Source organism: Camelus ferus, chromosome 14, assembly GCF_009834535.1.
Source record: "Camelus ferus isolate YT-003-E chromosome 14, BCGSAC_Cfer_1.0, whole genome shotgun sequence".
NCBI classification, from domain to species: Eukaryota; Metazoa; Chordata; class Mammalia; order Artiodactyla; family Camelidae; genus Camelus; species Camelus ferus.
In genome coordinates this window covers 12,396,785-12,518,680 of record NC_045709.1, presented here as the reverse complement: position 1 = coordinate 12,518,680, position 121,896 = coordinate 12,396,785, and the positions used below count along the sequence as shown (strand labels likewise).

At 37.9% G+C, this 121,896-nt stretch overlaps 1 protein-coding gene, 2 long non-coding RNA genes and 1 pseudogene across 3 annotated transcripts; 2 read left to right on the top strand and 2 right to left on the bottom strand.

Annotated features, from left to right (window-relative positions):
• Positions 1–3,683: 3,683 nt before the first annotated feature.
• On the bottom strand, positions 3,684–15,146 carry LOC106729341. The gene is made up of 3 exons (XR_001365728.2): positions 14,959–15,146; positions 11,171–11,401; positions 3,684–8,025 (listed from the first exon to the last, which is right to left on the bottom strand). It is a non-coding gene; the product is annotated as an uncharacterized LOC106729341 (long non-coding RNA).
• A 59-nt stretch (positions 15,147–15,205) lies between these two features.
• Positions 15,206–77,683, top strand: COG6 (component of oligomeric golgi complex 6). The gene is given in 20 exon segments (XM_032496253.1): positions 15,206–15,443; positions 17,493–17,636; positions 19,073–19,144; positions 22,809–22,867; positions 26,885–26,996; positions 28,649–28,731; positions 29,093–29,163; positions 31,299–31,392; positions 35,877–36,005; positions 36,083–36,174; positions 37,668–37,732; positions 42,348–42,439; positions 47,087–47,204; positions 57,805–57,936; positions 58,263–58,430; positions 61,104–61,211; positions 62,317–62,370; positions 65,167–65,246; positions 75,855–75,879; positions 75,881–77,683. Coding segments are annotated over 20 exon segments (1,974 nt in total). The 5' UTR covers positions 15,206–15,290; the 3' UTR covers positions 76,004–77,683.
• LOC116668552 lies at positions 63,101–73,301 on the bottom strand. The gene is made up of 3 exons (XR_004325689.1): positions 73,231–73,301; positions 71,687–71,691; positions 63,101–63,111 (listed from the first exon to the last, which is right to left on the bottom strand). It is a non-coding gene; the product is annotated as an uncharacterized LOC116668552 (long non-coding RNA).
• Positions 77,684–79,057: 1,374 nt separating the features above from the next.
• On the top strand, positions 79,058–89,129 carry LOC116668549 (annotated as a pseudogene).
• The last annotated feature ends 32,767 nt before the right edge of the window (positions 89,130–121,896 follow it).

The following is a 121,896-nucleotide window of genomic DNA, read 5'->3' as shown; positions in this document are numbered from 1 at the left end:
ACCCAGGACTGGTGGCTCCCCTCCGGGACTCTTTCTACACCTTCCAAGCTTCTCACTTTTAAGTTCTAATAGTAGCTGTTCTGTTGGGAGTGACTGACACAATCATAGTGGGAGTGATTGACACGAGATTGTTAGATTTCATGTACTCACGTTCTCCCGACGAGTGATTTGAGTGTGAAAAATAGTAATGAATGCTGTAAGGAAGAAAAATGAAACGGGAAAGAAAAAGTCAGAGTTCCAATATTTACTCCCAGACTTCATCATGAAGTAATAACATTCTCTCTGCCAAGAAAAATCCCTCTCATTCTTCGAGGCTTGGCTCAAGAATGACTGTACAGGTCCTTCCTCCAGGCTCCCCTCTAGGTACACAGAGCACGCGTCTCCAAACTCTGTACCTCTGTAGTACTTTTAACTGCCTCTTTTGTTTGTTTGTTTGGGGGGAATAAATATTAGAAATACACATTCATATTTTGCTATATATGAAACGACTCTCCCAACTCTCCTTTTATCTTTTTCTATCCATATTCAACCGTCAAATATTTTTTTCCCTAGCCAAATGGCTCATTGTGGATGGGCATGTTAAATGCCTTAAGTTAAAAGTCTCAAACTCAAGTGTCTGAAGAGACCAGCAAAGGAATATAAACGGTTAAAGTAGACAGAAAAGTCAGTTGGCCTCTGTCTCTTATTCTCTCACTTTTTTAAGACCTACAAAAACTGTTATTTTTCTACTATAGGAAAAATGGTACTTGATGTTAAGTGGTAACTGACATTTGGCCTCAGTATTTGCAGGGGAACAGGAGAGAGGCATGGATTGTGGCAAACAGGAAAGCGCGTGGCATGTTTAAAGGGGCAGAACTGTTTTGTTTCGAGCAAGTGTTGCCTTGAGGAAATTCAAGGACAGTATCGATAAACATTTTTCTTTTTTTTTTTTTAATTCAAGAAAAGCTGGCAAGTTGAATTTTTATATGAAACCAGTCTTTAAGTTTTGGCTTAGCTTTAGTTAAAATTCTGGGCTGGCTCAGTGAGATGTGTGTGGCCCCAGTTTGGCTTACATATGCCAGTTTGCAGCCTCTGATTTAAAGAACCTGTCAAGATTCGTATCAAAAGAAAGTATTGCTTTGAGAGCTTTCTTGAAGAAACGTTTGCCTTATCAACCTGGGGCTGATTTCAGAAATTCCACTGCTGACCACCCTTCTTCTGAATTAAAAGGGTGTTCTCTATTCAAAATGCAATTATCTCTTAGAAAGTAACATAGTAAGTTGTCATTAGAGACGTAAACCTTAATGTAAATAATTACATTAGATCCTTTAACCTGCTGCATAGTAAGACATGAGGCTAGAAGGAAACCGACATAGCACGTAAGACTGGAGGTACAAGCCACTCAGGACAGAAAACAGCTAAAAGCTACATGTTAGGGTCTAAAATTAAAACTTCTACTTCATGATCATTTCTGTATGTGCTCAATACTGTATAATATTTATTTGTATGAATATTCCACAATTTATTCATGTATTCAGTTGATGAACTTTGAGTTAGTTTCCAGTGTGATCCATTACAAAGAATGTTACTACTGATTTCCTGTTCATATGTCACAGACATTCTCTTTGGATGTCCTTCCACAGTGGGATTGTTCTATCAAGTTTGTAAAGAAAGAATTCCAAAATCTTCTCCAAAGTCCTTGTACTAATTGATACTTGACTAGCGGAATGTGACCTTATACTCTCCACGCTCACCCACATTCGAGTGTGCAATGAAACTTCATTGTGTTTTAATTTGTTTTTTTCTGATTATTAATCATGTTGAGTGCCTTTTCGTATGTTTATTGACAATTAAATATTCTCTTTTGTGAATTTTCTGTCCAGATCCTTTGCCCAGTTTCTGTTAGGTTACATAGCGGGGATTGAACAAATATACTAAGGCTAACAGAAACCAAGTTGCTTACTGTTTGAGAGGGAGTTATTTTCACAGGAAGGAAGAAAACAAAATAAATCCTGCGGTGTTGACTGGAAATGGAAAGATCTATGTAAACTTGTGGTTTTCGATATATATATATATATATAGATGGATATGTAGATACCTCTGTAGGGAGGAAAAATCATGGGATAAACCTGGAACATATTATTATGACAGGAAGAAAATAAATACTCAATGATGTAATTGTACCAAAAGGACACAGAAGCCAGTCTGGAGAGCCTCCCTCTGGCCAAGTCTGAGACAACTGGAGCATAAAAAATAAATAATAATGAAAATGGATCATGACTCTGAATAAAATAGGAAACTATGAGTCCTAAACAAACAAATTTTAAACTTGTTTGATGAAAAATGGGATATTTACATAGCTGCAAATGACTTTCCATGAAACCTTTATTAAACAGAAATGAGAAAGGCATAATTTACAGTGAAGAATTCTGGCAGGCATCACCTTAATCCAAAGATCAAAGTGAACATCACCAGTCACTGGACAAATTAAAATTCTGTACCACCTGGTAAGATGCAATAACAACTGAGCATCAAGCACAGTGATGTTCCCATCAATAACTCATAGTGAATCTCATCGTCAGGAAAATCAAAGAAAGTGAAGTTGAGGGACATTCTATAAAGTGACTGGCCAGGATCTTCACAAGTGTCAAAGTCATAAACATTAAGAAAGGTTGAGAAACTGTCCCAGACTGAAGGAGAATAAAGACACGTGACAAATAAAGACATCCTGTGATTCTGAACTATGTCTTTGGTGATCTTTGGTGAAACTTAAATGGGCTCTGAGGATTTTTTTTTTTCAAGATCATCAAATAATTTATCACGATTCAGCGTGTGGCCAAAGGGCCAGGACAGGTTTAGGAGGAGAGTAAACAACTGGGGTGCCGGTGGCGTCTGGGACAGTCCACGACAGTCTGCCCAAGGCGTCCGTGGTTGGGGGGAGGGTGTCTGCGGTCACCTCTGTCCACTGTCCCTAGGCTGGTTGGGCTCCTGCGGGGCTTCCTTCCCTCCTCCCTCCAGCGTCTGTGCCTCCTCCCCGCATCCGGCAGCTCCAAGCCCAGGGGTGGCACAAGGGACCAGCAGGGACTTCAGCGTGCACTCAGCGGCCGTCAGGAGGGCAGGCATTGGCCGCCCGCGCAGCCCGGACACCTTGGTCGCGAGCACTCAGCTGCGCATCCTGTGCTGGCCTGCCTGGCGCCCCAGCCTGTAGAGGGCGCCCGCCACGTCCGCGCCAGGGGCCGCCGGGTCCCACGGGGTCCCGGAGGGTTGAGGAGCCGAGCCGGAGCCAGAACCGGAGCGGCTGCCCTGGCGCGCCGTGGCCGACGTCCCGATGTAGGATGCACGGGGTGAGGAAGCCGCGATGCGTGCAGCCGGGTCACGCTGCCTCCCCGCCAGCGACCGGGCAGGTCTTCCGAATTCTCACCCGCTAGAAAATTCTCACCTCTACTCCCTGTACAGGTGGATGTCCTCAGAGGACGTGGTGGTGCTGCTGGCAACACAAAGAGCCAGGACATTTACACAGCCAGTACATTCTCAAAGTTATTTTCCTGACTTTGATGTCTTTGTTGTGGTCACGTTTGTGAGAAATATAAATGTATTGGATGTGATGGGTGTCAGAGTGGGATTTGATTTTAACCATATGACAAGCTAATCAGTTAGCCTGTTCCTATTTCACAGATGCTGGCAGAAGACAAAAGAGGCTTGGATCAGAGACAAAGGATTTTATTACTCATGGCACAGGAAACAGTGTGAAAATCATTTGTATTTGTCCCTTTTTCCCCGAAGTCCCAGGAGCGCAAGACAGAGGGCCCAGATGGCCCCTGCACGTGCAGTGGGCTGTAATAAGGAAGAAATACCGAACTCGGGGAACCTGCTGTTTTATAGCAATGAGCCTACTCTTTGCCCAGAACATTGCCTCATCCCTCAAGGTCGCTCACTGCAAACAGAACCCTGATGTATACCTAAAGGAATAGCGTGTGTGACCAGCAAAAACATGGACAGGAAGTTCTGTGGCAGTATTCATATTATTTGTACTATCGCAAGATTCTGAAAAATTTAAGTGCCCATCAACAGTGTATAAGTAAATTACGGTCTATTCAAAACTGAAAGAAAAGGGATGCACTGTTCCATAAAACAACATGGATGAATCTTACAAATCTAAGGTTAAATGATTGCATCCAGATACAGAAAATATATAGTTTCACTTACAAAAAGTTGAAAAATGGATGAAACTAGTCTATGGAGCTAGAGGTCAAAAGAGGTCCTGGAAGTAGTGACTTGAGGAGGGGCTTGAGGGAGCCTTCGGAGATGCTAGTGCTTGTTTTTTCTTTATCTGTGCGGTGGTTTCAGGGTTGTGATAACTTATTGAGCTGAACACTCAGGATATGTGCAGTTTTCTGTTTTATTTCAACAAAAGATTTAAATGTGAAAAAATTGCTAGTGCATGTTTACATAAGTGGAATAATACACAGATGTGTAAAGGAAATGCTAACACCTCGCCCGGCTTCCTTGTCTCCTGGGGTATCCACTGTTAACAGGCCAGTCTGCATCCTTTCATATCGTCTCCTAGTTAAACAGGCAAATATAATCATCTATACACAAATGCCTCTGGTTTCTCTTTCTTGTTTCACTGTTTGCTTTTATCCATTATAGAATATAATTCATAGACTTTAAACTCTAATATTTTTCATTGACAATTTGTCATGGACTTTCTATAAGTCAATAGCTACTGTTGGAATTTTTACGTCTAATTTTTCTACCCACACATTTATAATTTTATGTAAATAAGTACATATACTGTCGTCGGTTTTTTGTGAAGCCTTTTTTTCAATGCATTCCCCCTTCTGCCCGTGGTTATTTTTCTATTTATATTACCATTTATAAAAGCATAATGTGTATTTAATCATTCATGTATATAAAATGAAAATTTATAGAGATGTGTAAAACATGTTCATATTAATATTCTCATTCTTATTAATTTTAATATTTCTACTCTATCTTGTTCCCAAAATACACATAATGTAGCATTTTTGCCAATGTAATCCATGCTCCATATAGTGCATGGACATTCAAAATATTATACAAACATACATAGCTTTTTGTAAATACAGCATTTTTAAAGGTAGAAATAGTGTTAATAGTTTCACTTTTCATCACATTTGAATATTTGGAGAAACAGTACTTTCTTTGAATTAAACATAAGGCTTTTCAGAGTATACTGTTTGTACCTACTGGAAGCAAATAGAAATACTAGGCTCAATAACATGCATTTATTTTTCTGTTCAATACCTACATCTTACCTTCCTATCTCTGCTGGGGAAAAATCTCATTATTACATCATTAATGTTATTGCTTATATGGAGTTACAGGCAATTAATTAGGTGTTCCTTTGTTAAACTGAATTTAACTTAGCCCTTACCTTTTGAAGGATAGCATAATTTCAACAAATAATTGTTTGCTTTTTATTTTTTAAGAAAATTACCCTGTAAATTGACATCTATTGCTTCAGAAATCAAGTTTAATTAACATGTAGAATTAAAGCCAACGGCATTTTCATTTTTTTCTTTATGAAAAAATAAAATTTACAAATGTGTATGTTGCTTTATAAAGTTAAGTGGGAATGAGGAACACCAATTCAATGACTTCAAAAGAAATTTTCACTTCAAACTCCGTCATCATAACTTTGTGTCAGGCATGGCAAAATATCCAGACATATACTTCACCAGAAATTATTTCGATGTTGATTTCCTATCAGAGGCAGGTGATTTATAAGCCTTTTAGTGTTAATAACAAAATTAATAACAGGGCTTATCCTTTACCCTAAGAAATAGGAAATAGGCTTTAGAAACAGGACACCAAGAAGCAGCCTGGAGTTAGGCAAGAGAAAGAGAGAGGATCTCTCCTTGTATATTGTCATTCATCTGATACAGTTTTTGGTCTGAGGTCCCAAAGAGAGACTGAGTCTGGTTTCTGCTAATTAGGCTTCGGAATCATATCTTGATTAAAGAGCTTCCTTTTAAGAAAAGTCTTTTTTCTCTACTCTGAGATCACTAGAACACGCTGTTTTTGCTCCTTCAGACGTAAAGAGTAGGGCTGGGTCCGTAACACTCGTCAACGTCCCATCAGGCCTATCACACCAAGACGCTGCTTCTTCACAAAGGTTGCTGCTCACCTGCTCTCATGCCTTCCCAAGTTCTTCTACTGGCTCTTCTCTCCTCTGGCATAAAGTGCCAGCTGGTTTGGGTGGCTCTATTCCTCGGCCTCGTGATTGAATTTCTTGTTCAGAATGAACCATTCCACCTCTGACACCAGGCAGCCCTTCAGCTCTTTAAACAGATTGGTCTAAAACTGCAAAGCAAATAACTCCAGGGGTCAGTTATTCATTAGGAAGGATGTAATCATTCATAATCATAGGCCAATTGCTGGAGAGCAGTTCATTTCTTACTAACCAGTCACCGTTGACAGTTTTGCTTTCAATCTCCTATAATAGAGTCTCACTGACTTGGGACTTGCTGTTTCTGTGCAATTGTAGCTTTAAGCTGACAAAAAACTGCATTGCATTAATATTTTAAATTAAAATCAATGATTACTCTAGCACAGTGACAGAATGCTGCTGCTGAATGCCACTGAATTTCTCATTAATATTAATTTGTAGTCTGTAGAGAAACAGCTTAACAACCATTGAGCTACACACATACAATTCAAATATTGATGAACTGAGCCCTATAGGTCTGTGGTCAAGAAAGAAATTGCTCTTGGCCACCTCTGTTTGATTTTATGGTCTTTCTTAGCATTTTCAAAATTCATCATGTTTCAGTAATAACACGTAATGTACTTTTTCTGGTTTTCCAATTTCTGACCAGCATAAATGTGTTTTAGGTTGTCAGGAATGACATAAAATTTCCCAATGACTTTTTTTTTTTAAATGGAGGTACTGGGGATTGAACCCAGGACCTTGCATATGCTGAGTACGTGCTATACCCCACCCTCCCAGTGAGGTCTTTATCAAAAGACATGATAACCCTGATATCAACATAATCATCATCAGTCATGATTTACCGAGTATGTTTTAAGAATCTGGACTGAACTAATAAACTGTTCTCTTATAAAAATCAACTTTTCTGCTTGGAAGATTCTTTAGTATAGGAAAAGGATGCTGTTGACCTGAAATTAGTAGAATACTTAATTTTTCTTGTTTACCTTGATTGTGAAAATTAACTTCCATTTAGCTGTAAGCACATACATCATATTTGCAATATTAGATGAACATGTGCCCACAGATAGTAATTAAAGAGCCATCATCTGACCTGGATGCCTTTGTAACTTCCAAACAGAAAACTTGATTTTTATAAGAAGACAGTTTATTTTGTTCATTAACAAATGTTTACTGACTGTATGAGGCATTATACTAATTTTTGCTGTGAGGTATGCAGATAAGTAACACATGTATTCACCTCAAAGGTATTTTACTGTAAGTTAGGAAACTGATGAGGTATGTATGCAATAACCAGAGTACAAATGCCACTTTTTATTAATTTAGTTTTGCCCACTCTTCCCGGTGTTGTGAGAACCAGAGAAAGAGCAACAAAACTTCCAGAGAGATGACACTTCTCTTTGGGGCCTGTCATATTTGGATGCGCCTTTACTGAAAAACAAACGTGCTTTCGGCCAGGGCAGCAGGACACAAACTTTAGTGACTGTCAGAATCCCCTGGAGGGCTTGTTAAAACACAGTGCTGGGCCTCATCCTCAGGATTTCCCATTCAGTGGGCCTACGGCGGGGCTGGAGATGCTGCATTTCCAACAAGTTTCCAGGTGACGCTGAAGTTCCTGGTTGAGGAAACACTGAAAAACCACTGGATGAGAGACTCCCAAAATTGGTGCGTAGTAAAAATTTCCTGGGGAGCATTTTCCTTCTTCCTTTATAAGCATTTCCTTTCCTTTCTTCCCTCTCTTCCTTCCTTCTTCCCATTTTCCTTCCTTCCTTCTTCCTTTCTTTCCTTTTTAACCTGGATTTTCCTCCTCTTCACTCTTAAGAGACTCACTGCATCTGTGCCAAGGAGAAAAAGTCAGCACTTTCTGAGAGCTCATAGTATCATTTGCTGAATTCCAACCCAGTCAGCTTTCCTTCCCACTGTCCTGGGGGAGGTTAGATAGCGGGGGGGGGGGGGGGGGGGGATGAGTGGAGGCAAAATGGGAGTTGCCCCGGGTGGCAGAGCTGCGGTTCGAACCAGGTTTTCTGACTCCAAGACCAGGGCACTTTATCTGTGGTTTCAACATATCAGTATCTTTTTGGAGAATTATCATTTGATAATTGAGGGTTTTTTAAAAAAATAAGATTATAAAGATAGCTTTTGTGTGTTTACATCACATTCATTTTCACTAATAGTTAACATATTAAAATTTTGATTTTAAGTTGAAGACACAACTTAAGTATCAAGTAAATCTACTTACAAATCTCATGATTATTAATTACTCAATTTGTTTCTAAATTTAAGATATTACATTTCCCCAAGTATTTAAGTACAACTTATAAATTTAATTCATGTATTATTTTAAACATCTCATTAAAGTAATGCAAATTATGGTCTCCTAAGTATTTAAAAATCTTTGTAAGTGTGATTGATGTATCTAAAACTTTTAATGTAAAATAAATAACTGGTTTTGTAAAGGACTTCAAACAGATAAGAAGGTAGAATTACAAATCAAACACACAAAATATTCTTAAGTACTCAAATGATACTTAAAAACCTAACAAAGATTTGATGATTCAGATCTAAACTCACAAATTCTGTTAAAAACTTACCAAATAATATTAAATCTTTTTAAATTACAATCACACAAAAAACATTTTTAAGTTACAAGTTCCTGTTAGATTTAAAAACAAAACAACTTGTATTTTTCAGACGATTATACACTGTTCAAATTTCCCATTTTCTTTCTGATTTATTTTCTGCAGCTGTGGTCACCTAGATTTGCCCCTAACATTCCAAATTGGTATGAAAATATTGATTGCAAGGATTTGATTTTATCGTTATTTTCTCTGTGCTGCCTTTTACGTCTTCCTGGAGTTGCTAAGTCATTTATCATCTCTTTACTCAAAAAATTTCAGGTTGTGGTTAGAGATTCCGGACAGGATGCTGGAAGTAGGGGCAGTTTCCAGAATAATTCTACCTGAGCTACCTACTAATACACCAACCCTCTTCATGTAGAAAGGAGGCTTTTCAATCCTTTGCCTTTTCTTGAAAACAGTTTCATCTAGTTACTTCTTAGTCATTTTGTTTCTTTACTATAACTTATGACACAACTCTTACCATAACCCCTTCATAAATTGCCTAGTTGGGGTGCACGATGTCCCATACCCACCCTAACAAACTACCATGTCTGTTACTTTGCAACCCAAGGTTCCAACTGGTACAGGCAGCCAAGGGGAGGCTGCAGAGGTGACAGGGAAGGTGTACTCAGCAAAGAAAGGGCTTCGGGCCTTACCCAGGCTTCGGTCAGACTGACCACACTGTTACTCGTTCTGAAGATTTCATTTTAAGAAGGTTTGAAATCCTCTTATTGCTAAAAGGTTTGAAATCACTCCATTCATGAGCGCTAAAGGTTTCAGTAACGAAACCTTAAAACCAGAGAATTTTAAGGACACACAGAAAGATGAGATCTATCGCAGAAAATATGTCTGAATTAAAAAAAAAAAAGAGAGAGAGAGAGAAACTTGAGGCAGCTTTTAAAATTCATGAGGTTTCAAAGAAAAGAGAGAAATCAGGAAATATTTCCACGTGAGAAGCCTCAACACCTAAAACTTGAGGACTAGGCAGTACAGCAGATCATAGAAGGTACAAAGGAAGGGCTTCAGGGTGTCCTGATTAAACAGAGATAAGAAACGTGCGCTCACTACTTCAAAGACCCTGAGGGGAACGCGTGAGAAAGACAGCACATGTTACAAGGACTTCTACGGAGAAACTGACAAGGAAAAATGAAAGCTAAAAGTTTCATACTCAATTTCTCAGCTTTTCTAGAAACGAGAGCATGGGATGTGCTTTAGGATCAACTAGCCAGGCACACAAGCATGAGAACAGGATTCAAAGACACAAAGAAACTGGTGCTGCGGGGAGTTTTCCTGGGAAGTGGTGTTTGTGGCCTACAAGTTTCCAGGGGCATTGGAGCCAAGGTGGCCAGAGGTCAGAGCAACGCACACCATCAGCTGCAGAATCCACGGCTCAGCCTGGAGGCCAGTGAGCTCAACAAACTGGTCCTGGGGAGTAATTTGGACCACAGTTCTGGCAACGTAGCTTCCCTTTGTTTCTATCTCCTGAGCTTGATTCTCCAGTTTTCACGGAGAGTCTTTGATCTGTCCAATATAACTAATTCTCAAGAAATGATGGGGGAATCCAGGATTTACTCTCTGGTCTGATAGGTGCTGAAGACAGTAAAACTGGCCAGTAATAAGGGATAGATGTGGGCAGCCTATAGGACGCAATAACTAAAAAATTCATCAGATTATCACCTGTGGTCACTCTGAGAGATCAGGCCTATTCATGGCGAGGCTTTGGAGGACCACACAGTCCCTAAGCATCAGCTGAACAAAGTGACCAACTCTGTGGATGTCAGTCATCCTTCCTAACCACCCCCTTGCTCACTGGCCCATGAATGAAGTCAAATGGTGACAAGGACATAGGCTCAAAACACGGACTTCCTTTTACTGGGCTACCGCCACTGCTGAGTGCTCAGTCTGCCAGCTGCAGCCAAGCCTGAGCTTCCAGCACATTCTCCAGCCACTGCACAATTAGATTCCTTCCCTCTCATGCTGGGAAATACTGTCTTCTACTGAACTAGAATCCTACCTGTATCAGCCTTCTTTTTCTGTCAGCCATTGACTTACTGAACGCGTTATTTACCACCGTAATTTTGCACACACATTGCTTCTTCCCTAGGAAATCGCTTTACAGTGAAAGAGGTATTGTAATCCTGACGGAATCCATTAGTCTTATTACATAGTCCATTAAGAAGAAGCAATAACAAAACAGTGATAGAAGCTATTAATGAGCCGCTCCTGCAGCAACCAGACACCACCACCTGAGTTCAGGCGCACGCTGTTCTTGAAACTAGAGGTTGGTATTGGTCCTGTTTCTCCCACAGTCTGATCTGGGAAGACAGCTGGGTGGGTGGACACCTCTCACCAAATTACTCACTTGTAAAAATCTTCTTTGTCTCCGGAAGTCTGGCACCCCTGCCGATGCTGCCTCCGGAACTCTGTGTTGCTTAAACCCCTACTGTCTCCTGAAAGCACACAGACACATGGAACTGCAGAGTCTAGGTCTTGTGATTAAAGGTGTCAGGGCCTCAGAAAGAGAACTTATATCAGGAGCAGCAACAGCAGTCCCATGAATTGGATGATGAGGGGTCCTGTTGAACTTGTGACACTGCCCAAACAGATTAAAAAAGGAGAGTTATTTATGTGGTTTGCAGAGTGACTGCTCCTGACCCTGAACAAAGGGGAAGTTGGGTTTTTGCTACCGAGTAAGAGGACAGTCAGAAAGGCACAGGACAGAACCTAGATAATCATCTGAGTATTTCCTGGGATTTTCATGTCCTGCAGCAAAATTAAGAGGAAAATACAGGAACTTCATATAGCCAGAACTATCAAAGGTCTATGTTCTTTTGGGTCACCTCACCAGATAAGGAACTTTCATCAGCTGATGTATTGGCTGAAGACAAAAGGATCATAGAAAGGACAGAAATCATGCATTCCAACAACAGCTTTGTGACAGTTGTGGAAATTAAAAATGTGACACAACCCTGTGTTCTATTCTGTCTTTTCTCCCTTGAATGACGCTTTATACAGAATGGGTTGTTGGTCGTTTCTTTACAGTTTGGTCCATAAGTTACATGATATTGAAGAAAGGCTATGATAAAACTAGTGAAAATTGGACTTTGAGCCAAGTAGGAAAGAAAAAAAGATTAGATTTCTGCTTGTTCCTTAGAGGATAAAGTAAGTGCGATTTTGGTTATGTGGTAAATACACTGCATTCTATTAGGGAAAATATTTTTGAACCGTTAAGAATGGGAAGAAAAGTATATGTTGATATTATATAACTGAAGGTGTACACTGTGGTGGACAACTGCCATTTATCTATCTATCTGTCTGTCTGTCTATCTAAATATCTATCTACCTATTTATTGGTGGGAGTGTGGGTTGCATGGTATAGGAATTCTCATTTTATATTCAAGTAATTGTCCACTTTCTCAGCTCCCCTGGCAGTGGGCACAATCTGTTATCTAACCTCTGCCAATAAACAGCATCTGTCCTAGATTTTTAATCAAGAGAAAGTGATACATGAAGCACAGACAGGGGAGATCGCCTCAGGAGGTGGTAGGGTTTTAAACAGCATGGTCTCCAGACGGCACTGGCATTGGACCATGGAGGCACCTTACAACCAGGGTCAGAAGTGTGGCTGAAGTGACCTGTGGATCCAGGCTTCGGCAATAAGGACAATGGGCTCCACGAGGAGCTGCTCTCTGGAGTGATTTTGGTGATGGCTATCTGTCCCCAGCTTCCTTCGTTACAGTCTCTCTTCCAAGTGTGTTCCTTCTTCTTTGTTATTAATTCTGGGACATATCCTGAATCCTCTTGTTAAGTAAACTTCTATTTAAATCATCCCCAGTCAGCTCCTATAAGTTGCAATTAAGAACTCTAACTTATAAAGCCATAAAACTTCATTTCATTGCTTTTATTCAGGAAGCCTTTAGTAAGCACATATGTTGTGCAAGATATTGTGTTGGAAACTAGGAAGGCAAAGATGAGTGACATAGTCCCCATCATCCACGTGCTTAAGAGTCTGGGGAGGGGGACAACAAATACGTAAATAAATTTTTTAAATAATCATATGACACAAGTTGTAAGAGGTGGTATGTATTAACTGCTACGGAATTTGCGTCAGGGATCAATCAGCTCTGCCCAAGGACAGATGAGGAGCTGTGTGAAGGCACAGATGAGAACGGATATTTGAGTGCAGCCAGAAGGGCAAATAGGATTTCACCAATTCCCTAGGAGCAGACATTCCTGGAAGAGTGGCTTGTAGGAGCCAATGTTTGGAGACTTAGAGTTTGTGATGTATTTGTGGCCCAGAAAATACAGGTGGCTTGAGTGTTGTGATCACAAGCAAGTGCCCAGGAATAAGACTAGAGTGATACTCTGAGACCTGATCATGAAGGTCTGTTTATGAAGTGTGTGTACACCATACTGAAAAGTTATTTTATTCAATAGTTGTCATCGTGGTTTTTAAAGCAAAAAAGTAATAGGATCGTATCTGTTTTAGAAAAATAAGGCTGGTGTCAATGTAAAGGTAGTAAACCGTGTCAATGCAACACCAACATAGAACACATTTGACAGTTCAGCTGCAAAAGTGTTTGCCTACATTCCAAGTGTGAGGTGTATAAAACTCAAAATGAAAACCGAGGAAGCAGTAATAGAATTTGATAACTAATGCCAACTTAGCTGGTAACTATGTGATTTGGGGTTGGCCATATATCCTTGGAAAGATTTCTTAGCCTTGGATTATTCATCATAAACACAATACTAATGACATGATCACATGGTCATGATCCCTGTGTTGCAAGGTAGTTGTGACAATAATAGTGTATTAAAAGCATCCAGCACTGAGTCTGACTCTCAATTAACCTGCATGCTAAGTAGCAGTAGTTATTGTTATTAATATAGTGAAAAATGTAGAGGGCTTAACATTCTATTCTATGGTTCTCCAGACAAGGCTTTAATAAATGCCATATATATTTTGATGAAGTCACAGTGAGCAGTATAATGGGACTTCTACTGATTTCAGAGGCCAAAGAGCAGAAAAACATAAATAACCATCCAAAGGGGATAAAGGGGAAATAGGGGAGGCCCTCCTTTCAGCTGCTATTTGGAAGGTAAGAATGTCCACATTTCACGCTTCAGTCTGGTTCTTCTGTAGTTAAAGTAAAAACGCTTTACTCTTTTACGTGCATGTATTCTCCCGTTAAATTAAAATATCTTGGTCAGAGTCTGTCTTTTAATTCTTTCACTGTTCTAGTATATTATGAAGTTCAGTATACATAAATACGTTTTACATTTTCACTAAAAGAAAACCTTACCTTCAATAAGAATTGTTATATAAATAAAATATTATATTTATACATATGTAATTGTATACATATATAAAACACAGGTCTCTGATGAGGCTTACCTGAACATTTATTTTAACTGTTGGAAAAAAACTGATTTGAACTGTTGAAAAATATTGATTTTAAGCCCTTAGCTTATAATTTATAGTTAGCCTTATAAAAATGGTAAGTGAACATAAAAAACATAAAAATAAAGCTCAAGTGTAGAGCACATGCTTAACATGCACAAGGTCCTAGGTTCTATCCCCAGGACCGCGTCTCTATAAACAAACAAACAAATAAACCTAATTACCAACCCCTCCAAAAAACTAAAAAAAAAATTGCTTTAAATGTTTCAATTTTACAATAATTTCCTTGTCTTCATACTACTACATATCATTCTAATTTTCAAATTATTTTATTTCCTTTTTTTACAATTGCAAATTCAGTGAACTACAAAACAAACGCAGAAAAGTGGGCCATAATTACCCTACCTTAATAACTTCCGTTAATAGATTCAGTAACACATGGGTAAGTTTAGAAAATTTCAATCTGTTCGTAAAATGAAAAGTGGAAGCCTTCCTTCCACAGGAACGCCATCCAGGACAAAAAAAAAGCCTGAATTTACACGTATTTCGGTCATACACACAAGTAACCACACCATACACACTAATGCGCCTTACTTTTTTCACAAACTATATTTTGGAATTCTTTGCACATCTGCATTTAAATCTTCAGAGCAGCCAACAGCTGCCTTGGACTCTAAAGTGAACTTAACTAGAATTAACTTTTACTGAACGTCTAAGTGCAGGTACAGGTCTTGGGGTATCTTACTTACGCCCAGCTCAGACTTTCACGGATTCAGGATTCCGAAGTCCTCAATGTCATAAACCATTATCCCCAAACTCCTCCAAACGGGACGTGAATTTCAGCCCACTTCGCACATGCTCGCGTCAGCCTCCTCCTCCCACCCGAGGGCCCTGCTCCGCCGCCCGCTTCCACCGGCTCCCATCGCTTCTACGAGCCTGGCTGAGCTGGCGTCTTCCGGGCAGAGCCTCCCGAGGGCGCATGCGCGGCGGGTGTGCGCACGCGCGCCACTCGCGCGGCAGGCGCGTCCGCGTCGCGGGCTGAGGTGGCCGGCTCCGAGCCGGGGGCGGGGCGCGCGGCTCAATGGCCGAGGGCAGTGGGGAGGTGGTCGCCGTGCCCGCGACCGGGCCTGCCAACGGCCTCAACAATGGGGCCGGCGGGACCTCAGCGCAGACCAACAACCCGCTGTCGCGGAAGCTGCGTAAGATTCTGGACACGCGGCTGGACAACGACAAGGTGACCGGGGCTGACGGGGCCGAGGGTCCCGTGGGCTGAGCCGGGCTGGGGGCGGCGTCTGTCCGGTACCCAATCCCTTGTCCCCGCCGCGGAGAGGACCCCAGAGCCGCCGCGGGGTGGGGGTGGGGGTGTTTGGGAAGGGGTAGGCCGAAGAGCCCCTGGAAAAGCGAAGAGGTTTCCTGGGTGGTACCCCTGTTTAATTAAAACAATTCCTTGAAGGGTCTGGATCCGGAAGGCGAATGGTGGAGCCCCCTGCCCCCGCAGGTGTTCAGGGGTGTCAGCAGGGAGGGGGAGAGAGGGCCCCGGGCAGGATAAGAAACTGGTGCGAAGGAGCAAGCTACAAGATAAGGCAGCACGAATGGGGTGCGTTCGGGAAGAACCGGAGGGCAGGGCTAGGCTTCACTGAGCCTTTCCTGGGACAGGTGAAAACAACTAATTTGCAGCGCTGAAGGGCTGCCGCTGCTCATGGCTCAAATGAAATACCTACTAGTTTTTGTTGTTAGCTAAGCACAGGCTAGAATGTATGTATGGGCTCATGCTGTGTTTTTTTACAAGGTAAACTGTCCACATTTTCTCCCAAGTACCTCCTGAAACTTAGATGGGCCGTTCCAGCTTGGGTGATGGCTGGTTATCTCTTCAATGAGTCGCTAGGTATTGTGGCATAAAGGAAAAAATATATATTTAGAAGTAAGAGTTTTACAGATCAATTTGTAGGTAACTGCAAATAGACTGTCAATAAGAAATTGAATGTAAAAATATTATCATGTAATGAGTAAGAAAGACGGGCTCTGGGGCCACTTATTAGATATAACCACCAAATGGGCGCATTAGGGTTTGAGTAAGTCCCTTAACTTCTCTAAGCTTATGTTAAATTTCTCAGTTGGGGTTATTACCAGTAACCTCAGCTGAACTCCACATTTGTACTATCAGTTGTCTATATGACACCTCCAATTGGATACCTGATCAACATCATAAAGTTTTAACATGGCCAGAGCTCTTGATTTTTCTCCAAGATGGTACTGCCCCTCTGTTAATAAGAAACATCACCCTTTACCCATTAAGCAGGAAGCTTTTGAGTAATTTTTTATTCCTGTCATTTTTTTTTTTCACATCCCACATCCAGTCCATTAACTTGTCCTATAGGCTCCACCTTGAAAAGCAGTTTTTTGGGATATCTCCCCATCTTTTTATCTGCAATGCTGCCGTCTTGGTCTAAGCCACTGTTAAATCTTGCTTGGATTATTTTAGTTATTTCCTCTCTGCTTCCTTCCTTGCCCTCCTCTACCATCCATTCTTCTCACTAAATTGGAGTAAACTTTTAAATCTATAAAGCATATTACAATACTCCTTTGCTTAAAAACTCTAGTAGTTTCCCATAGCTTTAGTCACACTGGCTTCCTTTCTGGTGCTTTAGGGTCGGTCTTTGTACTCACTGTTCCCTCTGCCTGTGAAAGGCTTTGTCCCCATGGGTGGCTCTTTCCTACCGGTCATATGTCAGTTCAGAAGTCACCTCACAGAGGCCTTCCTCTCTCAAGTCTAAGTTCTGCTCCCAGTTACTCTGTTCCTAGCCTGGTCATTACCAGTGGTACTTATTTTATATATATATACTTCCAGAGAGAGTTTATGCATGCATGTAGTCCTTTATCAACAGTTGATATTATAATGGTTTCTGTACCTTGTTGTTTCACTTACCATACCTTGAAGCTTAGTATGTGAGTACAGGAAGAATTTCTACTTTTCTCCAATGGATATATCCTAATGTCTTTAACCACTCCTTTTTATTTGTACCTTAAGGTTATTTCTAATCTTTGCAATTCCAAACAATTCTGCAATGAATAACCTTGTATATATGCCACAATACACAAGTAGGTCCTTATTGTGTTTCAGAAATAAGTTTACTGTTCAGTAATGTGAAAGTCATCTGGTATTTTTTAAATTGTTTGGTGGAAAACAAATTTTTTGAAAATGATTTCAGTAAATTTTTGCTTGAGATTAGAAAAACATTTGAAAATTGGTCCCAATAATGTTCTTTTATTATCAATTATATAGGAAATGTTGGAAGCTCTCAAAGCACTCTCAGCCTTTTTTGTTGAAAATAGTTTGCGGACTCGAAGAAATTTACGTGGAGATATTGAACGCAGAAGTTTATCCATCAATGAAGAGTTTGTAAGCATTTTCAAGGAAGTGAAGGAAGTATGTAAACTCTTGTCACTTAATATTTATTGAGAGCTTACTGTATGCCTGGTTCTGGGCTAAGGTTCTTAATGAATTAGGTTGATATGTTTGCTATTCTCGTACCATTTCAAATAGAAAATTTAACTACTTCAACAACATCTAGATCTTTCTTTGCATTAGTGTGATTTCTGAATCTGTAACCTCCACTAACATTGCTTCTTAGAAAGCTGTAACATTTGTTCCAGGATATTCTTTTAGGAATTTAAGCTTTTTAAACAAACAAAAAACCCATTTCTTTCAGTGGTTTTCCACTAGAAATAGACCCTCATTGAATAAACCTCCCTTGGATAACCCCCTTCTCCACTGGAGATTGATTAGGATTGAGTTACTTTACTGCATCCCAAATCATGAAATTTTCAGATTAAGATCAGTTACTTCAGTTAATAAATAATGATTCATTATACTTGAGTGAGCAGTCTACTCACCTTAGGGGAAAATGAATTTTATTTATATTTTATTTATTTACTATGCAATATTTTGTTAATTATGTTAATATTACAGAGTAATATTACATAGTTGATACTTCTGTGTGAGTTGTATAAAAGTGTCACTCATGGTTCCAGGAGTGCTTAATAAACACAGATTACTTTTAGCAGTTTAGTAAGATTTCATTGGCTGAAGGCTAATAATCTAGAAAGTTGGAAGGTTTGGTAGTGTTCATAAAAATAGGGAGAGAGAGTGATGAGCACATCTAAATTGCACCTTCTAAACACATCTCCCACTGAAAGGAAGCATCAAAACAAAGGAGCCATATAAGACTACTGGGAAGTCTCAGAAGGACTCTGGAGCTAACTTAAGAGGCTTCCACTGGCCAAAGATAGGATGATTCAAGCATCAATAAGAATAACTGCAGTGGACTGAGACACATCAAACATATAGAAGTCCATGAGTTCTCAGTGGTGCAGGATTATATGTATTGTTTTATAACCCTTTTTTAATCTTATATAGACATCCTTCTGTGCTAATACACACACACAGAGACATTATCATTGTTAATGTATGCACAGATTTCCATTGTGTGGTTGGAAATGTTTCATATTTTCCATTTGTTTTAGGCAACTGTGTTGATCATCCTCTTACGTATATTGTTACACACTTGTCTGATTGATTTCTTAGGATAAATTCTTAGCATGAGAATTTCTGAATATCTTTATGAATATTTCATAAAGCATTTGTCATTTTCCTATTGTCAGACCCTCTAAAAAGAATATACTAGGTTTTTTTTTTTTAACATCTTTTTTTGATATTCTTGTTACCATTTTCAATGTTAAGTATGGGATCTTTTGTCATGTTTCGGCAAAAAAAGAAAAATCATGGGACAAAAATAAGGAATTGGTTAAGAGAAGAGGAATTTCTGTGTATATAATGCTTGATGTTACTCTTTTCCTTTTCAGGAGCTTGAAAGCATAAATGAAGATGTTCAAGCAATGAGCAACTGTTGTCAAGATATGACAAGTCGCCTCCAGGTACTATATAATGGCTGGATTTTAGCATAGTTCCTGTACAGAGTAAGCTTTTAGAAATTGCTAGATAGATCTAAAAAATATATGGATATCTAATATATCATGGGCCCTCTAGGAAGTTTATGGAATATTATACCTATTTTTTTTAAACTATGTCTTTGTCTTTCTTTTTGAATGTTTGGTTTATTAATATTGTGCAGTTAACTTCAGAAGCCTTCATATTTTGATTTTGCTGGTATAGAGATAACTGTAGAATTTTGATAAACCTTTCAATCCCATAATATTTCACAAGTCCAGCAGAAATGAATTCCTTAGTAGAAAACCTTAGGAATAATTCCAGACTAAAGCTATGCCCAGTAAAGACCCAGCTTAAATATGATTTATGCTTAGCCTAAAAAACATCTGAGGAAAATGTGTATAAATTTAGGTCTGTTCATTAAAGCAGTTCTAAGCCTGTCGTTTGGCTGCAGAGTTAGCATTTGACCTAATTATGCTCATTCATGTAATTTTGGGATAAATAGAATAGGTTCCTCCTGAATCAGTCATGATTATTTCTGCCACCTTTGCATTGTTGTCTCAAACTTAATACCCCAAGATTCTCCTGGAACTATTGACAGCTACAGTGATTCTAGGAAGAATCATTAATCTATAATATTCTGTGGATCAATCATAAGCTACTTTTGTCTGTCTGTAGAACTAGTCAATTTCCTGTTCTCTAAAATTTTACCTATCCTAGTCTTCTCTAACTTCTTATTGTCACTAATGTATCAGACATTACTGGCATATTTATTGTCCAGCCTTTGGATCTTTGTTAATTATATAATGCTTAAATAATCATGTATCTTTGTCAGTTATTGCCATTTCACATTTTTTTTGCAGAGACTACTTTTGTTGCTTAGTAAATGATTTTGACTATTGTTTTTCTTCAACTTTTTCTTTATTTCCTTTTCTCATCTTCTAGCTTTCAGAATTAATGCCTTTTCTCAAACTACACTCTGTAATGTTTTCTATACCGTACTCTTGTACCTACATTGTAATACGCATGTTGTCTCTTGTGTTATATTGCATTACTCAGTTTCCTCTGTTTTTAGTGGTAGCGCCTCTTGTTTTCTCATTTTTATCTTCATTATATTTTTATTCTCTTTATGATACCTATTTTTAAGTGTAAAAAGATCAGAATATTTTTATTCTTCATGCTATTTTCAAAACAGTTCCTAGGTATTTTAAATCACAGAGTGTCATCTTCTATTTTGTCCTTTGTATTTTCTTTGCATCCCCACATCCTGTTTTTCCTCTATAATGGTGTGGTTCTTTTTTATATTTTTATATCAACCTTATTAGGCAATAATTTATGTGTAACAATAAACTGCATCCATTAGAAGCATACAAGTCAGTGCACTTTGACAGTTGTATACACCCATGAAACAACCCCCATGATCAAGATGTAGAACATTTTTATCACATGCAGGATTCCCTCACAGCTGTGTAATTGAATATTTAAAAATATTTTACAGTACTTATTGTTTACATTCATTTTTGATTCTTAGAGTAGTAGGGATTAGATTCATGATTTTGAAAGTTTTATTCATCCACTGACACTAATTTATTTGGATATCATGTTAATGGAATCTTAATTGTACACTCCTATCAACTCTAGAATAATATTTTAAATTTATTGATTCATAAAGAAAAGTATTTTATGGAATATCTTCCCCTGTTTTTTTCATTATTGGATGTTATAAGGACTTAGTTAATATTTTCTATAATACTTCAGATTAGGGAAATTTTACAAGTTTTCATAATGAGATACATTTAGAAATTTAATCAGTGATTTTTTTTAATATACTATAGTTTATCCTTTTGGCTGTGGTTTTGGTTGGATAAATTTCGTTTAGAGGTACATGTTTTTTAATGAGAAATACTTGTCTTTAACATTTAAGATAAATTGAAGTTTGTTTTAGGATAATAATCTTCACTAATATTAAACATTACTTGGTAATCATTACTACAATTTATAAATTAATCAGGAAATATGCAAAAATCTTACTGCATAACATCGTACTCAGGTATCATGTTACAGTGATTAATAGTGTTGTTTGTAGCATACACCTTCAATTTAATAGTGACTGACGGTAAAAAGAAGCTGGCAAACATTTATTGATACTAATTTCATGAAGCATTCTTTTTTTCCACAAATATTAAAATTAAATATCTTTTAGAATTGAGGAAATGCTATAGTTCAAAAATTATACAAGGCAATGATAAGGGTGGAAGTGGATCTTTAAAGCAAAGTGACATTAGGAAGGATAAGATTAGAAGAAGTTACTGGACTTAAAGAATAATAATTTTAGAAGAGTAACACGGGAGCCATCCTGTTCAGTGCTGTTTCTTGAAAGTTAGTGGTCTGCTGAAGATACAGCTTCAAATCTGTTTTCTTGAAAACATCCACTACTTGCTAGGCACATAATTTGTTTGGAAAGGGCACAGACTCAAAATAGCTTCACTAGATATGGGGGTGGGGCTGCCTTATTGATGGGTTGTGTATGAAGCAATAACACAAAATTTTATTGAAAATCTGGGAGTTTGGAGGATTAGGCAGAATCCAGAACCTGTGTTGGGCGAGGGGGGTGTGGAGGGGTGGATGGTGGTGTTCAAGATCTGAGGCAGCCTGGAAGCGTTGGCAGCAGAAGGCAGCAGAAGCGTGTCTCTTCGTTGTGGTGTTCCAGCATGACAGCGATTTGCACGTATTTGCTCTGGCGTCTCCTCTTTAAAATACTGACCCTCCACTTGGTGTGTTTTTGTCTGCTTCGTGGTTTCCGCTTGCTACTGGGTTTATTTATACACACTTCTGACTCACTTCATGCCCCTTCAAGGCATGGCCTCTGTGTCTCTGCCTGCCTCACAACCACTTGCTTGTTTCTCCTCTCGTTACTAACTGCCTTATTTTTGTAGTATTCCCCAGTTCACATCTTTGAGAGAGAACCTCATGGCTATCCTTGTAGTTGGTTTCAATTCACTTTATAAACATTTTCCTAATCTTTGGATAAAATAACCTCTCCACCAAGTTTTCACTCCTGATCCTTTAAGCTCTGGCTTGGGGAAGGAAGGCTTGCTTATTGTGACTTGGTCAGAAACAGCCCAGTGTCCTTTAGATGGGGCTGTCTCTAATCTTCACCAGAACCCTAGGTGAGGGTTTTTTTGGTGTATTCTAACTCAAATGTTTATCTCCACCTTGGGTATTTCTGTTGAGTTCCACACCAGCGTATCAGTGACTTGACTCACGACTTCATTAGGAGGATTCAGAGCATCCAGCTCAGCGTGTCCATAACTGAAGTCCTGTTCTTCATCCTTAGCGGGCTCTGGCAGTGCTTCTGTTTCACTGAAAGGCATCAGGAACTGTTAAATTCTTTCCTCAGCATCGTGATACCTTTTTCTTTTCTTGTAAGCCTTGGCATTACGTGTATACTGAGAATTCTGAGTGTGTTCCTCTTAATAAAGGTAATGTATGAGCCTCGATATGTCTATTTCAAGTACTTGGGCCTTTTATACACGTTTGAGTTCTAGAGTGTGGTCTCATTTGTTGTAGTCTGAACTCAAATAAGTGGAAGTAGTTTCTGAAGTATAATAAAATTGAAATACACTGATTTAGATATGTTTATAATTTTAGGCTGCAAAGGAGCAGACTCAAGATTTAATAGTAAAAACCACTAAGCTTCAAGCCGAAAGGTAAGTTTTTCCTTACATAATCAACTCTTCACTAATTTGGAGATTACTTGAATAGAAAATTATAGATAACTCCAAAGTTAAAATAATGAAAAACGTTTAAAAAAATGATACAACATATACAACATATAAGGTTCTAAGCTATTCTCCAAGAGTAAAATAAGCATAAAACATAAGTTTAGGAATGTTGATAATTGGGGTTGAGAGATTATCCCTCTTTGGAAGTGGTGATGTGTTGTTTGTTTGCTATAGAATTAAAAAATGATTGCTTTTTAAAATATGGGTTTTTCAAGTTTTTAGTGATAATCCCCCCAGTCTTTTATTTTTTAACCTATTATTATGCACCCTGCTACAGTCAAGATATAGAACCATTTCATCGCCACACAGATCTCTCCCATCAGTGGGTGGACTGTGGTGAGGAAAGCTGCAGACTAAGCTGATGTGAAAAGATCAGGACAGCCAACTCGATAAGGAGAGGCAGTGGCTGAATTTCTGTATTCAGAAATAAACATGTGCCTTTAGCATAAAATTAGAATGTTCTTAGTACAACAATAAGTTTTTTGAAAGAAAAGTTTCTAAAAAATAAATTCCCAGTTAAAGACCCACAGCATGAATTTTTGTCTTGAGTTATTGTTGGCTGACCAGAAAAGCACGTATGGATCCAATTGAAAATTGTGACTAAAACCAAGAGAGTAACAGATCACCATCACCAGTCCTGTGTTTATTCAAACCCTTTCTGGTCTGAGTTAAATCCATTGCCCTCTTTGCTGTAGTGTGTATGTAGTGCAGTCTCTTGTAACTGATTGTCGGTTTGATTAACTCTCTTTTCCTACTAAATGGTGAGCTCATTGAGAACACTGACAATTTCTCACTCTCTTTTTGTGTCTCCAGTGCTTAACACATTGTAGATTCAATACATAATTTTGAGTGAATGAATATGAAATATAACTATTCTAATGTCAGGAAAGGAACATAAAATGAAAACTGAAAAATAGGCATTGTATTGGAGCTTGCAACATGTGTCAGACTCTGATGAATGTCTGCCGGAGGCAATATTAGAACAATGTGCTTCTATTTTTCATATATTCTCAAAACTATTTAAGCAATGTTGTTTATGTTCATTATTTTAATAAGCCTGTGAAAGTGTTTTGGCCTGGTGTGTTTTTGGGAAGCAAGCATTTATGACATTCTAGTGTCCGAAGAACTGTAGATGGGAATGTGCCAAGTGAACATTTGTGTGGATGTATTTTAGAAAAATTACATAGCAGAAATGATGACCACAGTCTCCTGGGAACTAGCAGAGAGCTGTTTTTCCGTTTTTAAAAACTAACCTTTTCTTTTTAACAAGAAACTTAGTTAAACAAGCAATTAGCTTTAGAAATAGAAATTCTATAGGCTTATTTGGATAACATGATATTCAGACAAATGTATAAGTGATATGAATATTTTTTCCAGCTGGGTTAAGAAGGAGGTCATTTTGATAGCTAATGCTCTAATAGGTAAAGTTGGATGTAGAATTGTCTCCAGAGAACTGCAGCTTGACATTTCCCCTTAATATTTAATTGGTGGTCAGAAGTTGGGTTTCACTGATGACTAGGAAAGACTGTATCCGAATGAATATGTCTTCTTGTCTTTTAATACCACTGAAAGCTCTGATCAGTATTTTATTGTCTCCTATAAAGGCCTGCCGTTCACATTTCTCTGTGCTCAGGAAAATAACAGCTTCTGGTGAATGTTTCTGTTTGTTTTTGAGGTGTAGTGTGTTAGAGTGGAAAGAATGTAGGCCTTGGAGAGCTGAATTCTAGTCTAAATCTTGGGTAAGAGCTCATTAGATTTTTAATTTTGTACAAATTACATTTCTTAATCTCTCTCAGTCTCAGTTACCACATCTGAAAAAATAAACTATCTGAATAATAAACGATGTCACAGGGTTGCTGTGGTGATTAAGTGATTTGTGTAGGAGGCTGAACACGTCTGACAAACCTCAAGGAGCAGAACCCCCCAGCTTCCTCCCCTTTGATTAGACAAAGCCGCGTAGCGCGTCTCGTTCCACGTTGGCATCGGTGGCCGGGAAGCTTAGGCTGTTCTGCGCTTAATGGCAATAGCTTTCCTCAGCTGTGTTATTTACAGTCTTATTTTTTCTTACTATTTTATTTTTAATGGTTTTATTTTAATTGTGTTATTTGTTATAAACTACTTAAATTTAGGTTTTGAAATTGGTAACATAAAAATATACTATTTATTTTGTACAAATATACATGTCAAAATATAGAGTATATGTGATATGTATTCTTTCCTTGCCTGATAAAAGGTTAGGAGAAGGCAGGGGAGCATCACATCTTTCTTCTTTCTCCTTCCATTCGTGGATGTAAAATTTAAGGAAGACAATTGCAATCAGACATGACTTTACCACCCAGACAGCCACTGTTAACAATCTGGTATATTTTCTCCCACAGTTAGTATGTGTGCGTAGTTATATTTTACTATACTTACGTAGTATATCTTGTGCATTTTCCTCTACCTCTTATTTAGAAAAGTCATGTTTGTTTAATGGTGGCAGCATATTTTTTCTTATGAATGAGCCAACCTCAGTTTCATAAATTATCAGATATTATTTCCATTCTTAAACATAATAGTTTGGTAAGTGTTTTAAAATCATCTTGTTCAAAGGTCAGCTGTACTAGGTTTAGGTAAAACAAAAGGGAACAATACACTAAAGAGATTAATTTTCCAGCATGCCTAATAAATTGACTGTAAAGATAGATCCAAAAGAAACTCCCAAAAGGTTTTAATTAAAATGGTTATTTTGTATAGTCTCAAGGAATTTTATAAAGTGTTAATAATTACTTTAAATCCTATGTGATAATGATTGGGACTTTATCTAAAAGTATAAAAACCTGTAAGGTAACTTTTAGTTACTAGTATTTAATGAGATGATTAAAGACATGCACTATTTAAATCTGTATTTAAATTCAAGATTTAATTAGGTGATTTACATTATCATTTGAGACAAGCAGAACATGACTGCCACCTGGAGGACTTTTCCTTTCTGACTTTTTGTCATTCATGGGAGCATTTGACTTTGTGAATTTAAAAGCTCACAACCCGAGACTACAAACAAAACAAGGCTGGCGTGCATTATACCGTCTGTTCAAATGGTGTTAATGTTTATCTTTGTTCAGTTCCATTGGAATATTGTTAGATTGTAGAATATTACTGCCCAGTGAATGCTACTAGTGAAACACGTATGATTTTGTTTGTGTATCTTCAAATCTGAGATCTAGAAGCCAGGGATGTTGAATTTCTGCTCACGTAGTTTGTGTTCCTAACCTGCCTCTACTTGGTAACCCTGCTGAGTCCTTCAGGTCCCTGCAGATTGAGTTCCAGACTGGAGTGTGCCCTTTCCTAATTGTCAACTGTTCTAGATAGGTTATATTCAGACAGTGTATTTAAAAGACTTTTTTAAAAATTATAATAGTGTGCAGAAAAGGTGGGGAAGGCAAAGTGGAAGAGTGATTTTTTTGGATTAATGAGGAGTTATTAAATGAATTCTTGACTTCTGTTTCTAAACTAAAATGAAAAAAATAGACCTTTTTTTTGGTTGTTGTGTACTTCATGTACAAGCTTCAGAGGCTTAAGATTTTTTAGTGACTGAGAAGAAATTAATTGGCATATTTCTCTCCTGTAAGATAACCTTGTTATTACAAGGTGAATTGTTCAAGTCCATGTAAGTGGCTAGGGATTTGTAATGCCTGGACTGTTTGTGAACTTATTTCTTTTACCTAATGATTAACTCCTTTTACTGTGGCCTCTCCTGCAGTAGAATAGTATCAGCCAGTTTATCACCTACATGCCTGATGAGCTTCTAATATTTGAGGGAGAAATGAGGCTTTTGAAGATGTTAAGACTCTCACACTTTTGTTTTAAAAGCTATATCAGAGATGTAACTTGCTTTAAAGCTGTGCAAATGCGTAGTGTGCTTGATTTTTTTTTTATTGCCTTTTTTCCCCAATATTACAGTCAAAGATTAGAAATAAGAGCACAAGTTGCAGATGCCTTCTTATCCAAATTCCAGCTGACTGCTGATGAAATGAGTCTTCTCCGAGGTACAAGAGAAGGACCTATTACGGAGGTATTTTGTTCAGCTAAACTCACCGAAGGTGCAGCAGTTACAGATGTTACAGAGAACTCACTCTTTGCTAAGGTTTTATTTTACCACCTAAAATTTTTTTTTGATTTAAAAATGTTTTTAAATTTGGGTGCTTATTTTAAATTACTTTAATTTGTTTTTTTCAAAGCAGTATATATACTTTTTGTTTTTGTTTTTAGACGTCAAGGCTTATAAAAAAAAGCCTGCATCACCTTTTCCATTCCTTCCCTTCTTGTCACCATTTTCAAGTTTGTTGATTGCTTCTTTTTTGAATTCTATATTCTAGCTCTATAGTTAGAAAGAACATGCTTTGATTATGTGTCAACTACTTTCTGTTGATTTCCTATCATGAACTGTGAGGATTTAGCCTCTTCCTCCAGGGCCCCCTCGTCCTTCACACTTACACCTTCCCTTCCTTCTGACCTCGCAATACAGTTATGTGACATGTTCTGTTTCCATCACAGTGACATTATGAGTTTGTGTTCTTTCTTTTACAACTTTCTGTCTTTCCTGGAATTAGAATTTCCTTATCTTTTCATTTGGTTAATTTCTGAACCCAGGCCATTCTCTTTCTAAACATACAAACTATAAAACCTCCCCAGATGCTGAACAACAGGGAAAGGTGTCATTCCTTTTTTTTTTTTTTTCTTGCCTTGAAAATGTTTAGTTTTTCCTGAAAAGAGTTTCAGTGTCCTAACTGGGGGACCTGTAAACCTGTGCCTGCTGCCGTCATTGTGGGGCCTGAGGGCAGGAGGAGTTCTTGAGGTGGGGTTGTGGGGAGGTTTACTGAGTGGCTCCTGATAGATGTCACTGTTATCCTACTGCCGGGGCTGGAGTGGAACCAGTCCTGGGCGTAGGGCATTGAGTAGGTGAGAGAACTGGTAGGGGCATTACTTATTAGTATTTATTGCCCTTGTAGTTTGAGGAACTTGGCACATTTGAAATATTTGACATCTCACCATTTTTCCCCCTGGCAGAAATAGTAAACAGTATTAGAAGAGATTTTTTAAAAATTTGTTCATTAAAGGAAAATAACTCATCCATAATTTTCATGGTTAAAACACTGCTTATGGCTGTCTAGAAACTGAGGTTCCAGTACCTTTCTCTAAAGCAAAAAAAAAAAAAAAACCTGGTAGTTCAGCAGTCAATTCCTGTATATTTAATGAGCATCTTTTATACATCCAACTTTGCATTCTGCTTTTGGATGAGGGGGCAATAGTGGATATATAATAAACTCATAAACCATCATCTTCGATGATAATAAAGCCATGCTGAATTAAGTCATAAGCTGTGTAATATATAGCATGTTTTTCTTTATGTGACAATCTTTAGGTTTGCATTTCTCTTTTGCAAAACTGTGTACTTCTTGAAGACAGGGGTTTATCTTTATAAATTTTGTATCTGCATCTTAGCACACTATCTGACACATAGTAGACATTGAATTAGTATGTCTTAAAATGTGAATAAATATCTGTTAACTTTTTATAGAAACTTAGAGAAAGTTGAGATTAGTATAGGAAGACTTCATTAGAGTAAGTGAAATAATTTGTCCTTTGCAGTGATAATTCGATTTAGAGTAATGTAATTTTACCTGAAAACATGAAAATTTTAAAGTTACATTCTTAATTTTAAAGGATTTTTTCAAGGCCCTAGGAAGAGTAAAACAGATTCATAATGATGTCAAAGTTCTCTTGCGTACAAACCAACAAACAGCAGGGTGAGTAGCCTTTTCAATTCATAATTGTGTTTACCTCTTGTATTTCCAAAATTTTGAAGACGTTCTCAGTTCTTTTTAAAGTACTTAACATTATGACATGTTGTGAAATAGAAGTGTAATCTTTATGTATCTTTGGATAAGGAGTAAAACTATATGGTTAGAGTAAAACAGCAGTCGGCTACCTAAGTGATGGCTTTAAAACCTGACAGCATTTATTTAATTATAAAAAATTACTGAAAATTATTCCACAAAATGATAAGACCAAAAATCATTCTGTAATTAAACAAAATAATTAGGTTCTTGGATGTAGCTATTGGCTAAAACTTTTTAATAAGTTATAATGAATCTTCAATTTTTTTAGTTTAGAAATTATGGAACAGATGGCCTTGCTTCAAGAAACGGCTTATGAAAGGCTTTACCGATGGGCTCAAAGTAGGTGGTTTCTTCTGTGCTGTCTAGATTCCTGAATGTTAGTGTTTGATTTTGTTATTTCACTTTGTCTTTATTTGATACCATATTTTGATCTTAGTAATCAAAAATTATTTTTAAAAAGAAAAACTTTATATTTTAGCATATTGTCTTTGTCTTTGTCCCATAAGCATCTGCTCTCATTCAAGCACTATATATAATTAAGGTTGGGAATTTTAAAAAGTCAATATTTCTGCTCCAGATTATCTTAAAGTTGATTAGACTTCTCTTATTTACATAACTGTGTTATAAATGGTGAATTAATTTTCTGTTGCTGCTGTAACAAATTTAATACAATCTTGATGGCTTAAAACACACACATTTATTATCTTATAGTTCTGGAGGTCAGAAATCACTATGCTAAAATTCAAATGTGTGCAGGGCTGCAGGCTCTAAGGAATAATCTGTTTCCTAGTCATTCAGTTTGTTGGCATAATTTAGTTCTTTGAGTCTGAGGACCGAGCTCTGAGTCTCCTTGCTGGTGTCACTGCAGGCTTTTCCCAGCTTCCAGAGGCTCCCTGCATCCTTTGGCTTGCAGCCCCTTCCTCCATCTTCGAAGCCAGCAATGAGTCACTTTCTCACTTTGAATCTCTCCTGCCTCTTCTTCCATCTCATATCTGTAGCTGACACTTCTGCTAGCCTCTTCCACTTTTAAGATCTATATGATTACCTTGAACCTACTTGGGTAATCTGGGAAAATGTCCATATTTTTAGATCTGTCATCTTAATTCCATCTGCTAAGTCCCTTTTGCCACGTAAGATAACATATTCACAGGTTTCAGGGATTAGGGATCCTTGGACGACCATTATTTTGCCTACCACAAATGGTTTATTTACTTTAGCTTTGTTTTAAAATGTTTCAGTAGTCTGTTCACAGAATTACCTGTTGAAAACAAAGTAGGTAGTTAAGACAAAGAATGGAACACATGCACGTGATATTTTAATAGGTGCTACCAGCTGACTGTTGGAAGGAGTTGGGATTAAATCCAGTTACCTGGCACTTGTGCTAGACTGGAAAACTTTATTATCTGTTTCACGTGATTTACTCTTTAGCTTTGAAACCTGTTTATTTTTCTCCCTCTCTTGTTTGTGCTATTTACTCCTATTTGGAGTGTTGTCTGGCTTTCTCTCTTTATATCCAAACCCTCCCTCGATCTTCATAGTGAAGCTTGGGTTTCATATCTTCTTGGAACTCTCCATGACTACATTAAATCAGTGATTTTTCCCATCTCCGAACACTAACTGCTGAAAATATTTATTTGGTATTTCACAATTTACTACTCTATACTTAACTTGTCATATATGTATGTCTTAGCTCTCCAGTTAGATTTCTGTTTTCTTAAAGGCAAGGACATTGCCTCACATTTCTTTGTGCTCCGATGACATCTATCTAACATGATAGTTCCAGACTGTGGCTTTCTGACTCCTAGGGACTCTGGAGTCATCATGAGATATCTCCAGTTCCATACATGGATTATATTTTTCTCAGTCAGTACACACTAGGAAATACACTGCTAGTGTGAGTTCCTCATATACCAAATGTTTGGGAATTTCTGAACAAGTTATAAGATCTTTCAACAGAATAGATATTTAATAAGCATTTTATGGATAAAATTAAAATAGTAAAATAAAGAACATGTTGAGATTTTTAAAAGTTTAAAGTCTAAACTACTTTGAAATTATCCTATTACTATATATTAGTTGCCCATATAAACAGTTTGAGCAGACTGCTTACAGATTGCTCCCAAGGTAAGGAACTGATAGTATATTTAGTTCTCCCTTCCCTCCTTGACTTTGCCACATGTATTGCAGTTATTTAGTGCATATTTGTCCATTTACTGGTTTCTTCAGAACTGTAGTTTTTTATAATAATAAAATATGTGGTATATCAGATAGCAAATGTGGTCATTTGAAGTTTTATAAATATTTAAGGTTAAATTTTTAGTTTAATAGCATGGGCTAGATTTTGATTGACGTGTCCTCTAGATTTTTCCGAGGATTTTTTTCGTGCAGTATTTAGACTCAGGCGTATGAGGGACATAATAGAGACCTAGTTTTAATTTAACATGTGTTATAATACAATGTTAACTATTTTCCAGGTGAATGCAGAACATTGACACAAGAATCATGTGACATTTCTCCAGTACTAACTCAGGCAATGGAAGCCCTGCAGGATAGACCTGTCTTATATAAGTGAGTGGCTTTTTCCTGATTAAAAAAAACCCTACCTTTTCTTTGATAATTTATATTAACTTTCAGTATTATCAAATTCATATACAGTAGTTTGAGCAATACAGTAATTTACAGTGATGTTTTTGTCTCATCTGGGAACCATTGGAGCATCAGCTTATTTGCATATTACATGCTGTAGAATGCAACATGGAGACAAAAACCAAGGGGTCCTTTTATGGAGACTACTTATTTGTGTAGAGGTCAAGGGCTTTTCCCCAGTCTGTCTTCTCATTAACAACTTGGAAATGTGTGTAATTAAAACTCCTGTATCATCCTTGCTTCGGAGAGAAGGAGGTTAAATAGACTGAAAAATGTAATTACTCAGAGATGAAAAAAGAAATTTAAAATCAGGACTCCATTGTAGAACTCAAGATAAGAAAGAGTTCAGGTTTTTGATTCTGTAAGTTATGCCAGCCAAGAGATGGGTGATAATGCTTTAGGTTAAGGATCTTACGCATTATTAACATACATTTTTTTTTTATTATTCTGTATTTTAATTTTATTTTTCATATAAAATAGAAGTAAATACTTTTTTTATTTTTAATGCGTGGGATAGTATGAAAATAGGAAAACCAAGTGGGGAGTTAAAATTCAGGAAGCAGAAAGCCAGGGTACTCCTGCATAGGTGTTCAGTCCTGCTCTGAGTCATGCCTTTCAGATGCTTACATATTTTTAGAGGACTTCCTTCTTACTTTGTTTTCTGATTGGAACATTACTTGTCCTGTAATAAGATTCCAAGACACCAGTGCTGGGACAGCTGCATAAAATACAACATTCCAGTGCACTTACCGAGGAGTTACTACTATGAGTTAAGCACAGTTCTAAGTGCAACAGACTTAACATCAATAAAACATTGCCTTCAAATTGCTGTATTTTATAGAACCAGACATAAACAGATCCACTTTATTGGATATATTATTTGCTTTTCTGAAAGTCCTGTCTCAACTGCTTATGACTCAAGTATTCTGTGGTGGAGAAGGAGGTGAACACTAGAGGGGAAAGGAAACTTTCCTCCAGGAAATAGGTGTAAAGGGAGTGCTGAAGGTTTAACAAGCATTTTCCAGGAAAAGAAGGGAAGAGAGAACATCTCAGGCAAGGGAAGAGCAGGTTGCAAAGGTGTGGTTTGAGGAGGAACATGTGCCTTTAGGAAACGGCCAAAGCCTGCACAGGGGGTCGGCCGCAGGGGCTGGCGCGTCCCCGCCCGCAGGCTGCGCGGCGCCGTGATCGGCTGGCGTTCCTCGTGCAGCACCGGCTCAGCGACCTTTACCGACCTGCACGTTTCTGTCTCAGCTTTTTCACCATAAGGTATTGCTGTTTGATAATGAGAATCTTTTTCTATTTGAAATACTTGGTGTTTGATTTGGTGTTTGTTTAATGATGTGTTACATTGTCTGCAGATTCATATTTGTTCACAAGGAGGTTAATCTTTTTAAAAAATACCTTTGTGTTTACTGGGCTTCTGGGAAGATCAGCTGACTTCGAACCATGTAGATATGTTTTTTCTAAATTTTATTTCTTGATCAATGCTTGGAAAGGAGCAATATTGCATAATGATCTAAAAGGTGGGCTCTAAATTAGATTTCTTGACAAGCCCCTGCACTTCAGTTTCCTTAAGCTGTAAAATGAGGATAAAAATAGTGCCTATCTTTCTGGGTTGTTGTGAAGATTAAATTAGAACATTCACATAAGGTGTTTTGCATAATGCTTTACTCATCACAAAATATTAGCTACTATTTTTATTTTGAAAAGAGATGGAAGGTTGTCAGCTGACGAGAGGAGTACTTAGGGCCTACATGACAGTGAGGCAAAACGCATGAAAGAAAGAATAGAGCTAAAATAGGTGAAGACTTGCCTCCACAGGGACCTGTTGGGGGTGGGGGCAGTGGTGCAATGTGGAAGGTTGTAAGAGGCATTTGAGGTTGAATGGGGAAGAAGGAGGATTTTAGTGCCAGTTGATTACTGTAAGATGAGTGCTAAAAAAGAGAAAATTGGCCTTTCATCTTCAGTAATCATCTATTTTCAAAGTGGTGTTTTCTTTCAATTTGGGAAAAACTTAATGGTGTGTCATGTTAACCACCAGATGGCGCTACATGCACTTGATTTAAGTAATTTGCAAAAGCTTCACTATTCATTATTGTGTCTCAAATGTGTAGGTATCACGTACAAGAAAATGTCAGCTACCGAAGTCTTTGGGGAAAGCTGCCATACTCTTGTTTTTCTTAGGTATTATGTAACTGGGATGTGAATGCCTTATTTTAACTTTTAATAAATCAAGTACAGAAATTTCAGGAAGAAATTTAAGTAGGATGAACAAATTGATAATGTCTTTCCTTCAGTGCATAAGTTATTAAAGAATGTAGTACAATGAACAACGCTGATTTTTCTTCACTCTTTGTTACATTTCTTACGGAGGCTTTTACACTATTCTTTTTATCTTCTAATTTTTTTGACAAAAATTTTTCATCTTTTAATTTGCTTTTTGACCAGAATTTTTCTTTTTTTTTTGCTATGGCTAGACATAAAAAAGGAGAATTAAAAATTTTTATTTTAACTAGAAGCATTTTAGAATGTTTATGTAATTGTAACATTCACCTTAGTAAAGCTACATTTTCAGTTTTTGACCTTTGTTGGAAAAGAATCTGTTTTTGGTCAAAGAAATTTTCGTGTGTCTTGTGATCTCAAGATGTTTCATGTCTTCAGATATCATTGAAGGTTCATTTTAATTCATGCTGTTCTTCAAATTATATCTGTTCAGGAGGATTAGCATTAATGTTTATGTGTGTTTATTTTTTATATTATATAGATTAGATTCTAGTGTTTATCAGGCTTTTGAAATTGCCCCCCCTCCCATTTAAAATGCCAGTGGATTCACTGGTTTTTGATGTAACTTGTGGTCACAATGAATAGTCCTGGAAACAGGGATTACATTGTTTTCATTTATTGTGTAGCCAGTTGGGTCCTGAGAGTGCAAGTTAGTTTTATATATTTAAGAAGTTAAAAGTTTGTGAATTTTGTGCTATGATAAGGAGTCATCTGATCATAAGTCATTTCATAGAATTGATCATTTAAAGGAATGAATTCTTCAAAATAAACATTTATAATTTAAGAGCATGAGTTAAAAATAGAAGTAAGCATTTTGGTTCTAATTTATTTTAAAAAATAGAAAGTGAACAGAAGGCAGTTGTGCACTTCAGCACAACTTAGTTTGATTCTGCGTTTTCATCTTGACATACTGCTGGTATGTCACTGCAGGGAATTTCAAAACCATTTCGTTTTAACCAAAAATAGAGAGAACCACAAATAAACATGATCTGGTTACTAGAGAACAGTCCTTTAAAAAGGTTCAGCGTCTTCAAAATTTAGAGCTATTGACCACTTCTTCACGCTTTTCCCATTATTTGAAAATATTCTCTCTTCCAGCTTTCTTATATTTAAAAACTGTGGCTTTTTCATTAAATCAGTTGCATATTAAAGAAAACAGTATAGCCTAAGAAATTAATTATTTTGGAAACCTTTGGGAAATTTTGGTAACTTTGTTTATATGTGGCATAATGAAATAATTCTCAGCATTTAGGAGAATACTGTTTAGAGATTTAAAAGTTAATTGGTCCAGAATCTGCTGACATTGGACTATGAAAAAATATTTTGCTTTCCTGTGTACTTTTATAACAGAACTTTCAGCTGGGCATTGAGTGGTGATAACGGGAAACAAAGGCTGATTCTAGTCAAAGAAACAGGCATTCTTGACAACTCTAAGCCATCCTATGATTTCACCCCAAATTGTCTGATCCTCCAGGTCAAAACTTTCCTTCCCTACAGATTCCTCAACTTCTAATGTCTTTTTTTTTCCAACCACAATGAATGACTTGTAAAAGAAACTATTTGCTCTATATACATAGTCAGTAAATTTAAGGAACATGTAATTTAATATTGGAGTCAAAATAAGCTTTTAAATATGGATAGTATATTTTGGGCAAATTTTAATGGTAAAAAATATATAAATGAGAATTCCTAAATGTGGAAGGAAAAGTCTTAATTTCAGTTTGCAAGGTTCTAACTGTAACTAGCCTCTGAGAATTAGGTATCACGGCCTCTGTGACAGTGGAGCATCATGTTTTGGACGAGAGGGGCTCTGAAACCTTCAAGTCCAGGATTGCTTCCTTGCCCTGATTTTTACTTTTACCAAGTCTACTGCTCTGTCCCTTTTTGCCACCGCCTCTGTTACTGTTCCCAAATCCCAGCATTCTTTCTTAGGAGTAAAAAGATGGGCCTCTAGATTGCATTTTCATTATGATAAAGTTATTTCATAAGTATATTTTGTTGTTTAAAACAGTATTGCTTAAAGAGGCTTCAGATGCCTTGCTCATCTCGGAAATTTCATGAATAGTTTGATGTAACCGTTAGAAAGAAAAATCACTGTTTTTCATATAACTTGTTTCTTCTAGGTATACTTTAGATGAGTTTGGAACAGCCAGAAGAAGTACAGTTGTTCGTGGATTTATTGATGCTCTTACAAGAGGGGGCCCAGGAGGCACACCTAGACCCATTGAAATGCATTCCCATGATCCTTTGAGGTATAGTAGTCAGACAGCATTGGAGTATTTGATGTTTTCCTGAAGGACGTTTTTACTAACATTTAGTTCTTTATTAGATATGTAGGAGATATGTTGGCTTGGCTCCATCAGGCTACTGCTTCTGAAAAAGAACACCTTGAAGCTCTCTTAAAGCACGTAACTACACAAGGTGGGTCTTCCGATTGGTACTGCTAATGCCTGAATGTGGTCAGTCGCACGGGACGTCTCTGTTTCTGTTCTTACTGCTCTTTTCTTCGTGGGGGTTAAGTCCTCACACATAGGTAACACAGTAAGCATCCCGATTATCTTCCCACCTCTCCTGCCCCCTCCCCCCCGAGACTTTGTTCTCTGTCATTTTCCTCTTGTCACACAGCTGATCATACTTTAATACTGAACCCTAGGGACCCTGCACAGTAAGCCCAGACCCTTCTGCTTCCCTGCTGCGGCCTTTCTGGAGTGCCTAGGGTAGAATATCTCAGATCTCCTGTGCCGCCACCTTTTAAAGTCAAAAGGTGGTGTTATTTTCATTTTATGTGTGAGTCCACAGGCCAAGTGACTGAAGGGCATTAAGCTGCTACTTCTTTCATTTCTACTGCTCAACCCCTTTTTTCATTCTCACTTGAGTATTTTAAAGTTTTTTGAATAATTACCTATGTACTAAATGTACTTAAAATTTTGGTCTTGATTTCAAGAGAAAAAAATTATTATTTTTGAGTTGCTAATGTCTGTTTACAGAATTTCAAATCTTCTTAGTTGTGACTACCTTAAGATGCCTTTTGTAGAAGGAGTTAGTGGATGGTTAAGATGTTCTGTTTTTGATAGGAAATGAAGAGAGCTATTGTGACTGGTGTCACTTGGCTATTTTGCATAGCTTGGCCCCCCATCATCCCGGTTCAGCGCATCTGCAGGAGAGACCAGTGTACAAATTGGTGGCAGGACTTAACCTCCTTGTTTTTAACTCTTATATTGAGATTAGGTTCAGCATATATGACTGATTGGCACAAAGTCTGAACTTTTAAAAGTTGTCTTCTGTTACCCTAATTACCAGTTTAAAAGAATGTATTTCTTTAAAAATGTTAGTAAAGTATGCATGAGAGGCAGTATTAAGAAGTGGGAAGAAAATAATTGGAGTTAGATGAAATAGGTTATTCTGTGGAAATGGCATGAATTCTTATAAACCTCAGTTTCTTCATCTGTAAAAATGAAGGTGGTTACAAGCAGTGTATACCAAGACCTTAATCGTCGGTAATTAGTAAATGTCAGTTTTTCCATTAGATTGCAAGGTGTGTTTTCCATCTTTATACCTTCAGTTTGTGTGCTTAGCACTGTCTAGAATAAGGTGTTTGTGGAACAAAAGCTTGCACATCTTCACATCACCTCCTTCAGTTAATATATTTCAGAGTCTTTTTTTCCTGTGGTTCATAATATTTATTCTTTTTCACAAAGAAAAATGTTCACTAATCAACAGTCAAATGAATTAACAGGACCCTCAACTCATTAACGTAATTAAAGTCCTAAAAGATTTTGAACTTAAATATTATTATGGTTATTTTCAATGTTATTAATGCCATGAGTCATATGTATGAGTGTTTGTTATTTTTTTGAACTTACGTGAAGCAGTGTAATACAGAAAAAAATTTCAGTTATGTCATATAATTGTAGGTGTTGAGGAGAATATTCAGGAAGTTGTTGGACATATTACTGAGGGTGTGTGCAGACCTCTAAAGGTAAAATATTTTGTTTTTAAATATGTTTTACGGTATCTGGTTAAATTATTGCCTTATTCTGAGTTTAAAGAAATTCATAGCAGCTTGAATTTTTGCTTAACTTTGTCAAATTAACACATTAGTGTAGGATAATAAAACACATTTTAAACTAATCATTGCCAGTTTTCTCCCTAAGAAAATTTGAAATATTCTTAGTTTGCATATATTCACTTATTTTGTACATATTTTGTTTCCTATAATAATTTATGTTAATCAGTTGAGAAAATGTCTATTAAATTGAAATAATGAATCTATGAACTCTAAACAGAAATTTACTAAAAACATATTTTATTTACTTTATTGCTTCAAGCATAGTAAATGTTTTTGTTTATTCTAACAATAAATAATGATAAGGATAAAATAATGTGTGTAAGTATTACTATCAATACTGCTTATAGTACAGGAACAGAATTTGAAGTCAAAGTTGGGTTAGAATGTCTACTTTGCCACTTAATTACGTTTACTTGTTCTAATTGCCTCACTTTTCTGCATCTTAATTTGCTCATGTTGAACCGGTACATAAAAATACCTGCCATCAAGGGCTGTGAGGAGTCAGTGTGAGACGTGTGTAGGTGATGTGCACGGTTCCTGGCACCTCCTATGCATGCAGCAAATGTTATTCTTCTTTATGAATAGTTCCAGAATATTTTGCAGTTGTTCTTTTACTTTTCCTTGTTGACTGACTTCAATTTACTATATGGAAATTTTAATCCAGGAGTTTTATGGTTTATTCTTACCAAGAACTAAATTTTAAAACCAAGTTTTGTTGTTTCTACGATTTTCTTTGCTATTTGGTCCTAGGCAAGGAAATCCCAGTGGCATATCTGTGACAATTGATTATATTTGCAAATTAAATTACTGCTATAACTTGATTATCCTAGGGTCCAATTGCATATTCAGTAAATACATAGCAAAATATTTTGAACTGATTTTAATTCTCCCAAATGAAACATTTACTTGCCATAGTTGACTTTTAGACATTTGTACTCATAAATGTTGCTTGTTTTGTATACTAGCAGTTATTGAAAAGATAAAAGTAGAAAAGGAGAATAAAGAGAAGTTTCTTTTTCTATACTTTTCATACCTTTCTATAACTACATGGTTGAAAGAAACTGCTGGTCTTTTTGGTGATAAGTTGTAGTTTATCTGCCTTATCTTCATCCTCTCAACGCACCTTACTTACGGTATTATATTCCTTATATTGCTTACTCCTTCTTTTCTTTTTTTTAATGAAGTAATTGTATAAAATGTAATTCTAGAATCTGAGGGTTGAAATGAACCTTAGAGTTTTCTGTCTTGGACTGAGTAAGAAATGTTATGATGTTAAAAACATTTAAAATAACACCCACTGCTTATATAAAGAAATTATATACCAGTCAGCCTCTGTTTTAAAATGTACTTAGAACTCATTTCATTTTCCTTCAATGTGTGTGCCCAGAAAGGTATCAGTAACAATTGTAGGGCATTATTGTGACTTTCTGTGAAATATTAATGTAAGCTATGAAAGGGTGAAGAAAACTAGTAAGCAAGCAAAGATACTTTTATGGTAAAATGATGAAAAATCCCTTCAGTTTTTTAAGTGACAGAACCTTAGCTCTTTCCATGTGGTAGTATCTGTTTATTGCACACTCCAGGGAATATTTAACAGGTGTTCACTAGTAGGTACACGTCAAGTTAGCAGTGACGCAGTGACGCAGTGATGCGGTACATGATCCAGCAACTCTTCCCTTCCTCTGTGCACTTGTAGACAGTGTTACACTATACTAACAGTTCTTTCTGTATGACCTCATTTGGGTATCTGATGCTCTCAGTGATACAGTTGTTAGCTGAGAAAAAGCTTAGTTTAATATTTTCTTTTTCAATTATAATTTGGAATATTTTTCTTAGTGACTTCCCTGCTTTTACATTCCAAAAATTTTTCCTAATTGGTAAGTGGCTAAACTTTTCATAGTGGCATGTAATATTGGATGTTCTGGCTAAATTTCTATTATTCAACCGTTTGTCTTTGTGGTAATGAATTCTTTTCAAAGCAGATGAGAGTTTGAAACAAAGAAAATGTTGTAGTGATGGGATGATATCCTTGCAAAACTGTGTATTTGTTTTACTCTCCCCTGTATTTAACCTTTTCTTAGTGTTAACAAAGTGAAACTCCATAGGTACTAGACTATATAGTTGTAAATATATGCGTTAGGACATGATCTCTAAAGTTACTTCCAGTTTTAAAATCTGTGCTCTGAACTTGAAGTCACATGCACTGAGGGGAGGGCTCTGTGGCTCGTCAGCGTCAGGCCTGGGATTTCGCAGATACCTTCCCTCACAGTTGTAGCTAGAAACCTCAAAATTAATGTACTTACTCTTTATTTTTCAAGTCCATAGGTAAAATGTTGTTTCTTTTGTGTGAATGTTCTAGATCGCTGACATTTGAATTTTATCTCTTTCAATAAAAACTTTAGCCTATTGTATGCTCCTGACCTTCTTAAACTATGGTGGCTTCTGTGAAAATAGGTGTGCATGCAAAGATAAATGGCAGGGAACAGACAGTGAAAGCTGCCTGTGTGAGACAGTCCCAGTGCCCTGGGATTGCTGATGTAGCTTGGGGACGAACATCTGCCCTGAGCAGCTGTCTGATTTTGGTAAAGGGGGTTTGTCCTTGTCCCTTTCAGTCCTCCCTCTCCCTTGCCCCGTCCCCACAAGTGCGGCCTCTTCTCCTCTCGCCTTTGCTGCCGCTCTCCGCCTGCCTGGGCGTGGAGAGCCCTGCTCTGCCTTTCCCCTCTCCCCGAGGTGGTCACATTCCATCCAGCCCATGTGTGCTGCTTTCGATGTCTGCCTTTATCATCTTTGCTGCGTCTAACACAGTTAGGATTTGCCGAGTGCTTACTCTGTGCCAGGAGCTGTTGCAGGCACCTCCTGGCTGAGCCCTTACTCCCATCCCTGCTTTTAAGATCAGCTGACCGTTTCCCTCTGCTGGCGTCCCCACCGTGAGTCCCATTTGGTCTGTTATACTTGTTTATTTTTGTTTCTCTTAACTCCTGTGTCTTTCCTGTGACTGTTGATTTTCGCTGAAAATGGTCTGGTCTCTTACATAATCCTCCTGAAGCAGTGGGTAAACTAACCAGTCTTGGTGCGTCGTACATAAGTCTCCTGAGTTTTCAGCCTTGCTCTGTTTTCACTGCAGCTGAAAGGATGCCGCTTTCCCCCAAACCATTAGTATGTGTGAAGAGGTGAATGTTGTTTTCCTTTTCTTTTTCTCTTTCTTCCTTCCCCCTCTCCTCTTCTTTCTCTCTTCTTAAGGAAGTTGGAATGAAGAGTATTTTCTCCATGCCTGAAAATTCTAGAAGGCAGGTTGCCAGATAGCTGAGATGGTGTTATAAATCTGCTAGGGAAGAGCTGTCTGCAATTAACACTCTTTATATTTTGTCCTAATAGTTATATTGAAATTCAGAAAATATCACTTTTATTGATAAGATATATAATTTAAATCACTATTGAGGCCTTGGACCTAGAAACAAATTACAATGTGAAAATTACAGTTTTTAAATTCAAATGCCATTCATGATTTATAATATTGTGGTAGTTAACTAATCTGTTACCTTATGCCGAAAGGTGTGTCAGTTTCATAAACATGTTAATGTAGAGATCAGTTTCTATACAACAGGTTTTTGTACACTCATATATACTTAATATGTATAAAATACCATTTTAGCAGATCACATTTATTGGTATTATACTTCAAGATCTAAGTGCTTTCAAACGTGTTTATTAAACATCTGTTGCAAACGTACTGTTCTATTAGATGCTGCAGAAATGTAGGAGAAGCAGAAAACACGTCTATTTAGAATCTAGGTCGGAAACAAGGAGACACAATGTCACCAGCAGCTTAAGCATAGATAGAATGTGTAAGTAAGCACACCCGGTGTGGTTTAGATTGTATTTACTAATTAGGGAATATAAAGTAAGGGAAAGATTAGTGAGGGATGGGGTTTAATTAGAAAGGACTCTGAGTAGTTAATCTTGAGCAGATCAAGTTAATCTTGAACTAGATCTGATATTGCCCTGGTAGTAGTATAATTAGACAGATTATGTTAGTGCTAATTTGAGATTTATCTGCTTTCTTATTCTCTAATTAATATAAAAAGAAACTTGGTATAGTAGTTTAAAGATAAGAATTAAAGAAATTTTTTCTGAATATTTGTCCATAGAGCAGTACGTTTTCACTGATAATCTGTTTTTAGAATGTAACAGCTTCTTTGCAGTTTAGTGCTGAGCTAAAGTCCCTTATGTGCTGGTGAAAAACTTAAAGATGATCTAATCACTGTGTTGAGTTTCTCATAGCAACTGCCTTGAACCAAATTCTGTAGGTAATGGATCACTTTTTTGTAGCGTATATCTGTGTTAAAATGTTTGTGTTATTTTACCATGCTTTGTAATTTAACGTTCAGAAATAACTTGAAAGGAATTTTGTGATTTCTGCAATGATAAAATTTAATTTTTTTAATGCTATTCATACTACATGTGATTAATGAAGAGAAGTTACACTTTTAAGAAATGTTTATTTTTTTCTCACATGTTTTAATAGGTTCGAATTGAACAAGTAATAGTTGCTGAACCTGGAGCAGTTTTATTATACAAAATTTCTAACCTCCTTAAATTTTACCACCATACAATCAGGTAAGTGTAATGTTTAAATGTGCTCGTTAAGTCCGATGTGATACCTCATTTCAGTTAGAACCCAGTGTAATATTTTTTGTGTGTACATTCTCTTTGCATGACCAGCTGGCGGAGCCTCCACACCATGTGACTCATCTTGTGTGCATTATACGTGCTATACTTTGAGGTGCAGCCTTTCCTTCTCCCTTTCTTCTCCCAGCCTAACCAGACACACACACTAGCACACACACAACTTAGGGAGTGGTGTAAATCTGTACAAGTGTTTATTGAGTCCTCCTGTATTAGTAAAAGATGCACAACACCTAAAGCAACTACATATTATACTCAGAATAGGGCGTAATTAGTGAAATGTCTTATTCTGGATGTAAATAACATAAATTCACCTTTAACATTTAGTTTTCCATTAGTGATAAAACAGAAACCATTGCTTTACCTCCTCTAAATAAAAGCAGCTTTATCTGATTAGGAACCACTTGCCTTATCTAAAATATGACCTTTGACTCCCAAATTTGCATTCATTTTCATTTTGCATATATCTGTTGATGGTGTACATACACTTGAGCCTTAACTGAAAATGCCACTATAAGACCATGTTACACGTGTAGTTGTGTTCAGTGTTTTTCCAGGCTCTGTTTTTGATAGTCTTTATATTAGTCTACTAAAAAATGCTTTAAAATTACTTGTTATCAAGAATGCCAGTATCAGGAACAGAAGGCCAGTTGTTAAAATCCAAGAGGGTTATTATAACTAACAGATCCAGAAGAGGCACAGGGATCACTAGTTCAAGAAGCACCAAAAGAATGTGGCAGTGGTGTTACCTGCCTCCTGGTGGCTGAGATTAGCCACCCAAAACTCACAGCTAAGAGTCAGATTTCATATCTTATTGATAGATTTTTCAACAAAACTAATAAGCTGCAGGCCACAAAATTGATCAGAGATAGGACTGGGGTTAGTTGTCTAACATTGTAGATATATATTTATTATCACCGCTGTTCATGACTCAAAAGCAATAAATTAGTTTCAATTGTAATGTGTTAGGCTTCCTAAAATAAGAAAATTATGCATATTTAGAAAACACAGGAGCAGCTGAAATATAGCTAATGCTGTATTATGCGAAAGATAGTGGTAAAATAATTTTTAAATAATCTATTTAGTTATGCCATGATGGTGCTGCATGAAATTTCTTACTTGAAGATAATGATAAGAGAGTGCTAAGAATAAAATCATTTGGATTCTGAAGATGATAGGTTTTTTTAGGCTCTGAGAATTATAATTTTTCTGTCTTTGAAGATGATAATTTTGAAGATGACAGTATCTTTTGATACATTTTTTGCATGTACTTTTTCTGCTTGTTAACACATTTCCTCATGTAGTCAACTGAAAAGTTAACTATAAATGTCATTTTCTAGGTGCTAAGGAAATGACAGTGAACTAAACAGAGCTTGAACTTACATTCTAATGGGGCAGACAAGCAAGTATCAAATAATAATTTTAAATAGCAGCAAGGGCACTGAGGAGAAATACAGCGGGAGAAAGGCATTAGAAAACACAGGGAGGGATTTGTGTGAGTAGGTGTTACGTGAGCATGACTGCCTTTGAGGGCCTGCTGGTGCAGGTGACCACTGAGCAGAGACCTGAATGACGTGGAGCCGGGTGTGGAAAGCATTTGAAGGAGAGTGTCCTGGGCAGAGGCACACCCTGGGCCCAAGGCCAGGAAAAGCTTGGACTCTAGGGGACCAGAAGAATGCCAGAGGTGGGAGGGGAGTGAGTTGGAAGGAGTTAAGAGGAGATAAAATCAAAGAGGGAGGCAGAGTCCAGACACATGTAGGACTCTGTAGGCCATGGTGAGGAGTTAGATTTTATTCTCAGTATGTTAAAGATGATGTGGGAGGATTCTGAGTGACGGGAGCGATTTATGATGTAAGGAAGGGGCTCTGGGTACTGTGTGGATCGTGTAGCATAGTGGGACGAAAGGGGATCAGGGAAGGTACCTAGGAAGCAGTTTGTGGTTCTGAGCAGAAGTGAGGACGAGTCAGACTAGGTTAGTAGACTTGGAGGTGGTAAGAACTAGTTGGTTCTGGAGATATTTTATGTTCTAGCTAATAGTACTTACATATCAACCTGATGGAGTGAGTGAGGAGTCAGGTTCTTGGCTTTCGATTTGAACAGCCAGATGAAAATGGTATTGTCATGTGCTGAGACTGGAAGTGCTGGAGAGGACCGTGTTGACGGGGGTGGGTGGGCGATGAAGAGTTCACTGCAGTTTTGGCTGAGTCAGATTCTGTGTCCTTGTGAACATTCAGTAGGAGATGTCAAGTGAGCAGAGAACACAGGAAAAAAAAAAAAGACTGAAACTATTAATTTGGTAACTTACAGCGTATAGGTATTTGAAGCCACAGAACCATGTAAAATCACATCAGAAGTGAGCGTAGATCAGTGTCTAGAGGTTAAGAAGAGAAGAAACAAAGAAAACTGGGGAGGAATATCCAGTGAGGTTGGGGAAAGTAGGAAAAACTCAAGTTCTCAAAAAATGTTTGCCCCCTTTGCATTAAAACTCCTAGAGGATAGATTCTGCCAAAACCCCAAAAAGGGAGATGTGGGAAAAATCCAGCGTACTTTGATTACATTTCCTTTCCTGTAAAACATTCTCTCTCTGTGGTTGAAAATTGCTCGGTGTCTGTGCTTGCTTGCTTTCCTTGCCCGTAGTGCGGTTTCAGTCCCAAACTGCCAGGTGGACTCCGCACATCAAGTGGTCCTCCCAGCTTCTCTCCCTTTCCTCTCCCCACGTCCCCTTGGAGCCCCTGTCCTGTGTCTCCAGTCTCCCCGGGCTGCTCTCTAGACCTACCACGCGCCTGTCACTCAGGTTTGTCGTCTTGAGCAGCCTGCTCTTTCCCTTGTGTTGGGTTCCCTGATGAGTATTTACACGCTTGTAATAATGTAAACGTTGACTATTTACCAGAGCCCTGGGGTATAACTGTATTAGGAAGCCTGGGGAAGATGGGGTTTGAGTATATTGTGATGGGGGAGGAGCTCTGTATAATTTAACTCGTCTTCTGCCTCAGGGAGTTTGTGTATAATCCCTAAAGCCGAACAATCAATAGGAGTAAAAGCACACTGGGTAGGAATATGAAGGGGAATACAAGTAGCATCCACAGGTGTTCAGTCCAGTGACTGGGACCTGGCGAGGACTCAGTAAACATTAGTAAACTCTGGATCTGAGTACCTGCAAAATGTGGTTGATAACTCCACATTTTAAAAAATGAATGTAAATGGATCTTGATGTCTCTCCAGTTTTTTCATTAAAATATCAGTTGCTGTTTGTGTTCATTCACTCTTCTTCCCCCCTTGCTTGATGTATCATTCTTTTATTCAAAGACATACTTACTTTATTATATGAATAGGCATGTGTGGGAGCACCTTCCAATTTATTTTCGTGTTAAGCTTACAATATTTTTTACTGAAATACTTTCATGTTTTATGTAGTACATAAAACTGATAATTTGCTTTGTCTGCATTAACCATGTACGAGTTCATTCAAATTTATTTTAGTTTTAAAATGTATTGAAATACATAGTACTTGCTTTTATAATGTATCATGTTATATATCAGTTCTCAGTAAATTTGCTGTATGTTTTGCTTACTATCTACCGATATGTATTAGTGCCATTATATTAACTTCAGCAATCTGAATGTTTGTAGTTATAGTAAGATGTTATTGTGCCTTTAGAAATTATAATTTCCTACCAGATTACAGTGTATTTTTGCATCAACAAAAAACTTTTCCTCTAAAAACATATTTTAAAATCACTTTCAGTACATTAATAGGAGAATAAAATTGGGGACTGTTTTATATACATGCCTGTCTTACATCCTGCCCAAAAGGGAAAACCCTACTGAATGGGTCTAAGAAATATCCTTGTGATAGCAAATAGAGAATTATGGAATGTACTAATAATTATTTTTAAATGATACCAGATTTTTCATAATTAGTCTAAATATACTGCTATTTAGGCAGCAGTATGAAAAATGAGAAACTTTATAATTTACTGGTGTGTTGTTGATACAGCATAACAGTTTTAATTTAAAAAGTAATTCAGTATTAATAAAATGAAAATATTTTCCCTGGGGAGGATGTAGCTCAGTGAGTGCATAGCATGCATGCAGTCCTGGGTTCGATCCCCAGTACCTCTATAGAAATAAATACCTAATTACCCCCACCCCCAAAAAAAAATTTAAGTAAATAAAATATTTTCTCAATACAGCTGTTGAGGGAATGGCTTCCTTAAAATGAGATCTCTTGGATAATCAAGACATACATTTACTATAAGAGAGGAAAAACAGGAGCATGGGTTTGCATAGTGTAAGTGTGTTCTAACCCACTGCTTTTCTAAAAGAGATTGTGAATTTTTTTTTTTGAGATTGTGAAATATTGAAGACACTGTAGTTTGTTTTCATTTGTTTGTCACCTAACTTGAAAAAAATGCCTCATTTTAATATGAAACTACAATAATTGTTTTTAACTTGCAGGTTATATTCTATATAAAAACTTTTGTTTAAATCTAGATCTTTTTTTAAACACTTATACTCAGTTAAAGAACTGAATTGTTTTAGCATGTTTTGCAATCTGAAATATTCTTTGCTTTTAAGTGGCATTGTTGGAAATAGTGCAACTACATTACTGACTACCATTGAAGAAATGCATTTGCTGAGCAAAAAAATATTCTTCAATAGCTTGAGTCTTCATGCAAGTAAATTAATGGACAAGGTATGTTTGAAAAATGCAATTCTTAAACTATGTGAATGTGAGTCTTTCACATTTAAAAATGCTGTTTCACTGTTTTTACATTGGTGACAGTTTTTTCCCATTCCATACAGTGTACTTTCGAGTTCTTCCTGTGAACAACAAAATTCATTTTGAGATGGCTTACTGGATCTAGGTTTACAGTCTGTTCCTGGAACAGTGTAACTCTGAGTCATAATTGGAGATAGAATCTCAAGCTCTAGTTTCACTACCATTTTTCTATAACCAAAATTTTGTAATTCAAGCAGACTTACAATATTTAGGTCAGGGCTAAAATGACATATAGATTGGAAAACTAGAACTTTTACTTACTGTTTTTTCTAAACATCTTACTTATATTTTTACACTCTCTTGTTACGGCTTTGTCCTTAGGAAATTTGTTCCTTCAAGTTGTATACTATAATGAATTGTGAAAACAAGCAAGATAACAGAAAACTCCTACAAAAATAAACAATGACAGCAAAAACCTGGAAGAGTTCTATGAGAGCTACTATTTTAAATTGAGCTGTGTGTTATGCAGGAATAAATTGGCAAGACCTTAAGGAATGGATTTACAGTGACCAAATCCTTCTTTATTTTTGTTTGATTATTGAAGACTGAAAAGTTTTTCAAGGATGCATCACAATCACCATCCTGGTTTTTTTTTTTTTTTTTTTTTAATTATACTACTCTATCTAACAACTTGGTTATATTAGTCACAGGTTTGTAATATAGTGTGGAACAGTCAATAGCAATCCAATCCAGAGTACCTGGTCAATTTTTACATTTTTAATCTTAGAGAAGCCTTAATAGGATATTAAGATCTGCTTTCTGATCCCCATGCATGACTTAAATTTTTTTGGAAAAACAGCATGATTTTGTGGAGCTGGAATATTTCTCTTATACATTTTTCTGTACCTCTGTTTGTACCAGTTTACTAATAGTCAATCAACTCTAGTTATAGATATGTTTATATGAGTTCTTATTTAGACACAGTTTTTCTAAAATCATTCATATGTGGTACAGACTTTACACATGAGCAGACACATACTTGCTGATGAGAATACAAGGGCAGACAGCCGTCTGCTGGTCTTGGGTTGCTTCTTTTTTCATGGAAAATTGTCAAATAAATTCTGTGACTACTGTAGAATCACAGGTTTTAGGAAAGGCATGCCCGAGGTGCTATGCTAGCACAGTAGGAGGAGGATATGTATAGTATACACTTACAGAGAGGGAGCCTTCCAGAGAGGGAGCCACAAGGCTTGAACTTTGAAGGGCATAGTAGATGAGGTAGGTGAAAGGTGGTAGGGAGAGGTCATCCTAAGCAGAGGAGACAGATAGAATATCCAAGAGCACAAGCTATGGGTAATCAATAAACAAATTTTTCATTTATTAAAAAAAATCATTGGAAAGTGGTGTGGCATGTAAATAGGCTAGGTTGCAGACAGGATAATTAAGGGAATATCGAAGTAGTTTTTATGAAAATACATGTTCCAAGGCAGAGACTCTGGGAAGAGCCATGAAGGGACGGATTCTTGAGGGGTAAAGGCAGATCTTCAAAAGTTGGTGACTGATTGAATGTGGGTAAATGAGATGGAGGAGATCTAAAATAATTCCTGTGTTATCAACCTGGGAGTATTGATTCCAGGTAACTTGAATAAAGAGAGAGTGTGAAATTTGGGGGATAAAATGTTATTGTCTAAGTTAGACAAGATACATGTGGGATAGCCTGCAGTCAAGTCTAATCTAGTACGGAGCTATATACATTTGAATTCAGGGAGTTTTGCATATAAAAGATTGTTGAATCCATGGATTTTTATGAGGTCTTTAGGAATCATGTTTAATAAGAGTAGATCTTCCAGGACAGACAGTCTTGAGAAATACTGACATTTAAAAGAAGAAAATAAGCCCAACCATGGGAGGATGCTGAGGAAGGATGATGAGAGGCAGGAAAAAAATGAGAAGAGTTTCATCAGAAAAACCAATAGAATTTCAAGAAGGAGGGCATGATTGATGATAGATACTGTATGAAGAATTCTCATAAAGTGAGGATAGCAGGTTTGTTACCTTTGTCAGTATACAGATGACCCATGACTTAGAACAATTTTATTCATGTGATGGGGACAAGAGGCAAATTGCAATATGGGCATTACCGTTGTAATTGTTTTTTGCTTTGTATTTTTAAATTAAGATATGTACATTGTTTTTGTAGACATAAAGCTACTATACTCTTAATAGACTACAGCATAGTTTAAACATAAGTTTTATATACACTGGGAAACAAAAAATTCATGTGACTTGCTTTGTTGAGATACTTGCTTTATTGCAGTGGCCTGGAACCAAACGTGCAGTATCTTTAAGGTATGCCTGTATTAGAAATTCTCGCCAGAGCAAGTAGTTAAGAGGAATTAGAGACATCCAAATTGGAAAGGAAAAAGTAAAATTATCTCTGTTTGCAGATACTATCTTCTATGTAGAAAACACTAAAGATTTTTGGTTACACAGAAACTGTTAGAACTAACAAATAAATTCAGCAAAATATCAGGATACAAAGTAAGCACACACACAAAAAGCTGCATTTTGGTGCACTAATGAACAATCCAAACAGGAAACGTCAAAAACAATTCAGTTTATAATAGCACCAAAAAGAATAAAATCCTTAGGAGTTAACCAAGGAGATGAAAGACTTACACATTGAAAGCTGCAAAACATTGCTGAAAGAAATTAAAGAAGATACAAATAAATGGAAAGACATCCCATGTTCATGGATTTTAAGACTTAATATTGTTAAGATCTCAATTCTATATAAAGCAATCTACAGATTCAGTGCAATCCCTCTCAAAATCTCAATGACACGTTTTGCAAAAGTAGAAAAACTCATTCTGCAATTCCCGTGAAATCTTAAGGGACCCTGAATAGCCAAAACAATCTTGGGTTTAAAAAAAAAGGAGGAAAGCTGGAGGACTGACACTTCCTGATTTCATAACTTGCTACAAAGCTACAGTGAACAGTGTGGTACTGGAATAAAGACAGATGTCTAGAACAGTGAAATAGAATAGAGGGCACAGGAATAAACCCTTGCATACATGATCAAATGTTTTTTGACAAGAGTTTCAAGACCATTCAATGGGAAAAGGACAATCTTTTTCAGCAAATGGTGCTGGGAAAACTGGGGATCCACGTGTGAAAGAAGTTGGATCCTGATCTAACACTATATACAGGTTAGCCCCAAATGAATCAAAGACTCAAATGTAAACCTAAAATTATAAAAATTCTTAAAAGAAACATAGGGCAAAAGCTTTACAACATTGGATCTAGTAACTTCTTGGATATGACACCAAAAGCACAGATGACAAAAGGAAAAATAGATACATTGAACTTCGTGAAAATTAAAGAGATTTGGGGCATTAAAAGACACTATCAACAGAGGGAAAAGGCAACCCACGAGTGGGAGAAAGTATTTACAAATCATGTATCAGTGGGAAAATGTTAGATTATTTAATAAATTCATTTAAATTTATGTTTAGGTTTTCTGTAGTTTCAATTTTATATCAAAATTTCAAATCTACCTGAAGTTTATTTTTGTCCATGTTGGAAAGGAAGCATTTATTTATTTTTCACAAGTGTTTATCCATTTACTTTATTTTTACTCAGAAAAACCCACTAAGTTCTTACATACTTTATTTCTCTTCAGTTAATTAAAGTTGCAAGAAAATAGGAAAATGTAATGACTAATAAAAGGCAAGTTTTAAACATTGAATCTTCCAGTTAGAACCTAGAACATAATAGGGTAAAAATAGGGAAAGAAAGAATTTTAATTTGAAAGTATGAAGTCCCAATTAATACTGCAGCCTTTTTGAGTTTGTAGCATTGAATAGGTTTTGGTTATTATTTTTGTTGTCATTATCATTAGTAATTGTACCCTGAAATGTTTTTCTTGGATATGAATTGGGTCACATTTAGGGATATTTTAATATTGAGATTGGAATATAATACTTTTTATAGCTTATGTGTTGCTTGTATATACAACTATTTCCAGTTTCTTTCAAGAGTTACCTTCTCTTTGCCAAATTTTAATGTTCCATATTTTATATTATATCTTTCACTTATTCTTCCCCTTGTAAATCATTCATCTCTTTTAAAAAGATTCTAGCCTTATGAGGAAAATGACACTTATTGCAGAATGGTCTTCATTAGCAAAGCACCCAAGTGGAAATTTTTGTTAATAGAATTTTAAATGGATAGTAAAGTTGTTGGAAAGAACCGCTTTTAAAATAAAGGTATAGCCAGAGATGAACTCCTTTCATGGTTCCTTCTGTGCTTTTAAAAAGACATATTTGGGAACTAATTCTTTATCTAGTATGAAAAAAAAATTCAAGGACATCATTTTATTGAACGATGTACCTTTTCCCTAACAAAGCAGTTTGAAGCACTTGAGTATTCAAGTATGTGTATTCCCATCCTAATCAAGCTCTCCTGAAACATTCATAACTGCAAATCTAGCAAAGTCTAAAAGGAAATATGTTCTGTACTACAAAAGACACAATGTCGTATCAATTTTAGCTAGACAGACATTTTCTAAAATTCTGTTCACTATAGTAATAGTACAATTCTAATTTAAAAGATACAGTATGTCATAAATGAAACCCCTATCAAATTAATAATAGTCAGGATTGATTTGCCCAGCTTACTGAAAAAAAAAAAACCTAAAAAGTCCTTTAAATTTTGATTTAAATTCTAGGATATGGTTACTGCCTAGAATCTCTTTTCACTATTTAAATTGTAGTACTTGGGCCAGCAGCATGGACATCACCTAGGAGCTTATGAGTTTAGTTGAGATTAAAAATCTCAGGCCCCAGACCTACTGAATCAGAATATACACTTTAGCTGGATTCCCTGGTCCTTCATATGCCTGTTAAAGTTTGAGAAGTGCTGTTTAGATGAATAGTTTGAGTTTTACATTATTCCTTGTAGATTATTCTGCCAGGAAAAACAAAATGTTTTCAGCTGAAATGCTTTTTAAATTTTAAATAAAAGTATGTGAAACAAGCTGTAATTATTTGAAATTATTTCAAACAAATGTTAGCTTGCACTCTTAGATTTATCTTGAATAACTTGATTGACTTAAAAACTTTAATTCCATAAATAAATAAGAGGAAACTTGGAGGTGATATGTTTTAAGCATAGGATGTAGAGATGGTTTCAAGGGTATATTACTGAGCAAAGGCTCATGGGCCCACGGTCTGGAAAGGCAAACTCTGACAGTGAGTGCAGCAAAGTAAGGTTTTATTTGCAGGGTGCCAAGCAAGGAGGATGGAGAGCTCATGCTCAGAAGACCAGAACTCCCTGATGGCTTTCAGGCAAGAGTGTTTAAAGACAGTGTTAGGGAAGAGGGTCCTAGGATGCGTGATGAGCTGGTGGATCTCCTGATTGGCTGGTAGTGAGGTAACAAGGTGATGTTTGGGAATCTCAGCCTTCTCGTTCCAACCAGTCTAGTGTCTGGTGCTAATGGTCAGCATGCGCTCACCATCCTCTCCCTGGGTGGGGGATCTTAGTTTCTCCAGAACAATTCAGAGATATGCATCAGATTGTTATCTGTACCCTGCTGATTCAGGAGGAACCCAGGAGTCCTGTGTCTCTGTTATTCTAGTCCTTAACTAGTTGGGTCTGTTTGGTACTCAGGGAAGGCCTAGGGGGACTAAAAGCGTTTTGTTCTACAAACAAGAAATGGGGGTATGGAGGGCCTGTTGTACCTGGGAAGGCCCCACAGGATCCTGCTTGGTTTTGATCCTCCCTCTTCTTTGATACTCCTCAGTCCTGAGGGGAAGGAGAGTGGGACAAGAAAGAGAATACAGTTTTGGTTAGAGAAGTTCATCATAAACTGAGTAAGGGAACTCGGTTTTAGGGAGACTTGGTTTCAGGTATACATATATCAATATTTTCATTAAGTTACATACATTAAATATTCATAGCTTTTTGTATGTCAATCTTACCTCAATAAAGTGGTTTAAAAAAACTTCAGTTCTGTTCCCTGTCAATTTCTAAAACATATGTATATTTAGAGATAGAGCATAAGGAATCTATATATAGAATGAAGAAATTAGTTTAAAAATGTGAGGGTTTGTTTGTTTGGCTTGGTTTTATATTTTTTGAAAGCAGATGGGTTAGTGGCCTAAGAAGCTACAGTACGGAAAATTAGGGGACCTTAAATGGAAGATATTTGAAAGAATAAAGCTAAAGTTGGCAGTGGAATGAGGTGGTAAAAACAGTTTTTAGAGTTTTTATGGTGCAGCCTTTCCATTTTCCTCTAATAAAGTCAAAGCCCCTATTTACAAAAGGGATACAAAGCATCACAGTAAACACAGGAAGAATGAGGTTCTAATATATAGAATATGAAGTTTCCAGGAGACCAAATGCTTTTAAATGTGAAATTTTTGCTTATACTTCAGCTTTTTTAATTGGAAAATGTACATAGAAGTTATGAAAATATCTTTCATAAAGTTCTTTTGTACATTATAATTATTATTAATCACTTTTATCAATTTTAGATATTTTTATAAAACATTGATTCTCAATATTTATATAATATAAACAACAAAAGATCAAATGAACTTTCATTGTAAATGGAGATAAAACTTAAGAGTACACGGACCTTAAGTGTAAAGTTCATTAAAATTTTGTATTTGTGTATGTTCACTAATCATTATCCAGATCAACATATAAAACACCTCCAGCACCTTAGAAAGCTTCTTCACACACCTTCTCGGTTGGTACCCCTCAGAGTAAACAACCGCTTGACTTCTTTTTCCTATTTGTGTGTGCTATTGAAATATATTTAAATAAATTCATAGTGTTGAACTCTGTTGAGTCTGACTTTTTTCATTTAACATTGTATAAGATTCATCCATGTTGTGTTTAGCAGTAGTTCATTTTTTAAATCATTGTTTAATAATTCTATTATATAAATTTACTACAGGTTATTATTAGACATTTATATTATTTCTAGGTTCTTTCGATATTGTAAATAAAGCCCCTGTGAATATTCTTGTACATGTCCTTTGGTGGATGTAGGTATTCATTTCTCTTGTGTGTATATACAGTAATAGAATATCTGGGGTATAGGATTGATAGCTTTCATAGCTACTACCAAGCATTTTTGCAAAACGGTTGTACCAGTTTATCCTACCAGAAATGTATGGGAATTTGAGTTCCTCCACATCCTCTCCAGTGCTTGTTACTGTTAGTCTTTAATTTTAGCCATTGTGGAAGTTGTGTGGTGGTATTTCATTTTGATTTGTACTTTTCTGAAGACTACTAATGTTATATATTTTTTTTATTGAAGTATAGTCAATTTATGATGTCGATTTACAATGTTGTGTTAATTTCTGGTGTACAGTATAGTGATTCAGTGATATATATGTAGTTATATATATAGTTATATAGTATAGTTATATATAGTATATGTATAACTATATATGTATACTTTCTCATGATAGGTTATTATAAGATATTGATCCTGTGCTATACAATAGGACCTTGTTGAGCTACACACTTTCATAGCTAATTTAGCGACCTTCTTTGGCTTTTTTTTTAAGGTGTTTGCTCATTGTCCCTAAGGGTGTATGCTTTGAACATAATCAGTGATGTGTGTCCATTTACTGACATTAACATGCTTGGTGTTAATAGCACACAGTCTAGAACATGAGGGAGATATTTTTTTTTGTAGGGCAAAAGTTTACATATTCTTCAACGTTTTTCCACCAGTGTGTAAAATTTCTATTGTTAGCTTGAGTCCAAGTAGCTGTAATAGTAACACCTCTTCCTCCTACTCATGATACTCTGAGGATGCATCTGCCACTCACTTGCTAGTGGTGACTGGTTTCTGAGGAAGTACTTGTAAATAGATTGGTATTTGCTGCGCAGATCAAAGCTTATAGGAGTTTCTGTATTGTAATTATTGTTATACAGGAAGTTCATAGGCTTTGTTTTTTAACAATTGCTACGACTTTTTTGTAGATTCTCTAAATCACAAAGCCCACTTAATTCTAGTGTTTGGGCTCTACAGCCATATATATAAATACAAAATATATGTAGATACAAATGATAGAAGGTCAGTATGAAGTAAGCACAGGATTGCATTAGAGGGACTTCAGAAGAAATAGAGAAAGATTTACTTTGTGTAATGTTTAACCGTTAGAAACAAAATTCACTTAGATGAAATTAAATTGAAATAATGGAAGCATATTCATCAGACATTCTCTTCTTTAGATTTCCTTTGCATTATTCCTAGGATAGAATTGTAAAGTCTGAAATCTTGTTTATCTGACAATTGCTATAATTTTCACTTTGCTTTAGACGTGTGATTCTGACCTGTTGCTGATCTCACCTATGAGTGTGTGTAAAAGTGCCTTATGGAAGGGCAGTTTGTTCAATGAAGTGAGCTCAAGTAGCATTCCCTGTATCATTTACCATTGGCTCTAACTATGGAAAGCTCTGACCTTTACTTTAAATTTGCATGGCTTTTAAAGTCCTTAGTTGAAGGAGATAAAAGAGATTTCTCTTCAACTTTTAAATTTTAGTTACTGTCTAATGTCCCTTCATTTTAGCCTGAAGGATTCCCTCCAGTATTTCTTGCAGAGCAGGTTTGCTAGTAAAAAGCTTTTGTTTTTGTTTATTGGGTAGGTCTTAATTTCTCCTTCATTCTTGACGAATAGTTTTGCTGGATATAGAATTCTTGATTGACAGTCTCTTTCAGCCCTCAAGTGTGTCATCCAGTGCCTTCTGGTCTCCATGTTTTCTGATGAGAAGTCAATCTGTTAATCTTATTGAGAACCCTTTGTTCAGAATGAGTTACTTCTCTCTTGTTGATTTCAAGATTCTCTCTTTATCTTTGTCTTTTAAGTTTGATTATGATGTATTTCAGTGTAAATCTATTTAAGTTTGTTCTGCTTTGAGTTCATGAACTTCTTGGGTATTTAGTTTAATTTTTTTTTTTTTAATTGGACTTGCTAGATCTCCTGCTACTATTTCTTCAAATACTCTTTTTGCACTTCCCTCCCTTATTTCTTCTCCTGAGATTCTCATTGTACTGCTGTTGTTAATGTTGCCCCATAGGTCTCTGAGGCTCTGTTAATTTTCTTTCATTTTTTTTTCTTTCTGTTCCTCAAATTGGTCAATATTAATTGACCTATTTTTAAGTTCACTTATTATTCTTTCTGCTCAAATCTGTTGACTCCCTATAGTGAATTTTTTATTTGCTATTGTGCTTCTCAACTGCGGTATTTCTATTTGGCAGGTTTTTTTTGTTTGTTTGTTTGTTTACCATTTCTCTTTATTGATACTCTCTATTTTATAAGACATTATTCTCTTACTTTCCTTTAGTTCATTAACATGGTTTCCTTTAGTTTTGAACACATTTAAAAGAGCTGATTTAAAGTCTTCGGCTAGTATTTCCAACATCTCGGCTTCCTCAGGGAAAGTTTCTATTGATTATCGGGATTTTTTTTCCTGTAAATGACTGTGGTGTTTTGTTTGTTGGCAGTGTCTCATAATTTTTTGTTTTTGTTGCTTTTAGGAAGGAGGGAGGATTTTTGGAGGTCCATACTTTGCCATTCCTGCTGTCACTTTTAATGTATTAACTTTTATACATAAAGCATTCTTAATACAAATCCTGATATTTTAAAATTCTTATGCTTTCCTGTGTACCTGACACAAGGGTATGGTGCCTTACATGGATTTCTAAGTACTAGCTTTTGTTTCATTTATAAAGTCTGACTATATATATTATAAGTATATTGAAAAATGTTTTTAAAAAAAATCACAGGCACCTCTTGGATCTCATGATACCATCCAGTAGAGGTAATGAACTTAGCCAGTTATTCAGTAGTTGAGATGCAGTGATCCCCTATAATCTTTACAGAATCCCTCTGAACCTCTGTGATTTTAAATAACTCTCCCAAGGTCACAAGCTAGTAAGTGGTAGGTACAAAACGTAGAATTAATCTCTAACTCCAGAACCCGAGATTTCGGTGGCAATGTTGTATTGTTTCTGTTAAGTGTGCGGCCCGTGAACCAGTGTCCTGAAAATCACCTGAGGTGCTTGTTGAAAGATTTCTAGACCCCATACGTATACATAGTGAGCCAAAATATTGAGATTTGGGCATGAGTATGGGTGGTGATTCTCAGTTATATTATAGTTTGTGAAGTGCTGGTCTCTAGACTGGTTTTTTCTTAAGACTTGATCTAAAAAACAAAACCGGGTCATTTCAAATCCATATGAAAATATAATTCTACAATTCAAAGGCTACTAAGTTTCCTCATAATTTTTTTTTTAAATTTTAGAAGTACCAAGTCTTTACTTCTAATTGTGATATGTTAATTGTGAGGTAAAATAACAAAAAACTTTTGTGTCGCTTTCTGTGCTGATTAGTACAAGATAACTTACAGATAAATTATAGATTTTGAAATGTGTCAGCCAGTGCTTTATGTCTTTTATATGTATTATTTTACTGTGAACTGGCATTTATTTAGACACTAAAATTTAGTAGAAAAATATAAATAGGGGGTAAATCGTCCTTTATTTTAGGTTGAACTCCCGCCACCTGATCTTGGACCAAGTTCTGCGTTAAATCAGACGCTCATGCTGTTGCGTGAAGTGTTAGCATCTCACGACTCTTCGGTCGTACCGCTGGATGCCCGTCAGGCTGACTTTGTGCAGGTACACTGTACAGTCATTTGTAATGATTCTTACTGCTCCTGTATTGTACGTTCTATTGAAATTCTGACCTTTTATAACCCATATATTTTGACAGTCTCTCATTGCTTTTTATTTCAAATATTAAACCAGTTATCTTTAAAAAGTGTTCAGAGGATGCTTATTTTTAAACTATTACAGTTATTATGCCATTTAATCTTTTTCTTATGTGCTTCTGTAAGTTGGCCCCCTTCCTATTAATTTGGCATTCAATCTGAAGTGCCCTTAACACAGACCTGTTTCACTCTTGGGAAATAAAGAAAACATTTAATTTTATTTTTCATTTCTAGGTTTTATCATGTGTCCTGGACCCTCTCCTCCAGATGTGTACCGTGTCAGCCAGCAGTTTAGGCACAGCTGACATGGCCACGTTCATGGTCAATTCACTGTATATGATGAAGACCACTTTAGCGCTGTTTGAATTCACCGACAGACGTCTGGAAATGCTACAGTTTCAGGTTAGTTTTGCCATAAAGCGCCTGCTCACTGCGATGAAATCTTTTTCCTATCCGTGATCTCAGTTGCTGACTTTAAGCTAATTTCAGTGACCTAATTTCTGTGAATTCCTTTTGATAGTCTGATAGAACCCCCAACCCCCGCCACATCTCAAGCATGTTCAGTATTTCCGTTGTTTTGGAGGGGCCAAAATATGTAACGGGTAAGATATTTTATTCAAGCCATAATATGGGATGGTAGAAGGAAGTTTTTCTGACAAATGTGAACCATTATTCTGTATGCAGATTTCAGTTTCTGAACTGTGAATAATGTGCTGCATTTTTCAAGCTGTGTAGCTAGTGCAGAAGGTGCTGCAGAGGACAGATATATTTTTATCTATGTGTAAACCAGTGTTAGGCAAAACATTACAATTCGTTGTACCGAGAGCTCCAGTCCTATAAGCCAAATGGGATCACTTAAGAGTCACAACAAAGCCATTTATAAAATTTACCAGATACTTGGCTTCTGATTTTGAAATAGTGACTTTTGGTAGATCTAACGTTAAAAAAAACCAAAAAGTTATCTCCTTTGTCATCAGCAGTATATAGACAGTTTGGCAGTGACTATAGTACAGATTGGTCACGTTTTGAGTTTTTGAAAGGAATGAGTTTTGAGACCTCTAAATTTATGGTATTTTCTAATTTCTAGTTCTTTGAAAAGAAATATAATGAAGTATGATTAGTTTTCCTTTCTTGCTTTTTTTAAATTTATGTGTAATTAATACTTTGTTTAAATTCATTGGTTTTTTTACTGTATTTATCACTAATTCAACTCCAAACTCTGCCATTTGTCTAAATTTGTTCTCAAGATGTGCAGATATATCAGGTGTTCAATAATCTATTTTGTCACCAATTATCTTTGTTTCTTAAATATTCCAAAGTCATTATTTGCATTCCAAGAGGACAAGCCCCACCACGTAATTGCTCATTAAGCCTGAACTTGCGTCATGCCTGCTGAGAGGCTGGTGGCCAGTGCTGGTTGCGTGGACCAGCCCACAGGCAGTGTGCGAGAGGACTGTGCCAGGATGTGGATGCTGGAAGGCGTCGGCCCCCGCAGTAACAGTTTACCATGTTGACTAAAAGATTCTTGATTTTCAGACCTTTTCTGCCAATAGTTTATTAATTTTCTTCCACTTCTACTTAGCTTCTTCCAGTATTTAAAATAAGAAATTAAGCCTAAAAAAAAAAAAGAAAAGAAATTCAGCCTAATCTGATTCTCTTTTGTTTGTGATTCTTATCTTATTCTGTTCATATGGAAGCTTATGAGTATTTTCCTTTGAGTTCATGTATTTCCTCACGGTGTTTTTTGGTATATCTCTTTTTCTATTATTTCCATCTTGGACTTTACAGAGTCCTGTCAGTGTGAAGATTCAACCCTTTCTTTAGTTTAATGAAGTTTCCTGTTATCTTTAATTAATTATCACTTCTCCATCTGTTACTTTTTATGTTCTGAAGCTCCTGTCCTTGGCTTTATCTCCTGAATCTGTCTTTTAGTTTCTTTTTAAATCTCTTCACTTTAGTGTATTTCTTTGATATTTACTCTGTATTCCTATTCTTCCATTTTTCTTTCAGGTACTAATTTGGTTCTTTGCAGTAACTCTTCTTAAATATTTATATTTGCAATCTTGTTTTTCTTTGATTTCCACTAAGTCTATTAAGTAAGGGTTCTAATCGTACTTTCTTGGCCATGCACTTAAAAAAAAATTAAAGTACTCTGTGTCTTTCAATAGTGTTGCCTCAGGAAAAAATACTTGCTCCCATCGTTCAGGTGGGTTTCCTCTTGGTGCCTACTTACCTGTTTTAAATCAGTTGTAAGTTTTGAGGGGAGGGGCTCAGCTACTGGAGTTACTTGGACACTGGCAAGTATTCAGGTGGTAACAGATAGTATCTGTCCTGTGCTGCTGGCCGACAAACTGGTAGAGCCCAGGGAACTATCTGGTGAGGGGAGAAGGAAGGCCTCAAGACTTCCAGGCCTGTGCTGGGAAGAGGAAGGGGCAGCAGACTTCTCCCCGCTAGGAAGGGCTTCATCCCGCCAGGGGGGTCTCCTTCCCCGGCTTCTGCCCCCGGAGCATTAGGTGGCCTCCCCAAAGGCAGCACAAAGCCGGTGAGCACGTGCAGCTCACCCCTGCCAGCCAGGCCGTCTCAGGCGGTTCCCCAGCCCGAAGCCTTTGACCAGCTCTGCTGGGTCCTCAGCAGTCCCCTGATTGTCACAGGCCTGCCGTGTCCTCACGAGGCCTCACTGCCTCGGCCCCCGTGGGATTTCTGCCAGGTGTCTCCGGAGGGCGTGCTGGCTTGGCTGGGGGCCTGCAGCAGTGCGCAGGTGAGGAACCTCAGGTCCTTGTCTTCCCAGAACCCTTCCCGAGTAGTGTGGTTTACGCTGTTGTTGTTGATGAGTAGTTCTTATTTGTTTGCTTGTGATTTGCTTAATACCAGCTTTTAAAAGAGCGGAGAAGCAACTCAAATTTTTTGACTAGTCCTAGGAACCCTCTTTGGTTATCATTTTAAGTAAGACTTTCCCTCCCTTTTGTAAGAGGACTTCCTCTTTGGAGGAAGGAGGAGCCTTTATGTAGAAGCAGCCGGCTCTCCACAGTCTTACTCTTCTTTTAAAACACTTCTTTCAATTTTGTTTTATTTTAGATTGAAGCACATTTGGACACGCTTATAAATGAGCAAGCCTCTTACGTTTTAACTAGAGCAGGCCTGAGTTACATCTATAACACTGTGCAGCAGCACAAACCTGAACAGGTAAGCACAGGATGTTCCTGATTGGATGCGTCAGTTCAGAGTGTGGGTTCTAGAGCAGACTCTGGTGTGAATCTTGGCTCTGCCGCTTAATAGCAGTTTTTCACTGGGAAAGTGACTTGTCTCTCTGTGTGTGTTTCCTCATCTGTAGATTGGAGGTAATAACGTGTATCATAGATTGTTCTGAAGATTAAGTGAGATATTACACGTATAGTTCTTGACTACCTAAGATATAGTAAAGCTTCCCAAAGTATTAACTATCCTTTTTACTACAAATAGTTCAGGTTAAAAGTAATGAACTTATACAAAAATTAGTATTATAAAATATTTGAAGGATGTTCATATTGGTAAAATTTTCAGAGTCCTTTATCACTGTCAGTTAATTGAATGTCTAGATTACTGTGTAAATATCAGTCATCCCCTTTTTAATTTAGCAAATCATGTTCTATTACTTTGGAAAAGTAAATACTTCTGGGGCTAGCATAGGATCTTAAGTTATAGGACTCCTTTAGAATTAGAAAGTGGAGTACTGTGACCCCTAGAAAACCATGTAGGTATCTTTCTTTAAAAAGCAGAAAAACTATTTTAAATGACATTAGTATGAAGAATATTTTATAGCCCAGGAACTCTTAAGCAAAGCTCTCAAAAATCACAAATTTTGAATTTTTTCTTTTGTTAAAGTAGTAAGCAAATTTCTACCAGTAGGAACCAATTCTGCAGCCTTTTATACTGTCTAAAATTGTCAAAGTGAAACTTCTAAAGCCCCCATGTCGCACTGCCGTTTCTGGGCTTCACCGCCCCTTTTCTTCTCCTTAGGAGTTAATCTGAAGTATCCTGCTATTTCCATTGTTAATAAGCGTACATGCTTCTCACTCCCTCCAGCAAGTATTACTGAGTGCCTTTGTGCTAGTGATACAAAAACGAACAGATAAGAGTCCCTGTTCTAACTGAGGTTGAAGATGTGACATTTGAGTTCTTTGGAAATAAGCTAAATTTTTTAATTTGGGCCATGGACTGTATTACCTAATGGACTGTATTTCATAAGTGCACTGAAATGTATAGCACCTGTTTTCTTGGTTTTTTTTTTTTTCTCTTTCTGTCTTTTTAGGGCTCCTTAGCTAATTTGCCCAACCTGGATTCTGTGGCACTGAAGGCTGCAATGGTAAGTACATAATAAAGCATTTCAATATAGGTTTCCTTATGGAACATTATTCTTATTTTCTCCCATGTGTTAACTTTACCTCTTGATATGCTGTGTTCACATTGGGTCCAGGCATAGTGATTGCACACGTATTCCTTTAACTAAGGGGGTCTGACCAAGACATACGTTTGTAGTAATATTCCACCATACCCTAAGGGTTTCATCGTTCCTGTTTAGGTTTTCTTCAGTTTCAGAGTTTTCCTCCTAACCTGATGAAGAACCGGGAATGACAGACATGAAGCAGTTAGGCTATATGTCATTATAGACTTCCAGCTGTCAGTCATCCTTGGCTTGTAGTTCTTGACTTCTTCCTGAGATGATAACTGAAATTGGATTCCAGTCTTAAAATAATATGCTACTCTTGAGTGTCATCCTCACCGAATCTCCACGTTATTACCTTCTTTTCTAGTAACGAGCTTGCTTGCCCATCCCTTTCTGCATGAGCGCCACTCTGTAGCGTGTCTCCACATCTGAAGTATATACTGTGCATGTGTGTATATGGCTGTCAATTGGGTGACATTTAGCCCTCATCAGAATGATCCCCTTTGGAAGCTTTATAACTATACCACTGCTTGTAGTAATAACAGCAACGATGAGTAATGACACCAACCATTAACGTATGTTGAGTATGACAAGCATTTTTTGTGTATTAACTCTTTAATCCCCTGACAGCCCCAGTCAACCCAGCACTTGTGCTCTTACCTACCGTACATACTGCCTGTCCTAAGTGTTTCAGTTCTCACTACCACAGTGGTTTGACTTTAAAAAGTAATTCTCTTGGGTGAATTTTTTGATGCCAAGGCTTTCCTAGCTATCATCTGACAGAGCTAAATTTAACTGAAAATAAAGGAATAGGCCCATAAGATACCTGACAAATGCCAAGAATGCAGAGCTGACAGAATTGATATTAGACAAGGTAGATTTTAAAAACACTAAATATCGTAACTAAACATATGATAAAAGTATGTATAGACAGTATGTCATTACTTCTGTATGTCAAACATGACAGTAAAACTGTGGAAATGCAAAGATTTAATTTTAAAATTTCAAAAATGAAAATGAGTAAATTTTCAATTTGTTGAAAAAAAGTTAAGTTTCTTAGAAAGTTAAATATACACTCAGCATACTACCCAGTAATTCCACTTCATGGTATTTACCCCCCACCCCCAAAAAATCAGGGACATCATTCTGCACAAGGATCTATAACCTTAGTTAGTACTCAGTAAATGTGTGTTTCCTCCCTGTTTTTCCTTCCCCAATGACACATATCCAGTTCACAGTATAAACCCACAAAATGTATTTAAACCCCATTGCAGATTTACGTAAGCCTGGTCTTTAAAAAACAATTGAGTTGAATACCTTAAGTCTCTCTAAAGGAACAAAATCTTGATTGAGTTTTATGTGTGATCCATTGTTTTATATATAGCTGTCTGGTACACCACCTTGGAAGCTTCCAAGGCACATCGGTTCACCATGTCCCAGAAGGAACTCTTCTAACTCTCCTCCGCCACCTGCAACCCCAGGTCCTTTTCCAAGTGTTTTTAACTCAGAAAGTGTAAGGGCACCTATCCACTTATTATTGCAACAGTTATTAACCAAGGGTCTTCTGTCATGTAGGCACCATGCGAAGAACTGGAGTGAAAGTAGACATGATCTAGTAAGGGATGCAGTTATCACACGACTAAATAAATGGATAAAGAATTCAGTTATGAACTGTGGTAATACTGTGAATTAAATTACGTAGATCCAAAATCTGGGAGCCAGCCCTTTCATCCTATCACTAACCAAATCTTGATGATTTTGCTCTCCAGCGCTCTCAGATATCTGCTCTTCTCTCCACCCGCTTCCCTTGTCAGTCTAAGATGCTGCAAAGTGCTACCTCTGCGGTGACCTTGCATCTGCTACTGCAACCTTCCCTTCCATTCTTGCTGCAGCCAGATTTAGCTTCTTAAAATTTAAATCAGATTATTTCTCTCCTTCAATGGTTTCCTAATGCTTTTGCAATAAGAATTAAACTCTTAGAAGAGCACACAAGTCCTACATGAACTGATCTCTAGTAGCCACTCTCATTCTCACCTAGGCCTTCATCCATGTCCCCAACACACACACACTTAACCTAATGCCTGTTCATCTTTGAGATCTCACTGCATTGTCCTTCCTCAGAAATGCTTTGGCAAACACCCAGATTAGGCTTGGACTCCTGACTTACGCTTTTATAGTACCTTGTTTTTCCTTCATAGCGTTTAACAGTTTGTTATTATGTATTTATTTACATTATTGTACCTCTCTCACTGGACCATAAGCTCTCTGAAACTAGAGACGGTCCTCTTTTGCTCGCCATTATATTCATGTTACCTTACATGGTACCTTACCAGTAACAGGCACTTGATAAATATTAGTTGAATGAATAGATGAGTGAATAATTAACAAATATATTGGATTTAAGAAAGTAAGGTAGACTTGAGATCTCATGACTTTACTTTCAGTATTATGACTCAGAAGTTTTGATGAGGGACGTTGAGATGAATGGCTTGGATTCGGAATCTTAAAAGCCGGTATTGCTGATACTGACTATATTAAAGAGTTGACAGTGAGTTTTAGATAGAAGGTGTGAGAACTAACTCATTTTGATCACAAAGAACTCGTTATTTGGAATGTGGGAGTTTTCCTCCGATTTGCTCCTTAAAAGAGCTGATTACCTGGACTGTCTGTTAACAGTTGTATGCACTTTGCGTTTTGCATCTCTGTTTCATTTAGGTTCAGTTTGATCGCTATCTGTCAGCCCCAGACAACCTGTTAATGCCACAGCTGAACTTTCTCCTAAGTGCCACAGTGAAGTAAGTATTTTTTGGTCCCAATTAGTTGGTAAAGAGTCACGTTTTTAATACCAAGCACATTTCTTAGAAAAAAATTATTTTCAAGAATAGGAGATTTGCCACTGAAGATCTGTAGTTCTTAACCTTATTCTCTGTGTCAGCACCCCTAAGAGATCTGACCTTATCCTGTTCATACTTACCCTTTACATGTATGTAGCTCCAAAACGTCTATTTTTAGTGAATGATTTTTTAAAATAATATGAATTGTATAATTGGAACATAGTTATAATACCAAATTAACACATGTTAAAATGGCACTGAATATGTCATGAAAGATCAATAATATATTCATTGTGCAACATAGGTGACCTACTGTATAGACTATTTTGGACCTAAGCAGTTTCTGTAGATATATTATAAAATTGTTCAGTATCACATATTTATCAGGAATGTGTTCGAGACAAAGAACTGCACATTAAAATATTAGAATATTACAAATTAGAAGAAAGTAAGAGATTATACTATGTGATTTGTTAAGAAAAATACTGACAAAATTGTTCACAAGTAGGAAATTAGAAATCTGTACATTTTTTCCACTAGTATGTCGAGTGCTTTCTATGTATCAGGCACTAGGGAATAAGATTTAAAGACATTTTGACTGTCTTCATGGAATTATAATGACATGTCAATTACACACATAAACAAATATTTATATTAAAAAGCATGATGAAGAACTATCAAACCTGGAAAAAATGCTTCAGCTGTCTGAAGGGATGTATTGGCACAGAGGTGGTCCACTTATTTTCTGTTCTGGAGAGCAGTACATAGAGCAAGGAGGCGGCTTTTGGCTCAGGATGAGAAAGAATTTTATATCAATTAGAATTGACTGGAAATGGGATGGGCCATTTTTGGAGTTAGGAAATTCCCATATTAAGTGTGGCCAGCATAAATCATTTTAATTTTTCTTTGGCTTTTATATTTTATTGTCTTAAAGGATAATCATACTATCAATATAACCAGAAATATAAAGATCTGAGAGATTAGAGAACAAATTTTATTATGCTGTGATGCAAATTGTGTGTTTTCCAAATTATTTAATTTTTTAACTAAATACCTGGAGTTCTTTTATATTTAACCACATGTTTCAGTAATTAATATTTAAATGTTAAGTTGTTCGGAGCATCACGAAATGTAAAACATACCATTATTCTTTTCATAATACACTCAGCCCTCCATATCTGCAGGTTCCATGTCCATGTATTCAGCCAACTGCATATTAAAAATATTTGCCAAAAAAAATTCTGGGAAGTTCTAAAAAGCAGAATGTAAATTTGCTGCACATGGGCAACTATTTGCATAGCATTTATATTGTATCAGGTATTATAAGTAATCTAGAGATGATTTAAAGTATATGGGAGGGTGTGTGGAGCTTATATGCAAATACTGTGCCATTTTATATAAGGGATTTGAGCATCTTTGGATTTTGATATCTGAGGGGATCCTGGAACCTACCCCCCTTGGATACTAGGGTCTGACTGTATAATGATTGAGGGGAAATTTTAATGTATTTAAAGGATGATATATGGTCCAGATGCCATAAAGGAAAAAATGGACAGAGTATATAACACTTTAAAGTTTTTACAGAAAAAGCCAATATAAACAAAGTTAAAATATAACAATAATGTGAAAAATATTTGCAAATTATGTAACAGACCAATTATCCTTAGTATATTATCCTTAATAGAGAATGAGATCCCACAAATCAGTACCAAATATGCACTATTTGGACAGCTGACAGAAGAAATGTAAATGGCAAGTAAATCTATGAGAAGATGATAATTATCAAAACATGCAAATTAAAACAGCAGTGAGAATTTCTGCCTATCAGATGACTGAAAAAAAAATTTGTTGTCATGTTCTAATCGAATGGTCTGAGAAAATGGGCATTTTTATATACTCTGCTGGTGAGAGTATAAATTAGTACATTCCTTTTAGAGGGCAGTTTGGAGACATTTATTTGTAAGTACATGTCCTTGGGCTCAGGGATAACCTCTTAATAGATTTTTTTTTCCTTTCTTAATCTTAGTAACAATTTAAAAATAAAGTTAACTGAATTATATGGATCTGTCTGAATTCATAATCTCTGAGGACTTATCAGATTTTCTAAAGCTTAAATAACATTTCAAATCAAATGTTTGTGTTCTGTTACTGAAAACATATTTTAACTTTTCACTTACTTTTATTCCATTGTTTAACAGTGATAATTTAATTTTGTTATTTTATTAATAAGTCAAATGAATATAGTTTTTGGTACATTACTTAAGAAAATAAACTTTTAATTTAGTGTTTTGGTTTTATAGTATGTACCTGTCATCCTGTTATAAATTCATACTGATTATAATGACATTTAAAAATTGAGATATGCATATGGTTTATGTAAACAATGAAAGTACAGCTAAGAATTAGAAATTGTTCAGTACCTATTTACCTCTTTTTTAATTCAGCCAACTTCTAAAATTTTTTTTGCAAAGTATTCTAAAATTAAATGTAACCTATGAATATATTTTCAGAGTTTTTTTTAGAAGAAAAGAAATTATGGTATCAATTTGGCTACTTACTTTAAAAATCAAGTTGCTATGAAAATATAAAGCATTTTACGCATTTAAGATTCAACATTAAAGCAGATTTTCTAACTCTACTTTTTCTCCCTTTTCTTGATTGGTGACAGGTTGTTATTCTCAGAAATAATTTGTGTTGTTATTTCTGCTACTGTATAGGCATAGTATATATTTGCTTTTATTTATAAAGCATTTGACATAATAGATAACTTTCATTAGTTTAACTTTGAACCTTTTCAAAATGGTAATTCATTTTTAAGCAAAAATAATCTCGTATCTTTATGTTCTCAGTTTCTTTCTATTCATATTGTATTTAAAATGTCGATTATTTCTTTGAAATAGAGCTTTGAAATGTAAAACTTTCTTTTATTCATACCTCATTTTGTTTTGTTTGCCTGAACTGTTTGTCTCTGTGGTTGCAGTACCTTTGGGACACCTATCATTCTTGTCTCCCTTTTTCTTCCTGATAGTTTGACTGCCTTTCAAAGGAGATTTTGATTAAGCACCTCAGCCTTGGAATAAATTATTGAATAAGTTTAAGTAGCAGGAAGTAAGGTTATATAGAAAATGAAGAAAGGAATAGAAAATGAAAATAGTTTTAAATAATACTTCCTTCCTTCCTTTTGATGAATTAGAAGGACGTTCTTTTTTCAATGCCAAACTCCAATTTTCACCTTTAAATGATATAAAAATAGAGGTTGGACTACAGAAACCACAATTATGCATATTTATAAAGAACTCTCAATGTCTTTTTATTGAATCAGAATTATTTCTGTGAGTAAGAAATAAAGGGACTATAGATGCTTCCTAAAGTGAGCATGTAGGAAAGTGGATATGCTTTGAGAATTCTTTTATTCAGGAATCTTCCTCCATTATATATACTAGAAATAGAGCAGATATCTTTAAAGAGAACTACTTAATTTTCCTCACTTTTATTTAACTGCCTTCTTTTAAGCCTACCTGTCTTTAACTCTCAGGAATACATGTATAAACAAAAATAAAGCCAATTTGGGAGTGGTGGCAGGGTGAGACTACCAGAGAAATAACAATTACTGGAAACCTGTGAGCTGAAAAATATCTGGAGCTCACACAGTGCTTTAGAGACCTTGATCAATCCAAGCCTTAAAAGTGTGCTTATTCTGTCCTACAGTAAAGGCTACTTTAGACTCACACTAATAAAGCTTAAAAACAAACTTCTGAAAGATCACATGGATCTGTACTAAATTACCTGCCTTCCAGAACGAAGCTTAGCACTTGTAAGTATCACAACAAATACAATCAACAGTGTAGTATAGCATTTATAATGCTGAGCATGCAAAGAAATAACAAATAGGTGAAGGAAAATAGGAACCACAACTAGAAAAAAAATCTGTCAATAGAAACAGACTTAAACAAACGACAGAGTTTACAGAATTAGCAAATATGGTCTTTAAAACAGCTATTTAAAATGTGTTTAAGGACTTAAAGGAAAACATTATATTGAGAGAAAAAATTAGAAATTTTTCAAAATGAGAAGTCTAGACCTGAGAAATACAGTGTCTGAAATGCAAAACTCACTGGATGGACTTAACTGCCAGTGGGACATTCTAGAGGGAGAGAGATCAGTCAACTTGAAGAGAGGACAACAGAAACTGTCCAAACTGAAGCACATGTAGGAAAAAATTAAAAGCTGGAGAAAAGGTGACAAGAGTCTAGATGAATTGTCGGGTACTGTTAAGCATTCTAATGTAGGTATAACTGGAGTGTCACAGCGAGATTGAGGCATAAAAAATTTGGAGATGTAAAATATTTGTTTTTCAAATGTGTGTGGAAAACATGAACCCAGAGACCCCAAAAGCTAAATAAACCACTACAAGAAAAACCATACCAAGGTACACCATAATCAAATTATTGAGAGCCAATGATATAGAGAAAAAATCTTAAGGAGCCAGAGGAAAAAAAGACATATTATTTGTGAGGAACAATGATAAGTATACTACTGACTTCCTGTTAGAAACAGTTCAAGCCAGAAGACAATAGAATAGCATCTTTAAAAGGCTGACCGATAAAACAGTTTCGACTTTGTGTATTCATCTAAAGTATCTTTCAAACTGAAAGTGAAATAAATACATTTTGAGATAAGGTAAACAAAAGTAGAGAGGATTTATTACTTCTATACTGCACTGCAGGAAATGATAAAGGAAATTCTTCAGGCTGAAGGAAAATGATACCAGAATAGAACTATCTGCAGAGAGAAATGACAAGCACAGGAAATGCTAAATATAAAAGATAGTTTTGACGGTTTAAAACAAAAATACGAACAGTGAATTGTGACATTCTTAACAAAGAGAAAGTTTATGACTATGAAGACACAAAACATGGAGTGGGAGTGAATTATAGTGTTGTGATGTTATAAGGTTACCCATGAAATATATAATTTTGTTTGAAGGTAGATTGTAAACCTTACAGCAGGCACTAAAACAAATAAAAAGTATCTAACATGCCAATAGAGAAGATAAAATAGAATGTTAAAAAAAATCAAAAGAAGGCAGAAAAGGAGAAAAAAAGAACAGATGAGACACATACAAAATGACTTACAGGGTGCTAGAGTTAAATTCAGCCTTACAAGTACCTATATTACATGTGAAAGGACTACACACTCCAGTTAAAAGGCAGAGCTTGTTGGATTGGGTGAAAAAGCGTGTCCAACTGTCTGCTGTCTATAAGAAATCCATTTTAAATATAAGGACACAGATAGTTTTAAAAGATGGTAAAAGATACACCATGCAAATAAAAATCATAGCAAAGTGGAAGTAGCTATATTCTGATATTAACATCAGAAAAAGTAGACAAATGGACAGATAATAATACCAGATAAAAGAGGGACATTTCACAATAATAATAGAATCAATTCACAAAGAAGATATAGTAGTAAATATGGGCCTCTAATACCAGAGCTTCAAAAAACATGAAATATAAGCTCATAGAATTGAGAAATAGGTAAATTCACATTTATTTTGATATTTCAACCCTTGTCTCTCAGTAATTGATAGAAAAAGCCGGCAGGAAACTAGTTTGGTGTAAAAGAACTGAACTGCCACCAATCAGCTCAACCCAACAGAAAGAAAGTACCACACACAACTACAGAAAACAGCGTTCTTTTTAAATGCGTATGAAACATTTACCAGGCTATGTACGAATGAAAAAAAAAATAAGAAAGCCACTAGTGAATGTCCCCATCTGTGAACATGGTATGCTTGTTTATTTAGAGCTGCTTTTAGAATTTTCAATAAAGATTTATAGTTTCTTAATACAATTTTCCATGTATATTATTGGGCTCATTTCTAGGAAACAATTCTTGTAGCTATTGTGATAATTTATTTTCCATTACATGTTCTACTTAGATGTTGCTGGTATATAGGGAAAGTACTAAATTTTATATGTTAATTTTGAATCTAGCCAGGTAACTAAACTCTTAGTCCTATATGTCAGTGGTTTACCTTGATTTTTTTTGGTTTTTGGTACAGATATCTAAAATTAATGAATTTCATTAATTCTTTTTATCATTTATGACTCAACTCATTCTGTTGGCTAGGCCCTCCAAAGTGAATAGTAGATGTGATAGCATGCATATCTTATTGTTAACTTTAATGACAGTGTTTCTGATGTTTTATCATTGAGTGTGACATTTGCTGTAGATTTCCAATGTTCCAACATGGTCACTGTGGTATTCTTCTTTAGCTAGGTATGTAATGTAGTAATCTGTAAATTCAGCATAACTCCACTCAAAATTGCGATGGGACCATTTTATTAAATACGTATGTAGAAAAAAATATATGAGAGGAGACTCTGGTCACTTTTGACCATCTCTGCAGTTACCACTCTGGTCCAGCGTAGTATCGTCTGTGCCTGGGTTTTCACATTAGCCTTGAAACTGTTGTTTTCGCCTTTGCCCTCTCCACCACCCCAGTACTACCCTCTACAATCTAATCTTAGCATTTCAGCTGGAGTGATCCTTGAATGAATTGCTTCACTTAATCCTCTCAATAAATCTATAAATTAGAATCTCCATTTTACAGAAGAGGACATTTTTTGGAAAGGTTAATAATTGAAACAAGGTCAGATAATTTAGCAAGAAGCAGAGCCAAGGTTAGAATCCAATATTTCTGATTCTGTAACCTGTTGTCTTTAACATTAGCCTGTGCTGTATTTTTATTAACTCTTTCTATATTAGGATTGTCTTATTACGTTTAGAAGGAAGCTCAAAAATGTTAGATATATGTGGTAGATGAGACTCCTGTGAGATGTGTGACTTGGTCTCATCTAACATGTGCTTTAATTCTACTGTGAATCACATCTTTCATCCCATTATGACATCTTTGGTGTTTATATTGTGATAAAGAAGAATTGAAATGTACATTTTAAAACCAATCTGCTATTCATAAGTGTATTATCTTTTTTCCTTAGTTTTTCAGGCTTAAACCTTTTATCCTATGGTGTGTTTGATTGCACTCTTAACTGTGGTGCTGTAATAAGCTCAATTTTAGTGATCACAGAACCTGACTGTTGAAATACGTTATTTTTAGAAGTGCTGGGTTTATGATAATGATGAAAGTTGTATCATGTTGTTATGGCAACCAAAATCCTAAAGTACTGATTAATGACAAGCTCACTGATTCTGGAAGTAAGCAGTTCATTTCTTATCACAGCCAAGTACTTTAAATAATTATTTCAAATACACTTATTTTCATTGAACATACTTTAAAATGAGAATGATATCTCCATTTAGCTATACTTTAATCTTTATTAGTATTTTTGAGATTTATAATACTAGATTTTTATGGCATTATGACACTTATAATTGGACAATTAAATTTCTTAATGTATAGTATTACCATACATAAGTAACTAAAATATGTTGCCTTTCTGTAAAACTGTGTAACAAGCTCATCTTCTCCATTTCTTCTTTTTTTGGTCGCACGTTAGCTATATGATTATCTTTGATATGTGGTGTACTGCTATATTCACACATCTATGTGTGTGTGTACATATGTGTATAAATAGGCACATGGAGATTTTTTTTAAACAGTTCATTAAAATGCTCTTAACTCAATGAAGTGATATAATTTAAAAGCTGAAAGTGTCTTATAAAGATTGTCGAGTTCAATATTTTGTTTTACCATCGTGAAATTAGTCCTGGAAAGGTTAAATTACGTGTTCAAGGCAGCAGTAAGTAGCAGAACTTAACTGGAGTCAAGATTTTCTGACAGTATTGTCCTTCACGATACCATTGTAACTCTACCGTGTATAATTCATTAGAAAAACGTTAGTGAGCATCAGGGTGTGGACCTGCACTGGCTTTGGTAGTGATAATTGAACTCAACATTTGTCCAGGAATATGGAATCACGATCAGTCAGTTTTTGTTCTTTACATCTTGAATTTGACTCAGATTCCCTTTCCATTGCATTTCTATCCTGCTGGCTTTAGCAGCTGCCAGGCCAGGAGGAACCGTTCTTTCCCCTGCCCTTTTTCCTTCCCACTACATGAAAGACCATTTTGTCTGTGAGTTCCGATATCTCTCATTTTGTTCAGCACAGCTGTGTTTTTTAATTTAATCCCTCCCCTGTCTTGGTGGCTTCTTAAACTGGGGAGCAGAATGGGGAAGCCCTATAGCATCAAACAGCAACATCTAAAATAAATGAGAAGCTCTTGCTTGGTTTTATTGGCTTGATTTTATTTAATTATTTGTGTCTCAGCAATATTGCTATATTCTGGTTTTCTCCATTGAAGATTTATAATGATTTTTTGGCTATATTGTGAATTATAGACATTTTTATAAGCTAGTTTAGCTTATAAATAGAAATGTGCCTTGAGTTACAGCTAAGCTTTAATAACTTTAAAATTTTTCATCATTTGTACTTGAAATTAGAATTTAAAATTTATTACTTCAGAATTTTCAATAATTCATTCTACATTTACCAGTTGGTAACTGGATTTTTTTAATGTATTTAATATTAGTTATACCTTACTCTGATTTTAAACTTCTTACGAGTAGGATTATCCTTGTTTCTATGTATTCCTTATGTAGTGTAAGTATACACTGTGTTCAGATTGAGTATAGATTTTAGAGTTTGAGGTGTGAGTAATGAATGCCTTATACACCTCCAAAAATCCTACTGCATTTACTAAAGAACTAAAAGTGCCATATCTAAAATCGGTCATTTAACTTGTTGCAAAATGGGTATCAAATGTATATTGAATTTAACAAATTTTAAAAATATTATTTTTCAGCTGTTTCATTTATGGAAAATAATTTTTGCATCATTTTGATGCATTTATTGTTAAGCTCAATTAATTATATGAATGATCACCAATCAATGATAGATCAAAAAATTATGTCAGAGCCTCATCTAACTAAGTAGATTTCCAAACCAGTTTCTACCATCCTCCCTTCAACGAGAGAAGGTAGTGCTGAGCCAGTAGCATTACTCCGCTCCCCTCAGAGAACTTACTCGGTGTGTCTTCCTTCTACCCACTCTCGTTTTGGAAGCTTTAGCAATTTTTGGAAAATGTCAGGTTGCTCCAACACACCAGGAGTTTGAGATCCCATCAGAACAGGGTGCTGATGATGGTCCAAGGTCATAAGTGGATGTCCTCTTCATTCCTTCCAACTAGTTTTGTTCTTTTCTAGACCACAGATACACATATTTTCACAGATACTCTCACAAATGTATTACTTTGGTCATGGATGTTCTGAAAACAGTGATTGTTTCTAGCTCTGAGGATCAGCGAAGACTTCATGGATGAGAGTACATTTTTACTGAGAATTAAGGTCATTTAAAGGTGGGTGACAGACATTCTAGGCAAATCAAAGTATGTGAGTGAGCAAAGGCTTGGGGGTCAGCAAGAGCAGGGCAGAGAGAACTGGCGGGAGCAGAATGCGAGTAGTGCTACAGAAGGGTTTGTAAAGGATTTGAGTGATAGGGTAAGGAATTTTGACCTTGAAACCAGAAGAAACCACTGAAGCTTCTTGAAGAAAGGCCCCAGGTAAGAAGAGACATGGTAAAACGTGTGCTTCAAGATGAACAGCGGTGCTTATGATACACTGAATGTGGAAGAGACTGGATGGGGATCGGAGGTTTTTCTTCTTTCCTCCAGGCAAAGTTCATTAGGTCTGAACTGAGGTAATGAGCCAAGGCTACACTATTGACAAAAACAGGAAGCATAACAAGAAAAGTACATTTGGGAGTAAAGCTTGAAAGACATACTTTTAATTTAGTTATTGTGAAAATCAGAAAAAAGTAGTGTGTTTTCATCACCAGCTATGGTGATACAGAAATAGCTGAGGATGACAAGAAGTAAAAGTGAAAACAGCAAGAGTTCACACAGATTTAATGAACCAATGCTATTTTTCTAAACATTTGCTTCAGTTTATTTAAAACTATTTCTATTATTTTGCGTGCTTACATAAAAATGCGTATTTGGGAAAATGCTGTGATTTGCTGTAGGCAGGTGTCACATTTTTGTGAGAGATGAGACATCTAGGTGTGGTTTCTAGTGTAAGAAGCAGTAGGTGAAAGGACAGTATATTTATTGTAAGTTATTCTGAGATTTGAAATGTTGATAAATGTGGCTAATTGTAAGCCTCTTTCTTTAAGGTTTTTGTGTTATCAGTCGCATTTGCGAAATCAATGCATTGATGGTGGGTCACGGTTTCTGTTTCTTGTCTAGTAATCCACTACGTATCAGGCACTGTTCTAGCCCTAAAGGTAAAGCAGTGAGCAAAACACAGTCCTTGCCTTCCTACAGCCTACAAACTAATAGGGAAGATTTAATAAACAGGATTTAAAAAAAAACAAGCAAAACCTTTTTTTCCAAAGCCAAAATAACTAACTTGTGCACAGTGATTTTTAATGACATACATGTGATAATGATGACAGTGAAATGCGTTGGTTCAGGTGTGAAGCGTTCTCACAGTTCTTAGCATCTCACTTCAGATTGTGTGTTCACGTGTTGTTTGTTTATCAACAGAGAGCAGATCACAAAGCGGTCTACCTGAGCTCGTCTGCAGGGCCTACGGTGACGTGTACGCGGCCGTAGTGAACCCGGCCAACGGATACAGGGATCCAGAGAGCATTCTGCACCGATCACCGCAGCAAGTGCAGGCACTTCTCTCGTGATTCTTTTCTTTGACTGTGGTAGCAAAATACTGCGTTCCTAAAACACTGAAGGTTTTCTTGGTTTTTAGTCTGTTAATCTTTACGTTTGAAATTTTCTTTGTGACATAAGAATGTAGGTCCCAATAATTGCTTTGCTTTGGTCACGATAACATGAATTACATAACAGGTGTTGACCTGAGTCAGCCTTGCTCAGTATCTGCGCTCCACGTGGAGATGCTCTGCTCTCTACGAACCGTCTCTTCAGCTCTGCAGGTTCCCCTCAATTCTGGAATATAAATATATGGAAAAACAGTAGTATCAGATTTTTTTACAAGATTAGCTCCAAATTAACTGTACATTAAAAAATTATCTAAACTTAAGAATTAGTTTGAGGATATGACCTAATAAATGTCTCTATACCTAAAGATTTATTTGCTTTTTTGTTAGTTATTGTAAGTAGGTATACTTAAAATGAGGAGCAGAAATACACATTCAGTAAAAATAGGAAAAGAGAGACGTAGTGTAAAGGTGGATTCTAGTCTGTATGGCATGTAACTGAATTCACAGTCAGGTTCAGCACTTCAGATGGGAGTTCAGACTTGTAGGCATCCTGTGCTGCATGGAAGTCTAGTGTTTAAAGGAAGGTATTTAGTTATACAACATGGACTCCAAATGCACCATTTGCAAAATGGTGTTCCGACCAAGAAATAATGGTCTGCTCGAAACACTGGAGGGAAAATGCCAGAGTAGCAATTAGCTCATTGATGGTACGTCTAGCCCTGTGGTGGCCCCTTGCGAAAGAATTGTTTGGCTCTGACTTTAGAACTTTACCAAGCGTAAGCTTCAAAGTCATTGTTTTTGTAAAAAAAATCTAAATGTGTTTGATGTGACTTGTCGTTTGTTGGTGAGATTTTAAGGACTGGTTGCTGTTAGCGAAATATTCTCTGGTAAATCTATAAAAAGAGGTAAGTCCCTAAATTATAAGTGAGAAAAATGAGGCATAAGGAAAATGATTAGGTTGAAATATTTTGGAAAATAGTAAGACAAAATTAATATTTATATAGCAAATACAGAATACGTAACAAATTAGTTTTTACAGAACTTGGCCTATTCATCTATCTGAAATTTATAATTGTTTATATTAATATGATTTTTTGGAGCACCTGATGATATATCATCTCTTTTGGTATTAATCTGTATTTTAAGTCTTTTTCCTTCAGTGAATATGTGTGATATATAAAAGATAGAAAATAAAGTATGATGTAAGTAAATAGCTTAAATTTTATATAATTTATATCTGTTATGAAGATTGCTTATCTTTAGTGAATTCCTTTGCTTTCTAGGGAAAAAGTATATTTAGCTTTTTACCTAGTTTTTTCTAATAAAATATTAAACTGTCTTGAGAACAGTGATTGTTGTAGTATTTTTATACCTCTCATCAATGTGTTTTTAGAAAATATGCTAATAGAAAAGAAAGTATAATATAGGGCCAAATTGAGATAACCAGTGGAAGATTGATGAGCAGAATGTGGTATTGGTGTGATCTTGAGAACTAAATTAAAAGATTGTAAGTGTTAGTTCATTAGGATAACACTATGTTTGCTATGTGTGTCATCGTTTGCATCTGAACTACTTTGTGTTTTGAGGTGGCATAAGTGTAACTGTAAATAAAGCACATCAGCCTTTCCTTCGGAGAAAAAAGATACTTGCCTGTCCAGAATCTTCTCTGGTTGAACTTTTCCATTTCTTTCTCTGTGCTTGTGCTTGAACAGGTGAATGTTACCTGAGAAAAATCATGCAAATGGACTGATTGACTTTTTCAATTCATGATCACAGTCTTCAGATGACACTCAGTATTGCCTTGGAATTCTTCTCTCTCTCGTAAACTTACCTCCTCACTTTTCAAGATGATTTTTCTACCCCCACCCTTAGTTAATGACCTTCACAATTCACTGAGAAAACAGAAGCTGTTCAGTTAATCTCCCTCATTTTTCTACCTTCCTATTATTGCACTCACCTTCTCCGTCTGTCCTCCATTGTATTGGAGACACTGTTCCCATCCTCTGTACTCTGGCTCCCGTCTCTCACCGTCAGAGACTTGTCTCTCTGAGTTAAACCTTTATGTTGCTCCAGCAGCTTGTGACCTCTCTGTAGGATTACTCTCGACAGCATACACAAATGCTCTAGTGTCTATATTCTTCTTAAAAACTTTCCACCTCCCAGATCTTAACACCTTTATTTCTCTGCTGTTTTTTATGGTCGTTTACACATGCCGTCTTCTATTTCTGCTGCCGTTATGTCTTTAAATAAGCCCCATGTGGGTTCAGCATCACCACGACTATCCCTGATGAGGTCTTCATAGCACTGTGTGTTGTCAAACCCAATGAATTCTTCTCATCCCTTATTTTATTAAACTCTCAATAGCAATCCACACACTTCTGTTTGAAATACTGTATTTCCTAGGCTTCTCTGACACAACGTTTTACTAGTTTTCCTTCCACTTCACTGGCCAAACCCCTCTCAATCTCCCTCCCTGTTTTTTTGTTTTTGTTTTTGTTTTGCCTCTTTGTAACTTTTAAAAGTTGGCATACTCTAGGACTTGGTCCTCAATTTTTTTTCCTCCCCTTAGGAGTTTTTATTATCTCAGCATAGCCTAACCTTTTCTGATTGCTCTTAGCTTAAATGTCTTTAGATATATCTATATAGTGGAATACTCTATGGTGGTGAAAAATGAAATGATTTCCAAATACATGTTTAAAAAAAAAAAAGGAAAAGAAAATCACAGAATAATATAGTATGAGTCCAATAAAGGGTAAAACAAAATTACACATTATTCATGGGTACACATGTGGTAAAGCTGTAAGGAAATACAGGAAATGATTAGCATAGAATTCAGGATTATCTCACAGGAGTTTTAGAACTTACTAGTGATCTATTTTTACTCTAGATTGTTGGTATTTGAGGATTCACTTGCTTATTCTCTAAAATTTATGTACATGTTACATGAACTCTTGTCTACATAGCTCACAATTTTTAAAAATTAACAATTTTGTTTAACACAGATCTGAGGTAAAGTTAGAACTAAATATATGTTAGCTAATGTTTTACATTACGCTTGTTTATTAAACACATTTATTAAGCACCATCTGGGGGCAGGCTGTGTGATAAGCACCAGGGTTTTAAAAGCTCACTAAGATGTGCTTTGTCATTGAATTCCTTGTTCTGCACAGAGATAATCACATGTATTTTAAGTAAATACAATGTAGTTTGATAGGGTGCTTGTGCTTTTAGAGGAAAAAATGAACTGACATCATTCTTTATGACAGCCACATGTATGTACTTGAGGTTGAAGAGGCTGAGACACAGAAAAAAAGTTTTAAAACAACCATACATTTTTCATTCTTTGATGATCATAATGACTGGGTTACATTAATTAGCTATTTGACTAAGATGCAAAATTGTGTTATAGGATGGGGACATCAACAACAATGTTGGGTTAAAGAATTCCGAAATTCTGCCTTTCCCTAAAAGAATAAAATGCCTCCAAAAACTGTCAAAATCAACTATTTCAGAACTCTTGAAACTAAAAGCTCACTGCGGTCTGATTATGCATATTAAAAAAAAAAAAAACAGGCTGAATCTTGGTGAGAACAGCATGCTTTGTGGTATTTTAACTTAAGCTAGTCCTATACTTTGCTCCCAAATGCAGCAATAGCCTCGTAAATAACACCCCACATAGCTGGTACTGGAGAAAGCAGAATGGGCCGATTTTGTGAAGATTTTCCTTATTTGACCTGTTTCATGTCTTCCTGGAAGACCCATTTGAAAACCTTATTTTTATTTTGCCTAACTTGGAACTTGCCCAGTACCAAAGCCCCTACCCAGGGGGAGGGGCCAGTCAGGGGGAGGACATTTCCCTGCTGCCTGAAGTTGGGACCAATGATAGACTAAGGTAAAAGCTTGGGAAGAAAGGTTAGAAATGAGGTTCTTATAAGGGTTTTGAAAAACTCTGACATGTTCTTGGAAATCTAGAAGGCTAGGCACATGCCTGGGACTGTGCATGCTCAGGAAAGACCAGAAGACCCTAAGTTCTCACGTCTGGCTGACCTTGAGTCTTTGTGCAAGCAGGAAGTAAAGGCTGAAGGAAAGCTAGAAGCTGCCTCGCTGGAGGTTGAAGGCATGCCCTAACACTCACACAGAAAATCTCAGCAAAGGGGAGATTTTGGTTCCAGGCATTTAAGGAAATCTCTGTCCAATCATTAGCTGACAACTAAGCTAATGGACCACTTTAACTGGTCACACACACAACAAAGTATAGATTTTACAGAATTAGTTTAGAGAAGTTACTGAAACACTCACAATAAAAATCACACAAAGCAGCACCAACAGCAAACCGTGGGATAAGGTGAGAAAATCTGATTTCCCAGCACATCAGAATGGGCACATAATACTAAAAATGTCCACTTTTTAAGAAAAAATTGGCAAGTTCCTCAAAGTATGGACAATACATAGAAGAAAAAAAAAAAGCAGTCAGTAGAAGCTGTCCCTGAGGAAGCCCAGGTGTTGGACTTCCTAGACAGATTTTAAAACAGCTCTTCTAAATATGTTCAAGGACTGAAATTATAAGAACATTATCTCACCAAATACAGAATATCACTAAAGCAGAAATTTCAAAATTTTTTATAAAGTTATAATCATAAAAATTACTAAGTTATTTTATAAAAATTGTAAAAAGTTTTCTGGAGTTGTAAAGTATAATAACTGAAACTTAAAGTTCTGTAGGAGTTCAGCAGCAGGTTCAAGCAGGCAGGAAAAGGAATCAGCAAATTTGAAGACAGGTCAATTGAGATTATCCAGTTTGAAGAACAGAAAGAAAAAGAATGAAAGAAAATAAACAGAACCTCAGAGACCTTTGGGGTATTGTCAACAATCACACAAGTCTCAGAAGGAATAGAGAGGGAGAAAGAGGCCAAAAGAATATTTAAAGAAACTTTACAAATTTGATGGAAAACTTAATATACACACTCAAGAAATTCATTAAGCTCTATGTTGGATAAACTCAGAGATACACACGGAGACATATCACAATCAAAAGCCAAAGACTAAGCGAATCTTGAAAGCAACAAGAGAGAGAACTCGTTGTTTGTTAAGTATTCCTCAATAAGAATAACTTAACCTGTTTTCTCGTCAAGCTGTAGAGGCCAGAAAGCACTGGATGACATACTCTAAACAATGGAAGAACGACTGTTACGGTAGAATTCTATATCCAGCAAAACTGCCTGTGAAAATATAGGAGAGAGTAAGACATTTTCAGGTAACAACTATCACACCTGTCACAAATGAATGTTTTAGGAAGGATGCTTAAGGAATGTTTAAGTTGTTGAGGCTGAAATGAAAGGATAGTTGACAGTAACACATATTAGCAAAGAAATAAAGAATAGCAAGGAAATCAAAGACTTGGGCAACACTAGAAACCGGGAGGCCTAACAGACAACTACAGAACATTCCATCCAACAAGAGTCCAAGAGTCCTCTCAAGGGCATGTGCTCTCCAAGACAGAGCCCATATTAGGCCACAATACAAGTCTCAGTAAATTTAAAAAGATTAAAATGTATTCTCCAACCACAATGACATGAAGTTAGAAATCAGTAACAAGAAAATTTTGAAAATGAATAAATATGTGGAAATTAAACAATATACTCTTAATTAAATAACCAGTGGGTCTAAGAAGAAATAAAAAGGAGATTAGAGAAAAACTTGAGATATAAATTTTGGTGTAAAACAGCATACCAGTTCTTAATGGGTTGCAGCAAAAACAATGCTTAGAGGGAAATTTATAGTCTACATTAAAGAAGAAATAAATTAATAACCTAACTTTAAGCCTTAAAAATCTAGAAGAAAAAAAACACACAAAACTGAAAGCAAGAAGAAGGAAACAGTAAAGATTATAGCAGACATGGAGAAAATGCAGAACAGAAATACAAATGTTATTTCAGGAAATGAATGTGCTAGCCATTCTGTAATGCATGTAGAGAAGTGTTTGAGTACATGTGAAAAAGATGTTTTAAAAATTGTCTTACCTTTTCACGAAGATGGCGCCGAAAGCGAAGAAGGAAGCCACCGCCCCTCCCAAAGCCAAAGCCAAAGCAAAGGCTTTGAAGGACAAGAAAGCAGTGCTGAAAGGCGTCCACAGCCACATGAAAAAGAAGATCCAGACGTCACCCATGTTCCGATGGCCCAAAACACCCGGCTCAGAAGCAGCCCAAATATCCTCGGAAGAGCGCCCCTCGGAGAGACAAGCTTGACCGCTATGCCATCATCGCGTTCCGCCTGACCACCGAGTCAGCTATGAAGAAGATAGAAGACAACACACTTGTGTTCGTTGTGGATGTCAAGGCCAACAAGCACCAGGTCAAACAGGCTGTGAAGAAGCTCTATGACATTGACTTGGCTAAAGTCAACACCCTGATCAGGCCTGATGGAGAGAAGAAGGCACATGTACGACTGGCTCCTGACTATGATGCTTTGGATGTTGCCAACAAACTTGGAATCATCTAAACTCAGTCCAGCTGGCTAATTCTAAATATAAAAATTTTCACTATAAAAAAATTGTATCTTACACAGCATGTTGAGAGCAGTGTTATTTCTGAGAATGTATGTGCTGACCATTGTGTGATGCATGCAGACAGGTGTTTAAAGACATATATGTACGAAGATGTTTATAGGAGTGCTCCCTGCTTATCATGCTGAGAAGAATATTTCAGTCACTGGATGTGCTGACCATTCAGCATCACATGTAGAGAGGTGTTTAAATATGTATGTAAAAATATAAAGTAGGAATATAAGGAATAGAAAGGTTGGTTTTTTGAAAAGGGTATTTAAAATTGACTGACCTTTAGCTGGAGCAAGAAAAAAAAGACTCATATTGCTGAAATCAGGTATGAAAAGAGGGGACATTACTACTGACCTTACAGAAATAAAGATGCTAACAATACTACAGATATGTAGATGAAATGGACAAATACCTAGAAAAACACAGACTATCTAAACTGACTCAAGAAGAAATAGAAAATCTGAATAGGCCTATAGCAAAGACACTGAGTCAGTAATCAAAAACGTCTAATTTTTAAAAAGCCCAGAAACAGATGTCTTCACTAGTGAATTCTACCAAGTATTTAAAGGATTAACACTAATCTTTATCAATTCTTCCAAAAAAAAAAAAAGAAGAAGAAGAGGAGGAGGGAACACGTCCTAACGTTCTAAGAGGCCAGTATTTGTTATTGGTATAATAAAGCCAGGAAAAGTAAAACTGCAGACCAGTATCCCTTGTGAATATTGACACAAAATCCTCAGTAAAATACTAACAGAAAGAATCTAGCAATATATTAAAGGATTATATGCTACAATTCAGTGGATTTCTTCCAGGAATGCAAGGTCAGTTTAACATAGAAAGCCAATCCATGTACTATACCGTATTAATATAATAAATGAAGAAAAAGAAATACATGATCACCTCAACAGATGCAGGAAAATTCAACACCCTTTCATTCTAAAATAAAAACACTCAACAAACTAGGAATAGAAGAGAATTTCTTCGAGTGACAAGACATTTATGAAACACACCACTAACAGTATGCTTAATGATAAAAAGCTAAAAACTTCTCGTGCTAAGACCATGAACAAGATAAGAATGTACACTCTTGCCACTTACATTCCACATTGTACCAGAAATTCTAGCCAGAGCAATTAGGTAAGGAAAAATTAATTAAAGGCACACAGGTTAGGAAGGAAGAAATAAAACTATGTCTATTTGCAGATGATTATGGTCAGATATATATAATACTGAAGAGTGAAAAAAAATCTCATTGTCAGAACTAATAATACAGCAACATGGCAATATGCAAGATCAGTATGCAAAAGTGTTATATTTCTAAACATTAGCAATAAGCAATCTGAAATTAAAATTTTAAAAATTCCATTTATAGTGGCACCACAAAGAATAAAATACTTAGGGGTAGATTTAAGCAAGGAAATGAAATATTTTTCCACTGAAAACCGCAGAACACTATTGAAAGAAATTAAAGATGCCCTAAATAAATGGAAAGACATTTGATGTTCATGGATTGGAAGACTTAATATTGTTAAAATAGCAATATTCCCCCAAATTGGTCTACAGCTGCAATGCAACCTCTGTCATAATGTCATTTGCCTTTTTTGTTTTGCAGAAATAGGCTGATCCTAAAATCCGTGTGGACATAGAGGGGGCCGTGAATAGTCAAAGCAGTCTTGAATCTTAACAATTTCAAAACTTTTTACAATCCCATGGTAATCAAAACAGTGTGATACAGGCATAAAGATAGTTCAGTTACATATAGTTCAATGTAATAAAATTTAGAGTTCATAAATATACTCGTACCTCCATCGTCAACTGACTTTTTTACAAGGCTTCTGAGACCATTCAATAAGGAAAGAATAGATTTTTTAGCAAAAGGCACTGGAACAACTAGAAAACCACATGCAAAAGATTGAAGCTGGACCTATATTTCATACCATATACAGAAGTTAACTCAGAATTAAAATTTATCAAAATGTAAAAGCTAAAACTAAAACTCCCAGGAGGAAACATCGGTGTAAATCATTCTGGCCTTGCATTGAGCAACAAGTTTTTATCTTTTATACAACATGGATTTTTAAATAAAAATACAAGTACAGTGCAGGCACATAATCATATTGAATGCTTGCAGTAGATCAGTTTATTTTTTCTGATTAGTTAAGTATGCCATTAGCAATTATAAATAGGCCTACATACGGTTACTTTGGGGCTCTAGTTGTATTTAAGCACAACTGTCTTGAAAATACATATTTACTTCTCAGAATGTGCTTTTGGAGGCAATATAATCATGTATTTTTACAGATCTAAATATAAAATTACTATAAATTGGCTTAAGAAATGAATAATCATATTAATAACAGCACGCTAATCTATCAAATGCCTCTAACATTAATGCCAGTGAATGTTAAAAATAAAAACCTTCCTAGCACTGATAATTTAATAGGTAAAAAGTAAATGGTGCTAAGCTTATAAAATGAGCTGAATTGGGGAAAAGTTTTGATAGAGTCAAAAATATCCTTATGAAATATTTTCTTGCTCTGAGGGAATGTATCAGTTTTGACAGTGTTTTGTCACTGTGTCACAGTGAAACAGTGAAAGTCCAAGCCAACCTAGGGTTTTCAAACTTTATAGCTTTGCCACCAGGAAATTAATTTGAGTATTCTGTTAGTTCCATTAATGTCAAGATCTGAAATTCCCCTGAAGCAAGCATTAGTTTTTTGCCTACTGAATGCAAAATGGCAAGAAACAAGAGTGATTTTTCTCATGCAGGCCAGCATCGAGAGTTGGGTCTCCTGTGCTGAGATGGCAGGAGCCTTTCTAGGGGTAATCAAGCGTATGAGCCTAGCTTGCAGGATTCCGAGGAGCTGGCTGCTGCTGCTAGCCAGGCCTCCGGTGGAATATAAAATGGTAATGGGGATTGAACTGAGGTAGAAAAATGCACTTGCCTTAGCTGCCAAGTCTTAAAAAGGAAACCAGAGATTTGATTAATATTCCACAGACTTGCTGTATGTATTTAATAGCAGACCAGGAATCTTTCTTGCTTAAAAACTGCATTAGATCCTTTTCTTAACGAACATGTAACCAAAACAAGCATTCAAAAATGAGAAGGCTGTCATTAAAAATGAAAATAAACAACAAACACAAAAACACCATCTCAAGGTATCCTGCCTTCTTACTGAATCTTTCAAAGAAGAAAATCACTTATCTACTGAATAGTAACAGGTTAATGTAATGAATCATACAATAATAAGCCATAATGGAATGTGCAGAAACCAAAAAATGTGAAAATTCACTCAGGATTTACCGAAAGACTCTTTGCAAGTGGTAAATCATTAGCCATGTGTTGCTCTTGGTAACCGCAGGTCTCGGGAGATGGTGCTGAATTAGCATTGCTTCCTACTTTCTGTGTGTCATGATGGTGGGTTGAGGCTAGAGCCATCTCTGCCATTTATCAAATTTCTGTGTAAGTGGGTACATTTCTGAATCTTTTTTGCATTCTTTTCATGGGTTTGTTTCTTCCTGCTCCAGTAACCAGTATGTCAATTATTATGGCTTTATAGTAAGTCTTGATATAAGGTAGGATGCTCCACTGTATTTTCTTCACCATAGAGTGCTTTGGGCATTCTTGGCTTTTTGCTATTACACTTAGATTTTAAAATCAGCTTATACTTCTTAAAGAGCAACTGGGAGTATGGTTGAGATTACTTTGAATCTATATATCAGTTTGGATAGAATTAATATCTTTATGATAGCAAATAATCCAACTCATGAATGTGTTGAGTTTTCCTAAGTCAGGGTAGTTTCAGTGTCCTTTAGAAAATTTTAAAATTTTCTCTGTACAAACTAAGAAAATGTTGGTATTTTTTCCCTAAGAAATTTACAGTTCTTATTTATAGTGTAAATGGTATCTATTTTAAGTTACATTTTTAAATTATTGGCTGCAATATATAGAAATGGAATTGATTTTTGTATGTTGGTTATATTCGATCCAAGCACCTAACTCATTTACTTTCAGTGATTTTGCCTTAGGTTTTCTGTATAGATATTTATATTATTTGAGATTAGATGACAGTTTTGTTTCTTTCTTTGCAATCTACATACCCTTTATTTCTTTTTCTTGCTTTAATATGCTGACTAGGACCTCCAGCACAATGTAACAGCAATGATAATGGACACTTTTCTTAATTCCAGTTTTAAGATAATGCTCATAATATCTCACCATTAAGAATTACGTTTGCTGTAGGTTTTCAGTTGATTAATCAGAGAGAAAATTCTTTATATTCGTAATTATTAATGTTCTAATTATTAATTATGAAAAAGTGTTGAATTTTATTAAATGACTTTCAGAATCTATTGAGATGTGCATATGGCTTTTTTTCTTTTATTTGTTAATGTGATAAACAACATTTATAGTTCTTCTGATGCTAAACCACTCTTGCATTCCTGGGATAATTCTAAATTGATCATATTATTTTATCTTTTTGTATAAACCGCTGGATTTAGTTTTATTTATTTTTGTATATTGACAAGTGACCTTGCTCAATTTACCAATTCTAAACTTTAAATCTAGATTTTTTGTGAACTTTATAGATTCCACACATAGTCTGTGATTAATGACAGTTTTATTTCTTCTTTTTATCCTTTCTAGCTCTGTGACCCTGTATAATGTTCAACCAGTACAATGTTAAAGTTTTGAAAAGAAGTGGTAAGAGTGATCACTCTTGTCTTTTTTCCAAAATGTGGGGAAGGAGGGAAAGTTTTCACTAGGTAGATATTTTATAGATAAGCTTTATCAAACTAAGTTTCCTTCTGTTTTGTTATAATTATTTTATATCATGAATGAATATTAAATTTTATCAAAAATGTTTTCTATATCTATTTAGATAGCCATATGGTACCCCCCCCCCATTATTTACTTAATGTGGAGAATTTAAAATGTCAATACAACCTTGCATTCCTGTAATAAACCCAGTGGTCATAATGTACAATCTCTTTTTATCTATCTCTTGATTTGATATATTAATATCCTATTTAGAATTTTTGCATCTATCTTCATGAGAGAAATTGCTCTGTAATTTTCCTTTTTAAAATGTCCTTGTCAAGTTTTGGTAATAAGGTTGTACTAAACTCATAAAACAAAGTGGAACATATTCTCCCTTCTTCTTTTGTCTGGAATATTTTGTGTAAGTTTGTTGTTGTTACTTCTTCCTCAGATGTTTAGAAGAATTCTAAGTGAAGCTAACTTACCTGGAGATGTCTTTGTGGGAAGGTTTTAAATTACAGATTCAACTTTTAAATAGATATAGGACTATTCATATGGTCCACTTCCTCTTGTGTCAGTTTTGATCAATTCTATTTTTCAAGGTATACATCCATTTCATCTAAATTTATTGTCATCTTTTTAAATGTCTGTGGACCTAGTATTAGTAATTTGTGTTTTCTTTCTTTTTTGTTTGTTAATCTTGCTAAGAGTTTTAGGCTTTGCTAGTCTTTTCAAAGAACCTGTTTTTGACATGATTATCTTCATTTTATGTTTATTCTCTATTTCATTGATTTTTTTCCCTCTATCTGTATCATTTCTTTCTTTCTACATTCTTGGTATTTTATTTGCTCTTCTTTTTCTTCCTTCTTGAAGTAAAGTTTATATCATCTTTTTTTAGACTTTCTTCTTTTGTAATATATTCATTTTAATATGTTCATCTGTATTTCCATCTAACACAAACTTACCTATATCCATAACTTTTTATGTCATATTTTTAGTATCTTTCATTTCAAAGTATTTTCTAATTTCCATTGTGATTTCTTCTTTGGCTTAGGGATTATTTAGAAATATGTTTCCAAATACATTAGATTTCCTAGTTATCTTTTTATTATTAATTTGGAGCTTAATTCCACTGTATCCAGAAAATATATATTGTATATCAGTCCTTTTCTACTTGTTTGTAGTTACTTTAGGTTCTAGCATGTGATCTATTTAAGTGAATGATATCCCCTGTGTCCTTGAAGATGATGTGTTCTATGGTTATTGGGTGCAGTGTTCTACATGTGTTAAAAGGATAAACATTGTTAGTCTTGTCAGATCATCTATAGTCCTGATTTTTGACTTAAGGTTGTATCAGCTTCTGAGATTTTTTTTTTAATTTTAACTATGATTATGGATTGGCTTATAATTCTTAGTTTTGTCAGTTTGTGCTTTATATGTTTTGACGCCATTTCTAGATACTTAAATTTTATTCATTATAATTTTTTTTCCTTGAACCATTAATTACTTAGAAATATGTTATTTGCATTTTTGCTCTTAAAATTTTTAGCAAGGGAATTAAGCAATAAAATTTATTTTTATTTTTATTTTATTTTATTCTTTTAGAAAGAATAATTGATGATGAGGTAGATTTCTTTCTGCCGTGCTCCTTTGACGTACCACTCTTTGTGTTCTACTCCACGGTTATAAAAATGAACTACCAATTAAGCTGATGTATAAACTAGTGGCAGCATCAGTCACTTTGATCCCACAATAAATTAAGTAAATCCTCACTTTTGTATTTTCCACTTCTGTCCTTCTCTCTCAAACCCTGGGTTGGGTGACTTGGATTCTGTTGGCTCTTACTGATTTTTGAATACCAGCCTATGACTTTAATCTCTAAGACATCTTGGTGTCTTATATACTGGAGGTAATCTGATTTTATTAACCAAAATGACCTTATCTCACAGTGAGCTATGTTACATAACCACGTTAACAAGTGTAAGCAGGTAAGTCACTTTGATTTCCAGCTCCCAGGTGTTTGAGGTGGTAAAAGGTGAACCCTTTTTATCACTGAACATGGCAACATTCGTTCTAGATAGTTTCTTGAACAAAATAAGGAGGCAGTTTTCTTGCTTGGTGGACATTCTGCTGTTTATAAAACTATCCATAATCTGAAGCATAAACTTAAACTGAGTTTCACATTAGTTTATATCCAGTAGCTTCTGAGAATTTTTCATGGAATTTTGGTGGTCGGCAAAGAAATTATTGGAATGAAAATATCACAGCTTCTGTGCTGGGTGCAGACACTTGCTGAGTGTGATGAAGGAGTTACTCTCTAACTGAGCACATGTTCTGAGCAATTAGGCCAAGTGCCAAAACCATTAGGGCTCAAATGCCAAGTGCCTGGAGGGAGAGTTCTGTTTCAGGGTTTAGCAACCAACCCCTGGCTCACTCACCAGAGGGTGGCACTCCAGACTTCCTGGTCTGGAAGTGCCAGCCTGGCTGAGAATTGGCAGCTGCCTCCCGGCCACCACCGGCTTCTAGACACTCTCCCCCGTGCTGCCTCTGTCCCCACTCTTCCTGCCCATCTGCCCTCCACCTGCCTGCCACTGGAGTGGTGGGTGCACAGTTGGAGGCACCTTACAAGTTGACTCATGACACCAGCTGACACATTGCGTTCACCTTTCCTGTGCCTCCATCTCCCCGAGCCTCTTCTCCAGCTTGGCAGCTCGCAGGGAGAGGACTGCCAATTCCTGTTTCATAACATTTCAAGGGCTCCATTCTGAGGCTTCTGGAGTATTCTGGCACTCAAGGAAACTGCGCACGGGGTGCGAGAGGGACAGCCACACAGGGGATTGAGGACATCCAGGCACCCCTGGCCTGTACCCAGAAAAACCTGGGGAAACAGGGAACAAGAGTAGCCTTTGTAACTCCTAAATTTTATCAAGATGAGCTGAAATCTGGTTCTGTCTCTTCCCCATCCTGCCCTGTCTCACAATACACCCTCCCCAAACCAAAAAAAAACAAAAACCAGAGCAGTGCAATTTCTTAACAATTTGACTTTTATCCAGAATTGAGGCTCTTTATTTGTTAGAGCTAAGCACTTGGTCCAAGATTTTCTAATTCTTTCTGTGGGAACTTGAATCAGCACCCCCTCCTCAAGCCCCCACAGAAGAAGCAGATGGGGATCTTGGCGAGGTTCTGAAGTCCAGGACTTGGACAGGTTGAGAGTCCTATTTGCCAGGCTGAATTGCTTGTAATTAAAAAGCTTATCCTCCTCCTTTTTTGCACTTCTGAACTTATCTGAGGAATCAAGAGAGTATTTAATCATGCATAGAAACAAATCTGCATTAGAAGTCAAGGGCTTACCAGCAGAGGTGAGTCACGCAGGCTGATGAGGGCGATGGGCCACCGTCAGCGTTCTCGGCACGGGGTAGGGCTGGGGCATGCAAGCCTTCTCTCTCCCCTTCCTCCTCTGTTTGTCGTCTCCCATCCTTTGCCTAAGCTACGCCTATGCCGAACGCTTATGGACTGTGGGATTCTGCAGCAGGTTTGGGGTCTTATTAGAGGCCCTTACTGACACCATATTGTTAATGTTTATCTTCTTTCTAATACTGAAAAGAAAATCACTCATTAGTCTCGACATTTTTTGTGTGAGCGTTCTGAGACAAAACTTAACTTTGCATCTATGTTGTGCTGATTGCCAGACTGAGTGTCTGTTAGAAACTTAAGAACAAAGTGAGGCATGATCACTTGTGGCTCTTGGGATAATAAACTCAGAGTTACTTTCAGGAATACCTGTTTTTTTTTTTTTTTTTTCTTTAAAATGTTCCAGAAGAGGTGAGAAGCTGGGGTCTTCTCCCTTTAGGAAGGAACTCTTGAACGGGGCATTTAGGTTTGGAGGGTGGAAATGGAAGCACTGAGGTTGGTGCACCAGCTGGGAGGCAGGAAAAGCGCTGTTGCCCTGTGTGTTAATGGGGAGAGCATCTCCTGGTCTAGCCGGAGCCTGGTCGTGTGCACACTTCAGGGGAGGAGGGGAAGGTGTCACTTGTAGGGGCTTCCTTACAGGCTGGCTTCTTGGGAGTGTTTCCCCCTGTGGTCACTCTCTGATCCTCAGAATCAATCCCTGTTGCACAGGCAGACAGCTCCCAACTTCCCCTCTGAATTCAGCCACGAAGGCATGAAAAGTGCCAGTTGTATAGCTTGCTTGGTAGCCATGCCGGGACGAACCCTGAAGGCAGTGGAAGGACAGGGACCTTTCCTATACAAGACTAGAGCTTTATCTTCCAAAATGGAGACGCATCAGTGGGAGATGAGACCTGGGTACCACTAGTCAGTCCCAGTTCTGAGCCATCACTGTGCAGAGCAGCCCCGCGCTGCAGTTAACCCATCCTTCAGGGGACTCCACGTCCCCAAGGGCTCCTCCAACCCAAAGGCACAGGTAGGCACTCCCAGATCACTCCCACTCACATTCATTTATGCCATTTTATTTTTTTCTGGCAGTTTAACTCATGTGTGCCTGTCTTCCTCCTTCACACCCAGGCACAATGAGATTTAGTAACCCATTTTAATGAGGCAATTATATTTTACCTCTATTATGTGCAATTATCCACTCACTTAAATTGCCTCAGCGGGAGAGCCTGGTGTGGATGTCCCACTGGCCCCCGGGGGCAGCTGGGTGGCTGGGCTTCTGAGCACTGGAACAGGACACCCCTACTGCCCCTGCTGCTCTCCAAAGGTGGCCTAGTGCTGCCACAGGGAAGGGACAGTGGCCGTTTCTGGCCCACCTAGTGGAGCTCTTGATTGCTGTGGGTGGCCTAGATCTTTCTCATCTGCTTTGCTGTGCTGGCGGGCTTGTTTATCCAGGCCCCAGAGCGCCAAGTACCCTTCTAGCTTTCTGGCCCTTCCAGGGCCAGAAAAACAGACTTGGATTATCAGGGCCATACATCTTGGTCTGGTGTTTTTTTTCCTACAGTCATCTAGGCTTTAGGTACCCAGGGGTGGGGTGGAAGGTGGAGGCTCCTGTGTGCCCAGCCTACCTTTGCTGGTGAGTCCTAGCGTTAACTTTTAAAAAGGTTTTACTTATGTGATGTCTACTTTGTTCAAAGTAAAATATGGCAGCGAGACGCGTAACAAAGCAGTGACCGTGGACTTAGCACCCAACTTAATAACTAGAACGTTCCCAATACTTCTGCATCCAGCGTGGCTGCTTATTCCAGCCTCACCTACCCTTAAAGGGAGCTGTTTGCTTAGATTTTGTTGCTACCTTTCACTTGATTTTTTAAGTTTTATCACCTATATATCTTCATTTGTTATTTGTTAGCTTTGCTTACTTTGAGTTTTACTGAAGTGGTGTCATTCCATAGGTGGCCCTTCCGTAACTCACACTTCTCCACATAGTGTAATGTTTAAAATCATCTTTGCAACTCCATCAAGTCGCAGTTCTTTTACATGCACTGTTGTTTAACGTCCCAGTGTGAGACGAGTTATTTGTTCATCCTCCTGTCCAATGAGCTTTTGCTTTTCTAGATTTTGTTTGTGTTTTGTTTTGCATTGTGAACGGTGGTTCCCTAACATTCCTGTGTACGCATACCAGTGCAAGTGCATGAGAATTTCTCTATCTTGGAGCAGAATTTCTGGATTGTAGAGCATGCAAACGTTCAAGATTATAAGAGAGTGCCAAATTGCTTTCCAAAATGGTTGAGCCAGCTTCCCTGCAGCCAGGCAGTATCTTTTGCAATTTTCCAGGTTCCCAACTGTCTATGTCCAATGTGACATAATAGTTAAGAGCATTTTTTAGATATGAATTCCAGATGTTGGCTGCGGGACCTTCGAAAAATGAGTTGCTCTCTCTAAACCTCAGTTATCTCATCTGCAAAGTGGGGGAACTACTTGAGTACAGTATCTAATATCTGTGAACTGAGGTCCAAGTCTTCTGTCACCGGATCCAGTGCCTTCCCCACTGCCTCACCATGCCTTACTGTGTAATGCTCCACAGTGTGTTTATTCATTTTTCCTTTCTATATTATTTAATCCACTTGATTATATTAAAACAAAAAAGAAATCCATTTGTGTCTCCAGAGGGGGCTATAGCCATTAGCCAGAATACTGAACAAAGTTTGCTGTCAAATTTGATGGTTCAAGAATTAATTCTAAAATGCTTATTCCTAATGAAAAAGGCTTAAGATCACGGGCGTTAATTTCTCCCAGTTAGGTTTTAATTACTGAAAAGTTTGGTGACAATCGAAGCGTGTAGTTCCTGCAACTTCATTGCTGGGAGGCTTTTTTACAAGAATTTCCACTGCCTTGCTGTCTTCGCCTCTTGTTTCTACAAGACCTCACTTGATAATGTTAATCATCTTTTCAATGTTCACTGTCACCAAAACAAAACAAAACAAAACCCTCTGTGTTCTCTGGGGCTCAGGCATTGGCTGCACCTCATGTCATCTGTAGCTGCGGCTCTGACAGTGCGGGCCGAGCTGTGGCTCTGCTGCAGGCCCCACCACCCACGTGGGCGAGCGAGAGGATGGCCCTGCCACCGCTTGTGGCGCTCCAGACAAGGCTGAGGGACAAGACCCACCCCGATTCCCAGTGACTCAGGGCCCATCCTGCCCTCGGACTCTCACTCGGCAGGTCACAGATCCAGTAGTCTCTCTGGCTTACTTCCCACAGGTGCTGAAAGGCACTCGCCCTGCAGGTCACCTTGCTTCTCTGTACATCGCCTTGATGTCGAGCAAGATCAGCCAGGTGTGTTTGTGCCGGCGGCATCCAGATGGAGGTATAGTCGGGGGTGAGCCTTGGCCTTGCCCCGGGTCTCCCCAGCGAGACCCTGCCCTGCTGTCGGTCCTGTTGCACGGTCATGACAGCGAGCTGTGACTGGGCGCTGGAGCACGGAGTTGAGGAAGTGTGTTGGCCCGGGTTTTGGTCTCTGCAGGACAGTCCCCATTTGTGCCCTGATTTGGGCTGTTCTCTTGGGGGAGTAAACACAACGTCACCAGCCCTTTCCTTCCTTATAGACATGGTTCTTGCCCTCAGGGAGCTTGTGGTCTTTACTTCCTCAGCTCTCTGCTGTTTGAGGGCAGGAGTTGGGCCTCACGTTGGGTTTGTTGCAGGGACACCAGCCCCTGAATAGTTGAACTGACTTGGTCACTGAATGTCAGAGGAGTTCTCAATAAACACCTGAAACAGACTTTTCTAAAGTTGCTCCCCGGCACTGTGGAGTCACACCATTTATCACCTATTTCCTGGCTCGGGGACCCTTCTCCCACTCCCCTTGATGGCCTGAGATCTCAGTTCTTGACCTCTTACGGATGGTTCCGTACTTGACCCCCCATTACCGTCCCTTTAGAAAACAGAAAAATGTCCCTCTTCCAATTATCTTGGGCCCCCTTGCCCCTGTTGAGGAACTGAAGGGTTTTCCAAAGCATCCGTGTTCGTGAGGCGGCTTCCCCCAGTGGCAGAGCGAGCGAGGATCAAAGCCAATTCTGCCCCTCTCTGCTCTTCTTACCTCTCCACTCTTCCTCCATCCTCACTACAGGAAGGGAAAAATAGCAAATCTGTCTCCAAGGCAACCAGAGGAAGGAGACTGGTCTTCCCAGGGTGCAGCTCATTTGGGATATTTATATATACTTGTTTCTTGGGACGAGTCTTTGGGCCCGGGTTGCAGCGGCACAGAGCACTTTCCAAATGGACTTCCCTGGCTGTCTGAAGGGACAGAGCTTCGTGTGATCTGGAACCCCTGACTGTGAGAGCCTTGCGCCCTGGAGCTTGCTTAGGAGGTTTCTGACAGAAAAAGAGAAAGATTTTTATGCCATTTATACGTTTTTCCACTAACAACCAAAGAGGCCAGGGACACCATGATTTTTCAGTAATTAGAAGCTGATTATCCATTTCCACCTACGCTTTGATTAGAACCAGAAAAAAACAAAACAAAACAAAAACTCTGACCTGAAGATTGTCTGATTTGAGATGGGCAGTGCCTAGTCCGCGAAGAGCTGGGCCACCGTCTCTTACCCGCTGTCTAGAGCAGTCATTGGGATGCAGAAATTCTGCACCAGGCTGACTTCAGTCAGGGTTCTTTTAAGGCAGGTCATTTTGTAAAAGCATCCACCTAATAATCCTCTGCTTATTATTTAAAAGTAAATGCGTTCCTTAGAATAAGAAATGCCGTGGCAGCCCATGTAAGACTTACCCCTGTACTCCAGTCTAACGTGGAAATGGAACTTACGAATCCATTGACTTTTTGGTTTGCTCCATGATCTCTAACTATTGTCTGAAATGAACCCAAGAGCTCATCACAAAAGGGAACATAAAGGTTGTAAGAAGCTTGGGTCGATGAGTGTAAAAAGGCTAGGTGAACACCCACACGTGTGCGGTGAGAGCTGCGCGGACAAACCCCAAAGCGGTCCCTGAGCTCCCAGAGCGAGATTGTCCAATTGCAGGAAAGGGCCCAGCCAGCTGCTTCCCTAACCGTATTAACGGGCAAATCTGAGCGTGCTATTTATAGAGCGCACACCAGTGAGCCCCAAGTTCATAGCTGCCAAAGGAAAGCTTAGTCTCAATTTTCAGTCTCCTGTATTCTCTATTCTTTCCTAAACTTCATATAATTTTAAAACTTTATAAATGTACGTTTTGAAGGCTCCTTTCTTCTAACAGAAAGTTACTTTTTGTAAATTGTTGCCGGTTGTTTCTGGTGTTTAGAACAGAATGTAACACACATTAAATAATGGTTTTGAAAAAAATCTGAAAACTGTATTTAGTGTTGGTGCTACTTATATTCTTCTCAGAAGCTCTTCTGTTTGATCTGTGGCTCTGAACGTTAAGAAATTTCTTTTCTATAGATTTTTATACTTCTTTTGTAGATCTTTATCATTATTTTTTATCAGCTGTTTGGGGCAAACTTTTAAATATTTTTATATCTAGATAGTTTAAAAAGATGCAAAATTTGCAAAGTTCATAATTGCACATTATTGAGAAATTAGTATGATTATATTCAGGAAATTCTGAGAGAGTGATTGCAAGTTCATTAGTAATGATTACGTAAAATAGGGGTTATGAAAATGCAAAGCCACAATTATGACACTGAAATATCAATGAAATATCAATTTAGACAGGGGGATAGGCATTTCCACTACTTTCCCAGCCCCAGAGGAAGGTCTGCTTTTACTGAGAGGCCATCAGGTGTGATGGGTAGGTGCATGGTCTATGGAGCCAAGGCCTGGAGTCCCATCCTATCTCTGTCATCCGTTACCTAAGGCAGGTGACCCTGTGAAAATAATGTAGCTTTTTTGTGCTTCATTGTCTTCACTGGGGAGATGGGGATAATGGTCTGGGGATTCAGACTACAACACATAAAAAGGGTAGAATAATGCAGGGCACCAAATAAGCATTCATGGGGTATTAGCTGGTCTTCTTTTCTTTTTTTGTGGCCGGGAGGTAATTATGTTTATTTATTTATCTATTTTTTGATGGAGGTCCTGGGGATTGAACCCAGGACCTCGTGCATGCTAAGCATGTGCTCCACCACTGAGCTACACCCTCTCCCCCAAGCTGGTCTTCTTTTCATTATAGTCACATTGGTGTAATTTAGATTGGAGAGAAAAAACACACAGCCCGATTATCTCTACCCATTTCATCCTTGGTACAGCGGAAAAAGTTCTAGACGAAGAGTGAGGCTATGTGGGTTCCGGTCCTGGCTTTGACTCACACTAGCTTTGTGACCCCCCTGTACATCCGAGGACTGGGTTTCCTCATCGCTAAGAGGAGAAGGTTGTGCTGGAGACCCCCGGTTCCCATTCACCTCTAACAATCCTTAGATAGTGCTCGCAAGGGTCAAAAAACCTTAAGAACTTGTTCTTTTTAATGTAGGATTGCATTTTAATATATCAAAACAAAATAAAGCATCCAGATGCCAGCTAAAGTGAGAGCTGGAAATATTCTAAACAATCTTTTCAGAAATACTTCTGGAAGATATTTTTTTAGGCAAAATTCTGATCAACAAAGAGTTGGGAAAATATGATTGTATTTAAAAGGCTAAGAAAACAAACTGCAAGAGAATAGTAATATCAGCTCTTTTATTCTGGCCTCTGGCTTTGTTTCTAGGAAGCATTAGATGAAACAAAGGGGCAGAGGGAGGGGGAGGGGGGCAGTGAGGGAGCAAGAGCTGGAACGTTCGACTTGTGTGTCATGTGTGGCTGTTATTTTAAGAAAATGTATTCTGACCAATTTTATTCAAAGAAAAAATCAACAAACACCCAGTAGCAATCTGCCCCAAGATTTTTTTTTTTTCCCAATATAGACCTAATCAAAATAATCAGGTTGTGTCAAAAAAGTTTCCAGTAAAATGGCTGTCTCTTATCTTTTCCAGTGTTATTGTGAAATATGAGCCGCTCTGGAGTTGCCCGGCCCCCTTGCCTGGTAATCTTAGCAGAGTAAACATTAATACCGTGCATGTTTCCCCCTGGAAAAACGAAGGCGAACAATAGGAAAAGATGTAACAAATGTTTTGCAGCCTTATTATAAATATTTTATGAATGAATCAGAGAAATTAAAGATGAAAAAGCCCAGTAACCCTTGCCTGTACCCTCATGTCTACTGCTGTATACTTTTAAGTGGTTTGTCTGGTGTAGTTTTTAGTGACTCAGGTTAAAGGAAATTTACCGCTTCCCTCAAAGCCACTTTCCAAGTGGAGACTATCTCTAGACCTGCTAGGAAAGTCTGACAAATTCCCCTCGCTTTGTTTGACTTTCTCATTAATCTCATTTGATTTAGCCTACTTAATTGCTTATCTTTAGTGTCTCTAGATTCTTCAGTTTTCCTTGTGTATTTTTTGTTTCTTTCTTTACTTTTCATTCAGCCTTTCCTCATTTTTTGCCAGGAAGAAAGCAGGCAATTTTTTTTTTTTTTTTTTTTTTTTTTGCTTGTGGATAGATGAGCAGTAACCATAAGTTTCATTCAACAAATTAACAACAACATGAACTGACAACTTACTACATCAGGTGTTGTGCTAAATCCTTTGTGTACATTATCTCACTTATTAAGCACCTACTATTTGCCAGACACCAGGAATGCAAGGTTAAATATGATCCTGCAGTTGCTGACGGAGAGCTTCTAATGTACTGGAAGGAACGATCACTCAAACAGACAATGCCAACATAGCACACCCAGTGCACGGGGCTATCTTTAGAGTATTGTTGGAGCATGAAGGATGAGGGTCCAGCAGTGAAGAGGAAGGGGCAAGGGCAGAGGTCAAGTGGAGTGGGAGGATGATATCCCAGATGGATGAACTCTAGACCAGATCTTTAAAGAGTTAGAAAGGGTGTGTGGCGTTAGAGAGGATGGTTGCCCAAGAAATCAGAGAGTTCAGTCTTATTAAGTTGAAAAACACAAGGATTGTTAAGAGGTAACGTAGGCCAGGGTCAGATTGTAGAAAGCTCTGTATTACCTGGTGGAAAACGTGGACCTTGTTGTGGGTTTGAAGCAGAAAGGTGGCATGGCTTCTGTGTGGAAAACACCCAGGAGTGGACGCAGAGAGGCTGTGGCTGTGGCATCTGTCCTGATGAGAGGCAGCGAGCACTGGGGTTCCAGGGTCAGATTAGCTGTTCTTGATTGGAATGTATTTAAGGTCATCTGTCTCCCTTGACTCTTAAGTAATCAGGAAGTTACTTACTAAGTACCTTCTAAATCTCTGAATGGATGTTCCAGGCACCTTGATACTGAAAAGTGGGTCCTGGAGAACACATGTTTGCTGTGGCCAGTGGGGTTATGTCAAATGATGGTTATTTGACAACTGTCTAACAATTTCTGAGGAAGACAGACTTTCTCTTAATAGCATAGGTGGGGAGTGATGGGAGAGAGACCAAACTGCCACTTACTGAGCACCCAATCTGGGCAGAGCCCAGGGCTGGGGACATTTAATAGTTACTGTATCAGCAAGGTGGCAGCAGAGAGTCAACCTCTTGAAAGCCAAGCAGTCCTAATCAGCACATAATGGGAAAGAACCACGTGCAGAGGTAATGAGCTGCTTATATTTTCCTCCCAGCATAAAAGTAGTAGATGATAAAGAGGGCTGATGCTTGAGGTTGATAGGTTTGATACAAGTCCAATTTGATTAAGGTAATTATTGGTGTGCCCCCAGGATGGAAATGGCACTAAAAGAAGCTGCAGTCTGATTAATTATATTGTGACAGGCTTGTCTGAAGTAATAGAAAGGCAATGTCTGCCTGGAGTTTAGAAGAAGTAGGATAAGGCAAGAGGTCTCAGTCAGAACATCCAAGGAAAGGAGTGACTATTTGTAGCTGATGGGTGCATTGCCATCACCGAGTTTCTAAGTGTCTAGAAACACATTAGACTGTCCTGCAGCTTGGATGTAATAGTCCTCCCAATTATTGAACACTTTTCTCTCAAACTTAAGCTCTTTAAATAATCTCCTTTGCATCAGAAGAGACAGAATGACATAGTGGTAAACTGCGGGCTCTGCCTTCAGCTCCCCTGGGTCGGTACCTTGGCTCTGACACTTACAAGAGTGACATGTGTTAGTTATCTGTGATGCATAACAGATTCCCCCAGACCTCGCAGTTCAAAACAGTGCACATCTATCTCGCAGTTTCTGTAGGTCAGAGAGTTAGAAGTGACTAAGCTGGGCAGTTCTGGCTCAAGATGTGTCCTGTGGTTTCTGTCATCTGAAGGCTTGACTGGGGCAGAAGGACCCACTTCCAGGGTGGCCCACTTACACGGGAGGCATATTGGTGCCGGTTGTCGGTCCTCTCACATGGGCCTCTGTACAGGCAGCGTGAGAGTCCTGAAGGTGTGATGACTGGCTTTCCCCGGAATGGGCAATCCAAGAGAGAGCTAGGAAGAAAGGACTGATGTCTTTTGTCCTAGACTAGGAAGCATGTTCCATCTCTTATACCACATTCTGTTCATTAGAACTGAATCTCTAAGTCTGATTCAAATCAAGGGAGGGGAAGATTATACTCCACTTTTTGAAGAGAGGAGTTTCAAAGAATTGTACACATAATTTTGTTATGCACCATCACACTGTGTGACCTTGGGCAATTTACTTAAAGATCTCTGTGTTCCAGTTTCTTCATCAGTAAAATAGAAATAATATTTGTATCTGCCTTATAGAGTTTTAAGAATAAAGTGAATTAAAGACCTTTTAAGAGTACAGGATGTATAATAAGAGTTCAGTAAACATTAGCAACTGTTGCTGATGACTAACTCTATTCCGGACCTCTAGCGTGTGATGGAACTCATCTGGAGGCGAGAACAATTTATACTGGTATCAGTCACGGGCTCCCTTTAAATTGATCATTGTTATAAGCAACAGAGCTGTACCCTCCTGTTGGCCTCTGATGAACCTAGATGCTCTTCTTGCCTAGGCTCGGGGTCCAGGCCAGGCAGCATTTTATCCTTGTCTTGCCAGAGGCCGTGGTCTGGAAAGTCAGCCAGGCTAGGTAACTTCTCAGGTTCAGTGGCATGGAGATGAGGAAGATCAAATGGCACCGAGGGGTCCTGCAGAAATCGGAGGTGTAAGTCTCAGCTGAGCCAATAGGAGCCAACCAAGAACCCTTGAATAGATCCTTTCAGATTCTTAGGGTGGCTTCATTGAGCCAGGGCTTCTCCAGGTCTCTGTCCTGAAGTCACCGCCAAAAGCTGTGTCTCTGACATCACAGGAAAGGGATCCAGGGCCGGAAACCACTTCAAAATCACCAACCTCAGTCCCACCTCAGTCCCACCTCTGAGAACTGAGCAATCAGGAACAAATGGTGCAGGGATGTTCAGGAACCTGGCTACCAAATTGTCCTTAGAGAAATCAAATTAATAAATATTTATTAAGGTATCTAGCGTGAGCAAGCCACAATATTTCCTTAATTGGAAGAAACTCTCCGATGGCCACAGAATGAGTAGAATTTTAACCCATGAAGGATCTTAGAGAGATTAATTTGCCACAGTCAAAATTCGCAGTGATATTCCAAGAACACGTGTCAGGAAGTTGGATGAGGACAGAGTTCTGAACTTTTTACTCACAAATGCGCTGACTGTTCCAACTAGAAACCAAAATCACTGCTCGCTCCTCACAGGTACAGCCCTCACACCAGCGAGCTTGCCTTCAAAACGAGAGAAGTTTGAAAGGATTTGCAAAGACCCCAAGTCCCAGTAACTAACCAAATCAAAGTTAGAAGTTCAGAGCTTTTCTTCTGCTATATAAAGCGACATAATGACTCGTTACAAGGGAGGCGAGACCACCAGGAAGCATGGAAGTCACCCTCCAGCGTGCGTGCATGGTGGCTGCCCCTTCCCTGAAAGAAATGTCCCTTCTATTCAAAGGCAGTGTCCAAGTCATTTATAGATTTTAATACAAGTAAAAATTTTTATTTCTGGTCTGATATTCGTATTAATGTAGTTTCTCCAGATAGGACGCTCTCCACTAACTTAACAGAAGACTCAGCTTCAGGACCAACACTGGGAATTTTCTATGTGCTCTATTACTTAGGGAGAGCTGAAGATATCTGGATATGGAATAGTATGACCAAGTTCTAGCACATAATTTTCAGGCAAAATTTACCTTTTTAAAGTGGATTACAAACCATGTAATTTCCCCCGGTGTTTATTCCCGTGAAAGAATGCCACCCGGGAACCGGGCTGAGGAACAAAGAGAGGAGCCCGTTCCTCGCACAAAGGTCTACGCAGGGAGGGCGGACGGCCCCGCACCGTGCGCAGATGCGTGCCTGTGAACCACGACCCTTCTTTTCTTCTTGGAAAATGTCCTCCAATTAGACGAGGACACGGGATGAACTGCTGCTAACTAAGTAAAAAGTCCGTTCCTTTCTGCAACAGTGAGTGCCATTGAGTTATACCAGCCATTCTGAATTCTTTTTCCTCCAAAGGCCCCACTTGGCCTCTCAGTCTCTTTCACAACCCCTCCTCCCCTCTCTTAAAAATGTTTCCTATTCACTGTGAGGCTCTCATCCAAGGAAAAGAGGTGGCGGTGAAGGATCTGGGGGATGGGGAGCTGTTTTAGAGAAGAGAAGGGGAGGTGAGGGCTGCTCCCCACATAATCCATGGGTGCTTGTTACAGGGTGCTTTTGGCAAACATCAAATTAAGACCGAGCATTCACCCCAACTCACCGGAACGTGCAAATTCAGTTGACAGATTAGAGGAGAGAGGTTTTAAAAAATTAAATTATTTTCCCTGAAAATGTGGAATGATTTTAAAAGTGGTAGCTAATGAGAAGGGCTTTTTTTTTTTTTTTTTCGCAGTATGAGAAGCAAAGAGGCTGGAATAGAACGATTTCATATTTCAGATGCAGTCTGTGATAGCTGAATAACCTTCTTAGTTTGACTCACAGCCTCACACAATGCAGGCTTTCAACACATGAAGAGCCACAGCAGAGTTTTGGGCCATTTTCTCTTTTTATTCATTTTCCCAGCCCCATCCCTCCCCCACCTCCACTCCCCCCACCCCATTTCCTCTGTCTGGGTGTGAGTAGCTGAAGTGTGCCCACAATATGGATGTACTAGACACATTGTCACCTCCCTTTTATCCAAGGCACCTGGCAGGGTCACCAGCCTCCTGAGTGCCCCGTGGAGTCTGGCTTAACTCTTTGAGTGACAGCTGTCCAAATACATTTTTCACAATGACTTTAAAGAATATTAGAAATTAAAACCTAAAAAGAAAACAGATCCTGTCGTGTTTTGTTGTGTGTCATAACCCCCTTCTCCTCCTCCTCTCTTCTTGTCTCCTTTTCCCTGAGGTTCTTAACATTGAGATGTGAGTTTGTTTATTTCCCCAGCTGAATCAGTGGGATAGTTAATTGCCTTTAAATCTAAGTCTGACAATATCTACAGACGTCGTCACAAAACAAGCAACCACACGCATTTGGTAAAGGGTGGAAAAGCAGTACCCACTGTACAGCAAAGCACAAGAATTGCCAAATGCTCTGCATTTAGGGAAGCCTATTCTTCTCGAGAGGCTGGAGGACTGACAATGTAACTGACTCTTCAGATTTCTGCTTCCGGCCAACATGGAGTGACAGGGACTGGATGTGCTCTCCTGTCTGAAGCAACCACAAACCCCCAAAACTGCATGAAATAATAGTTTCAAGGCACTGGACAATAGGCAGCTTAGGATAATTCAAGTCAGATGGAAACTTATTTTAGTTAGAAGTTGTAGTCTGGGTCATAAACAAAGAAGTTGGATCTCTTAACTTGCTGTGGGTGTAGCTTGTTGGCCACTCTGATTGTAGTGACCTGTGGGTACCTCCACTCTTGTCTAGATCAGCTGGGCATCCTCCCCAAGTGCTACATGCCAAGATTCTGCAAGAAGTACACGAGAGAGAGGTTTTTCTGAGGACAGACCTTGATGTGCCTCATTTTTATCGGGACTGAGTCTTAGGACAGAATCTTAGCTTAATGAAGATGAGGGCAGACCTATCCTTGAACATGACCATGAACTGACCATGTTTGGAGCCACAGTAACAGGGGCTGCTGCCTTCGCCCCTTCACTGTAGGGCTGGCGATGGCCTCTCAGGGGCCCCTCCTGGACCAGGCTGCTTAGGGAGCGAGAGTCTGTCTGTGGCTCGTAGCTTCCTCTCTTTCTTAGGATGTACTGATGGCCAGGTTAAAGATTAAGGTTTTCAATTCTGGCTTTAAAAATAAGTGCAGTTTGTAAGGGAGCTTCTGCAGGGCTGCTGATGTTCTGTTTCTTGTTCTGGATGATGGCTGCCGGTGTGTTCACTTCGTAATAGTTCATCAAACTGTACGCTGGTCATGGTGAATTTTTCTCTGTGTATATTAATAAGTTCAGTAAGAAGTTACAAAAAAGAAGCATACTAGCTCACGTTTGGATCCAGTCATTACTTTGTTATAGAAGAATGTGGGTAAAGCTCGAGTACTGATGACGCTCCGTGTTTTTAATGGTGATCCTAGAAGCCTTACATTTTTTCAGGTAACAACAAAAATATTCAGTCTCTTCATTCCTGCAGGTGGAGACAAAGCTGTATCGTTCAATCCTATGCCCTTTGTCAGGAAACGTTTATTTCTCAAACAGAAATAAATATTCTCACTGACAAGAGCATCTTGGCCACTGGGCTAGTAGAGGGGGATTATTGAGAAATTTACTGATGGTCGGCAACAGAACGCGCAGGAATTGGAGAGGAGGCCCCGCCTCGGGCCCGCAGCGTGGCAGTATGCTTCAGCTTCATGGCCACTGCGCGCCCACCAGAGGACCTCTCTGGGCTGTCTGGTGGCAGGACGGTTGCCTTGCAGTGGCACAGAAGGTGACCTTGAGGGGCGTATTTGAGTCCCTGCTCTGGTAGCAAGGCTGGGAAGCTAAGAGCTGCCTTCAGATTGTCATATAGCACCTGGGACTTGCGGGCTACACTGGGGCAAATGGTAGGGGGATGGAGGTAGTGGGACTGGATTTCCTGCTTTAGGACCACGTGAGGAATTTTATATTTTATTGTAGGTCTCCACTGGTAAACGTTACCTCTCCAGATTTAAAGTAGACTTATCTCGATGGTCATTTTCTAGTTACCATTCAGGAATTTTCTCATATATGCAGTACATATTTTAAACTGACAAGTGTCTACTTAAATTTCTCTGTCAGAATTCAAAAAGATCAGAGAACTTATTCTAATTCAAGTATATCTACCAACCCTTTTATTTTCAAGTCACTTGATGTTTTAAATATTGAGGGTACTTAGAAGAGATTTCAGCTGAAAGATTATATCTCCTGTAACATTTCGCTTTTCTAGCTATTAACTCATCCTTAATTTTAACTAAATCGTCCATCTCAGGGATTGAAGCAGAGAGGCCACCCTTAAGTCAAAGCAGGAAGAGAGCAGGGGCTGTAGTACTTGGAGGATGAAGGATTTTCCGCTTTGCTCAGCTTTGGGGGATGAAGGAAATGATATATCAAAGCCAGGACCGGCCTCCGCACCCTGGGATATAAATACAGTGTGTTGTACAGAGAGTGGGCTGATCCCTGTGATGTGCGGACAGGAGAGAGCCCAGCAGTGCCTCCACGATGTATACATCCCTGGCTCCGGAAATCCTGCACTCCGACAGCAGGAAGCAGAGGAGCGCACCTAAATCCTGGGGCTTAGAGGAGGCTCCTACCTCACTGTTGGAGGAGGGCTAGCAGGCTGAGCAGAGGATGCTATGTGAACCCAAGTGAGAACAGAGGAGGAAATCAGCTACCCCAAACAACGAGGCTCAGGAGGACAAGGTTTCCCCTCCAAGATTACAGGAAACTGGTCCAGACCTCTGCAGCGGCGTGAACAGGCAGAGGAAGAAGTGTGGAGGCAGATAAAGCGGGAGTCTGGAGCACCGGCTCTGCCTGTTGTAATTTGCCTGCCATGGGGTGAAGAATAGTGGGGAGCCCGGAAAAGGGCATGTGGCTCTGATGACAGTGGGCGGGGAGCGGAGGCAGGGGGCACGGTTGTGAGGACTGGACAGTTTAGGAATCTAGAAAACAACCTCTAGAAAATGACCGCCCCAGTAGGGTAAGAGGGGTAGTGAAGCAAGTTCTGCAGAGAGAAAGTCAGACTCACTCACACTTGCACTTGTGAGATTCAACTGGCAGCAAGGATTTTCAGACAAACATGAAACTGAGAATCACGTTTTAAAGTGCCCCCAGGAAGAGCCACTCTGTGATGCTCACTGTCTTTAGCCCTGCTGAGTTGAGGTCTCCAGATGCCAGCGGTGACACTGGATTTTACCCACAGCAGCACTGTTAGTTCATTGCTAGATTGAAGCAAAACTTTTACTTGTTAAGTGACCAGTTGATTCCCGTCACCCTTCTGAGATTCTAGCATCCAGGTGAACAGAAGGAAGACAGATCACCCAGCTTCCCATTCATAATTCAACAACTGTACCTTCTTAAGACACTCTTTCGTCTGAAATACCAAAGTGACTGAGACAAAATATTACTAATCACATTACGAGCCCTTGGAGATTGCTTACTGGAAAGTATTTTGAGAAATTTACAGATGGGAAATGGAAGGCACCACAAGTCTGCTGGTCCTCTGCCCATTTTTTTTCAAAGGTAGGAAATGTCTCTTTTCACTGTGAGATTAGCTCAGCAGGCTACGAACTGTAGTGAGCAGACTGGGTCAAGGGTCAGGGGAGTGGAGTGAATAAAAGGGCGTGGTGGTCACTGCACAGAGGGCCAGTTCCAGGCAAGAGGGTCAAGTCTGGTTTCAGCAAAGTGCTTTTGCATTGCCTGCCAAGAAGATGGGGTCAATTAGGTAGGAAAGCGTAGGAGGAAACTGATGTTAGTGGAACATTTAACTGGATGCTTTAACACTGAACTGGATTCTGTATCAGACGGAGTGTGTGTGTGTATCTGTATTTACTTCTCACAACAACCCTGTGAAATGAGAATTAGTAGCCTCATTTTATAGATGGGAACAAACTCAGATTAAGTAAACTTGCCTAGTGGCACCGAGTTATTAAAAAACATAGTAAAGTTTAGAATAAATATCTGACACTTCTGTGCTTTTATTTTTTACCTTTTTTTTTTTTTACTTCTGTGCTTTTGCACTTTTAGAATAATTCACTCTTCTATTTAGTGTTAGCCAAATATATACATATATGTATATAATTTTGTTTTTATTTAAATAGTGGAGTTGGCAGACAGCAATGCTTCCTTGTGGATTATTTCAGGCACTTAGGAAAGAGGCGTGGAGAAAAGGTATTATGGAGGGGGATTGTCTTAACTTGCCATGCTTAAAGCTTTCCCTGTGTGACAGCTGTCACCGCTATTCAATAACCAGCTGTAAGCAGAGTGCCCAATCGCCCTCTCCATCTTCACTGGTCCACCACTGCATTGTACTCAGTATGTGGTCCTGGATGAATCTTTCTCTTAGCCCTCACTGTGAATGCTCAGGAATGTGAAGCACTCAAAGCAGGAAATTGCACCATCAGCAACATTGTCTTTGAATGTTGACGCTTGCTCAAGGTCAGGCCACCCCAGGGACCATCGTCATCATCCTGTGACCTGTGCACAGCCCTGTGTTTCTGGAACCATTCCAGGTGTGGGAGGTGATGAGGTCTTGGAAAACTCTGCCCAGTGCCCTGGCTTGTAGAAGTGTGGCCAGATGGTTTTGTCATCTGCCCTCGTCCACACCATACTCTATTTGATGGGAATGAGCCAAATGGGAACTCAGATTTACTCTTCGGAAAAATGCAGACAATCACATGCCCATATAGCACGTAGGGTTGCTGTGAACATTAAACACATAATATACTAAAAGCACTTAAAGTGGTATCTGACAAACTAACACCAATTAAATGTTAGTTATTATTAATTATCGATATTCTTGTCTTAAATGTGTGTTGTTTTCTAAATGACTTTAATTTTCATAGATTGTTAATAGACAGAATGACCTAAAGAAAATTAAGCCCTAAAGATCCATTTATCGCCACCTTTTTTTCTCTGCCACTCTTTCCTTTTCTCTTAAACGTCACAATTCCCTTTTGCGTTGTCACAAAAGCTGCTTACTTCAGTTGGCAGAGATAGCATCATGCAGAGGATGATTAAAATGTCCTCCCTTGAAGTTGTGGGTTTTAAATTGTAATATTTATTAATAGGTAACCACGTGTGTATTAAAAACATAAAAGGTGCACGAGGACATACAATGAAAATACAGTCTCCCCCTCACCCAGATCCTTCATGATCAAAGTTCTCTCCCCCAGAGGCAATCCTTGTTGCCTGGTTCCTGTGCCCGCATTAGACAGAAGCTGTACACGTGCACTCGGACCCTCACACTTGTGCTGAAAACGAATGATAGCATGCTATTCAGTGTTCAGTTCCTTCCTTCCTGGGTGGAAGAATTGTGCCTAATAGTCCACAGCTGTATATAAAATACTGCCCAATATTTTAAGTGACTATACCATATTCTTTAGTATGGATTTACTATAATTTATAATCTACTTCTTAAGTAATCGATATTTTGCTTTTGTTATTACTGATAATGCCGTAGTGATATACTTGGTCTTACAATTTTTTATCTTTTACATATTAAATATTTTACTTACCTGATATTGATTTTCCTTATATGGATGAGGCAGGGAACCAACTTTATTTTTAACCAGATATGATGTGTTGAGTAATTGACCTTTTCCCCAATGATTTGAAGTACACTTTTATCAGACACTCAGTTGTCCTATGTGTTTAGGCAGTAAACGACCATTTGAAAGTGTGGGCTTGGCAATCTGTCTGGGTCTGAACCTGAGCTCTTCCACTACCTAATGGCTTGAATAAATTATTTAATCTCTTTGCCTCAATTTCCTCATCCAATAAGTGAGAACAAATATAGTAATTTCATAGGATTACTGATAACATAGTAATGCAAGAGAAATATTGTGCAGGGCTTAAAATGCTGCCTGTTATATAATAAACTCTATATAATACTAGCTATCATTGTTTCCCTCCTTATTATTTCTGGCCTTTGTAATGTTTTTCTCGGTTATCTAACTCTTCAAGAACCATAAATCTGGTATTCAAGAATCTACTGAATTCATGAATTAACTAATATAGCTTTTTATTGTGTTTTAGTATCTGCTAGATTCTGTCCTTCTTCATCACTTTTTCAGACATTTCTCATAGTTCATGAGAATCGGCTTATGTGGTGAAAAATATTGTTTGTGTTTTTGTTGGGAATAAATTAAATTAGAATATATTGACCAGGGAAGAACTGACATCTTTATACTATTGTCTTCCTAGTCAAGATTTGACTGTATGTTCATATTTTAAAGTCTTTATTTATGCTTTTCAGTAGCATTTTAAGGTTTTCCTAAAGGCTTATTTCTAGCTACTTTCATTAATATGTCATCAGCCTGGTTGTTCTTTGTATAAGTGAAGACTGTTCTTTTTACCCAGCTATTTTACTGAATTCTCTTATTATTTATTATGTATTTTTCAGTTGATTTTCGTAGGCTTTCCAGAGAAAATAATTGTTTCCAGAGAAACAGTCCCATCACCTGCAAAAATAATTCTGTCTCCTTAAATTTTATACCTCTATCTTTTTCTATTGTCTAACTACAGTGACTGATCGCTGTAGAACACTGTAAACAATACTGCAGACAAAGGACATGGTTTCTTGTTCCAGAGTTTAAAGATAATGCTTTAGCAAAGGGTGGTATTTCTACACACACACACACACACACACACACACACACACATTCATACATCCTCCCTCTCTCTTTTTCTCTATCTCTGTATCTAGGTATATAACATATCAATATCTAAATAGATATTAAATACAGATATGTGTATGTGTGCGTAATTCATGTTAAGAAGCAGCTATTTTTAGTATTTTCGTATTTAACATTTTTTATCTGGAATGGGTATTATGTTGTGTTAAAGACCTTTGGATCTAAGCATCTATGGAGATAATAATATGAGGTTTCTCTTTCAACTAATTAATTTGATGCTCTACAGTTATATAGTAGTAGGTTTCCTAATATTTAATGATCTAGGCATTACTGGATGATTCTGTTTGCTGATATTTTATTTAAGGTATTGCCTTGGTATTCTTAAGTGACTGTGGTCTGCGGGTTTCCTTTTTTTTGCATGTCACCTTTGTGGAATTTTTATAGCCTAGCTTTGCAGGAAGTTTTTACAGACTTCTATTTATGAAAATATGGTGTGTTATATATCTGAAAACAATTTTGCATTACATAGCACGTAAGAATGTTGAATAAAATAATGGAAACATTTTTAAATTAATTAGATTTTTATCTCTTCTGGTGTCATTTTTGGAAATTTTTATTTTAATAAATGGGCATTACATCTTGGTTCCCAAATTTATTTGAACCACTCTTGTCTGAGTCCACTGAAGTCTGTATCTATGATCATTTTCTATTACTTTTGATTTTGTGTATTTCTACTTAATACTTATTTTCTTTATTAGGTAATTGTTTATTCATTTTATTATTTTTAAAATATATAGCCCTTGAATTAATTAACTGTATTGCTTTTTTTTTGAAATGATGAATCTCAATTTTCAAACTTATCATATCTTTTGTTACTGCTTTACTTTTATCATTTACTTTCTAGCTTCTTGAGATAAATTTTTTCGCCAACATGTTACTGTAGTGAATTTTAAACAGAACACAGCTGAAATAATTTTACGGGAAACAAATAGGCTTACTCACCTCCTAGAGACTCCAGTAACACTTTACTGTGCTTGTTTTATGACATGTCTATCTCTCTATCCATCCAGCAATTCATCTTACTTACTTTGTTGACTCATTTCAAAGTAAATTGCAAACATCAGTTCACTCCCCCTATTTCACGTACACATCGTAAAATAGTTAAATATTTGCTACCATTTTTTCTTTTGGTAAAAGATTTACATACAGTAAAAAACTCAAATCGTAAGTATACTTTGCTAGGTTTTGACGAATACACACATATGTGTAACTGAGACCCTATCAAGATATAGAATATGAACCTAACCCCAGAATTTTCTCTCCCGCCCCTCCGACTCAGTCTCAGAGACTAGCACTATTCTGATTTTTTCTCACCATAGGTTAGTTTTGCCTATTTCAGAAGCTCGTGTAATGTAGTCATACAGTATGCACTCTGTTGTGCAAGGTTGTTTTTTTCAGCCTGTTTTTGAGACTTATCCATGTTGGTGCCTGTGTCAGTAGTTCTTCCCTTGTTACTGCTTAGTAGTAGCCCCTGGTCTCCTGTTATTAACAGACAACAAGCTTTTCCCTGGTGCAGACATTTTGAATAAAGCTGCAGTAGGCAGTGTCGTCTACGTAGTTCTGCGAATATAGCTGTCATTTTTCCTAGGTCAATACTTAGGAGTGCAGGTTTTACAAGACACTGCCAGAACTTTGCCCAAAGTGATTTTTACCATATTCCCATCCACAATTTATAAGAATTCCAGTTCTATATCCTTACCAACAGTTGCTGTGTTGTTTTTAATTTTCAATTTCTAATTTTGTTCAACTGGTGAGGAGTAATGTTATCTCATTGTTTTAGTTTCCACCCCCCCAGTGACTAACGAACAATGTTAAGGGCTTATGCATGTGCTTACTGATCATTTATGTATATTTTTTGCTAAAGTGCATGCTTCTTGTTTCAGACAAGAAATGGCTGATTTTGTATCTCTAAGAGACAGAATTCACAGAGCTGAACTTTGTTGCGTCACTGAGAACTGCAGCTCTGAGCATCCCCACGGGGTACTTGGTCCTTCCTGCTTTGGTCAGCTCTCTGTATGTACCATGTTTCAGGATTACACATACCTCCGAGTTTGCCATGGCTGAAGCTTGCAGTTCTGTTTCTGCTCCCTGTTGTTCTACTCTGCAGTTTTTCTGTAATTCCAATGGTATTCTAAATGCCTTATTTTGAAAGGACCCAGAGCATTAACATTAATAATTTAAAAAATCCTTTCTTCCTCACTCAGATATCTCTGCCACAAAAGAATGGAGACATTTTAGTTGGTAAGTGGTTAAACTGTTGGTTACAGAGGGTCAGCTGGGATCATCGAAATTTTAGGTAAAACATCTTGAGTCCATTTTCATGGAGGAGTGGTTAAGAAAAAGAGACAAGAGATGGTACCTACCCCAGCGCTGAGAGTCGGTGGGCACACACAGGTACAGATGAAGCACAGGTTTGCAGATGACCTTGAATCTGATTGGGCAAGTGTCTGTTCTGAATTTTACTTTCTGTACTGTACTATTTTGTTACATATTTTGAGCATGACCCATCTACCCAACACAGAGTAGAGATTTGTTCATTGTTTGAATACTTCAGTCAGTGTGGAAGCCAGTTTGGAGGAGTTCTTGAATTTTTTCCACACTGACTACATTAACCAGGTAATTGCCATATATCCAAAGTATTACCCGATGCTGATGCCAGCTTTTCTGTTTATTCCTCTCATTTCTTTTTGACTTTACAGACAAATTAACTCTGTGATGGCTTCGCTTCTTATCCAAATATTTTATTTATGAATAGGACCCTCTGATTCAGATTTTCTATATTAATGCCAAAGCACTGTTTATATACTAACAGTAAACTGGACTGTTTATGCAATATAGCCAGCCTGGCTTGTCAAGGTTTCAGGGGAGCCCTTTTCTCAGGACATGAACGCTCTAGTGTTAGGGATCAATAAACCCTTTCAGAACCCACCACCAGTAGCCAAAACCTTTCTGTCCAGCCAAATCTACTCACTTTGGCCCTTTTCTCCATCAAGGATTAAAGAAACAAACACAAAAACAAAAGCACCCTATTGAATCACACCCCTGAACTGTGTTAAGCCAATTTCTGTTGGGGCAATAGTGAGAGTTGTGATTACCTTCAGATTAATTTTATCTTCCTCCAATGCCCATACAAAATGTTTCCACCCCACTTTCCACCCTGCAAGACTTGCTTAATTCACGTCTTATCCGGTAAGATTCTGCAGTGCATTTACTCAGGCTGACATTTAATGAACATTTACCATGTGCCATGTGCTTCCCATGCCTTACCTCATCTGATCCTCAGAACCACTCCATTAGGCTGACTCATGCACTGAAGCATCTCCCATTAAAGGACAGGAAGAGAATGACCTCAGACTCACAATATGGAAACTATTATATAAGACCTTGGGATTTCATAATTGTAAAGGACTTAAGAACATCTTCAGACATGAAATAGATCCATTCAGTCATAAGCAGATTTAAAGGCTTCCTCCTCAGTATTCCCACGGTGCTCTGTTTTGGTCTACAGAAGTATTAATCATTTTGTATTGAAATTATTGGTTTATATATCTGTTGCCCAAGCCGGACTCTGATTTCTAAGATCAAAGACTATGTCTTATTTTTCTTTCATGCTCACTGTTTATCCCAGTACTGGGCACATAGCAAGTGCTCAATAAACACTGTCTTAGTCAGTCAGAGTTACCATAACAAAATGCCATAGACTAGATGACAAACATCAGAAATTTATTTTCTCACAGTTTCTGGAAGCTGGAAGTCCAAGGTCAAGGTGCCAGCACGGTCAGCTTCTGGTGAGGATTCCCTTCCTGGCTTGTCCACAGTCCCCTTTTCACTGTGTCCTTAGATGGCAGAACTTAAGTTATCATCCTCGACTGAGCTAAAGGCTCAGGGGCTTGCAAATGAGTAAAAGTCTTCCATGCCAGTTTGCAGAGACTGGAAAAGGTAGCTGTTTTCTAGCCCAATTTTCAACAAAAAATCACAGGTATGAAAAGAAACAGGGAAATATGACCCATTCAAAAGGACAAAATAAATATGCAGAAACAATCCCTAAAGAAGCATATGCTTTAGACGTACTTTAATATAACCATCTTAAGTATGCTCAAAGAGCGAAGGGAAATCAGGAGAACAATGTGTGAATGAAATGCGAACATCTACAAGGAGGCAGAAATTATTTAAAAACAACCAACCAAAGCTGAAAGATACAATAACTTGATTGAAAATGTACTAGAGAGATTTAAAGACAAACTCAAACGGCAAAAGAATAATCAGTGTGAAGATAGGTCATTTGAAATTACTGAGTTTGAAGAGCAAAAAGAAAAAAAAAAGAAATTGAACAGCACCTAAGGGACTTACAGGATACCATAAAAAAAGATCAATATTTGCATCATGGGAACTCCAGAAGAAGAGAGAAAGAAAAGACAGATTATTTGGGGAATTAGTGGCTGAATACTTCCAAAATTAGAGGAAATACATGGATATACTATTAGAAGAAGCTCACTGAAATCTAAGTTGGATAAATCCAAAGAGACCTACTTGCAGACACATTATAGTCAAACTGTGAAAAGCTAAAGACAGAGTCTTGAAAGTAGCAAGAGAAAAGTTATATTATGTACAAGGGAGTGTCAGATTTTCTAGTAGATTTTTCAGCAGAAACCTTGAAGGCCAGAGGCAATGAGAGAATGTATTTAAAATGCCAACAGAAAAAAAAAAATTTTCTAACAAGAATTCTATGTATGGCAAACTGTCTTTAAAAAATGAGGGAAAATGAACAGATTCCCAGACAGACAAAAGCTGAGAGAGTTCATTACTGCCAGACCTGCCCAATAGGAAATGTTAAAAGGAGTCCTTTAAGCTAATATAGAAGAACAGTAGAAGAAACTTGAAGCCATACAAAAATATTAAGTTTTCCAGTAAAAGTAAATAAATGAATAAATATAAAAAACAGTATTATAGTAATTTTGGTTTGTAACTCCACTTTCTTTTAATAGGATTTTAAGACAAATGTGTAATAAATCATTATAAATCTATGTTAATGACTACATAATACCATCATAAAGATGTGATTGTGACGTCGATGACATAAGGTGATTATGGAGCTACAAATGGAGCTTTTGTGTGTGACTGAAGTTAAGTTGGTATCAATTTAAAATAGATTATTATAAATTTAGTTATAGTAAACCTACGGTAGCCACAAAGAAAATCTATAGAATATACACGAAAAGTGGAAACAACCCAAGTGTCTTTCAGTGGATGAATGGATAAACAAAATGTGGTATATGCATACAATGGAGTATTATTCAGCCTTGAAAAGGGAGGAAATTCTAGGCGACAGCAAGGATGAGTCTTGAAGACATTTTGCTAAGTGAAATAAGCCTGGCACAACAGGGTGAATAGTATATGGGTCCACTTCTGTGTGGTACCCAGAGGAGTCAAACTCTAAGGGACAGAGAGTAAAATGATGGTTACCTTGATCTGAGGGAAAGGTGAGTGATGAGTCAGTGTTTAATGGGTAGAGAGTTTCAACTGGAGAAGATGAAAAACGTTTGGAGTTGGATGATTATTGTTGGTTGCATAATAATGTGAATGTACTTATTACTACAGAGCTTAAAAATGTACATTTAAAAATGGCTAAAATGGTACATTTTCTGTTATGTATGTTTTACTACAAAAATTAATAATGCTAAAAAGGAGTCAAATCTGAAGAAAAGTTTTATTAGCTCAGCTGACCCATCAGTTTCCTTTTTTTCCTGGAAACCTTGCTCCCAGGGGCCTCCTTTCTCTTCTCTAATGCGGGGATGTGTTGCTCTCCAGGGACCCAGGGGTTTCCCTGCCCAGTTCTATTGTTGGAGCCACTGCTTCCTTAGTCTATCGCTTGATTTATTCCTTTGTTTAAGTAGATAATATTCTCTATGAAAGGATGCATGGATGCTAAATCTTCTGGGTCCTTGCATGTGCCAGGATGTCTTTTATTGCCCTTCGCTGAATTGTGGTTCATTCTGTTTTCCTCAGAATTTCTCCATTTACCTCTAGCCTCCAAGCCAACGCTTTCTTACTCGTTCCATTGCACCTTCATCCTTATGTCTCACCCTCTCTAGGTGATCTCTGTTTTTTAGGTTTTATTGAGTCTGATTTCTAACTTGAAGATCGTCTCCTACTACATGTTTCTGTAAAAGGAGCAGGACGATTAGTGACCACCGTTCATGGATGTCTCCTCCCCACGTTTACCTAATGGGTTCCATCCTGTGCTCCTCGCTGTGCCCAAGAAATTGCTGGAAATCCAGAGCTATAACCCGACTGCGTAAAAGCAGCTTTGTAAATGGTCCATTTTAGTTTTAGCTTTCTGTGATTTTTTGGTTTCATTTCAAAATAGTTTGGGAGTTGGATTCAGTATTTCTGTTCTTAAAATAAAAAATAAAAAAGTATATCCCCAGAAGAACAAAACAGCAACTAAATAAAAACCCCTGTTTGTTTGAAAACTTAATTTGTTTGCTGTTGTGCTAGCTTTGTATTTTCATCTATTATTAACCAAAAACCAGTTTTCACAGAGACTAGATCCTTCCGCCTCAGACAGCATGACACTGAGGGTTAAGAAAACATATTTTTTTTGTTTTGCTTACTTTGTGCCTTTGTATGTGTTCCCGTCTAAGTGTTTTCAGTTTTTAAATAAATATTTAAGACCCAGATCTATATTTGGATGCACGCATCGTCAACATCACCTTCGGTTAAATCTTCCGCATTTTGCAGCAAATGGCAGAAACTGACCTCGATATTTTCCAGGAGGACAAATTTATAAATATGAAAACAGGAAAGAAAATCCTGCACCAAGATAGCAAATGACTCAGTACAGCTTCTGTAGTGAAATGAAGATAATCCACAAGGCCGGCCCGTTTACGTGGTGTAACACCACAGAAAGCGCAGGTGACTCGAGCCTGGGCCTTCTTCTTGATGCTGATAATTTTGTATCGAAGCCCTGGTGTGTTTTACTTTCAGGAGGCTTTGTCCATAAAAGCTAACTGTTTCAGAGAGACCTCTCAGGATAAATCTGTCATTTGAAATTCTACGTTTGCTTTGTTACAGATGCTTCATGTGAAAATCAGCCTTTTTTTTTTTTTTTAATGTAAAGAAGGTTAGAGAAAACATTGATGAAGAAAATCTGTATATACCTTTTTTTAAAAAATGGCCAATTTGGGGCCTCCCTGATTCAGTAAATCTTTTTAAGTGAGGAGCTAGCCATTGGATTAGTGGGTTAGTTGAAGTTTCACCGAACTTTAATTTTTTCTAACTTCTCCTTTGACAAGGATAGAAAGGCTACACGGTTAAGCAAAGGAGGAAGCAGGAAGTGGGAGGAAGTACCAGGTAGCAGGTGAGGAGAGACATAGGTGTGTGGTCTAGGCATCGTGGATGTTCCCCAGGAGGGTGCACTGCTAAGACAGGTCCTTTAAAATGGGCCTATTGCATGAAGGGAAGATCATGAACCACAAGCCCAGCATGGGGTGGGGAGCCCCCAGTGATCAGTGTGAAAAGGGGGCTGTAGGTCCACTGTCACGTTTAGTCCTTCCGAATAACTGCCTGTCTGAGGCCAGGAACCTCATCTCTCAGTGACGTTAGAGAATTTAATCCACGTCACTTCAACACCTATGTTCTTCATACTAAACCAGGTCCCCCCGGCCCAAGTGATAGAGTCTAACAAGTTTCTGAGGCCAAGGGTTTCTGACATCCCACTGGAAGCCCTCTGAGCCTTCTACTCCTCTGCTTCTTAGGCAGCACCCAGAGGTCACCACTGAGCAAGGGCGTCTTGCGCCTTGTGCTCCTGGAGAAGACAAGTTGCCAGTGACCACGTCTGGGGAGGAGGACTCCCAGGTCCTGCTGGCCTTGATCCGTGCCCGGAGAGAGCCACCCCCTCCACTGCACTTCAGGTATATGTCATCCCTGTCGTGCTCCCACCCTGACTCTGTGGCTCGTAAGATAGTTGGATGAGAGTCCTCAAAATTGGGGTGGGACGTGCCCTTTCCATGAAAGTGGAAATGCTGATTCTGTGAAATGAAGGGTGACCAGCAAAGAACATTTCAAGGATGGCCATGAGACGCAGTTGGCAGGCGTTCATAGTCTTCCAAGAATCCCAATTTGAGTGTCACCTGGTGGGGGTGCACGCCTCCTCGGCCTTTCCAAAGCTCTCTCATGTGTATTTACTTAGCCTGTTTTACAGGGCAGGAAACAGACTCAAAGAAGTGGCTTATCCCAAGAAAGGGAGGGGTGGAAGCTGAAGTAAAATACAGATGCTTTGAAATCTGTTTTAGAAAACGTTCCCCTCTGATATTGCGGCCTTGTCTTTACTATCAGGTCCTGCTGGACATCACTCCCTTCTCACAGCTGTTCCTTGTCACCATCTGTATTTTCTCCTTTTCTTTAGGGCAGAGGTACCTCATTGATTATTCACATGATTAAGGAAGACTTAGAAATTTGAGAATTGATAACTTATGCAGGTGACTCTCGAACAATGCAGGGACTGGGGCACCAGCACTGCGTGCAGTCGAAAGTCCGTGTACAGCTTCTAGTCGGCCCTCCGGATGCAGGTTCCACACCCTTGGACCCAGCCGACTGCGGATCGCGCGGTAGTGCGGTGCTCACTGCTGAAGGACATCCTCGTGCAAGTGGACCGTGCCGTTCAAACCCGTGCTGTTCAAGAGTCAACTGTACCTCCTTCTTTGGGGTCTAGGATGACAGAAAAAGAAAAAAAACTCTAAAGAACAATACTTTGGTATGGAATTATGTCGTGTGCACTGAGAAGAGACTGATTCCTTCTCAGAGCTGTGGTGAGTCCAGGTCTGGAATCAGTGGTCCAGCTTCTGACAAGCCTCAGACCACTTACTAGGGGCTCATTTTCATCATGCCCATTACTGCACATTGTGCAGTTACTCCTGGTAAGAATCTGAGTATCAATAACTGGAAAGCTTCAAAAGGAATATATATATGCATGTATAGGTATATATACACGTGTGTGTATATATATTCACGCCCATATGAACTTTCATTGATATACAAGAAAAATACAAATGGCTCTAATAAGAATAATAAAACTCTAAATTCTTTTTTTTTTTTTTTACTGTGTTGGACAATTGCTTGCTTCTTACTGCGCTTCTCCGGCTGATCCCTTTCACACTGTAGAGTGCCATTGCTGTGTTTCCCTGCTCAGCACAGTAATTCCTGTCTGTATGAAATTACCCTGATTGCCACCTGCAAGCCTCTGTGATCTCAGTTGTGCGAGGAGCACGGTGCTGCTCAGATAATGTTCAAAAATGCAAATATTCACAGTAGGAATGTCCACAAAAGCCTTTTTCCCACATTATATTGGAGGGAGAAAAAAAAAAAAAAAAAGAGAGAGAGTGAAGCAGTAGCGCGATCGTAGTAAATCGGTGTAAAGGACCCGAACGCCGTGGGGCTGATGGTTCAACGTTAAAATGAGGGGGAGTGCGTTCTTATTGAAAATTTTTACACATCAGTGGTGTAAACTTGACTGCCTCTAACTCTGATTTTCGTGTAAGGTCAAACCAACAAAGGACTTTCTGTCAGATCTTCAGATTCTACTTGGAACGTTGAACTCCCTGATGTTCATGATTAGAGTGACACTTGACACACTTCGCGCCAAGCTATTTTGAAGTGTCTGCACAGAGTGTTGCTTCCTCAGGACTCCTGATTTCTACGTATCAAGTCAAACTTCCAGCTGTTTAAATCATAGGTAGGGGGCAGAATTAGTCCAGTTGCTCGGGGAGATGGTGCCTCGAGAAACTGGCATAGTTAAGAAGGCAAAGAGTGAAGGAGAGAGGACTAGGAAGACTGGACTCTTGACGTCTGTCTCCAGGAGACCAGCCCTGAGCAGGTGACTCGTCTGGAGTTGAAATGACACATTTTAAGGATTGTGAAGGCAATTCCTAACGAGTCAGTTCCTACTCTTTTTGTTGTTTGTCTAAAGAAGATAGAGGAGGATTTCTCGATGTTGGCACCATCGACATTTGGTACCAGATCACGTTTAGTCCTGGGGAGCTGTCCAGTGCATTAAATCATTTTTTGGAGTGTGCCTGGCCACTACCCACTAGATGTCAGTAGCACCCCCCCCCCCAAGTTGTGACCATCAAAAAAGTCTCCAGACGTTGCCAACGTGTGTTGGGGTCAGAGTACAGAGCAAAATTGCTCCTGGTGGAGAACCACTGGAATAGAATGCTGTTTGATGCACTTACCCATTAAGACAAATGTTTCTAAATTGTTGGCTCCCAAACATTGTTTCCTCTTGGCTTAAAAGGGAAACTGTTAAAACTTCACAGTGGTATGTATTATATGTATTATATGCTTTTTTTAATGTTGAAGGTTTTGAAAACAACTCAATTTTTTAAAGGACCTGTTTGCGGGTAGTTGGAGGACTCTCGTTCCTTCTATTTTTCTCTTGCTCTTCTCCTACCTACTCCAGCTCTTGGAGAATCTTCATAGAGAATAAAAGGAATGCAGGTGGCCGTTGCCTCTGTAAGGGTGAAGATGTGATACTGCATGTGGGGGAGATTGCTAGATACGAGAGAAGACAGAGAAAGCAGGATGAGGAGGGGTGATGCTAGATGAAGCTCTAACTCGGGAAAGGAAGGAGGTTGGCGGTACGTAATATTAGACATGTTGGACGAAGGTGATGGTGTCCTCTTTGTATCTGTCCTGGAGACGAGTGCACTGAAGGACTTAGACACGTAGCCTAGACGTTGGCCTCCTGAGCAGAACTCCCCAGTGTTAGAGAGATGGAGCTGTGGACAGCACTCCCGTCAGCAATGTGGCTCTGGAGGAGGGAAGAGTCTCAAGTCTCACAAGACGACTCCTAGTGAGGATAAGGGAGGAGTGACCCACGGAGCCAATGTGAGGTCACTGAAGAAGTGGAACCCAGCCTTGCTGGGGCAGGTAGTAGGGGAGACCCCTGGGACCCAGTCCAGGGCTTTTCCCCCATTGCTCAGCTGCCTTGTCTCTTCAGTGGGGTCTTTCACTGGTAAAGCAAGAAGAAAATAGCAGAAAACTAGATGAGAAAAGGGGAAATGTGCACACAACGTTAATGTTTTCTCCCTCCCCCTCTCTCTTTTTCTATATATGTGTGTGTGTGTGTGTATATATACATATATATGTGTTTTACTATATATGTATTTTAAATGACATTTGGAAAGCAATATTTTTCATGTGAAACTTAATCAATTTATGCCTCACTTTTAATTAGTTTCAAGCTGTTGATGACTATATATATATATATATATACACACATATATGTATTTCATTTCAGGCTGTTGATCTATGTAGGTAAATATGGACATGCATTTTGTATTTTGGAGGTGAGCGGTGTAGTTATCTGGGCAATAAACACCATAAAAGTTTAATGTGGGCCTTTACATAAAGTTACCCATTAAGATGAAAGACAATTCAGTAAATAAGGCGCAGGGTCAATTAAGATTAGGAAAGTGTTGTCTCTGCATTTAAAGTGTCTTGAATGTGAACAGTCTGCAACTGCAAAAGAACTTTTTTGAGATATTTACCAGAAATTATATCTTCTTCACTAGCATCCACCTTAGTAACACACACACACACACACACACACACACACAACACACACACATGTGCACAGAGCATCTGTGCACCCAGCATCTCCCTGAGCCTCCACTGCAACCTCACACTCTCATAACTGAAGTTCACTGTGTGAAAAGGCAAAAAAGATGAAGATTTCCACTTCTGTTGCTCTCCCTAAGAGATAGGCTGTTTCTTCAGAGAACAAAATCTCCAAGACAGCCTGTCTCTTAACCCAGCTCCATCCTGCTTTGAGGATGGGGGCTGGGCCGGGACGTGGCACCGTGGGAATTTGTTTTGATTCACTGGGCCCCAGGTGGAAAGCCTGGGTGCCCCTGAGGGGGACAGTGGGCCAGGTGGCCCAGATGCCTCTGGAATTCTGGGGGGACAATGGCAAATGAGCACCGTGGGTCGTGTCTGCGTGCCAACTGACTAAAGCCCAGACATCTAATACAATGTACCGGGGCCAAACAAAAGCCAATAGTAAAGCCGATCCTTTGGAAGAGGAGGGGTAGAAGGAAAAGGGATTTGGAGAAAAGCTGTTGGCACTGAACCTTTAAGACTCGCAGCCGAAGACAAATTCAAGTCACATTCCTCCAAAGATATTCTTCGTCAGCCCAGGAAGCCACAACTGGTAGAAATTTGCAAAAGCCTGGGATGGAGGTGGACTTAACCAGATTTAGGTGGGAAAAAAAATAAGCGAGGAATGTCTTAGAAAACAAACTTTCGATCCTAGTTTCCTCCCCCTTCTCTTTT